At 40.9% G+C, this 144,179-nt stretch overlaps 3 protein-coding genes and 1 long non-coding RNA gene across 4 annotated transcripts; 1 reads left to right on the top strand and 3 right to left on the bottom strand.

Annotated features, from left to right (window-relative positions):
- Positions 1-7,759: 7,759 nt before the first annotated feature.
- DACT1 (dishevelled binding antagonist of beta catenin 1) lies at positions 7,760-16,311 on the bottom strand (the record flags this gene model as incomplete). The annotated part of the gene is made up of 4 exons (XM_080619227.1): positions 7,760-9,618; positions 11,948-12,103; positions 13,706-13,838; positions 15,976-16,311. The coding sequence occupies 4 exons, from the start codon at positions 16,309-16,311 to the stop codon at positions 7,760-7,762; spliced, it is 2,484 nt and encodes an 827-aa protein (XP_080475353.1).
- Positions 16,312-55,757: 39,446 nt separating this feature from the next.
- Positions 55,758-129,444, bottom strand: KIAA0586. Its single transcript, XM_080619411.1, has 31 exons — positions 128,958-129,444; positions 127,351-127,451; positions 126,238-126,307; positions 124,999-125,065; positions 124,177-124,354; positions 123,535-123,768; positions 122,814-122,985; positions 122,066-122,233; positions 120,917-121,037; positions 119,898-120,039; positions 118,488-118,529; positions 116,506-116,732; positions 115,473-115,545; positions 114,889-115,149; positions 114,287-114,461; positions 108,545-108,733; positions 107,460-107,647; positions 106,093-106,200; positions 104,581-104,661; positions 98,880-99,076; positions 98,559-98,677; positions 98,082-98,266; positions 95,187-95,346; positions 94,379-94,604; positions 93,623-93,870; positions 93,028-93,104; positions 90,490-90,624; positions 88,379-88,559; positions 85,770-85,906; positions 80,617-80,704; positions 55,758-56,307 (listed from the first exon to the last, which is right to left on the bottom strand). Exons 1-31 carry the CDS (start codon positions 129,247-129,249, stop codon positions 56,168-56,170), a joined length of 4,782 nt encoding a protein of 1,593 aa, XP_080475537.1. The 5' UTR covers positions 129,250-129,444; the 3' UTR covers positions 55,758-56,167.
- A 235-nt stretch (positions 129,445-129,679) lies between these two features.
- TIMM9 (translocase of inner mitochondrial membrane 9) lies at positions 129,680-136,172 on the top strand (the record flags this gene model as incomplete). The annotated part of the gene is made up of 4 exons (XM_080617933.1): positions 129,680-129,745; positions 132,841-132,909; positions 133,253-133,348; positions 136,038-136,172. The coding sequence occupies exons 2-4, from the start codon at positions 132,871-132,873 to the stop codon at positions 136,170-136,172; spliced, it is 270 nt and encodes an 89-aa protein (XP_080474059.1). The 5' UTR covers positions 129,680-129,745; positions 132,841-132,870.
- LOC308221081 lies at positions 130,661-141,440 on the bottom strand. Its single transcript, XR_013956873.1, has 3 exons — positions 140,221-141,440; positions 133,927-134,034; positions 130,661-130,835 (listed from the first exon to the last, which is right to left on the bottom strand). It is a non-coding gene; the product is annotated as an uncharacterized lncRNA (long non-coding RNA).
- Between the last annotated feature and the right edge of the window lie 2,739 nt (positions 141,441-144,179).

Here is a 144,179-nt window from a genome sequence, read left to right as displayed (position 1 = left end):
ATGAAGATTTAAAAAGCAGCAAAGGAAACACTTACCAGGATGAACATGCTGTCTGCTGTGGCCTGGAGGCATGAAGGTGGCTTGAGTGATAGCAGACACTGTGATATCCAGGTCAATACCCAACACTACCCTTGACCTCCTTGGCCACCAGGTGAGATGGCTGCTCCTGTGGTTAGTGCTATGGCCATTGCAAGCTACTCCAACAGGATTTACAGACTGCTCTCTTATCAAACCCAATGGATTTCCTGTTTCACTCCTTTCCCAGCCTTTGCCCTGCACTGGGAGATACAGAGCATGATGCAGCATTGAGGACTGACCTGATGTCTAGAAAGAAAAGGCCATCAGCATGATTTTGTCTTCCAAGGCTCTGGATTTTCAGCAAACTCCTACTCTTTCCTGAGTTCGTCTTCCCAAGAGAAGAGCAACTACAGGAAGAGAGTCAAGAACTAAGGAAAGAAAACTGTAATGAGATACAGGTCTAACCTGTGAAAATGCTGGGAATGTCTCCTTTTACAGTGGGCCCTTCCAAAAGGAAACCAACCCACTCTAAATAATGTGTCTGGGAAGAGAAGACAAACTTTTAACCCTTCCCTTGCCTCTACTTTTTGCTCAGACAAACTGCAGCTTTCCTTGAAGCCAGGCAAAGTCACTTTCTCTACCCATCCTTACTCTGCTCTCCAGCTCTGGGTAGCCCAGAGATCCCACTGTTTTAGCCAGGCACTTGAATGGTTGGAACCCCAGGCCCTGCAGGTTTGGTGTCTGTGCCTGGCCCTTCCTGCCTGCATCATGCTCCCAGCTCCACCTGGATATCCAAGGAAAGGGAGCAAATATAGAAAGGGTCATTCTGTATCTTTCCAAGTGCCATTCCCAGGGCTCACACGAAGTCCTGTTATTGATACAGAGCACAGGCACATTCACACTCATGTACCTCCAACTGTTCTTAGCTCAGTGCCTTCAAATTCTACAAATAGCAAATGAATCTCCTCCTTTAAAAGCACTTCTTTCCATTACTGCTTCAAGCACAGACTCAAGATAGTGCTTTTCCTGAGTTCAGATTAACAGCTTGAATCAAGTTTCATCACACAGGGTCTGACTCTTAAGGGAATGCAAAGTCCTTACAACATTAGCCAAGAGAAGTCACTGGGACAGCTTATACAGACATAGCACTTTTGCAAAGGCAAGGGAGACCTTGATCCACCAGCATTCCTGAGCACCTGCTTAATTCACCCCAGCCGTGAAGTACCTAAAACATGCTCTGAAATGCTTCACTGAGTAAGAACAGGCTTAATCACACTTAAACACTTACTGCATGAATACTTCAGAGATGAAGATTGATTAGGTTCTTCTCTTCCCTGGACCTCAGGCTTCCACTCCTCCTCATGAAAATCTCATTTCTGAAGACATAAGGCTCACAGAATGCAAGGAGACACAGGGAACACATTTTCCAACAGGTTGCAAGTTTTCCAACTTCCTGCCCTTGACCACAAAAGACTTGAACTTTTTTGGGAGAAAACACTTAATTTGCTTACAAAGCCATTACATCATAAGGTCAGTGTCCAAATCATACAGATTTTCCTTCAGCATTGTCATGAAAATCTTAGTTCCTAGGACTTCCAACTCCTTTTAAAAGAACAAAAGCCAGATTTTCAGAGCTTGGCTCAGTGAAATCAAGTTATTAATGTTAATATACTTTATTGATCTTAAAGGAATACAGCATGGAAACAAAGGCCATTAACTGAAAGAGAGGTTCTGTTTATGTCTGTTTACATTAACAAGTCATTCAACACAAAGGGAGCAGGTCTAAACTGAGGTCCCCACAAGTACAATATGCACAGTTCAAGTGTTTTTACTTCAGCCTAGATTTAGTCTGGTCCTCAATGTCATTTGGACCAAACTTGTCCACATTTTTTGATAGGAAGCTATTCTAGGGAGCCAGTACTGGTTCAGACCCCAATGTACCTGTCCAGGTAGAAGCACATTTTCTGTGTCCCTGGAGTGGACCATTTGTGTTGGCATCCCAAAGGCATCTAGCTAGCATGCACCAAAACTCCTCTGCTGTCCAAATCAGCAGAAGTAGAGAAGACCACAGGACTTGCTTCCAGGCTGCTCTGTTGCTCCAAAAAAAAGAACAAATGTGGACACAGAGGGAGAGAAAAACTCTCCAAGGACAGCAAAGTCCTAAGGCAATGTGCAGTAGATGCACTCTGTCACTAGGTCAGTTCGTTTGGTACAGAGGTCAACAGGTTTTCCTACAGTTTAGAAGTAACTGTAGGATGTAAAATTGCTGCCCAACGTGGTAGACTAATACATGGATTATAAATTAGTAACAGTGTTTGCATTACAGGGGGACAATGCTCACTGTAACAGAGCACTTCATCACAGACTGCCCATGTGTAAAGGTAGATGGAATTATTCTTCCATCAGAGGAGAGTGACCAGAAACACATGTCCATAGTCTGAATAAATGCATGCCACCATCAGCCAAATGTGCAAAGTGAACTTCTTTCCAAAGCAATGCAGAACTCTTCTTCAGCAGCAGTTCAGAGAACAAAAGACTAACAAAGAATGAATTCGATTGTATAGACAACTCCCATCAGCTACATTGCGATCACAGGAATATAGGAGATGGCCCACTGGGTCAGCAGGATGGTGCATTTCCTCCAGCTACTGGTGCTTCAGCAGTTGCAGGAAGACAATCCTTCAGGGGAGCACACAGGCCTGGCCACTATTTGCAGTCCATTCACCTCACACTCCTAGCATCCACAGTCACTGCCTGGGGATGCTACAGCACACATCCTTCCCTACCTTCTCTAACCCCTTTGAACTTGCTGATATTATGTCTGCCTCACTGTTTCCTGTGGCAGCAAATTCCCTGCTGCAAAACATTCCTTCTATCTTTCTATTATCCCTTTTTAATGGATTGATCATTTGTGTCCATGTGTCCTCATTCCAGCATTGTGGGATTTTTTAAACCCCAGAGCAATTCTTTCTCACTACAGACCTCCATCTATCACATTTAGTTACAGAAAGAAACATCATGCCATGCAGGAGCCTCAACACAATTCCTCGGAGGTTCAAAGAAATTCAGGAGAAAAGCAAGTTTGAAAGATGGACCTGGGATTTATGAACTGCCTCCATTGGTTCACAGTACCCTCTCTGTACTGTGCCCAGGACACTGCAGACTTGAGACCGGTTTTGGTTTTTATACTAGCAGCTCAGTTGTATGTGTCATTGTTGGCTACTCCAAATGTACCTGTTAGGTGTTGAAGTTATTAAAAATGTCTTTAGATGTTTGTGCTTCCTCAAAATATTCATGTGTTTCTTCCCCCCTGTCCTGCAAGAAAAGTCACAAGCTGAGGGAGAGCTGTGCCCGTGGTGGTCAACCATTTGCTCAGTAGTGATCACAACTAACAAAAGCCTTCATTGCCCATTGTGGCAGAAAGGGATGCAGGTCCCTCAGGGATGGCTTTGCTGGCTGCCACCTGAGAAGTACCTGAGCTTTCTCTGGGCCAACAAACATAGATTTGGGATTAGTGAAGGCACAGCACTCTGTCGTGGAGAATCTGTTGCCAATCTTTATCCAGGATAAAACCCAAGCCAGAATAAACCTAGAAAACTTGTAAGGGATGGGCAGATTCCCTCTGAAGCCACAGGACAGGAAAAGCTGCAAAGGGCTGGGACCTACAGTCTCTATATAAGCAGGGTTTGTGCTGGAAGGTCAGAACAGACCTGGGGGACTAGAGCTTATCACTTATCCCAGTAAAGTACTTGCAGGACTTGGCCAGATGGTTGAAGCACCTCAGCAACTGGCAGTCCTGATAGAGGCCTTGATCATTTAAAGAGTGCTGGCAGAAATGAGATGAGTTTAGCCAAGTCTTACTGACCTAGGCATTAGACTGAAACACCTCTTCTTTGAGCCTCTCCTGGAAATGAGGATGAATCAGGATCAGACCACTCCATGTATGGGACTCTCCATTCCCACCTTTCCTTCAGAGCCAGCTGTACAGATCCTTGCACCACTGGCACATCAAATTTCTCATGACAAGTGTGAGGTCCACAACAGGGGCCACACATAGTCAGGACATGTAGGCACAATGCTGGGGCCTCTCTCTGACGCCACACATGCACAAGACACAGCTTGCTTCATTATCCACTGACCCACAGCTGGTGGCTGGGGTTAGGGAGCAGAAGGCAGACCCAAAGAGCTTGCTGGAAGGCAGACCACCCAGTGACACCGTCACCCCTTTCAGGTGACAGCACTTCAGAGTGTGCATGGCGCTGATTCCTGCAGTGGGAGAGATGGTACTTCAAAGTTGTGCAGCGACACCATATAACCTGAATTGCAGGGAACCCAGCAAAAGGAGTCTGCTCTTAGTCTTTATGTTAAGCATATGCTTCTGTACTTTCCTGTACTCAGCTATATATGGAGCACAGAGGCAGCTAATCCCAAACCTTCTCTCCACAAGCTGCCCCCACCTTGAAATAGGCCCCAGTGCAATGAAACATTCACACTTCAAACTTCCAAAACCTATATAAACACTGGGGATAATTAAAATGTGAACATTATGAAAAATGCACTGGCAAGGACTTAAAGCTGTGGAGCTAGAAAGCCAGGTAGCTTTAAACAAGTGCCAGATATTTAACTGGTCTCCAAGATTAGCAGATGTTTTTCAACCTAATGTTGCAAAAACTTAGATGTGTTTCTGAAATCAGGACCAGAGAAGAGAATGTGCATTGTGTGTTTGGACTATACCAAGTACTTTTCCAGCACTATAATATCTTTTATTAAGAGAAAAAAAAACAGGGGCGAGGGGAAGGAAAGAGAGACAAAACTAGGACTATTTAAAGGATTCTGGATGTTTACCTCTATCATGTAGGAAAAGGAAAATTCCTTCCCCAAACTGGAAAGACTCAAATGCAATTAAGATGGCAATAGCATCAGCCCATTTCCTTGTCTGTTCTGCAACAAGAGTACTGCAGAATAGAGTTGTTGCAGCTGATACAGTCTTAGCAATATTTGGTGGCTATTTTATCATCCATTTTTAATCAATTACCTAAAAAGTAACTATTTAGCAGCTCACTTCTTAAAACTCATCATCCCAAAGCCACTGGTTAGTTTGTCTTATCACCAGTGGCTCCTTTACAGCTAGAGAGGCAGAGTGCATGTCTGAAGATCCTCTCTGCTATTCTACTACACCTTTGAGGAGATTTACAGGGATTTGCACATGTTTTTCTCACTCAAGGAGAGATTATGTGGGATGATTAAGAGATATTCTAGGAAAGAAACTCGTAGCTTCAACAAGCTTCTTGACATTCCCTCCGTTTGATATAACACCCATCAATTATTAACGGGAATGCGTTAAGCTGCTGCTTAACCTTAGTGATGACATGTTTAAAGTCTCTACAGTGGCAGTCATTGTCCACTAATTTCTGGATGAATCATTCTACATCAACATATAAAATTTTTGTACATGTATATATATATTTATATATATCAATAAGCTACCCTTCCATGTGTAAAACAATGGGAGAGTTACAACCAGATAAGATGAGTTACAGCTTTTCCTGTCATCATGGGAGATGAAAGTGCAAGGACTATTTGGGTCACTGAATCCAGAACCTTGTGACCATACTTCAAAATCCCTTATAGAAATCAGCATTCCTCTAACAAAAAAGGGGAAAACTGAGAGTGACATTTTATAGATATGGATTTACTATACTGCAGATTAAGAAAAATAAAATCTGCCACTCAGAAAAAGTGTTTCCACTTTCTCAGAAGCCGCTCCCAGAGAAATTTAATTCTGGGTGGATCTCTCCTTCCTACATTTGCAATGCAAGGAAACCTGAGAAGAAAACTGCTCTGCCTTCCAGGTGGGTGACAGCAGAAAAGACACAGAGGAACCACAAAGGAAGGTGTCTGCTCAGATCCTGCTATAGAACGGACAGTCTCCACATATATCCCTGAAATTTCTATCAGTCACAGCATCCACACCAGTTGTATGGCTACTGCTTCACAAATGCCAGAGTAGATGAACCTGCAGAAACCAGCCCAACCTCTGAGCCTGCTCCATCAGTCATGCCTAGCATAAACCTCCAGCCTCCCCCCAGGCAATGTCAATGTTGTTGCTGTGAAGGGAAGCAGTGCTGTCTAGGGTTAGCTCCTTTCTCCTGTGCTCTCCTGTCCTACAGAAAGAAACTGAGATAAAGACCAGTGGGTGACACAATTGTCACTTCTTTCCATAACCTTGTCAGGGTTGTTACACGGTCAGCTACCACATCTAAAGAGAGCACCAAGGTCAGCAAGTCTACGCTCTCCTCCACCCAGCCCAGCTCCCAGAGCACACAGTTCTTGGGGATTCATTTACTGGACGTTTCAGGGGGGACACCCACTGTGTTACACAGATCTATTTGGTTACAGAAGCCTACCATCTGCCTCTGTGTTGTACTAACCAAAGTCTGCAAGCACCCTGACAACAAGGAAGACTAATACTACATTCCTATCTGTTCCACATCACGAGCTGCCCATAAGCAACAGCCTGAAGATGCCTATAGCAACTAAATCTCACCTTGTCGTTAAAAAAAATACAAGTTACAGAAAGAAACAAGAGGATCCATGACAATCCAGCTTCCTCAAAGCACAGGTCACATCCACAGCAACATTTTAAACTTGCTCCATTTCCTGCATGGCTAAATGCAAGGAACGTTAACAGGTCACATCACAGATACCTAAGTGGTGCCAACGCCAACATAAAACCATTGACTGGGTCTGTACCAATGTAACAAACTTTTAAAAAGTATTAAAACAGACTGTTTATTACAGCATATGATGTGTTATATTAATTTACACAATGATATATATATATAAAAACAGCCATTGATGATGTACAGTAAATCGGACATCAACGGGAATATTAAAACTACTGATACTCATGCACATGACATGCATATGGGTTTTTTTTCTTTTTCAAAAGCAGTTTTACACAATATACTGAAGTTACTAAGCCCTGGTCAGCTGCTCCAACAAGTTACTCTGAACACCACCACCATCCACAGTGGGACTCCCAGGAGATAGGAGCAGAGTGTACTCCAGAGAAGGCGACTTAACCTCAAAGTCAAATAAAACAGGAGCACTTTCCTGGTGGGGGGTGGTTGGGGGAGGACACGGGGGTGAGTTTCAAGAAGAGAACAAACAAATCAGAAACAAAACAAAAAACAAAAAAAGAAAATAAAAAAAAATAAAAAAAATAAAAAAAAAAATAAAACAAAACAAAAAAAAACCAAGAAGAAACCAGGCCAGACAGCCAGGAGGAAGTTCAAGATGTGGCAACAGGAGCAGCAGAAAGGGACAAGCAATACATGAAGACCACCCACACTCCCTCCCCTTTATTCCCTAAAAACTTATGATCTTAAGCTGTTGATATTCTGTACAAGACCCAGAACAGGAAAATCTAGGCAAGGGAGATCCATTCCCAGGAACATTAGCCCTACTTCAAAGCCTTCTGACATCATGCACTGGAGGCTGTTCACCACTGAAATGGCAGTGTTACCTTTCTTTTCTTTTTAAATGAGTATAACGGTCTTTTATTTCCACGTAAAAGGCACTAGTATCCACCCAAGTTCTGAAGACAAGTGACATAATTTACCTTAAGTTTTAAATATTTGTATATAAAAAAAAAGAGAGAAAAATCTGTGGAAATATATACAGAAAAGCACCTTGCTTTGGAAAGCAGAAGCAGATACATTCCACCAAGTCACCTTCACTAGACAGTTGTCATAAGCTTCAGGGAGCCCGACCGAAAGCGGAGGATTTTCTTCTTGAGGTTATGTGAGGCTTTGATTTTAACAAAGGCTTTTGCTGCATTTTCATGCAGCTCTGGTGCCGTGACTGTTTGGATGGGGAGCGTCTGGACAAACTGAGACCAAATGAGGCCCCCGCTCTCATCAGAGTCGCTGGTGGTCGTGCTCTCCCCTACAAACTCCACCTCACTCAGGCTTGACTCACTGTCTCCAAAGCAGTTCGTTGTGTAGTTGCTCTGCTCATCCTCACTCGTGTCTACCACGGTGGAGTGGAACAAGGACTCGCACTCTGCTGAGTACTCCGAGTCGCTGGCCACATAGGCGTATGGGCTGACGTAGGGCAGGGGGACTTGTGAGTAGACCCCCACACCATCCCGACGGTTCCTCCTCGCCCTCCGCAGGGCCTCCTCATAGGAAATCTCCGCCGATGACTTCCACCGGCGGTAGTCAGCTCGCTTGTGTTTAGGCTTGGCCACCACAACCTCCCGGCCATGCCCGTGGGATCGGATGGCAGATCTGTGCAGACCAGCCTGCCGACTCTGTAGACCTGACTCCGGCTGCAAGCCACTGCCTCTCTTCCCCCGTGAGGAGGGCTTTTTCAGTTTCTTATTTGTATCCAACTCCTCAGGAAAGCGGCACTTCTTGCCCACTGGCTTGGTTTTCTCCCGCAAGGTCTGAGAACCGTTTTCCAGCCCGTTGGCAAGGTGGGGTCTGTGTTTCAGCGCAGAGCTTTTCAAAATCTTGACATTTCGGGTGCCTTTGTGAAGCTTCATGCTTTGCTGCTGGGCCGGGATGTACTGGGCGTTCACCAGCAACCCATCATCCAGGCTTTGGGAGGAAGAGCCCTCGCTTTTGAAATCCAGCGCGGGCCTGTCCTCCACAGCAGGTGACAAGGAGCGAGGTGCCTGCAAGCTGCTCTTCAGCAGGACTTTTTTGGGAGGCTGGCTGACCCTGTTCTCTGGCTGCAGCACCACGGGCTTCCCTGGGCTCTCTTTGGGAGACGCTGCAAAGACCTGGCCATTCTCCTTAGGGACGTCCCCTGCAGGGGCCACTGCGTTGCAGTTGTGCTCTGGAGGTGATGGTTTGATGGCCCGTGGTAGGTGCTTGCTCTGAAGTTCACTTGTTGTGCCAGGAAGGAAAGATGCTGGCAAAGGTGCCTTCCTACTCTCCAGCTGCTCACCAGCTGGCTCCCTTGGCCTCTGCTTTAGTGGGGAAGGTGCAGTGTCATCCACAGCAGTGCTTCCACCAGAAGACAAACCTGCTTGCTTGGAGCTCTTCAGGTTCATGATGTTACCATGAGGCACCAGCCCTGCAGGCTGCCTGACGCACATGCTTCCATGCCTCAAAATCCCTTTGGTGGGATCAGCATTGAGACTTGTCCTGGGTTTGTTAGTCCTTACCGCATGAGTCTTTTTCTGAACCAGGCTTAAGATGTAACTGTCTATCCTCTTGCTGGTGGAAGGGCATGGCACTGGCCAGGAGCTCTGTGAGAGAAAGGCATTGGCGGATTTTCCCGAGTCCATTTCAGATCCAGCACAAATGTCGCTAATATCACAATCAAACCTCTCCTCTTCTCGCTGGGGGTTTTCAGTCACGGGCAGAAGAAACATGGGACTCTGCACAGCTACCGCATGGAGGGGGCTGGGGTACCGGTAGACGTCGTTCCCGTTTTTAGACACCAAATCACACTGGTACTTTGGATGCACATCTGCAACGACATCGAGGGAATTTGAGTGCGGTGTGGACAAAGAGCGACAGACAGAGCCTGCAGGCTGGTCCTCATTCTGGCCTTCCTTATTATAGTCCATCCAGCCTATGAGATCTGAAAGGCATTTTAGAAATGTTTAGAGAGCCTGCCAGGGACAGTTCTGCTATGTTTTTCACGTGCCACCAAGGATGCTGGTCCCATCTACACATACAATGCCATATTTTAACTATAGCAGCACTATGCAAATGGTAGAAAACTCGAAACAGGGATGCTATTCAAGCAATATAAAAGCAGCGCTATTCTTCTCTGAGACTCTTTCTAACTCTATGTAAGACTTCCTCCAATATGACTACATGGTTAAAAAAATAAAAATCACAACCCTAATGAACATTTACATTGGTTTCAAACCTGTCCCTAGGTTGCTAAGAGCTTCCTATTTTACTTTCAGGCCACCCATAAGTCTCTAAGGGTCTCATGCTCATGTGTTACACAGCTACCTGTAAAACTCACTGCAAGCCTCAGTATGTATGAATTTTATAATTTATTTTGCTAAACCCAAGAACAAACATAAAAAATATAGACAAGAGACCACTGAATTTTTTCAGATTATTGACAAATTTCACTTCCAGATTTTATCAAGCATATGGTGGGTCAGAAAAAATCCAAATCTAATTGTATTGTTGTTATTATTATCATCAGAATGATTTTATAGCTAGAATAAGGCTAATAATAATAACAGGTGCTCCTTTTGAGCAATAAAAGGTTAAAGAACAAGAAACAGGCTCATCTTTCCTCACAAGTACAAAGAATGCAGGTCAATCCAGATGACATCCTAGCCTTGGCTCTGCAAAGAGAATTCTGTAAGAGAAATCCAGTGCATTTCAAGATGCATGAGTCAGATTTAATGGCTGAGGTGCTTACTCAGGAGGTAAGGGGCCTTAGGAGCAGAGCTTCAGTTGAAGCACCCAAGACCTAAGATTATTATTTTCTTAAGTTTATGTTGCCCTTGTCTTCTTGGGTAGGGGTACAATCTAAATGATCCTTCTAGATGACTGTCAGTCCTGTTTTCTACCCTTGGGCTAGAAACTTCAGGCAGGGCATTCATCTTCAAATACTCAGTGCTCATCACTTATCTAAGGCTTATTTTAAAAGAGGTCTCACAGACGTTGCTGAAATTAGCTGGCAGAGGTGATGTTCCTGTGTGAGCAGGAGAGGGAGAACAAGGTTAGGAGCATGAACTTCCTCCAGATCATCGTACAGCGTTCTCATGTTTCCTAAATTGTATGTCAGGGTCAGGAAATGTAGGCAAAATGTTGACACCTCTTTGAAACATGCCAGCTTGTGAAATTTCATCTCTAAAAGTGAGACAGTATAAGAGAATAATGAGAGTTTTAGGGATTCGTGATGTACACAGAAAAAGATAGCAATGCAGTCAGCTGGAATTCCTTGTGTATGTTTATATGTATGGCCAATTAAGATCACATACACCTTACAATGGGGAGCATTAAATTACCTCAAGCTGCTCAAAAGGTAACTTAGAGGACTTCTCAGCATCTCAGAATGAATGTTTCCCAGGCTGCATTTTCCCACTTCAGTTAGAAGAACATGAGTTATTTTGCCCTTGATTCACAACAGATCACTATAAGTTAACCTTAAAGAGCAGAATGGAAATTGGAAATACTACGGTTAGAAGCATCCTAGTCTATAACCCAGAATGAACTAAGGCTTTTGAATGTCTGCAACCAATAGGGATTGATCACAAAGTCCTACTGAAGCGTCCTTTCTGGACAACAGACAGAGAAGGCCTTCCTATTTAACGATCCCACACATTAAGGCTTGTATCTTCAGCCTAGTGTTCAAGGAAAGTCAATAGCTCTAGATCAAAGAGACAAAGTATTTTTTCCCTGTCCATGATGTCTATTTGTTTATTCTCTATGAATGCAGGACACACCTCAGCATGGTCACCTGGGGGTTGAGGACCATCAGAACTAACAAAGTGATTGCTAAAAGCACACTGACATGCACTCTGACCTCCTAAACCACCCCTTACTTTGTCACTTTAATTAGGACATGGCTATGAGTTATCTTTATTGCTATTTACTAGAAACGCTTTTCTAAAGCATAAGAACTGTAAAAGATCAGCTGACTAACATGTTTATGTGTATAGGTACCACTGCCCTCTACTGGGTAGAGAAGCTGTCATATTTTCATGTGTTATTTTCAGATGTTTAGTGCCATATTCGCATGTAAGACTGGACTAGTAGAGGGCAAACGGTCCTGCCTCATGACCCATGTACGTGACAGGCACTGAAATCTTTTCAGAGCATAATACATCAAATGAAAGGAAGAAGGGTTAATCCAATCCAGATACTCCTGAGGCAGTTATTTCCAAAGCCAAAGCCACCTCCTGGAGTACGATGTATTCGACCTGCTTTTACTATACCTGCAGATTTAGGGCGTCCATCTGAGATATGCAGTGTTGCCTCCAAAGGGCTGCAAAAGCAAGTGCTAGAATGGCAACTGGATAAACACTCACTGAAGACAGAGTTAGATGAATTGGAGAGAGATCCAGAAGCTCCATCACTCAGCTCATAAAACCCTACAAAAGTAAGAGTTTGGATTTATATTAGTTATGTCTACACAATGTTACCATTTGTGTCCTTAGAAAGGCAGTCAAGCTCATGTTTATGTTGGCTTACTCTATTGCAATTAGTAGTGGGTATTCATTCAGCCACACCAAAAAATAGTGCACGATTTAGTAATATCCTTAGTGCTATGAAGGATTCTGTTTAAAAGTAAAGCACTTAAAGGTAGAAAAGCAGAACGTTACTTAGCATATGAAATTTCGAACTCTTTTTTAACCTTTACAGGGGCTGGGGTTTTAACCTCTACAGGGATTTTCAGATTTTAGCAAAAAGGATCCAGGCTGTGATTGACAGCTTACTCATTTAAGAGTGTATTTTACTTCCAAGACAGACTCTGCAGCTACTTGACTACAGAATTTTTCCCAAGTGTTGCACCCAATGCTATCCATTATTTTCCTCAAAGTTCTGGAGATAAATATAGTATTTGAGGATGACACAAAAGAAGAATAATGGTAAATAATGTGTAGGCCCAGAAAATTTAATTTCCTGGTAAACTGGGACTACTCAAGAAAATTACGACATACCCTAATCAAAATGTACATTGTACATTTAGGAATAAGGAACGCAGGGCATGCCTATGGAATGGCGATGCATCCTGAAAAACAATAATCCTGGAAAGGACTTAGTCAGCATGGAAAAGCAGCTCAATCAAGCTTAATGATATGGCAAAAAACCCCTAATGAGATTGTTGGATGTACTAAGAGACTAATGAATAGCAGCAGGGAAATTACTTCAGCAGTCTATACAGCACTAGTAAGAAGGACATTGGAATGGTGTGCCTAGTCCTTGAATCCAGCATGCTTAAAACAAAGCTAAAAAATTGGAAAGGGGCCACAAAGCTATTTAAGAGCTTGGAAAAATGCCTTGAAACGAATGACTTAATGAACTTGATCTGTTTAGCTCATTAAAAAAAGTCAGAAATTATACTGTGTAGCACCTCAAAGAGGAGAAAAAGCTGGGTACTAAAAAAGACCTTTCTGGGAGAAAAGCATATAAAAAAAATCATGGCTGGAACAAGTCAAATTCAGATTAGAAATTCCCAATAGTTGTAACAATTGCAAATTGGTGGATTCCCCACTTTTTACTGTCTTCAGAACAAGTCTGGATGCCTCTAGGAAAGGTTCCCCATAGTTAAATACCATTTACTGGCTTCAACACAATTACAATGGGATGAAATTCAATATATGGGGGATCAAATTGTTTATTCACTGTTTCTTTCTGGCTGTAAGATCAATTTTGGCATCTTCCTCCTGTTGGTGGTGCTTCCTTTCATCATTTTCCCTGCAGCCTCCTTCCTAATACACAGGACAATTAGAACTTTTTGAATTAATTTGTGAGTGACCTTGAAAAAAAACATATCCCAAACACTAAAAGTCTAATTAAGCTTGAAGTGCTCCTCTGAATATGTTGTCTACAAATGACAACCTTTCCAATGTAGGTGAATTTTGCTAGTAGGTGGCCATGCTATAGACATTTACTGTTGTAGTACTGAAAACTACAGCCAGTTTAATTCCAGGTACCAAGGGAGGCTCCATTTTACTGAATATTTGCCTTACCTGAACTTGGACGACTGTCTGTCTCAAGGTGTTCATCTGTCGTTTTTTCCACGTCCAGGCGGAGATCACTTATTTGCTTATCCAGCTCTTGTAACTGATTTAATAGGCCAGCGTCCCTCCTCCTCAAGCAGTTCTGGAAACAAGACAAAAACCATCAGCTCCATCAGTGGGGCAGACATGAAGAGGGTCCAAAGGCGATCAGCTCTCTCCATGTGAGCATCGTGGAAATACTCTGACAATATTATTTTATTAAAAAAAAACAAACAACCAACAAACAAAAAAGAAACAAAACAGAAAACCGAAACAGAACAAAGCCCTGAAATTCTAGACAAATGCTCTGGGTAAATACTTAACTGAAGAATTATGCAGGCACCTCATTGCAGTCTTTTCCAGCCAGTTCTACATAAGGAGCACGCTCCATAATTTACAAAATACAACACACTTGTGTTGGCAAAGCGCTCCTTTGCAGGACCACAGCTGTAACAACAAAGCTATATCATATGATATGGCCAAACCAGACCTGAGCATGTGAAATGGGCTACTTGGGTGAAAGGACAGCACTGCCAGTGTAATAGGGGATGCTCATCACCACAGTGATGTTAGTCAAAGATCACATCTGCTCACACAATGAGACGAAACAGCTCTGCCAACAAGTGCCTGTAGTGTGGGAACCGCCTTGTTCTGCTGCACATTACTAGCTCAGAGTCTACCATACAGACAGCAAGATTCCTAGGGCTGGGATCACAGCCCATTTATTAGTTTTGCCATGCAGCAGGAAGGAAGAGTAATTCTTCCTCTTCACCCATTATAATTGCATAAAATTGCTGTGAGATGAATTTTAAGACTATTTCTGAAGGTAATTTGATGACATAAAATAAGCAATAAGAAATGATTCTGTAAGGCACTCATTAACCCACGGTCAACACAATCAGTTTCCCTGCGTGTATTATAATGTTGCTTATCCATCATCTGTGTAGCTTCATACCCTTTAATTGTTCTGGCTTTGGGGAAAGTGGGGGAAGCAGGAGGAAGGTTTATCTCTTTTTTTTTAATAAGTGCATCATTCGATCAGTGCCCAGCGGTGCTCTGATATGCTCATTGCAAAGAGTTTTGATGCTCATAACTGGACTGGTTCTAAAACCATTAAATCCAGGACAACCCTTCCCCTCCAGTGGGCCAGTCCTCGGGCAAACAGAAAGCAAATGCTAACAGTATTAAGATGAGCCGGCATTTGACACCATCCTTGGAGAACCAAAGGCGCGATCCCAGGGCTTCTCCCACATTTCTGGGGGGGACCGGGGAGCTGGCTGGAAGCCAGGCTGGCAGGGGTGATGGGTTCCAGCGGTTACTCACCGCGCCACCTACTGCCACCAGTACCCCTCCTCCTCCGAGCACCCCATCTGGTTCCAATCTACAATGTCAAGTGCACAAATTAAAGTGCTACCACAACCCCCGGGTTTTAGGGGGGTTGGATCTTTTTGAGTAATGATCCCCTGGTCCTTCACTACAGCTCGTCGGCACCCAGCCCCTTCTCAGCAGAAAAATCATTTATTCTTATAATTTCGAGAAGGAAATAATCCTAAATTAACTAAACCACAAGGCTAACAAGAAAAAGAAGAGGAAGAAAAAAAAGGGGAGGGGGAGAAATCAGGCAAATAAATCACGCAATCCAACTTCTCCCTGGGTGAAAGCAAATGCTGAGCCGTGCACAAAGACCACCAGGCACAGCTGTACGCTATTTTCATTGAAAAATGATCTGCCGCTTCATGCCGCTCTCCATCTCTTCCCACAAAAGCTACAAAGCGCGTCCTTCAACAAAAGCATCCCTTATTTTGGGGGCCGGATCCTGCCCGTGCCGGGGTTCTCGGTGCCGCGATCCAGGAGCTCGCTCCCAACTTCCATTCAAGGACACGGCAGCGCCTCTCTTGCCTTGAATGGAAGTTGGGCCGCCGGCCTGGCTCTGGAAACCGAAGGGGATCTGCGAAGCCACAACCAAAACGTCGGCAAAATCCGGCCGCCACCGATTTGCCACCGCTTCGCTCAAGCCCGCGGCTGCCCGTCCCCGGGCATCGGCTGCTCCCCGCCGCCTCACCTGCACAGTGCGGCCGGGCGGCGGGGACGCGGTGCTGGTGTGACAGCGGCATGTGCAGGCACCCCTCGGGCAGCGGCCCCGTTCCCGCGCGGGTCACACCGCCTGGAGGGCACGGCGACGAGGCGCGCCTGCCCCGGCGCCCCGCAGCCCCGGCGCCCCGCAGCCGCCCCCCGCTCACCAGCTGCCGCCGCAGGAGGAGGATGTTCTCCTCCAGGAACTTCTCCTCCAGGCTGCGCGGCGGCGGCCCCTCGCCCGGCGGCTCCCCGCGCCCGCCTGGCGCCCCGGACACCGCGGCCGCCGGCCGCCGCAGCAGGAGGCTCTTCACCAGCAGCTCCTGCCGCTGCCTCAGGTACTCCAGCTCGCCCAGCCCGGCCAGCGTGGCCTCCAGACGCTCCCGGGTGCGCTGCCGCTCCGCCTCCGCTTCGCCCTTCTCCCGCCAGCGCGCATCGGGCTCCCGCGGTCCCCCCGCCTGCCCCGCTGCCGCCGCGGCGGCTGCCGCCGGGCTCGCCTTCATCGCAGCGGAGGGGCCGGCCGCCGCTGACAGGCCCTGCCCGCGGGGGGCCAAGCGCCGCTGAGCGCCGCGCTGCCGCCACCGCCGCCGGTCGCGAATGGGCCGCGGGGCGCCCGGCTCTCTCCCCGGCTGCTGCCGCGCCCGCCCACCGCCGCCCCGCGCCCGCCTTCCCTCCCCTCCCTTCTGTTCCCTCCCCGGCCGCCGGCGGCTCCACGCCCGCGGTCGCCTTCCTCCTCCCTCTCCTTCCCCTCCTCCTTCTCCCACCCCGCGCTTCGTCGTCCCCCCGCCGTGCCTGGCGGGGTGCCGGAAGGTGGGGTACCCGGGCGCGCTACCCAGTGACCTCTCCAAAAACTCCAGCCACAACCTCAGCAGCGCCGCACGGCAGTCAGGGACCGCCGGCAGCACTCAGAGGTGTCGTGTTGCTTGTACAGCGCGACACGTCCGAAAAAAAATGATGGGTCTGGAGTGGGGGGGAAATCCCAGCATGAAGGGGTAAGGGTGTAAGGCGAGAACAGGGAAAAGTGGAAGAAGAGGAGAACATGGCAGTCCTTGCTCAGCGTGCTGGCTGTGGCATAGGCGCAAGGATTAACGTACTAGCAAGGTGTTGCTTCAAAGCCTGTATGAGTCGACTAGCCAAAAAAGCCATAAATGAAGTGAACTTCATACAGCATGTACACTAACTGCAGCAGGGGATCCGCAATTAGGCTTTCAATGGGCACTAATTGGAAAGGAGGGCAGGGGGATATACAGATGCCAAAGAAAAACAGAAAAATGTTAGTATCAAAATAGAGCTAAAGCTGAACTGCAGAGATGTTCTGGTGGGGGGAGAATGGAGGAGAAAGAACAAAGAGTTGAGTGAGCCCTTCACAATACGGGGTTTGTTTGGAAAGATGTGAGTCCATCATAAAGCGGCTCTCACTGACTTTATGAGCATAATGAAATGCTCTTCCCCATTCTCCCTCTATTCCTCAGAAGATTATGAGTGTTTGTGGTCCTGAAAGGTCTCAGATGAAATTTGTCTCCCCACTCCCATGCTGTTTGGACAATACTTTACAGTGTGCCTTACACCTACTTTATCTGTTGTTGGTGTTGATCCTTGTTCCAAGAACCTGATACAGATCATTATTTCACAGTCTTCCTAAACCAATGTAAAGTACTCTCCAAAAAGAAGAGATCCATTTTCCTCCTGTCATTTATAACCAGCTCTCAGGCCCCCACAAATACTGGCCCAAATGTAGATGAGGCCACACACATTAGCCCAGAGGATGATCACAGCTAAAGCTAGCTCCATTGCTTTTTGCTTTTGATCTCTTCCCAGTGCTGGTTCACCACACAGCCATGTCAGCACAGTGCATCTCTGTTAATATTTTAGTTTGGGTTAGGAGTGCCTTTTTGAACCAACTCTAGGTCATTCCAGCTCACCTTGCTGTGATTCACTTTGCAGAGGGATTTGAGAACAAATTAACTGAATTTATCTGGGGTAAACAAAAGGAGAAGAAGGGATCACACCTGAAGCCTCCCACATTAGGTCTGTGAGCACAGTTAGTCCACAGTAACACTTCTGAAATACATGCAGTATGGGTGGCTGGTCCTTGGCAAAGCCATACTGCTCAGTACATCCATGCCTGCTGTGCTGTTCTAGCTGCTGATGGAGATGCTGGTGTAAGTGCCAGAAACAGGGAGGGGAGAGAGGCGGCATAGGAATAAGCAGGCCAAGAAGGCAGGGACACTTCTTTGGGGAGCAATTTCATCCTGCCAGATTCAAGAGACCATGAAATTGCAGCCACAGGAGGAACTGACAAACACTGAAAGGACAAGTGATGCTCCAAAGGCAAAGGATTGACTGAGGTTGCTAAGCAAAACTGGAAATAAAACCCAAGTCTCATACTGAACCGCTGTCCCCTTACTTGTTATATGTATCTGGGCCTATGAAAGGCCCCAAAATAGATTTAGCTCTTGCCCAACAACCTATGGCCACCCTGTTGACCTAAAAACCTATTCCAAGTCTTTTTCTCCAGTGTGGAGCTTGGCACACAGCACCCTCTCAGCATGTTTATGCTGAAAGCAGTGTTGCAATGTGGAGGTAAATTCCGAAGTGGGTACTAGAAGCTCCGCAGATATGGAAGCAGAAAGCTCCCATGTTTTCCTTCAGCCTTTTTAGCCAGATTTTGCATGTAGCTCTGTGCCTTGTATGCATCTGTACACAAAGCTTCATGCAATATTTATGCAAAGCTATTTCAACTATTTCCGTGCTGCTGTGTACTGTGCAATGTAGACGTTGCTTCAAAAATGAAACAGCGCTAAATAAAATCTGCCTTAATGTCAAGATTTATTTATTTTGCCACTTACCATGTGATGGATTTTGGTCCAATTCCTCCCTCCCAAGTCACCTCTCCCACTCTAAAGAGCATGAGATGTTGTTCATCTCCTGTACTCCCTGATGACAATTCTGTGTTCATCCTTCACAGCACATCGGTTCCAGGAATGAAAAGAAACACAAGAACTGCCAAAACAGTCGTCTGCCTACCTCACGTGGAGAGGAGAATGCAGCTTCGACTGAAACAGACTCACTGTGCACCTAGGATCAGCAAAGAGGAAGGGAAGGGGCATCTGAAGGAACTCAGGTTTAACCCCATAGATGAAGGAGTAACAATGTGCCAGAGAAGCAGTAGGAATGAGGAGGCTGGACAGCATGGGAGAAGATATGCAAGTGAGCAGCCAGCAAGAAAAGTCAAGTTATGTGAATAATAGAAGGAAAACAAGATGTGACCAAAGACATCATGAGGGGAGGGGTACAGAAGACTATTCCAAAACCAGGATGCAGCTCAGCACAGTGCAGGTCATGGAGACAAGGGGAGAGAGAGATCAGAAAAGCAGGGCTTGAAGGCAGCAGAAAGACCAAAGAGAATGATCAGAAAATCAGTCTCTCTAATTTACTCAGGAAGACACTGCTCAGAAAACAACAAAATAAAGAATCCATAAGAGAAAAATTTGGGCCATAGGTGGTGGAATACGGATGAAAGTACCAGAAGAGGACAGTAAGGTGAGAATGTGGAGAAAAGGTGCTTTTGCTTGGTATCATCTTCAAGTAAAACATATCTTAAGCACAGAAGGAACAAGAGACTAAGACTCAGTCACACTGCAGTCGATCATCCCAGTGAAAAACCAGTCTGTGAGATAAGAGGGAGGCCCCATTGCCCAGATTAGCTCTGACTGGACAACCTCTGGAGGCCCCTATCTCAGCAAACCAAACATCTCTAAACTCTTAGCAAGGGCTAAGTAATAGGACTCTGACATGAAAAAAAAATAAATAAGTATCTGAGTCTAAAACCTCTGAGTTTAAGTCTCTTCCATTCCCCTCCTGGCTTGTGGCAACAGCTCTTACACTCCCTTGTAAAGCTATTACTTCACTGGGGTAATCAGCTGAAATTCTCTAAAAACAAATAATCCCAGATTCTCCATCCTAAACTCAAACATAGAAATTGGAAGGGACGAGACAAGGAGTTATGTGCAGGGAAAAAGAAGAGACAATGATTGAGGAGCTCTGTTGCTAGGATGTTATGAGAGGTGTAATTCTGTCTAGTACAGAGGCGGTTATGAAATGGCTCATCTTTTATGATTATCCTGGTTCAACTCTGATGATTATATTATTAGGTGGCAGAAACACTGTGTTCCCTTCACTACTCATTCATAGGGAATAGAGAGATGCTCCCTGCCCCATGGAACTTACAAGACAAGAAAGAGCAGATGACTGCCACTGGTGATATAAAAAGAGCCCTAAGAAAGTAGTGGTTAGCATAATGGGAAGGGAATCCAACATACGTAGGCAACGGGCAAGAGTTTCTGACCCCCATCTCACCATTTATTCTCTTCCTACAGGGAGCAAAGCCCTGTATTCCCATCCATACATTTGTTTTTCCTTCTCCCAACTCTGCTGATTATGAAATTCACTTTAGATTAAATGAGACTGATTAACACTTGTTACTTTCCCTGGGTTCATTTCTGACCAGTCACACTAAAATGAGTGCAGGAAATTGCAGAAATTGAGGAACGTTGCAATTCCCTGATTGTAAAATGAAAGCAATTGCTTTCCTTGCTTATTGTAACACAGCCGATTGGAGGCAGGGTGATACATTATCCCAAAAGATCCACTTGGGGACTATGGTTAAGACCCACAGCTGTCACTATGCCTCTGACACTTTATTTTAATCTATTCTAATGTTAATTTTCTAAGCATTTCTTAATTGCATTGGATAATGTAATAGGGTATAAATCTTATCAGCAAATCAGACTGACATTGGGTTTTTGTTACTGTATTACCATGGTTACATTATTATTACAAGTGAACCTTGTGCTCATTACTAACCACAAACAATTTAGCAAATAACCTGAACTGAAACAAAATATCCTGGCAGTGTTTCCATCTTTGGTCAAACAAAACCAATTTCTCTGGGCGATAGGTAACTGCAGCATACCTGTGATGCATTTTACTCTTCTCGGACTTCTTCAGCCTACATTTATTTCCTTGTGTTTGTATAGCATTGGAACATTTCCATGCTGTCAATGAGACTCAGAGGCCAAATGCGTGGAATAGAATCTTTAACAAAAACTCACAATATTCAGATGACAAGCACTATCCCAGCATGTCAAAACATTACCATGTTTGTATTGTTATTGCAAAAACTGCCAGTGAATCATAGAATCATAGAATAGTTAGGGTTGGAAAGGACCTTAAGACCATCTAGTTCCAACCCCCCCGCCATGGGTAGGGACACCTCACACTAAACCATGTCACCCAATTGCATGTGATTGCTAGATTAGAAACCACTGACAACTTGATTAGGTCCCTCAAGGTCTAGTTTCCCATTACTGTTATCTGACTGTGGTCTCCCATCAAAAGACACAGTCCCACTTTCTGTCACCCTCAGTGTCACTGCCCATGTGCCAGGTGAAGGGACAGATATTTCCTATGGGGTCACTACAATGACTCCCCCAGTCTGATGTGCAAGAGGGTAACACGCACTGAACCAGGGAGGACAGCAAGGCTGTCCCTTTCCCTGCTTTTGACTATTAGTTTGCGCATTTCCTACATTTGGCTCTTCCTCTAATGCAGACCATCACCCCATCAGCTGTGCAGGGATCATGGCTGGAAAACTGGTTGCTACCCTGATTTGAGTTTAAAAAAGATAACCTTTTCTTTCCTTTTCATTAACCCAGATATTTCAGTGATCCACTTTCAAGTATGAACAGTTGCTCTGGCACACTGATAAGGCCAAGATGTACAGGAATGAGGAGACAAGAGCAGGAAACCCTCCAGCAATAAGCTCCATGCAGGGGGAGTGTGGAAGGCAGGATAGACTGAAAAACAAGAAGTCACGCAGGAGGCCATGGAAGAGGATGAAAATGACAGCTGCTTGTGAGGAAGCAACATTAGAACTTCTCCAGACATTCCTGTCAGACTCTGAGCCATGCAAAGACATTCATTTCCTTTTTGCAGGCAGAAGCTCATCTGTTGAATCAGGAAGAGGAATGACTTTGAATCACCCATTGCTGCCCTAAAAGGTGTGGTGCTCCTCAAGGCTATGAGAGACCCTCTACTGCTTGACAAAGCAGACAGAGCAGTGCTGAACCCCTGGGGGCTGGTGAGCCCCGAGCCCACCAAGGTCTCTCAGTGCTGCTCCAGCAATGCCTACTGCCTGTGGCAGGTGTCAAACTGGCAAAGGAGATGCCAGACTTGGCTCGAGCTCCTAGATTAGGGAAGACATGCGAGAGAATTGAATGGAAAAGGTGGAAAGGCAAGACCAGGTCCATTTTTACCTTTGTTTTAAGGATAGGAGAGGGTCTGATAAGGACAGCATGGGGAGGGGGAACATGGATTTAAACAAATCAGCATTGCTGATGATGTTCATAGCTGACAAGAAGCAGAGCTTGAAGCTACCCACCTCATTGTTCAACATAAAGAAACTTTACCAGCATTTTAGCAAATCACCTAATACATCATGTTCTAATGCTGACTGATGGGGACTGCATTCCCTCTGCAGGCTCACAGATGCTGTTCAAAGAAAGTCAGACCTGGACTACTCCAAGTGAGTTTTTCTGATCTTGGTTTTTTTCTTTCTCCCTCATCAGCAAGCAGTTGTTGTTGTTGACTTTTGCTGCAATTCCTTTTGATACTCCCTTTAAGCCAGGAGATGTCACATGTAAAGAAAAAAGGCTAAAAAGACCTTGTGGTTGTATTGGTCCTCATTGCATCACTTTGCTCTCGCTATCTCACCCTCCCATTTGCATCTAAGAACTTGATTTTGCATTTAAGAATTTAGCCTAAAATGTTAAGCTTTATCTTCACACATTGTCTCCCTGCTGGTTTTCCATACTCAGAAGGCTAACAGGAGTGAGTCTCCTTAGTGTATAACAACAATAGGTCAAGGAACCTCTAAAAAAAAACCAAAACAAAAAAGCAACATAAATCTCTTTGCCTGAAATGATTCGCTTTCCACTGTGCTAGGCAGAACAAACACAGGCCTCTTGTTGCTGCTTAAGGCACGTGCCTGAAGAAGGAAGGTGTCACTGGCTCCAGGCTTTGCATCAGTGAGTCCCATAAAACTTGGAAGGTCAGTTGTGCAGTCATGGAGCCCATGACACGTAAACAGCAGGATCTGAATTGGAACAGATAGGGCTCCAGAGGGACTTGCTGTCAGTCTCTGAGCCTTAACCTAAAACCTGAGCTGAGAAACTGCCACACATGAAAAGCTGGCTTTGAATTCAGACGAAAACTGACCTGCAATGGTACCTGAATCTCTGTTGTTTTCATTGTCCCATCATTTTTTTTTTGAGTATTGAGCCTCTTATCAATGTTAGCTTAAGAAGAAATATTACTTTTTAATCTTCTTTAATGAAGACGTCCTTTAATGAAGGCTTTTTCCTGGAAGAACATATTTCCTATCAACCCAGGCATCTGCAAACCTACAAGAGAAAAGAATGGCATTTCGATTTCCAGAAATTATTGACCCAAAACTTCAATCTGAATCTCACAGCTGAGCTGTTGATTCAGGGCATGCTGCATCTTTGCATCAACATTTCCTGTATTAGCATCAAATGTGCAGACAGGAACATTTATTCATTTATTTAATTTATTTATTTTTAAAAATAGCCTACAACAGCAAGGCGGCACTGAGGAAGTTATTTAGTTTCAAAAGATGTTGTCACTGCAAATCAAAGCCTCTTTTTTATATGGTACTGCTAGTCATGGGACAGCACTGCCAGCCCTGTCCCAAGACCAACTCAGCCGCCAGCCTGCCTGTCCCTCCAGACCTGGGAGAAGACACATGGGAGGGAGGGCTGCGGCTGGTTTGTCCGCAGAGTCCCACTCCAATTCTGTGATTTTAAGTTTGTCTTTCCTTTAAAAGGAAACCTGGTTTCTGGTAACCATTTTGGTGCCTCTGCAATAGGCTGAAATTGTTGCCCAGAACTGTTCCCGCTTTTCAGATGATTACCTCCAAGTGGCTCTCAGATTCCAACTGCTAGTCTCATGCATAATGTATTTCATTTCAAGCCTTTCATCTGTGCATAAGGTTTCCATCTATTTTCATCCTGGTCTCAGACAATCTTTCACCTGTAAAGCAGGAAAAGTTGCTATTTTCCCCACTTTTTTCAGTCTCATCTCTCTCAAGCGCTGCTTACCATTTCCAGCTCTTGTGAAACTAAGATGCTATTTCAGGGGATGAGGTTAATATCCATCCTTTTGTTGCAGACTTTCGGGGACATACGCTTCCCAGCAGCATTTACTCTGGCTGGAAAGTTCACTGCCTGCAGCAACTCTCTGTTCCCTGCTGTTGGTGACAGATCAGACAGCTGTGTTCCTGTGATCACTTCCTAACCCTTGCAATCCACAGGGAGCCAGCTCATGATCACCCTCTCCTTTTAATCAAACTGACTTCATGGGCTCTCACAGCAAGGAGAAGCTGGTTGCAAGGAGCAGCACAGCAGCTGCCAAAAAGAGGACATCAGAAGGTCTGCAATGTGCCGCTTCAGTTGAGCCAGCAAAACAACATCACACTTTGACATCCGGTACTGCCATGCTGCCTTAAGACCACTGATGGAAACTGCAGGACAGCTGAACTTCTCCAGGAGTTGTGCCAGGGTATGTGTTAAATGTGCATAACTCCCCATGCTTCATGATCACCTGGTAGACAGGGACAAGTCGTTTACTTGATTTGGAATAGCAATGACAGCAGGTTTAGAGGAACAAGCCTTCAAAGCAGGAATGCAGAGCAGTCAAACATCCAGCAGTATCTGGATGCCACTTCTTTTCCAAATCCTTTCAGATGCAGCCTAAGGGGTTAGTATTGACTTTAAAAGCCAGTGGCCCTGATTCAACAAAAAACAGCTAAGCACTTAATAACATTAAGCACATGCTCAAATCTCTTCCTATTCAACAAAGCACTTAAGCACATACTTCACCCCTTTTAGATGGCCCAGAACCAAAACACTGAGTTCCCAGAATTTCTTCAATCTTTATTCAATTTTGGAGGAGAGACAGGAATTTGAACCTTGATCCATGTTTTGCCAAGTGTCCCTATTTGCAAGTGAGTCAGACTCCAGCTCCAGACCTACACACCCAAGTGCTGGCACATTCATGTTTTGGATTGGGATCTGAATTTTTCAGCTTCCGCCTTACTCTGATCTATGCTTATGTTCATTAAAGAGATCGAACTGCAGGCAGGGAGCTGTTGAACCATGTTTTTGTGCAAGGTTTAAATTGATGATACTTTCCCCAGCTCCGCCTAACTGAGATGCAGAACTGAGTCACCACCTCAGGGTGCAGATGCTCAGCCTAGGACTGTGCAGGATTTGCAGAACTTCCAATTTGGCTGCTCTTCCAAAAATTTAAACCCATCATGGTTCAGCTCTGTAGCCCAACTCCCAGAGCCATGTGAAATCCCCAGATGTTCGTTATTATTACAGTGCCACATAGCATTCAGTTAGCAGTTGCAGAAAGTGCAAAGGGAGCGAGCCCAGAGTGCTACGAGCCCAGAGTGCTACGAGCCCACATGGGGAAGCAGCCGGAGAAGGTGACTGACAGCCAAGAGGGAGATCCTCGATATGCCTCCAAGCTGCTGTTGTGAGCTTCCATCACCACATTGCTTTGTGCACATTTCCAAATGTCGCTGCATCCTCCAACACCTCCTGTTTCCTTTTTTTCCTTTTTTTTTAATTTTGATTTGTTCATGACAAAAGCTGAGATCCTCCAGAGCAGAGCATCGGGAATAACAGCAAACAAATAAAGAAACCACAACAAAAACAGCTGGGCCACATGGCCAAATGTGAGGCTGCTTCCCATCTCACCCCCGTCCCAGTTGCATCTCAGCACATGGAGCTCAATTCTTCCCTCTTGCTTCAGCAAGGGAGCTCCAGGGCTGCTGGCAGAGCAGAATAAAGCTACGAAATAAAACACCAGGCTTGTTCCAGGGAGACTGAAAATAAATAGCAAATAGACTGCCAGTTGTCTGGACGAGCAGGGGAAGTGGTACTCTGACATCTAAGGCAGCAGGAAGAGGTGACAGCCCTCCCATAGGCATTATCAATTGCCTGGAGGAGGAAGAAAATGAACCTTGTTAGAAAGGCAGAATTCAAATAGCCACACCATGGGCCTGCTGGGAAGAGAACCACTGGAGGGTTTGCTTATTAAATGCTTGCCAGAAAGACATGAGAAGGAAGGAGCATCTAGCCAAGGGCTATAAGGCCCATAAGGAGGCTGTCACTTCAAGCAACAAAAGACCCAGGGAACCAACAGTCCCTTCCTTGCTGATTATGGCAGCAAGAACACCAGGAAAGTCAGAGCAGCTGGAGGGATAGGTTCATTCGGGCTTCCTTCCACCGCTGCTGACAACTGATGGACATCCAGAGAAACAGCTCTTGTCCTCCGCAGGCAGCTAGACTCAAGGGGAGTCTGGCAAAAGACTAAACATGAGACTGGTAATGAGGCAGGCATGACAACTGCCTTGTGGGCAATACCTGTGTTAAACCTGCCATGCTAATTGTCTTTCCACTATACCTGCTCTGAACAACGGCACATGTGCTGGAGACACCCAGCATCCTTCATTTAGGTGGCAGATAAAGAGGCTGCTGTAAATACCCCGACTTACCCAGCAGGAAGCAGGGATGGGGAGAACTGCCAGAGATAAGAAAGAGATGAGAACAGAGCTGGCATGTGCACACAGTCATTACTAGTCACCATCTGGCACTACTGCCAGAAGATCAGGTTCCTTCACACCACTGGATGACACAGTTTAACAGGGATTCCTCCTGGGAAATATCAGACTTGGAAAACTGAAGGAAAAAAGATTAAAATCAACAGCTCCTAGCAGTCCAGCAGCACTTCAAGAGCCTGTCACACTCAGCTGGGCTCTGCTCTGTTCTTGGGAAGTGATGCTGTCAGACACCTCTCTGCATTTGCTGTGGTGATGACGAGGCACACTGGTTCAGCAGATGATTTCCCAGCCTTTGCAAATGGATGACATCCTGATGCAACAAGAGCTTGAAATTACCCAGCTGCATTCCCTGACACTGTTCAAGGCCAGGTTGGGCTGAGTCTTGGGTGACATGGTTTAGTGTGTCATGACCCTTCCCATAGCATGGGGGTTGGAACTTGATGATCTTAATGTCCTTTCCAACACTATCCTATGATTCTACGATTATATGATTCTATGATTGCAAGAGACAAATACAGCACTCTATACACTCGTGGTGAAGCAAGAGCTTTATATGTCATGGACCAGGTGTATGAAGGCATTAACAGGTATTTGAGAAGGACCCAGTGCTGGGAAGGACTGGATAGCAAATGTTGGTATAGTAACAAGGGTTTTGCTCCTGGGTGTTACTCATTCCCCAGCAGACCATTCCCTGTCATCCCTTATCCTGCCCTTAAGCCAGAACAAGATAAAAGGTGGGGAGTGGATGGACCTAGCCCAAAAGCCACATAGAATCATAGTGTCATAGAATAGGTAGGGTTGGAAAAGACCTTAAGATCATGTAGTTCCAACCCGCTGCAATGGGCAGGGACACCTCACACTAAACCATGTCACCCAAGGCTCTGTCCAACTTGGCCTTGAACACTGCCAGGGATGGAGCATTCACAACTTCCCTGGGCAACCCATTCCAGTGCCTCACCACCCTTACAGTGAAGAATTTCTTCCTTATATCTAACCTGAACGTCCCCTGTTTAAGTTTTAACCCATTACCCCTTGTCCTGTCACTACAGTCCCTAATGAAGAGTCCATCCCCAGCATCCTTATAAACCCCCTTATAAGAGTTCTGGCTGGATTGTGCTGGTCTGCTCAGGCCTTCCCAGCACTCACCAGATCACAGGTTATTTTCAAGAGGGAGCACCAACCCTCAATGTGGGCACAACCCCAGGTTTACCACAGCAGGGGTTTTGCCAGCACTTCCTGCTTAATGCACAAAATCCAGATGATCAACACCGGCTTAGACAAGAAGGAGGGGAAAGGACCAAAGGCTGTTACACTCCCTTGTCTTTCCCAGCCACCCCCAGCAGCTTATCCTGGTGAACTTTTAACTGAAGTGACCAAAAAGCATCTTTCCTTCTTGTTCCTTAGTACATACACTGGCTTATTTTCTATCCTATAACTGCAGAAACCATCAGAAACTTGCAGCCCTTGGAGAACACGCAATGGCTGCAGCAGCCACCCTGGTTGATTTATGAGGGCAGCAAGCTTTTGGTTTCCCTGGTCACCCTGAGAGGATTTATAGCCCCATGCATTGAGAATGAACAAAGACCTGCTGTTCCTCATCAGAGACCTTATGATTCTGTCCGTGGGGAGGAGACTTCAAACATAGATAACATTTGCAAGGAGAAATAGCCATTCCTGGATGTAACACAAGAGATAGGCTGAAAGAAAAGCGTCCACAGTGCTCTGGGAAATCTCAGAAAATGAAGCTGGGAGTTTGCATTATTTGGAGAAAGTGGAGAAGGAAGGTTAGTTGTGGGGCAGCAAGGAGGAAAGGAGGTTGGTAGCAGAGTTTGTTCATGTAAATTTGGCTTCTGGGATGATTTTCTCTTGGATGTGGTGCAATTAAAAGTTGCTTCTGCACAGGACTAAAGTTCCAGCTTCTTCTATCTGCAGAGCACACGGTGCCTTGAGGCCTGCACCAGTAGTCTTGGACTCCCATTTTGAGTGGGCTGAGCTCTTTGACATACAGATGCGAGGTACCTATGGGCTGTTTCTGGAGTACGAGGGCTGATAAGCTTTCAAAGACTGCACTGGAGCCTGTGCACTTTGCCCCTCCATCTGTGCTGGGGCTCTGATCTCCCTGTAATCAAGAGCACTACCAGAAGTACTTTCTAAAAGACTTTTCTACAGAGCCGTGACCTGTGTGGTTTTCCTCTCAGCTTGTTATGCAGGCTTAAACGACTGGCATGAGACTTGCACTCAGACAAAATACTTGATTCTGCTAATGGATCTGACCATGAATCCCACACAGCTGTTTACTGTACCTTTTGTATTGGAGTCATCAATGAAGGAGGAAGGAAGGTAAACAGTAATTACTATGCAGATTTCAAAGGGAAATGCATCTGTGCCTTTGGTTTCTGCTTTGTTTGGTGTCATTTTCACAGGACAAAGTGGAGCTTTTTTCCCTTAACCCTTAAATTAGGAGGGGAAGTATGAATTTGTTGTGATACTAATTGCCACATGCATTTAAAAAAGAAAGAACAAAAAAGCAACAAACTGTAGCACCATTCCCTGGGACTGAAGGTGCTGCATCTTAGTAAGTGGCTTCCTGGAGGAAAATATCCACAAAGGAGCAAGTTCCCATCCTAATTAGAAGAGAATCTCTGAGACAAGCTTTTCTTTGAAGAAAACAAAAAGGCAGAGCTGACACATCTAATGCATATATTAACACTAAAGACATGGAAATTAATTGGATTTATTACTAGTCACAGCTGTAAAGATGGCTCATTTCTAAGTTTATTTTACAGAAAGTGGCGGGAGGAGTGGTTTAATAGTCATCTCAGTTAAGTTAATGAGCCAAAACTAATGGTCTCTTCTTGTTTAGAGAGGCCCCAGTTCAGTGGAGCACCTAAGCATGTGTGCGGCTCTCACTTCGGTTTCCAAGGGATGCTTTGCATCTGCTGGAGTGTTTGTTAATGAGTAGGACACTTACAGATGCTTACGGTCTTGGAGGGAGAGGAAGCATTGCTCTGAATGGCAGTCGAAATCAATGGGATGATCAGTTAGGATCATCCCATGTTGGCATTTCTGTCCAGAAGAGAGGAAATTACTTTCCAGACAAAAAACCAAGAAGGCAGTGAGAAATTCGGTGTCATGAGAAGGTTCCTGCTGTCTTAAAATCCTTACTGCGAAAACAACAAAATCTCTCCCTGCACTTGCAGGGGGTGAAGTGCAATGAAGGGTCTGTCGGGACTCACACCCTAGGCACAGGGCACAGCTGGGACAGAGATTGATGGTACAAATATAGTGAAACTAACTGCATTTCAGTCATAGGTCAAAACTGAGTAAATCAGCCTGCCTGGTTGCAAAGAGGTTTTCAGCTGTCTCAGAAGGTGGCTGGATCCTGGTAGTCACTGGAAGGACTGGGACTGGGCTTTTTGCACTGACTGAGCTGCAGTAGGAACATTGTTCCTTTTTTACTTCTCTTCCTCTTCTGACTGCAGAGTCTCATCCTTTTCCTAGCCCAGCACATCACAGTCTTCTTCTTCTGTCCCCTCCTCCCCTCCAGATTAGTTTTCTGCTATTTTAACAAGTGAAACCAGCTTTCCAAGGGGTTGGATGCATTCCAAAATAAAGCTATAGCTACCTTGTGGTGGCTCCAGCAGGTACACCACTGAGACAGAAAGCCAGAAGGCCAGCTGCAGCTCAATGCTGGCACCAAGATTCCTAAATCACAGACTCTCTCATGTTTTCTAGAGTGCATCACTTGAAAGGATGCTGAAAAGATGCCCAAAGGGGCTTTCAGAGATCCCTCCTCTCCTGCAGATGAAGAAAAACAGAAGGTGTCTGATGGAAATCTGACCATGGAAGTGACAAGATGGGTGTCATTTGCAAAGCATTTATCTTGTTTCTCCATGAGAGGATTTGGAGGATTTTGGTAGCTTCCTTCCCAAATTTGAAACCAATTTTCTGAGGCAAAGACAGGTTGCCTTGGGCAGAGAGGTGTTAGACTAACAACAAAAGGGAAAGGTGCAAAGAGGGAACAAATGGAAACTCATTTAGCACATAATGAAGGTGCTGAGAACAAAATTAATCAAAGCAAAGAAGAAAGTAGAGAGAAATTCTTTCATCAGCTACCCACCAAAGATAGGTCCTGGCTAATAAATAGGAATCACTGTTGTACAGGCAAAAATTTGGCCTAGCTGGAAGGATGGGAACCTGGTGGGAAGCTGATTGGAGTGTTAAAATCACGGCTTTTAGGAAGGCTGAAGTGGGGACAAAATGAAGAACTGTTAGAAATGAGATCACGAGCATCCAGGTCATTGGACTCAGTAGTAAATTTATGTGAAAATTGATGGCTCAATCATCTAAAATAGAAAGCACAAAATAGACCAACCGGTATCTGCAGTGAAGCACAAAATCAAACCTGCAAACCAGCTGAACATCTCCCTGAGCAGCTGCCAAAGGCAAGGAGGTGAAAAGGGCCAGATTGTCATGGGGAAGCTTCAAATAGAGCAAATTCTGCAGGGAAGCTGCCTCCAGTGCTGAAACAGCCTCCGTGTTTGTGGAGATGATGGTGATTGTTTCCTATCTCAAAAGAACTCACACATCCAACAGCGGAGGGTTGTATATTAGACATTTTTTCTTGGCAGATACAAAGAATTTGATCACAGGACTGAAAACGCACAGTAGCTTAGGTAGGAAGTGATTGCCACTTGAAACATTTCTTCTGTGCAGACAGAATGAAGTTAAACCCAGTAAAACACTGCCTTGTTGCTCTCCTAGCCTCCCGTTACAAACCTGAAAACACTCATGAGCCAAATCAGCTCAGAGAAAGAATTTAAATGGAAAAAAAAGAAAACCCAAATAAAAAGCAAAGCCCTCCCCCCTCCAAAAAAAAAAAAAAAACAACAACAAAAAACAACAAAACCCAACCAAAACCAAACCACAACCCAAAAGTTATAATTGGGGAACACTGAATAACATTTCTCTATAACCGACCAAAAGCCACAATCTGACAACCAGGAGACGATTACAGTGGTTAAACAACAAACCCTTCTTCACCAAGAGAAGAGTACTAATATGCTTTATGAAACAAATGGAGAACAGAGAAGCTGAAGGCAGTGAATAGAAATCAGACGGCAGGATCTATAGATCATCCATATGGGAAACAAAAGGGGGGGGGGAGCAGCCAAGAGAATTAGGGCAATTGCAGCATTTTATCTTTTTTTTAAGGACAGGGAAACTTTGTGTTTTCCATGTGGGGAGCAAAAAAGGCAGCAATGTAAAAGCAACATTTTTTGTGTGTATCCTTTGAAAACAGCCAGACGGTAAGGTTACATCATATGGGGCTGATGACACTTTTCACTCCAGTGGTAACCAGGATGGCTGTTAGGCAGAGGCTAGATATTCTTTAATAAACACGTTTGTACAACCTGGAGCTAGGCAGAACTGTCCGTGCTGGCCTTTTACCTTGAAGTTTCCCATTGCTGCTTTGTTGACACAAGCAATGCTGGGTGTTTCTGTGCAGAGGTATGGCCAAAAAGTAGGTTAAGTAAGAATGGGTAATGCAACACCTAAAACACTGAGGTTAGCCTTACGGTAAATCTCTCCCGTATCTCCACGGGTAGATACAAGCCAACTGTACTGTTACCAAACAGAACTTTCCTGTCCTCAGAAAAGAGCAGTGGGGTTTGCTTGCTGCATCTTGGAGATTAGATCTCCTGATGGGCCTGTGCTGTTGCTGCTGGACACTGCCCTTGGAGCAGCGAGAAGGACCAGGACATTGGGTGGGACAGAATCTTGCTGACACTCCCCTGCAGCTCCTGGGCTTGGGACTTGCTGTGGATCAAGCACTTGCCTTTCCAGCTGGACACTCCCAAAGGCACTTCATGTGGGTTTGTTAGCAGAGATTGTTTATTGCAAAGCCAGTTTAGAAACTCCATATAATCCTCAGCCTCTTCCCTGCTACTTAGCACAGCTGCAGGCTTCCAGAGAGCTCCCAAAACATCCTCAGAGTTGCCAGAAAGGCAGAATTAGTCACTGAAATCTTTAATTGAGGAGAGAGATCCAGAGGAAGGGTGAGCCCAGGGCAGCTCGATGAGCACATGGACAGGCTTACTTCCAGGACAAGGCACTACTCTGCTCTCCAGCTCACTGACTGAGCCCATGCTGACCACCCTTCCACATGGGCAGGCAGAGCCTCTTTTCAATATGGGAAGATAGATGCTTCATGTCACTGATGTGTGATGGTGGCCATCCTGCTCTTGACCCACAGAGCTGTCCCCATTTCCACTGCAGATGCATGGAAATCGGCCCATGTAAACCTATACCGTAGACCACTTTTTGGCTCAACAGTCAATAGCTGAGCCACTCCATCCATAGCATACATGCAGAGGCATGTGCCACTTGGGATCTTCAACTTCCAGTGATTTAAGAAAGAAGCAAACCTACAGAGAGTGGCACAGATCTGCTGTATTTGTGCAACTATGGTGAGACAAGTCTCTAAATGCTGTCCATACACACCCACCTCCACTTTCCCAGAAAACGCCTGTTACACCACTACAAAAAAAAATATCCCATTGGTTATTAACTATTAATGAAAGCATTCTCCTGAGAGGTGGGAAGGAACAGAAAAGTTGATGAGCCCAACCCAGTTTACAAGAGGCAGAGCCAGAGGTGTGGGGCGTGGAGAGTGCCAAGCAGTGATTGATGCAACGTGAGCAGTCCTGAGCCAGTAAACAGAAAAGACCTGGTCTGGTGACAGAAGAGTCTAAATCCCATCAGTGTGTAAATAAGGGCTGCCTGAAAACTTTAGGACAAAATGCAAAGAGCAAAGCTATGTACCTTGAGTCCACCATGAACTCCAGCATGCTCCTGCATGCTGCTGGCTACAATATATCAGTTCTTATTAATATGGACTGTTATTTAGCAAGGGGGCAAGTCAATGCAATAATATACTTCAGATTCATTACTGTCAGCTCACTCAGAATTATGTGTATTAATGACCAGATTATATCTGTTTATATAATACAAATTACCATAGAGTGACTGCAGGCATTGAAACCCTCGTTGTCTGTTTGACACATATAAAGAATGGAGGAGCTCACACTGCATTTGGTACACATGACTAACCCCTTATCCCAGGCACCCTGGTGCAAGCTGGAGAAATGACTCAGGTTTCAAATTCCTTGCTCCAGCTGTCATTAGCCTTGCAAAGCGATAGCGAATCGGCGGCTAATTGATGTCCTTGTTGGACATTATTTTATTAGTCAGGCCTGGTGAGCATCAAGTGGAATTTTAATGCCCTTCTATCCTTGGGTCCATGTGGCTCTAAGTGTCAAGGCTTGTAAATAATTAACTGCACTCTAATAATTGTAGGAAGGGGCAAATAAGCTACCCTGTAGGTTTGGGCTGCTCCAGCTGGACCTGATGTTGTGACCAATGTAGGCTCCTGGCAGAGATGAGCTGAGATCTCTGTGGGGTGAAAGGAACAGCCCAGATCTCGGTCACCCAGCAATGGTGGTTCATAGGGTGGTTTATCGACCAGGTCTGGGATTCATATTGTCCTTGGGTGGGGATGGGCCCCAGGGAAGCTGCCATGGGGAAAAGGGAGGAGCAGGAGTTTGCAAATAGCCTGGAGACAAGGTTTGGATGAAGGCTCAAGGGATAAAGCTATGCCGTGCTGCCTGGTGCTCATCGCTGCATCAAACATACATTATTGCATGAAGCTGTCCCCAACATGTGGTGAGGAATAAAGGCTTTTCACAACCCGCTGTGAGCTTCTGGCTTGTCTGAAAACCCACGTGCCAGGTCACAGAGGGGTTGGGGTTTAATGGCTGTGTCACTCATCGGTCGGGGCACTGAGCAGCAACCCCGTGCTGGTCCTGAGTGCCATTCTGCAGCAAGACCACAGCTGGGGGACAAAGGGTGAAATTAAACCCCTCTGTGAGTGTGGCAGGAAGGTTTTGCTTTGACAGTCTGCATGCAGAGCACAGTGCTTTGAAAATACTAGCCCTTTGGCTTCTACTTTTTCCTTTAAAACTGGAAATAAGCATATATATATAAATGAAGGACAAAAAAATATTTATGCTTGGACTGAAAAGCAATTTTGGGAATGGTTTTCCAAACATTTAATTTCCAAACAGTTAATTTTTTTTTTAACTTTTTGGTTTTTAACAGCACTGGAAAGTCCACCATAAACCCGGAGCTGAGCTCACAGCTGGAAGATACCCTCAGCACCATCCTTTGCTGGTCTCTTGGGACTTGCCCTGCTCCTTTCCCTCCTTTCCCCATCTCTCTGTAACCTCTCTGAGGCAGGAATTGTCTCTTCCTACAGGAGTATTTGTTCGCAGGCGGAGCCTCTGAGGCGATAGCGCGATGCAGAAAATAAATAATTTAAAATAAAGCCTTCATCAAGCTCACAAGATCCTTACTCCAGCCCTGCGTACGCACTGCATGGGCCTTCCAGGAGCCGAGTGAAAATGAACGGAGAACTCAGGCACACCAGGCTATTCATACATTAGGCAATAATTATAATGTATATTAACTGCCTGGGTGTTGAAAGAGTCCCAGCATGAGATTGCTTCTCTAACAGGAGACAGAAGTGATAAAAGACAGTAATAGATTGCCTTTCAGATGTGGAATTAAAAGCAGCAACTCATTAGATTATTTTTTTTTCACAGCTTCTAATCACAAGTAGCTTCTTTTCAAGTCAGATTTCCATTTCCAAGGCTAAGCTTGGCAACACAAACAGAAATTAAAGAGAGGGGGTCCTATTCAGACCTCTCCAGAATCACAGGAATGGGGAGTAACTGCATTCAGCACAGCAGTGCTGCCCAGCCAGAGCAGGAGCCCAGGAGCCAGCCCACCTAGGCAGCCTTCTGAAGAAACTATCATCAAAAGATCAGGATTTGGCAGCTTTTTTTTCTTCTTTTTTTTTTTTAAATGCTCTCTGCAGCCACTAGATTTCCTTTTTTCAGAGATAGCCGGAGAGATAAAGCTTTAGAATTAGAGCAATCAAACAGAAAAATGAAGTGACTTCAAAGCAGCGGCAGAGATTCTTAAAACTTGACATTTCCACTTACTGATCCAGTTTGTCTGTAGCGAGGAATGCTTTCCAGACAATTTTGGCTGCTGCTTTTAAAAGGAAAGTATAGAAAGCAGGAGAAGAAAAAGCTGGATTTTAGCTGAGCTGGGAAGCACAGTAAATAACATTCATTAGGTTCTCCTGGACAGTTTTAATGACTCAGAGTTTTAAATCGTTCATTCAACATCTTTACGGGCCAAAATATAGTATGGTTTCAAACTCAAATCCTTTGGCAGGAGCTGCATAATCCATAAAACATTTGAAGGGGAGAGTATGGGGGGAGAGGAAAGGAGGCATAAAATCAGGCTGGGAATGGTGTTGCCGGTCAGATTTCATCTAAATCAGCTGCAAAGTCCAGTTTCATCTGTATCTATGGCACCTATAAATAACAGAGTCCAGAGCACTTCTGTCTTCCCACCCCCAGAGCCAAGACCAGCACAATCACATGCATGTTTCAGCTGCCAGCACTCCCAGAGACCCCAAGCATGGGTTAACCAGATTTCACTGCTTGCTCCATAGTAGCCGAGCTCTTAAACACAGATGGTGATTTGGATCCGTCAGCACAAAAGCTGCATTTTTTTCCACTGTGCTGTCCACCTACCCCGGATGGGAAATGAGATCTTCAGCAGATAATGGTTTTCACAAGATTCATGCACAAAGCCAGGCCTGGGGCTTAGTCCTAGATTAAGTTTCCCAAAGCAGCATGGTCTGTGTCCCTTGGGAGTAATCCCACTGTGTCCTCCCTGCTGGAGTGCAAACACTGCTAGTCCTGGCAGGCAGGGGGTTTGGGCAGCTGGGACTTGTCTGCACTCCAATGCTGCTCCTGAGGAGCCGGGGGAATCAAATGCAAAGCCCCACAGCTTGGCCGTGGCTCTCTTCGAGGAACTTAGGGATGCAGAGAGCACTAGGGGGCTTTTCTGGAGCCCACAGGCTGGTTTTGGTTGCACCCCTATAGGGTACAGTCACAGCCACCTACTGGCAAGTCCATATCCTCGCCCAGCTCCATTAGGTTGAGGGTGGTTGTGGTAGTTCATCCTGCCTGTAATATGCTCTGATGCCAGTTAAAGGGAGTTTTCGAGGTGGTTTAGTCCCTGAATGGGCAGAAACATGAAGCCCATACCCACATCCCAGCACAGCCATTGTCTGCAGGAGCCCTTCTGCATAATGGGAGGCGCAAGCTCACATAGCACAGACCTTGTAGCAGTGACAAACAATGGCACAGACCAAGTGACAGCAGCTCTGCCACAAGCCTGAGCTCCCAGACCAAGCTACAGTGGCACAGCTGCCCTGCAGCAACCCCGGACCCCAGCTGCGCCAGCAAAGCGGGGCAAAGGGTTGGTGTCCTGGGGCGGAGAGACCTGATGCAACTGGGCTGCACTGATCCCCGAAAAGAGATGGTCCCACAAAACCCATCGCACCATCTGCCAGGGAGGAAGTGGGGAGAGGGCAGCATCTGGCAGCTGTGAAGGATGGAGAAGTCATGATGGAGCATTAAAGTCAGTGCCCACAGGCTCAGGGGCTGTTTACATGCACCTCACTTCTGGCCCTGCCCAAGTGACACACACCCAGACGGGGTCCCTGTGGAAAACACCCTGTGAAGGAGAGTTTAAGGGAAGTCTTTGGTATTCTGGGGCCTGGAGCAGGCTGGGTGCTGCAGATGTATCAGCTCACCCCAGGGTGGGACCCTGGAGCTGAGGTGACTTTAGTCCTTTTGGTGTGAAAGTGCTTGGGATAAGCATGGTGGGGGCCCAGATCTCACCTCCAGTGGTGTAAATCAGGAGTGCACCCGCTGCCATCCGCAGGGAGCAGAGCAAGGCCACACCATTTGTCCAGAGGTGATGGGAAATAGGGAATATGCTTTTCTGTACATCAGTTTGAGGAACATGTTATTGTGGTTAAGAGACATCTATCTAGGAGATCAGGGCAAGGGGAAGGAAGAAAACACTCAGGATTTCCCATTTATCAGCTGTAACCACCTCTTCCATCTCTGCTGTCAGACAAGAAGGAGTTTGCAGGAAGGTGCTGTGGTCTGGGCAGGAAGGGGATTTTGTCCCTATCACACCACACCGCAGCATATCAGGCCCTGCTGATGGGTTGCCTGAATCAGACGTGCTTTACCTGGATCAGACTTGCAGCCATGTGAGTTTAATTGCAGCAGCATCACAGCCATGCAGATTACCCAAGACGCTCACCAGCTGGATATCAAACCTGTAGCCAAAACTAAAAGCCCCCAAATACAGAGGCTCTCACCACACTCTAGCTTGGCTCTGCTCCCCAGCTCAGTTCATTTCTCCGGAGATAAAAGGCTCAAGCCCGTGGCTGTTTACTTCACAGAAATAGGATCAGGACCTAAAATTAGCCATTAACTCCCCTCCAAAAAGCCCCTGTGGATTAATTTTTGTTGCTAAACACTCTCACCCTGTTTCCCCTTCCTCTCAGCATCCTGCTGTTTGGAGAGCTCTAGCTCAAATGCAAGCTGGAAATGAAGAATCCCCTGAGAAAACAAGGAAGCCGACCCAGTAGTGAGCCTTTCCCTTCACTGCCCCATCTGCTAAAGCCATTGGAGATGAGCAGCGCAGACTGAGAAACCCCAGGACTTCCCACTCTCTCGCTCTTTCATGATGATGTATCCCTGCTACAAGCAGGCAATAAAATCCTGCAGCCGCATCAACAAAATTAGATCAATTCCATGGCTACACATCCACCTTCATACCTGATCATATAACTCCTCATCCTAAGGAACCTGGGGAATAGCGCTTTATAGAAGAGCATGAAAGGCGACAGAATCAAATTAAAGATTCATTCAAATTAAAAGGTTCCATTTTAAAAGAGGCAGGGCTGAGTGAGAAGGAGCTGAGGAACGTGTTTCTTAATGAGCTTGGTGGCAGGAGTATCTTTAATAATAGATCTGATGGGTGAACCATGAAACCCTGCAGCACACAAGGCATTTCCCTCTGCACTGCAATAAAAGGAATGCATGTGTCCCCCATGCACAGGTGGCTGTTAATGCCCCGTCTGAGCCTGAGATTAAATTTCAGTGACCAGAAGCAAAATCTGGTGTTGGTCTTACGGACAGGCCTGATGATGCTGAGCCAATAGCACGGGGGAGAAAGTGCCCTAAAGAAAGGGAAGATAATGAATAGTTATGGAAGAAAATGAACAATTCTACAGCAGGATGGGATCCCTACTGTAGATCCCAGGCTGGTCCTGATTTGAAAATAAACTCAGCAGGAGAAATGCTGCCTTCTTCAGGGTATGGATGAGGATTAAGAAAAGGGAAGGTTTTTCTCTAGGCTGTGGCCCTAATTGCTAGTGCAACCTCAAGGCAGCCACGTACAACATGGACAGGACTTCTCCTTATAAACAGATCAGAATACATAAGGTCCTTGTTGTTGTGAACCCTCAGAGCATTACAAACACATGTCTATTACTTAGACACATCGTTTCCCCACAATTTTGTTTTCAAAATGAGATTTCTCTAGCTATTCTTTTTTTTTTTTTTTTTTGGGGGGGGGGATGGATAAGAAACCAGTTTACAGCTATTACCTTTCTTTAAAGAAAGCAAAAATGCTTGTCTCGTGAAGAAAACAGAAGTTTTGAATAAAAAAATTAGTTTAAGCCCATAGTGAGGCAGCTCTGAGCTGACCACCTGGGCTGGGGGTGATACCTCTCCTGCTCCTTTTCAAGAGCACGGACCTCTGCCGACTGCAAGCCCTCGCACTCATCAGTACCCCTCCTTGTCCTGCCGTGGAGTGCAGGCGATGCAGTGTCACACAGAAAGGGGAGGCAGGGAAATAGTCCCTGAGAAAAAAAATACCTAACCACTGGTTTCTAATCTGTGTAGGAAGCAGGGTCCAGTTTCAAAGAGCTTTAGAGCCTTTCTCCATGGCCCCAAGCCTGCCCAGTGAATGCTTCCGAGCACCTAGCATCTCTGCTTGGGGCCCCTTGCCAAAGGCAGTCCCTGCTGGGGACAGCGCAAGGGGGTTACAGATGCTTACAGCTTTATTATAGTTAGTGAAGGCAACTTCAGCTCCATCATTGCAGCTCTCCAGGCTTATTTCAGTCAATTGCCTCGAAACTTACTGTCCAATATTGCATTCCAAAACAGGGAGAGCTGCAGCCCAGCTGATTACCATCTCCCTTTCTGGGCCAGTGGAGGAGCAGAGGAGGGGACAGTGAGAGGAGACAGACACTCTCCGTGAGCAGGAGGTGAGATTTATGTGAACAGTTGTGGGAAGCAGGAGAGGGAGGGTTTTGGGGCTCAAGAAAAGTCTGCAACTGTGTTTTTCTATGACCAGCTCCCTCACCAGTGGTGCTGCTCCGTGGGCCACCAGCAGCACCATCAAACTCATCACTCTTCCTCTGCAGCCAGACTCAGGCTTCGCAGGAGATACCCAGGCACTGAAGAGATGCAGGAAAACAAGTTGGTAGCAACAACGGGCAAAAGCTTGGCCAGGCAGACAAGCAAGTAAGGAAACAGGAGAAAAAGAAAGAGGGAAAAAATGTGTGCCCCAACATCTCCAGCTGCAGACCGGTGCTTTTTTTTCCCTGAATTTTCTTAGTTGACTTCAGTATCCTTCTCTCTTTTCTCAGCAGTCTGGCTCATCTTTCCCTCTCAGGGGAGACATAGACTGCCCATGTCAGCAGCTGCCTGTGGGCAGACTGATTGCTATATAGAACACACATATACATATATGTATTTATGCATTTATATGGTTATCTATATGCAGGTGGTGCCCTAAGGTGTGGGTATCCAAGGTGGGATGTGGGTCCCACATCATCCCCCACCTCAAACTTCTCCTCCCCTTGCCCCAAATTGAAAGGCCTTTCTAAAGTCAGACTTCAGGTCTTTAATTTCTCCGCTGCCTTAAAAGCCTTTCCAGCTTGCTGGGAGCAGGATCTCTGCTGCAGCACTGCAGTCCCAGCATTCGCAAGCCCCACTCACCCCAACACAGGATCTCGGTGCAAGCATTTTACATCAAACAATGTGGCAGCCTATTTATGAACAGGCAGGATTTGGGAAGAGGCCCAGCGTGCAGCACCAGAGTTTTGACATTACTTTATGAACAGCAGCAAAAGTGAAGCCTGGCATCTCTGTCCTGGGAATGGAGAAATTCTGCCATGGGTATAGATGGGTGGATTAAGCTAAGAAAAACTTTAAGAGAGACACTGCACCACGCTAAACCCCAGTATTTTAAAAAGTTAAAAGCTGGGAGAATTTTGGAGTAAATGGCTCAGGACATCCACAAACCCCTTCAAAACTAAGTGGCTTAGGTGCCACCATGCCCTTAGTGAAGTATCCTGACCCAGGACCATATTGTCACTGTGTCCCACTAGCTGCTGGACACAAAGAACATCCTGAGTCACTTGGTGACTAAAACGTCATGGTACTTAGTCACTGTATTTAGCACAGCTCTAAAGTACCTCCTGCCAGTGTTGGATCAATGACACCAGCTCCCGTTAACAAAACCAAGAAAGTCTTTGGCTTTCTTGACTGTGGGGTGAAAAACACTGGAAGCACACTGGCCCCTAGACCTGCAATACCAGAAACAAACAAGCACAAACAATCTCATCCTAATATAGGGATTTTCTTATCCCAACCTTACATATTATTTTTTCAGTTGTTATTTCTGGGTGATGACCTATTTCTTGATTGGTTTACAATATATAAGGGCACAAAGGAGCAAGTGTCCTAATGTCTTTAGGAACCGCCAGGATGGGGACTGAGTACATGGGATGAATCCTGCAGGACGGCTGAGCCTCCAAAATGCCAACATTTGACTGGAGCATCAAGGAGCAACTTTCCCCACTGATTCGTCACTTTCCTAGCATGACCATCCACTGAGTCCTTGAGCTAAATGGGATTTTTGTACTTGCTGAAGACTTTTTGTCCTCAGCAAAGCACTGTTCAGGGAGGGCTCCTTGGTGGAGAATAGCCAATGCCTGTGAGCTGGAATAGCCCATTCTCATGTGCTGAAATTGCTGCACACTAAACCAAAGATTTGTAAAAGTTTTGGCTGCTGTACAGCAAATGCCCTCAATTCCCACTTGGGTTAGGTCCCTTGGAAGGCAATTTCTGATTAGTTTTGGTTTTTAATTAGAATGTGTCTGCATAGAAAGTTATAAAGAGGCTGCTGTTAAACAACTTTTTACAGCTGCACCGTGGGGAAAGAGGCTTTTCTTTAAGGCACGAAACAGAATCAGCAGGTGAGGAAGGCGATAGCTTCCCTGGTGCTCTCCTGATGACCTCTGGGCAGCTGAGCCTGGGGAAGTGCCAAAACAGGCAGGTCACCTCCATCACTCTTGCCTCCACCTGCCCAAGAACACCACTGTGCCTGCGCCACAGTCATGCAACACCCACCTACCCTCCTGCAAAGGGTCTGCTGTACCTTGACTTCTACTCGAGGCTGGCTTCAAAAGACTCCATTTAGAAACAGATGGAGGCATTGCGCTGTCAGCTCCAGTCATGCACCCAGAGATTCCCCTCTTTCTTGCTGGCTTGCATTTGCCAAGAGCAAACTGAGGAGTTACAAAGAAAAATAGCCCAGTGGAAATTGTTCACATCCTGCAAAGGATATGAGGGGGGTTAGAGACCTCAGAGCTCTTCTCAGTGGGAGCATCAATCCCAGCTTGATTAAATTAGTCTAATTCATATAGACATTTTGGCACTGCCCCCAGTCATAGAATCATAGAATAGTTAGGGTTGGAAAGGACCTTAAGATCATCTAGTTCCAACCCCCCTGACATGGGCAGGGACACCCCACACTAAACCATGCCACCCAAGGCCTCATCCAACCTGGCCTTGAACACCGCCAAGAATGAAGAATTCACAACCTCCCTGGGCAACCCATTCCAGTGCCTCATCACCCTCTCAGTAAAGAATTTCTTCCTTAGATCCAATCTAAACTTCCCCTGTTTAAGTTTGAACCCGTTACCCCTTGTCCTGTCACTACAGTCCCTGATGAATAGTCCCTCCCCAGCATCCTTGTAGGCCCCCTTCAGATACTGGAAGGCTGCTATGAGGTCTCCACGCAGCCTTCTCTTCTCCAGGCTGAACAGCCCCAACTTTCTCAGCCTGTCTCCATACAGGAGGTGCTCCAATCCCCTGATCATCCTCGTGGCCCTCCTCTGGACTTGTTCCAACAGTTCCATGTCCTTTTTATGTCAAGGACACCAGAACTGCACACAATACTCCAAGTGAGGTCTCACGAGAGCAGAGTAGCGGGGCAGGATCACCTCCTTTGACCTGCTGGTCACGCTCCTCTTGATGCAGCCCAGGATACAGTTGGCTTTCTGGGCTGCGAGCGCACACTGAAGCCGGCTCATGTTCATTTTCTCATCGACCAACACCCCGAAGTCCTTCTCTGCAGGGCTGCTCTGAATCTCTTCTCTGCCCAACCTGTAGCTGTGCCTGGGATTGCTCCAACCCAGGTGTAGGACCTTGCACTTGGCAGTCTTCATAAGTAAGAGCAAACATAACACTGGTGACTTCAATGCACCTTGCTGAAGAATAGGCTTTGAAACTCCTCCTGATGCTGCTGTCCATGTGCCCATCACCCTTAAGAAAAGGGATGTTTGAGATTTAAAGAAGGCTGTGCTGCACCAGATAACCGCAGCCCCAGTCTCTGGAGGATAGAGCAGCCCAATCCCACCTGACGGGATGCAAGAGCACAAAACCCTGGCCAGCATGAAGAAAGGCATGGACCAGTCTGAGCAACCCCACACTGGGCAAAGTGCCACAGGAGCACCAGCGAGGGAGGGCAGAGGCAGCAGTGAGCAGCAGTAAAACAGACTGAGCTGGTCGCCTAAACACAGCCTTGGGAGAGCCAGTATTTATCACTTCACAGGTATCCAAGCAGGCAGGTAATAACAACACCGTGCTGACATCAGCTCTCAATAAAGCACAGTCTGCAGGAGGTCCCTGATTTTCTGACCAGCAGGGAAGCTTTCACACCTGGGGACCTGCTCTGTTCAAAGCTCTCCTGATCATCCCCTCTGACTGTTTTCACAGCCAGTTGCCCTCTCATCTGCAGCAGGGAAAGGAGCAAGGCCTTGTGGCTGCCTCACCTTTCCTGTGCTGGCTCTGCCAGGCTGCAGCTGCCTCCCTGTCCTTGGCCTTTCTCAGCTGAAATCAAAAGAACAGCTTTACCTTTCAAGTCCCTCTTCCTTTCAGAAACTCTAGGCCACACCCCAGCCAAGAGCTGGCGTCATTCCCAGATAGCCATCAGCTCCTGCAGCCCGGGTACCACTTGATGGGAGCTGCTCCACCACCCTGACCCGTCACATCTCCAATATCTTTGATCAGGAGCTCTGAAACTTACAACACTATTTGAAAAAGGTGTTTTCAAATTGAGAAGAATATTCCCACCGGGGCTCAGAGCCAGGCTGGCCATCAGCCCTGTTGTGCAGGGTGACATGCAGCAACACAGACCCAGGCAGGCCGGGGAGCAACAGGGGAGCCACGGGTGCACTGGTGCACTTGCTCCATCCCCTGACAAAGCACAAACCCAGGGATTTTCAGTCATTCCCCACTACCTCCTGACGCCTGAAGATGCAGGGAAGGACGAGACAATACCAGCAGGGAGACGGGTGCAGGAGGTCCTTTTGCAGCCATTTCTGAGCTGATCTGGAGCAGTCAGTGGTGGAGCTCTGGCATGTTCATCTTCCGGACACGATCCGCAAGGGGTGCACAGGGAATGAAGCATACCTCTGTCCTCGTCCCCCAGCACAGACTGCTCCCACCCACTGCCACCGCCATCTGGAACAAATCCCTCAGCTGGGACAGCAGCAAAGTACGGAGCAGAAGGAGAAATTATTTTATCTCATTTCCACTGCAAGCATCAGGAATCCATGTGTAAACTGGCTTTGCAGCAACAGTACCTCTGAAGAAGCATTTCCTGGCTGAGTGAGAAAGCCCTCTGTTAAATAATAGCCTTAATGAAAGACAGCTTAAAGGCTGTCTATTTCTAACTGAACAACCCAAATTCCTAATTTCTGTGTACGCTTGCTGCCCTGAGACACAGCACGTAATACATCTACGCATACCAGCATGCAGTCTGAGAGCTGAAATACTATACCCATCCATGTCTGAGGGAGGAAGAGTTATCAGATTAAAGACCAGCAAGATTTAAGGACTGGTAGAGGATTTATCAGTGTTTTCTACACTCATCTGCTTTACATACTCCACTGGGATTTACTCAGAGTTGTCACTATTTGTGCTGTGAGGAGGAAGTATGAGGAGTCTTTTTACGTTTCTAATTCAGTGAGACATCTGAGCCTATGCCTAAATTTACCCAAGAGAAGGGTTTCACTGAAGCTGGTACAAATACTCATATGTCTAAATGCAGGCATGTGTTTTAAATATCTTGTGAAATTGAGGCTAGGGCGAAGTAATACAAAATACTTTCACATTTCTAAGCTAGTCCCAGGCCCTCCTCCTTTCAGAGCTTCTTTCAAATTGCTCAAAACCTTTGCACATTAACATTTTCCATTTTGTGTGGATACTGCATCATTTTTGCCAGCAGCAGCAGCCCAAACAATTCAAATACTCCCAGGAACAAAGTCACAGAAAACCAGCATTTGATCAGGTACTTGGGCTATGTCAGAAATGTATGCATTACATTTACTCTTATTTATCACTTGCTGTAAGAGTTCAGCTTTGTACCCCTTAAAGTATCCAATTTCTGAGCACTCTTTTCTTCAGATGTTTTATTGCCATCCAAAAGTTAAATATCACAGCTAAAAATTCCCACTGCATCAAACACCTTTTGAAAAAACCCCAGCCAAGCCAAACAGAAACCAACAGAACAACCTTTTCCCTAGCAAAGATACACAGCAAGATACAGAAATAGCTGTAAAAATTACATAGGAAGCATAACAGCTATCCTGCATCCATCTTAATTTTGTGTCGTGCTTCTGGTAGTGGCCATCAGCATTTACCCACAGTGCAGGAAAAATCAAGTCTAAGACAGCTGTCTCACATTTGCTGAAAACAATCTGAATTTCCAGCTAATTTCATGTTGTGAGAACTGGCTGCCTAAACCAACTCGCAGCTTATGAAATGCTCTTGCAGGCAGGAGCTGGAAAGGAACATTTTAACACCAGTAAAGGCTTTGCAAGAGGACCGTGCTTACCTGCAACGCAGCACCCTGCCTAGAAACCCACATCAGTTTTTCTCTGCTTCTGTTTAAGAGCAGTGCTCCCAGGCTGCATTTCCAAGAGGTTTTTGGTTTTACAGCTGTCATGACAGTAATTTTTTCAGCTTTGCAAGGTTCCTTCACATCCTGTTTGAACTGGCTTATCTCTGTTTAGAAGTGATGTCCCTACACAGCTTTCTTCAGGAACAGATGTTCCAACTGATCCCACATAGCAGCACTCCATGTATTACCCAGCCCCATTTTGAAACAATTAGCCTGTCACCGTTGAAAGAAACCTAATGGTTGGCTACTTGTTCATTTCTGAAACAAATGAAGAAAGAAATCAGAAGTAACCTATGAATTATTCTTTTTCCAGGTACGCTATGATGCTCTAAATCTACAGTTCATTAAAACGGCAGCATGTCCTGGTTTGGCTGCTGGTCTCAAGATTAGTTATCTAGAGAAACAAGCCTCTAGGCAAAGCTGCTGGCAAAGAGTTCCCCAGCCCAATAAGTGACAATAATAAAAAAAAAAAAGTAATGAGAATCTTAATTTACACAAATTAAAAGAAATGAATTAGTGATGAGAGTTTAAAAAGCAGTTAAAGCAGTGTTAAAGCAGTTAAAGAGAGTTAAAGCAGTGGCATCCTTAGGTTTTGGACCACAGATTGCTGTCAACATGCAAAATTTATTGTAGAATTCAAGGCAATCTAATTACTAAGTCTTTAATGGAAGATGCTTTGGAGAAGATCGCAAACACCCAGCTGAGGGCCACGTACCCATGGCTGTGACACCAGTCATCTACAGACAACAGCTTGGGAACCATCCGTGCAGGGTGCTAATGCAGACCCATTTACAGCAGTAAACGGCTGTAGTGCCATAAAAGTCAATGGAGCTACATGCAGAATTATATTAGCTAAGAATTTAATCCCCTACATTAAGCAGCAATAATACCCACAAAAAAAAAAAAAAAAAAAAGGAACTTGCAGGCTGCTGTTATAAAATTACCTCCCTTTGATCTCACTGAGATTCCTCCCACCTGGTTCCACTTGGAGAGCTGATCTCATGGTCATACAAATCCAGACCAAAACAGGTGAGTACCCAGAACAGAGCCCATCTGCTGCCAACACACAATCCCCACTTGCCCCTGTCAGCTTTGCACCTTCCTCGGTATGATGTGTAACCCTGCTTCTTGTCATCCCCCTTGTTCCCTGTATCTCCCTTTCTCTTTGGGATGCACACAGTGATGCAGGTGGCTGAGCAAAGCCCAAGCTGGCAGCCCTGTGGCTGACATTTCCTGGCCAGCACAGGGTGCAGTAACAAGGAAGATGGCAACAACTGAGTTTCCAGCATGGAGCAGCTGCCAGGCCAAGTGTCCCTGCTGCCATACAGCCTGGCAAGGCCAGGTCCAGTCTGCCAGGACCAGTCTGAGCAGCAACAGCATCTCCAGGAGCAGGCTGAGAGCCCAAGAAGGAGCAGCACCTAAACACTAACAGCTCAATAGCAACAGATGGAGATAGGAGATGAGCTGAGGGTCAGGAGAGGGCTTGTAACAACCATGGGCTTCAATTAACTGAAAACAGCAGAAGCTGCCTGAAATAAAGCCCCTTCTCATATCAGCCAACACTCACGGCAACTGCATTTTTCACCATCAAAGCAAAACCGAAAAGCTTCACTCTCTGCAATTGCTCACAGACCTTAGCTGGAATTAATCCTGCCACTGAGAATTTTAGCAAGAGAAATGCTTTCTCAGGCTCCTGGAAGGACCACGCAGCAGAGATGTGCTAGAGACATTCCCAGGTACTATACATCCATATCAGACGTGAAGCTCTTTTCATAAGTACATTTTACTGTCATGCAGACAGCCTTTAAAATAGGAGTAGCTGAACTGAAGGGCAGGAGGGAAACAGTGCAACATTTGAAGGGACCCATCCAGGTCACTGCTAACTCCAAATACACATTTAGCAGCCAAAACTCCTCAAAGAAGATGAGGTCTCTCAGGCTAATGGTACTATTGAAAAATGACCCTTGGGGTGGGTTCACCTCTACCACCCCCTGATCTCTGCCATCCAAGGATGCTGAAGGGAAAGACTAGCCTTACCCAACAGGAGGTGTCTCCAAGCACAGAGATGAATTGCATTCCAATGGGCCTGTTCCAAAAGCCATAAAGAGGTGCAGAGGTCTAGCAGAGAACATCTTCATTGCCCAGCAAACTGAATCCTACCCTCATCAGAGACACAGCAACAGGACCTCTGTGTAGGCTTACCATTCACATACACAGAAACAGTTGTTTTGTAATGAAAGGCAAAGCATGGACCCAGCACTTATAACCCCTGGAATATTCCTACAAGGTTCATCACTGATTAAAGTGATTTTGGCTCACCACCACCTCCCCTCCCCCAGACTGGCCTTTCTGCCTCTTGTTTCTTGCACATACCTGGGAGTGCAGCACCCAGGGGCTGAATTACCAGGGTTATAATTCTTGGCTGTGTACTTTTAACTGCAGTGAGGCACTGGCAGAGCTGAGCACACTAATTCACCTCCATGTAAACATGATTATTTCAAATGAACTCCAGACAAAGTTTAACTGTAAAAACATCTCCAGTTTTTACAGTATTTTAAAGTGTTCAGCTTGGAGTTGTTTTTGTTGCGGCAAGAACTTACCCTTTCTTCAGTTTACAAAGACTATTTTCAGAATTAATGATGTCCCAACACACACCCAGCTATAACACCATGCTTGAATGAAAGTCACAAGTCTGAAAATTAAGCTGCAGCAGGATTTCATGGTCAGGATTTTCCCTTTCTGAGCTGGTTGTTCCTTTCCTTACAAGCAGGAATGCTTTCTGGTTTCAAAGCCAAGTTGAAGAAGAGAAACAAACACAGTAAAAGAGGTATTCACTTGGCTCCATTTCTTTCAATGTTTCTGGTGTAGGGTTCCCATTATAGCCTGCAAGGAGAAGTGGCAGAAGAACATTGTATATACATTGTAATAGTTGTACTTTCTCTGAACAGACATGCTTCCAGGAGGCAGCAGATTAAAGAACTGGTGTTACTTCAGACAGAGAAAAATCACAACTTGCCAGTTGTGTTTATTTGTAGGGACCCATGATTTATGCTTTCCCATTTGTAGAGGGGTTGAGGGAAATGGATCACATGGGCTTTGTTTAGATAATCCCTGTGGAAATTCAGAGTACATCAGGTGGGGAGAGGTAGGGTTTGTTCTCGTAGATGAGAGAGGCTGGGAAATTGCAGGGAAACAATTTGAGATTTCCTCAAGATCTTGGGATGAAGTTCAAGGATCCAATTTTTTGAAAAGGCTGAGTGTGGGTTGTGAGAATGAAACAATTAAGATAATAAAAATAGTCCAGGTAGGCAGGGATGAACAGTCCTTTGCTGTTATTTTACTGGCCCAGTGCAGAGATAGAAGAGTTCCTCCCTAAAGAATCCTTACTTGTCGAACAGTACAACAAGCAGATGCAAAACAGTTGCTGCAAGGATGAATCATAGAACCATAGAATAGTTAGGGTTGGAAAGGACCTTAAGATCATCTAGTTCCAACCCCCTGCCATGGGCAGGGACACCTCACACTAAACCATGCCACCCAAGGCCTCATCCAACCTGGCCTTGAACACCGCCAAGAATGAAGAATTCACAACCTCCCTGGGCAACCCATTCCAGTGCCTCACCACCCTCTCAGTAAAGAATTTCTTCCTTATATCCAATCTAAACTTCCCCTGTTTAAGTTTGAACCCGTTACCCCTCGTCCTGTCACTACAGTCCCTGATGAATAGTCCCTCCCCAGCATCCTTATAGGCCCCCTTCAGATACTGGAAGGCTGCTATGAGGTCTCCACGCAGCCTTCTCTTCTCCAGGCTGAACAGCCCCAACTTTCTCAGCCTATCTTCATACGGGAGGTGCTCCAGTCCCCCCTGATCATCCTCATGGCCCTTCTCTGGACTTGTTCCAACAGTTCCATGTCCTTTTTATGTTGAGGACACCAGAAAAAGGGATCTGTCACCCTCTGACTTTCACTTCTGCTCTTTGTTTTCCATAAGGATCCCTCTTTGTAATGTGGTCCCCATCTCATCCCTCTGCACCTCCTGGTTTTAGCAGGACTTGCAGAAACCAACCACTATTGTTCCTATAAAAGTCTGTAAGAACCTAAACAAAACCACTATCATTCCCTGCTCTGAAAAAACATCCTTATCAAAATTAGAGGAGACAAGAACGTGACTGCTTTTAATTGCAAAGATGGCTTTAGCTAATTGACCTGGGGAAACAAAGCAAAGCAAAACAAAATCAGTATTTAAAGTCTGGAATCGAAAGAGGCAACAGCATTGCAGCCTGAGCACGCAATGGGAAATCCTCCTCAGTTGTGAGCTGCAACGCTTATGGGCCAGAGGAATCCCTTACTCAACAGCACCTGGCACTATACTACCTAGAAAGCTGCATTAAACAATCAGCATTAACAGACACAAGTGCTATTTAGGCAGATGCTGGGTTTCACAGCAAGTACCACGTTTAATCTGTGGTTCAGTGCCTGCTGCTTTGCCATAGGTGTTGATTAAGGAAACGCAGCAGGGAAGAAGGTGCGACAATGCAGCACAGAAAGGGAAGATGTTACTTGTGTGACAGGTACAGGACGCTGAATGCCCTTCTCCAAGGGCACATCACGCAGGAAGAGCACAATTTCCATGACTGTCAGAATAAAAAGAGGGGAGGAAAAATGACAGGATGTCACTCACCTAGCAAAATCTCCAATCACTGCATGAAGCATCTCCCAGAACCTATTAAAAATAAGCTCTAAGCCATCATTTCAGTGGCAAGAGTTTTAGAGGGTGAACAAACAGTTAGCTGTGCAGGTGATAACAGGCAGCAAGGTAAGTGTAACTGTACATACATTAAGAAACAGGCACCAACCAGGGGAGAATTTTTCAGATGACGGTAAGAAATAGGTGCACTGCAACAGCAGAGCAAGAAATGACCCCATTATGTCCCTGAAAGGGGGCTCTGTGTGCAGCCAGTCCAAGGCAAAATGAAATGTTAGCAACCCTGATTTGCAGGGCTGGGAACTCCTGCCAGGAAAAGACAAAGCCGAGAGAGGGCATGAAGAGTCTGAGCTGCTGCCTTCCTTGCCTGCGGCCAGCCACTGCTGGAGTGCCCTGCCTGATGCTGGCCATGGTCACTGCCTTCCTCCTGGACCTTCATCCCAGCAGCTGCCCGGGCTTTCAGCTCATCAGCAGGTCATTGCCCAAGTTGCAGGATTGCTACTTTCCAGTTGGTTTTAGTTTATTGAGTTTTAGTGAAGTTCTTTGCTCAGCACCCACTCAACTCTCCAACGGGCTGATTTTTGCATCTCTTTTTTTCCCAGCTATTTTTCTGAGAGCTGCCCTAGACTTTCAATGGCAAGTACATGGGCAAGAACCCTCTAGCTTTTAGTTCAAGCTATTTCAGGAGCTTCACATACTCCTTCAACAGACTCAGTGCAGGACTCATCAGCCTGAAAGACCAGCAGGCCTTTGGGATGAAGTCTGACCAGAATGACAATGCTTCTCCGCCCCAAGTAAGCTCGGCAGAGGGGTGAAAAAGCACCTTTTCCCAAAACAGCTGTTTCTTGGACTGGAAATACTGAGGAATGACCTCCTCCATGAACAAGGCACCTCACAGGCTTCTGATTCCAATTCCGAATTGATTTTTCTCTTAGCTTCTAAATACATAGCAATGTATAAGGAAGAAAAATAACCCTGAACTGAAGAGTCTACTTTCTGTACTCACCTCTCAAGGCAGAGAATGAGAGCAAAAGGCAAAAGCATCTTGATCCTTCTACCCAAAATATAACGAAAGATCTGGACATGGGCAGAGGATTGTGGGTTTGTATTATTGTCATCTCAGGAGCAGGGCCCAGGGCACTATTATAGCCTCTGCTCAGCTGTTGTGAGATTATGATGTTGGGGTTTCTTTTGAGATTTGTGGAAAAAGCTTGTTGCAGTTCCCTTACCTGGCTCAAGAATGGCACAGCATCAAGATTTGAATATATGATCTGGCCATATTTGCAGGATCAAAAAACCATTATGACATCCATGTCCTGGAAGGCTGGGGGAAGCATCCACACATAATAATAATAATAAAGAATATTTTAGAGACAACTTATGAAAGACATGTATCTAAATCAGTAGTGCAGCAGAAGGGGATTAAAAAATAAAAGAGTTCCATAGGAACACGCCTGCCAACCAGTACAAATATCAATGCCTAAACAATAGCTTTCAGTCCCACACACAAAACAGTGCTGGACACCTATAGAAAGGATGAACTTCTCACATCATATCAATTCCGTAAGATGCAATCCTCTTGCATTTCTGTCTTAAACTCTTGTGTTGAGTGTTAATACTGAGCTGTCAAGCAGCTGCAGGGTTCCAGCTCTAAAATGGCTACATTTCAGACTGGGATCCAGCAAACTTTTGCACATGTGTTATTTTAAACATCTGAGAACTTAATTCGAAAGGAGGAAGTTGGCACAGACGTCTTTACCCAATCAGGACAGAAATGTTATCCTGTAGTGATTTGTAAAGCAGCTTAGAAGGTTAGCACATGTTTTTAGCAGCTAATTTTGACAACTTCCATCTCTGAGCTATGAAGGTGAACAGGAATAACAAAAACGTCACTTTATCCAATTTCCCACAATTCAGATAAGATTAAGCGTGCACATGAAATTTTCCACTTCCTATACTGAAAACCAAGATAACTCAGTGGAACAGGGAAAGGGTGATACTCGCATCAGACAAATTACCTACCTACCAGCTTACGGCTGGAGTCCTGTCCCAGGAGCCTGTGCTGGTCTAGGAAAAGGGAGCTCAGCATGTGCCAGGAATTGCATGTTGTTCCTGTAGATCCCTGTAGATCTCTATTGCTACCACCCTCACCATACAGCATCTTTTTAATTCAGGAATGGGGAGAGAACGAGAAAAAAACCCCAAACTTACCTAGATTTTGAGTACCTCGCTGCCAAACTGCCACATTTTACTTATCAAAGTCAGAAAAAGATGCTCTGCAAACATAAATAGTTCTGACATTTCAGTTTTGCACTTTCCTATACTGCAATTCCAATCCATGAACAAATACCCTCATTCTAGTGCTCTGCTAATGTAAAACATGAGCAAGCTTCACCAGGATTTCAGTCAAACCAAAAAAAGTGGCAGGTTTTTGGTTTCCACACTACAATCCTGAAATTCAATAACCACTATATATATAAAATAGAGGTAGGTTTTTAATACTTTAATACTTTTCCTGGATGGAATTCTATTTGATGCTGCTAAGCTTTGATGACATACCCCAATGACTTGCTTGGAAGAAATCCATTTAGCAAGCTTGCAAATCATGCCGTTTCAGTTCTGTGAGTGCCCATGAGAAATGTGCATTTTCAATCATAAAAGTTGTAGAAACAAAATGGAACTTGGAGATGCAGACAGACAAATTCCTTATCACAGCTTGGCTGTGTTCACAGAACATGTGCTTACCATTTCAAACTCCGGAAAACTTTACAGGAATCTGAAATACAAGACTGAATCCAAAAATAAGAAATAGATAAATTTCTATAAGATACATTTTTCCCATTTCAAAGGAAAAAATGGAGACTGATTAAAACCAAAACATTCTCTCCTCCCTTCTCCTTCCTTCTCCTCCTCCCCCTTCCAGCTTTTAGCTTTTCCTAGGAATATAAATACTTGTGATATTATCTATGCACAGGATGCCAGTTTTACAGAGTTCTCCTTATGTTTATACAGCAGGTTACTTTGTTTTGGGGAAGCTGTGAGGAAGGAAAAGCAAAGAGTTTGCACTTTAGTCACCTCTCCAAAATTATCTTAGAATGGGAACAGCGGAGGCAGCAGTGGGAATGAACAATTGGCAGATCCCACTGACCACAGTGTAATCCCCACCAATCTTTGAAGTGCAGTGCCAGAAACCTAGAAGCTTCCAAAAAGATCAGTCAGTCACGTCGAGTTGGGAGAGAACATAGCTCTACAGAGAATTGGCAAAGCTGATTGAAAATGGTCAGGAATTTTCTGATGTGTGTTCCTGAAACCACAACTAATTTCTATGGGATTCAGTCAATGACAATGAAAACACCTTTAACTTGAATTCATTTGTTCCCAAGAAGAGAAAAAGAAGTGAATTAGAGCAAAATGTGAGATGCTTAGCACTGCAGACAAACCTGGCACAGTCATTTTCCTAGTACAATGAGGACAACTGCCTCTCCCACTGGCCAGGGATCTCATCTTTTCCTGTGTACTCTCCTTTGCCTGTGTATGTTTGCTGTCTCCTGATTCATCCTTATTTTGTCAGCTCTCTGCATGTTCTTTATTACTGTACTTAGTTCAGCAAAATGCAGTCTGGATCCAGGCCTACGTCTCTGGGTGCAAGAACATTACAGCTCATTTGCTATTTACACTGCAACAAAGGGGACATAAATTACATATTGGCATCCTAAAAAAACAAGCAGATTGACAGAGCGCTTGGAACATAGTTTCATTAAGGTTTTCTCTTGCAGGAAATCTGGTTTAAGAAGCTTTTGCCCTCCCCACTGCATTCCATTATCCTCTCAGTTGTTCTAGTGCAACCACTTGATGCCCTGCTGTAGCAACCTGCTGCAGGGTGAAAGAACACATCCACCACCCCCAAAAAAGCTGCTGTTTTTAAAGTATCGATCATGTCAGTAGTCTGATTTATATGCGCAGTTCCACAGACAGCAGCACTTGGCACAAACTCGCAGACACTCTCCTCTGCTCCTGGTGGCTTGCCACAGTTTAAGAACATCTAGAAGCAGCTTCACTGCCAGAGACAATGTTCATGTCATCGTATGCTGAAAACCAGCTCCCAGTAATGCCGTCTCGTTTGTACCATCTAAAAAAGTGATATTGCATTTTGCATGAAGCCTGCCACACTTTTGCCCCCCACCCAAATCTGCTATTTACATCTCTGTCGAAACAGACAAGAGCACAACTCTGCATGTTGCTAGAGACGCCCTTTAAAGTTGAATCCTCTTGATATTACTGACTTTAAGTGGTTGAAGCTCTCTCTTTTCCCATTTATCCTTGCAGGCTCTTCAGCAAATCAACTGAACCTTGTGGCAAATAAGATCAAAATGAAACCAGAAAGAATTTCTAATCTTTCCCTGTTACGGAGAGATTAAATCAGTGCAGGCTCTGTAAAACACAAGTAATGGGAACTGTTCAGAGTTATGACTATCTGCATCAACAAAGAGCCTCTCTTTAAGCGACGCAGTGAAGCTGTGCAGATAAAGTTATATGTCCCAGTGTCACAAGGTACAAATCAACCCAAAAGGAGTACTTTTTCCTAGCTTTTCAGAGATGCCTTCATTCCCTATGTCCTTGAAAGTGCCACAGTTCTCTCTTCTTTTCCACAGATATCCCATGAAAAGCTCAGACAGGATGAGGAACAGAGCAAAAGCTTTGTTTGCCTTGCTTGGAGAAGAGCTTCTTTCCTAGTTTTTTTACTGGAACATGGCTGAACTCCTCTTTTTTATTTTGCCTGGATACTGCTTGGGGCACATGATCCCACCATCCTCCCCAGTCACTGCTGGATTGACCGCATTGTCCTGATTGAGGCAATAAAAAAATGGAACAGTCCCTGGGAGGGTGGCAATATGATCACACACTCTTGCTGTTAATCGTTACTATGGTATTTCTGACTAGAGAATATCAGGCTTCTGAATGGCTGAGACTGCAGCAACTAACTCTATCTCATGAGAAGGAGAAATTTACATTCAAAAATGTCAACAAATAACCTTACCCAGACAATCTCCGACACAGACATGATTCAAATGAGAAGAAGTCTTTAGGGAAACAAACATCAAAATGCCAAGAAATTCTTGTAATTCTAAAAAGAAATTTCTTAGAATAACAGGACAAACTCTATTGTCTAAACTCTACTGGTCTCTTTTACATACAATTTTGAATTACTGTTTTGTCATAGTAGGCTTCTAAGAATGAAGAAGCTCTGAAGGTACCTGAAACCACAATTTTCTTGCAAACTTTGGTTTCAAATATATTTCCCTTTGGCTCAACATTTTGACAGTACTGACATTATATTGAGCTAAGCATTTTTTTCCCCATCAGTGAGACAGATTTTAATACCAATCACTTCCAAATTCATCCATGCATACAATAAATATTTAAATGGCGTTTATCGACATAAAGTCACAGTGATTCTGAAAGAACTGCATTTTATTTGCTTAAAAATACTTATTATATTCACAAACAGAATCATTGCCTAAATTTATCACCATAACAAAATTTTAAGAAAAATAGTAGAAAATAAACAGTACTGAAAGACTGATATTTTGATGAAACACCCAGACTACACACTTGACAGATAAATGTACCAATGATAAAATCTTCAGACAGCGACTCCCATAAAAAGCTGTAAGCTTTAAAACGTATCTGTCCCTGAAGACTCTGAATCGCCACGTATACTACTTTGTGTCTCATTATCTGTGTTCACAGAAGGCAGCTTCACCGACACCTCTGCTGCAGAAACATGTGAATGTAGATCCGGGGCAGCATTCCCTCCTAAAAAATAAAAAAAAAGTAGAACAAAACACATTATTTGATGTCTATGACAAACAACAAAGCTGTGCTGAGTCATCTCCATATTGCATCACTCCATTGAAATACAAAGTCACACACACCCTTACTCTCCTCAGTTTTGAGGCATTTTAGAGTGCTGTTCTAGCCATCAGAGTTCTGTTTATCAGGTAACAAAAGGATGGACTTCTGTACACATACAGAACTGGGTTGTACTCACATACAGATACACCATACATAAAAACACACACATAAATATATAATCTCTGGTGCCCCAGAATAACTTCAAATATGTATAGTGGTGGTTTCCACAGAAATGAAGTGAGATCCATAGATACTGTGTTTCTAAATATGTTCATGTCTGTTTGCAACAAACCCTTAGAAAACATTCAGATTATTCAAGACCACATATCTATATACAATCAGAAAAAGCGAAGCAATACAATCTGAAGCCACTGACTACAAGTCCTGCGGAGACAAACACCCTATCAGTGCTTCAGCTGCTCAAAATAGAAGTGAGAAGTTGTTCTAGCTCTTCCCTAACTCCACTTCCCTAACTGCCCTGACTCATTAAGGGTCCTTCTAGCTACTTTTTGTGGTTTATCTTCCTTCCATTACCCTCTGACAGACTCCAAAGAAAATGTACACAGCCTTTCCCCTGGAGATGTGGCTTGCAGGACTTCAGAAGTCACATTCATCTTCCAGCAAGTCTAAGATGGCACATTGCCACTTCCCATTACTACAATCTGACCCTGCAAAATGTGGGACAACCTGGGAGAGGGACCAGTCTCTGCACAGCTCAGACACCAATGCACCAGCAGTTCCTGCAAGGGACAGGTCACATCAAGTCCTCCTGTCTGGGAGCCACTGGAGTGGTACAAAATAACCTGTAGCCAGACACCAGAGATGGAAAGGGGTAAGGGTCATGGGCAAAAGTTAGTATATTTAGCCAGAGTAAGGAGACAAGATGAATCAACTCATGGAACAGAGAGAGCAAGACATGAATCTGGCTACAAATGCAGAATGAAGGAGGACAGGAGAAATGGCATTGAATGAATAGTACAACAGTCACAAATCTACAGAAAAAGCATTTTGAGATTTCAGTTGTCCTTGGGACATTTAAGTGCAGCACCTACGAGCAAAATAAACACACATGAGTCTGTGTATGACAGCAAAGGCCCTCTTTGAGTTTGTTCTTATTCCAATGAGCTAAAACAACTCTCCCTTCCTTTGTGACAGACTAGGTAATGAAAACACTATTTTCCCCAATAAAATCATGAAGTTAGGTTTTCTTTTACCCCAGTTAATTACCTACTATGTCACTGTGGTAGTAATCTGCTTTCATCTGACTTGTAGCAAAGCACACTTCAAATGTCTAATTAAAACAACAAAAACCCACTGCTAAAATAAAATTTCATCTGGTGTTTTTCATGCTAGAACAGCAGCCAACAGCCAAGGAAGTCAAACACAAATGAAGCCAAAGACAGTAAAGTCAGTTCATGGAGCAACCTGTGCCAGCCAAGCCTCTTGCTGTTCAGGAAGGCAGGCAGAGGTAGGAAGAGTACAAGCACATTTTTTGTGTCTCCAGGGAATCAACACATCACCTGCTTGCCACAGCCACTTGCGCACTATGCAAGAAACACTGTCCTGTAGTTCCATTAGACTATCCTCATCAGTTGAACAGCTTTTATCACCCCCAACGCAAATTCCTCTGTAAAGCACAGCTGCCAGCATTTGGGTTGGCACGGGCCTGAGCAAACCTAACACACACGCAGCAAGACAACATGCGAAATCGCACAACTTCTAAACATGATTTAAAAGGACGTTTATGGTAACAACACTAAGATGTGCAAGCAACATCTGTGTTTTGTTTTCCAGAAGTACTTCCATAAGCTCACACTGTAGCCATGTTCACGTGATAAAAATAGGTTATTCAGAAGGGGAATTGAAGAAAAGCAAAGCGTTTATTTGGTCAGACATGAAGCTGACACACAGTAAAGACGTGAATGTGTAATGCCCAAGGAAACTTTGTAAATCATCCTAGACGCTAAGCAACTCTCCAACACTACGTGTACTTTGATGCTTTCAAAGATTGACTTAGTTAATAATTTCCACAGTCATGTCACATTCCATGATGTCATTGTTTCAACAGCTGTTTTCAGGTTTGTTAAAAAAAGAAGTAAAAGAAAAAAAGAAAAAATGGAGGGGGGACTTCTATTCCCCTATCCCAAGGTTCTGTCGTAACTTCTCAAGTATTTGATCCTTCCTAACACATACTCTAATATATTTTACAGACATACTGTAGTTCAATTTTACAATAGATATAAAATGCTAAAAGGACAGAAAATTTAAAAGAGTAATTCCATTTACTTGCTCAAGAGAAAAGGTACAAAGTCCTGAGTTATCTAAACATCCTTAAAGATAAGCTTAAAAATATCCAAATGAAACATTTCCATTTCTTAAAGACAGAAATCTGAAATCTTTGGCTTTGTTAGATGCACGCAGAAAATACAGAACTTGGGTTTTCAGCATTTAATTGTAGAAAAACTATGGATATCCTACTTTAGCTACATGGGAGATTCTGCTCCATGACTGTAACTTTCTAAGACAGAAAGCTGCTGGTCCTGAAATTGGCCCAAAGATAAAACTACTAAGTTACTCTCACATGTGCTTTATTACCTTTTGCTTAATGTAACTTTGTGCATGCACAGTGCATAAAACACATTCATGTATACATATAGGGATAAGTATGTGAATAAATACACAAATACAAGCACATAGGTTAAAATGTTTGTATTCCTGCTCACATATATGTTATTTACTGATGTTTGTGTCTGCCTTTTGCTGTACACTGCTGTGTACAGTCCTATGTACAAGCATTGTCCCTGGCCAGTTCCTTCTTCAACAATGTGATAGTCCATTTTATTTCTTCTCCCATCAGAGAACAGCTCATAACAAATACTAAGACGGTTTCCTCTTAAAACTTGAACTCTTCACTGCCACAAATATGCAAATTGCAGTGGTGCTTATAATCTCTTGATATGCCATAAAAATGGAATGGAAAATCCCTCCATTTACATAACAGTGCAGGGCAGGAAGGCAGGTAATCTTCACAGCTTTTCCCCCCTCTTTAAAAGGCTCTGGAAGTACTCACGACAATTTTGTAATCATGTACTTAGATGCATTTATAAAAATTTTCCTTGTTAAAACCCAATAAATGGACTCTGACCTCAGGTGACCTCCAATTTTCCAAATTCATTGTCACCGTCTAACAGAATACCTTCATATAAACTGTGAAAGCTGACACTCTTAATAAGAGCGCAAGGGTCCTTGACTGGTGGAAACTCAACAGTGACTGAAGACATCTTGGTGACCCACTGATGGGAAAGGTCAGATTTCAGATTAGAGATTTTTCCTGTTCTTGGCAATCTATAACAAATTCATGCACAGTACTAAATTTCCAGATTTTTAACAGAAACATGAAAATTAATGGTGTGTCAACTATCCGGTGACCTGTGAAGGGAGTTTTTGTCTAAGAGGTACCGTCATACAGAGAGTATGCTATATACAAGTGTATCGTGAATATATGCCAAATGGAAAAGGAATTAAACACACTGAAGGGAGGTTTGGTTACTAATACCATGTGGCTACAATAAGAACACAGAAAAATGTTTAAATCATGGGGGTTTTTTTAATTTTTCTGTATGGCAAAATAAAAAGACAAAACAAGTCTGACTTTTAAGCCAAATAAAAGCTATGTGCTTTAACTCCTTCAAGTCAGTGTCCATACATTAAATAAAACTTCTCTTTCTAATCTACCTGGAGGTAAACCAGACCCATATCTTGTAAATGAAAAGAGGCATCTTTAAAACATAAAACAGGGAGAGGGTTGAAGGATCAGGACCCAGCCTATTGTTTCAGAATAAAACCAGAAATATAATTACTGTAATTACCTACATATTACTTCCTAAAATTTAAAACCAACCATCACTTCCCAGCAATCCTCCCTCTAGTCTCTAACATAACAACAGAAGCAGCTAACTTCTAGAGCAAGAATAAACTTCCAAGCATATGTAAAAACAACTCCAGTACAGTGCTCTCATTCCTTCAATAGCATGGGTTGATATGAACAGCTTGCTTCTTCTTCTGCCAGATTCCAGCTGCTTCACTTTGTTTATTACTGACTTCAAAGTTTAAAATACTGTCCTGTCCCAACAAATAACTTCCTCCCGATGGTATTATCTCAAGTGCTCAGAGCGCTGGGGATAGCACAGCACCTGCAGATATGTAACTCAGCACCCTAAAACTGTTAATGAAAGTGACTCTTCTTTTTTTTTTTCCTGTGCCATTCCCCCATTTTGCTTTTTCCCTACCAAAAAATATTTACATCTGGGATACAGTTACAAAGACCATTAGAAGGGAAACAGAGTTGTCAGAAATTCTTTGCAGTAATGACTGTAAAGTAGAAGAATACCTACAAGCCCAAACATAACAGAACTACTCTCAGTAGATATACTTTTTCTGCTCCTTTTATCTGCAAGTAAAAGTGTGAGATACATATTTGTGCCAATGTGTGTCCGATCCATGTCTCCATGGATATCTGTATGGTACCAAAGAAAAAGTCCCTCATTTTCATATGTAATTGTACAGGCAAGTTACCAAGTATAGCAACCCAAGAAGCAGCACTTTTGGCAAAATGAGAATCCTTCCAGACTTGCTGGGCTAGCATATACTGCTAAGAAACATCCGTATTTTGATATGAACAATTCTGAAGGCTACACTGAAAGGAGAAAATACACTGCAATATCAGTCATGTTACTAATTATAATTATTATACAGTATTTCCAGTTCAGACTCATGTCTAGCTATACCCTGCATCTCAGCTATATAATTCTGGAATTTAATGGCTTAAAGAGTTGAAAGTGGGTATAGTCCCATGGCCTCAAGATGGGAAAGAATACAACATTCTCAGGAGCAAGCAGTTTCACAAATAATCCAACTGTTTGAAAAAAATTCTTCTCCATTCATTAGAAATGATAGTTCCTTTGTTTTTCTAGCCCTGGCTACCTTGAATCTATATGTGTATTTAGGTTAATTTGGAGGTCTCCTTTCTCAGCTTTGTCAGAAACAAACCAAAAATGCTTAAGCATGTCTGCTTTTTAGGGCAGGGACTCTCTCTTCTCATTGTGTAAATGCTTTGCTAGACATAGGGCCCCTGGCTGCAGGTCAGGCCACTGCCTTCCACTAGGATAGAAATACAGAGAGCAAGAACAAGATGATCTGCAAATGCATGCAGTTCTGTTTTCGTAACTCAAAACCAGACTGCCCCTAACTTTACCAGTTTCATGACAAACAGAAAAGACCCTAGGCAAACTTAGGCCAAATTTCTAGGACTGCATTACATGAAAGGGATAGATTTATAAATAAAACACTTCAGTTGTTTTGCAAAAAATGGACTGACATCTGTAGGACTTGAGCCAAAAAATGCCTGGATTTAAAAGCAGAAGTCTACTGCATGAGCTGAAAAAACACAGCTTCATTCTCAAAGGCTTCAGCCAACTCACAAACCTCCCTAAGTGGGCCATAGACAAAAGCAGAGACAGAAAACTATACAGTATGAGTTCAGTCTGAGTTTTGAACTAAATTTGGCAAATTCCACCTTCCCATGGTGTAATGTACTTACAGAAACTCTGCATATAAGCACACAGAAAATAAACATGCTTCTTTGTTTGTTTGCTTAAACCCGAATGTATATCCTAGCTATAAATATTTCCATAAAGAAAATAAATTCAGATCTAAACTCAGAAAGAAGAGGGGGACACAGGGCTAAGGAGTTAACACATTTTTCAAAGCCGAATATTTGAAAATTACTTTGCCTCCTCTCAAGTCTGAGTTCAAGGTTCAGTGGTTTTCCAAAACATGCAAGAGCAACATGAAGCAGAATAAAAACTAGAAATACATAAAACAAACTGGAACCAGATTTTTCAAAATCCTAACACAGAGACCGGTAAGGAAAGGCAGACACAAAACAGCTCCAAAAACATCTAGGAATGAGATTGCAGAGTTTACTAAATAAATATTTCCTTTTGGTGCCTCAAATCTACTCTGCTCCTTTACGTCTGGCATATTTGCTCTGTAGAATGTTTCATTGCTTAACAAGTTCATTCCCTGGCCACAGTTCTTGCTGTTCTTTCCCAGCAAATTACTTCCAAAAGATGTGTCATGATCTGTCCAAATAACTACTCTAATTATTAATGCTAACAAGAAATATTAAAAGTCAATTTGATTTTTCCATACAGATGCCTGTGATTTCTGGATATGCAATTGGCCAGAAACAAATCGTCTTTGCTTAACTTTTAAGCACTGCTGTTTCCCGACTGCAGGCATTTTCTTGGGGAAAGCCGACATGAGGGGTCTGTGGTAAACCTTGAAGCAGCAGCTTTTATTTCAAAGTAAAAAAGGAGAGGGAGTTGGTTCATTAGTGGTCCAAAGTCTTTGAAAAACAACAGGAAAATGTGGATCTCATGCAAGGCTGAGGGAAGGAGCAGTTTCTAAATCCACGAGAGACAACCTAGGTAAACAGCTGGTGGAATTAGGAGAATCTGACAAGTGATAATTAAAGACCTGCATATTTAATTGTGTAATTAACAATTTATTTAACCAGGATAACTCAGCATCACCTATATAGCAATCCTTTTCTCATTTTGTGCAAAATGTAACAGGCCAGTAGACAGGAAGATAATTTAAAAAGTATGCTTATAGAATATATTCAGCTTTGTTATTCACACCTTCATGTCTGGGGATCCAAAAGACATTTTAATGCTCATATCTGAAACAAAATAAAGAAGATCAAAAACCTCAAAAAAAATCCCCAACTAACCAAACCACACTCATAAAAAAAAAAACAAAACCCAAAGCCAATCTCAAAAAATCAATAGTGGAATTCACACTAAATGCTAAGATGAAGTTATGCAGACTTCCCTCACAAAGCAGAATCATTCATAGCAGTCTTAGCAGTAGGACTGGCTCCACTGAGACCTTGTATCTTAACAATATTAATTACAGCAATACTGCCTCCAGCTTATCTGCATCATACCACAGTGCTAGACATAATGACATTTCATAGCTTACATGGGGAATGGCAAATTAAAAATAACAGAAATATCAAAGCATGTTTTTAATTAATAAAAGGTACATGGCCTGTTTTTATTTAAAAATAGTTTTAAAATAATTTACAGAAGTAATTACAGCTGTATGACCAAATTCAATGATGTTTCATCATAAATTAGGGTTGCACTGGGTTTGAAAATTAACATCTCCTATGAAAACAGGCTGAGAGAGCTGGGGCTGTTCAGCCTGGAGAAGGCTCCAGGGAGACCTTAGAGCAGCTTTCAGTACCTAAAGGGGCAAACAAGAAACCTGGAGAGGGGCTTTTGACAAGGGCCTGTAGGGACAGGACAAGGGGAAAGGGCTTTAAGATGAAAGAAGTAGATGTAGATTAGATACAAGGATGAAATTCTTTATTCTGAGGGTGGTGACACACTGTAATGGGCTGCCCAGAGAAGCAGTGGCTGCCCCACCCCTGGCAGTGTTCAAGGCCAGGCTGGAGGAGGCTTTGAGCAACCTGGTCTAGTGGAAGGTGTCCCTGCCTGTGGCAGAGGACGTGGTGGAACTAAGGATCTTTAAGGTCCTTTACAACCCAAACCATTCTGTGATTCTATGACTCTATGATTTTTCAAGTTAAAATGAAGATGGGTGTCCCAGTGAGGGGATCTCCTAAGCAAATTATACAGTTAGCCTCCTGGCCATGATACATATGGGGTTAGTCTGGAGTCCCCTCCTGTCTCCAAATCAGTTTGGCCCAGGCAGTTAAATTGCCAACAGTTACCGTAACATGCTGCTCTTTATGCAGTCTTTGACGCATGATTCTCCATATCACTGGGATGCACATTTGACAATCTCTACTTATCAGACAGGTTCAATATGTTGCAGATCAAGACTGAACATGTTATCTGCAGCGATGCTTGCACTGCACATGCTTACTAAGCATCGCATGCTTTGCAGCCCTATTACTTCCTCAGCTACATGACTATTAAAAAATTGTTAGGAACGTACAAGGACAACTTTCAGTGAACCAATGTAAGAAGTCATAAGCTACTTTGTATCACTTACAAGTATGATGGGAGACCTTGATAAGCTCAAACAGACAACAGGATTTTCTGGGTAAGAAGGTTATATTCCTTCCAGCCATGACAGCAATCTGCACGCAGATTTTAACAAAAGCTAGGGGATGGGCATCAGGTAGAAAACAGAAAATTTCCTGTACCACACTGCCTGAAGGGCAGTACCTTCTCATTGCAAGTCACTCTTCATATATAATGGAGTCACTAACTGCATTCTTACAATAAAAATTTAAATAAGATATCCTAAGCATAAAAAACCCCATTCCAATAACAAGTGTTTTTCTAGATGACCACAAATGAAATAACTTTTCTCTATTCTGAGTACTTAAATATTCATATGACCCTATACACTTGTTTTGATGATTTTCACTTAAAAAGTCATGTGATTCCCCCTATGGAAACAGTTTGCCAGAACTCCTATTACTGTACTTTCATTACAAAACCTGGCATATTAAAATTCCTATACCTACAGCAGTTACTCAATTTTTGTAATTGCACCTTCTAAAAGGAGATGCTGAATGTTTTCCTGAGGAAAAAACCAAAACAAGACAGATCAAAGCAGCTATATACAGTTAGCATTTTCCAGTGATGCATTCTAATAAACACTAGGATGCCTCCATACATATTTCTAGCGTGTGTGCAGACAACTTGTTCAAAAGATCTCCCTTCAAGCCATGTGTTCAACAGCAGAAGATGGCTGCTAAAGGTCTTATATTTTGTGCATACCAATTAACTTTGAAAAATGTGTTAGGAATAAGCAATTCCAGGAAGTTTAGAGGCAAGCAATTATTCTGTTAGCTCAGAAAGAATACTGTATATAACCTACATAATAACCTACATAAGTAAGCATATGCTCAAATATAGAAAATGTTAAATATCTTTACTGAAAGATCTGCTAGAAGACTGCTACTGTGTATGTATCCAGATGCTATTCTACCAAAGATTGTCTAAGCCTTCTCTTGAAATTAATACCCAGTGTGATGACAAAGTAACACTGCCTTTACAATTTAATGCCCAAGGACCAGAAACTTGGAAAGATCTGAGAATAAATGTGGCTATTTTAAAGTTTGGTAAAATCTAACATGTCAAAACTTCATGCAATAGAGATAAGCATTCTTCCTTGTAAAAGAAAACAAAAACCCCACCATAACAACAAAAACCAATCCAAGAACCTTGGCCTGTTACATGGGAAAGAGTAAAACCAAAATTCCTTTGCAATACTTGGGTGAATCAAGAGCTCTAAATTAGTAGAATAAATGAGCTGCAGAAATATGTCGCTCTACATCTATACTACGTATTCCGCACACTACACCACCTTCTAAACTTTCTCTTGGACACATCAGTACTGATTTTAATAAGACACACAACCCCATCTCTGCTGACTGCTGTAAATAGCAGGAAAACACTGCAGACTGCTGCCAGCAACACTGTGCCTCTTGAAGACTGCACGACCGACCAGTGACTCCTTAGCAGCAACTGTGATACCAACAACTGTTCTTAGCAACCTGGGAGCTGCTCTGCACAAATCTGTGAGCAGCAGCCAAGCAGTGCTTTCTGAGATACTGAACACACTTCTTCACATTAGGGTCTCATTTGGGCAGATGTTCTTTACCTCTGAAGCTGTGTAATGCACACAAGTTGAAATTTTGAATGCTGGCTGCATTAACTGATGGTGACAACTCCTTCTAGTATCTGCTGCCAACTTATTTTAGAAAACATTGCAGCTCTTTGACATTCACTCTTCCCAGTTCAAGCTGTTGGTGCCAAACCTGGTTTGCACTCAGTTCATCAATAATTTTCTTCATTGCTTTGGGCCACAAACATGTAGCCCATGTATAGCTTGTAAGCAGCCTGAATGAAAATCATTTATCAGTTGTCTGGGTTTAAATATTCCTGGCCAGAATACAGGGAAATCTGCACTGCAAAGGAGCATGTACAGAAATATAGTCAGCATGTGTGACAACAGCTTCCTTGCAGAGCCATGGACTACTGCACGTTGTGCAGGTGAACAGCATAGGTGCCTGGGTCTTATCACCACTCTCGAACACATACTGCAACTCCTGAATTTAGGAGTTGTATAGAGTTCATAGGAAGAGCAATTCTGGAAAGTTCCATAAGAAAGCAGCTTTGCAAACCCTCCATATACCTGACAAAGACATAAACCAAATTATTTAGCATAATCCTAATCGGCCACAATCTGACACCCAGCGTGTACCAGTAGAAAAGCACAAAGGCATAAATCTCTCATCTGTCTCATGGAATTTAATGGCTCCCCAGTATTTTACTTGAAGCAAATTCATTCACGTTACATATACACACATATAGTCCAAAGTTCAGTAACACCTACCCTGCAAGTATTTGTAGAATCACAAAATTGTTTGGGTTGGAAGTAACCTTAAAACTCACCTACTTCCAACCCCCTTGCCATGAGCAGGGACACTTTCCACTACACCAGGTTGCTCAAAGTCCCGTTCAACCTGATCTTGAACAGTGCTGGGGATGGGGCACCCACAGCTTCTCTGGGCAACCTGTGCCAGTGCCTCACTACCCTCATAGTGAAGAACTTCTTCCTAGTATCTAATCTAAATCTGCCTTTTTTAATCTCAAAGCCATTCCCCCTTGTCCTATCCCTATGTGCCCTTGTCAAAAGTCTTAAAACTCTCTTAAATACCATGAAAGAACTGAGTCCAGAATATATTTAAAATTCAATACAGATACAGTTGGGGATTATGTTTTCCCCTCATCATTACTCTGATACTGAGAGTTACATGGCCCACCAAAAGCAGAAGAGAACAAATGCTTAAAGATTATCTTTCCTTACACAAGACTGTATTTCAATGTCACTGTTATATAATGCGATGTTGGGGTTTTTTAAACCTTAGAGGGAGAGAACACACGTGTTGCAAGGTCCCTCATAACAGGACTGTCTCCTACTATGTAGGAAGCCTGGCAGAAAGGGGCCTGGGTTGTGCCTGGGGCCTCTCAGTGATTCTGCAATGCAAACTACAATATAGTTAACTGCCTAGGTTATAGAGTTATCCAATCCTTCCCTATATCTTGAGACAACAAATAAACAGATTAATGCAGACTCATTGTCCACTGCTCTGGGTTTTTCGATAGCTGCTTGGAAAGTGAGTAGAACAGTATCCAAGGTGTGGCATTATTCACACAATCTAAATTCATCATGCACAGACAGTTTCCTAGAAACATATCCTAAATCCAATAAGAAAAAATCCTCATTAAGAATAATTTGCTTGTTTAATTTTCAATTATTGAGCTTTAATGTACCATAAAAGTAAGTAATAACAACAGTGCCTTCAATAAATATTGCTTGTATTGTACTCGTTAATGTTTTAGAAGAACACAAAAACTGCCTCTAGATACAGGAAGTTGCTGGAAATTAAAAACTAACCAATCATATAAACTGAGAGCTTTAAAGAATATTTTTTTGAACACTAAGTTCAACAAAAATGTATTCTGTTCACTGTACACACGACACCAATGGGAATAAGAGCCAGTTCAAGTTCTAAGTTACCATTACTTGGGTAATAGTTTCAAGCTGCAAGGCACAGCTGTATGGGCCCAGCCAGACAGGCTATCACAGCAATGCTTTGATAGCATGGGGCCCTTAAGTGTCAGGATATAGAAAAGGCAGCAGTTGTTGGCTGTGAAAACAGTCTGATACAAACCAGATGGTGACTTACTTGATGGGCAACACAAAGGAAAACAATTGGCTCATTCAACAAAGTCAGGCCACTGCCCCAGAGAATTAACAGAAGACAATAACAGTCAACCAGAGTTGATGCAAACAAGAAACAGCCATGTGGTTATGGTTTAAGGAATTGTTTCTCCTCAGACTAAACATAAAGTTTTGATTTCTAATTCTTATATTCATTAATTTCAGTCTCGTTTACAAGCCCCTTCTTCCTCCAAAGTCTTCGATATAATTCATTTATGTAGCACCAGCCTTCACACACCTACTTAAACAAGAAAAAAATTATATGACAAAGGCAGCTATATTAATCTCATGTTTCCTGAAGAATGCCAAGACCACAGACAACTTTGTGAACCATATCAGAACAACATTACAGATACATAGCACACTGGGTTATTAGACACATTTGCATGCATATGGCAGTATATTTACTGATTCTTTTTGATTTGAAATGCATAAAGTCCAGTAGGTCACATGCTGGGTTACCAGAGTACAGATGTCTTCCAGTTTTGTGAAGAGTTCTTCTGGTTTCTTACTTAGTTGTTTTTGGGGGGTTTTTGAGGTTTGTTTTTTTTTTTTGGAGGTTTTCTTTAGAAGTAAACTTCAGACCAATTACACTATCACATAACAGTTTTGTTTGTCAAACTACAGTTAAAAATCTATTAAAATAGATGGCAAAACTTTTTGAAGCAATCAAAAATTTTAAAATTGGCTATTTCAGCCATAACTCAAAAAATCCCCAACCCATTCATTTTCAGAAGCTTGTAGATGATTATGGTCCAAAAATCTTAATTGCTCTTGCTGTTTTATTACAGGAAATATGAAAGTGACATGTGCAAAGGTATTTTGATTACAAATTACTTACAGAGATTGCACAATAAGTCAGACCTCTAAGGGCCTTCTGCAATTTTACTCTCAGACTAAAAACATCTGAACTTTCTTTTCATAGACTTCAAAATATTCCCTCTGGCAGGCTCTGCACTGCAGTGCTCTATACCAGCATCGAACAGTTGGATGGCATGCTCTGAGAGGCACTCGCATACTTGGATACCCAAGCAAGAATGTCTACAAAATGCAGTGACATGCAGATGTCCTAGATGCTTTATGAAAACACACCATCCTGGGACCCATCAGCTTTAGCACACCACCACACATCCCCTTAAGCTTCACTGCTTCTGAAGATTGCTTGATGGCTAGTGCACTGATTTCTGAGCTAGCAGTGATGCATGATGTAAGCATCTGAACACATCATTCAGACCTATGATGGGTACACAAGAATTGTACAAAGTTACTCTTTGTAAATGCTTAACTTTCCTTGCAGACTTGCAAAAAGCAGCTGGCTTAAGGAACTGAATGTATGGTTCTCATTTAACAGCCCACAGTGGAAAGAGAAAGCAAGGGAGTTTGTCCTTAAAGACAGAAAAAAACCCCGCCACTGAATTAATAGAGTAAGACCCTTACTGTCATCTTAAGTGGTACTAGCTTTCAGCTGCTGTGGTTCTCAAGCCTGCATACAAAACCACCACCACATAATATAGGTAGAAAAGTAACGTTTTACTTTAGCTTCCTGCCATAAGCGCATAGCCAGCACTCCAACAAAGCCGTTGTGTGCTGTGCTCTGCCTGAGCTAAAATATCTCTCCAGCAGAATCGTTAAGGCTTATTTCCAAAAGCATAGCCAAATTCTTGAAACCTCCAATGAAGGGGTGGGTTGTCACATTGTAGCAGAGAAGATTTTGCCTGCAGTGCTGCTGCTATTCATTTTTCACATCATATATATCTAGGTCAGAACACATGTTTTACGTACCGCTGCAATTTTGGGTTTAGTCTCTTCATTAGGCTGTTTTTAGAAGTCTATGAATCTTAGGAACAGAACAGCCCTTATCAAGCCTTAACCTCAGAGATGCTGGCTGTTGTAGCCCTGCATTTAAAAGCCAATGAGAGAGGAGCAAAAACCTCTTTAAATCCCAGGTCTGAATGTACACGCAAACCCAATTGCTCTCGTAAAAATGGTTTTGGACATCGTTCATCAGAGAACGCCTCCACAAAGGACAGCACGTAAAGGCCAGCTGGAGCCCGGGGAGGCATGACTGCCGGGCCTCCGGTAAAGTGAGGACTCAACAGGAAACTGCTCCCCCTTTTCTTTTCTCTCTCTCTTTTTTCTAATCAGGAAGGAAGCTTCATCTTCAGAAACAAGCATTCCCTGTGTAATCTCCCTGCTTGCCTGCCTCTAGGAGTGGGTCCAATTACTGAAATAAGCAACATGCACTTTTAAGAAGTTAATCATGTATTTACACTGTAACTCAAACTAATAAATATTTCCCATTTATAATTTTGATTTACATAACAGGGCACAATGGCAACTGTTAAGTAAACAAAATTTTCTCAAGATCAGTAATTATGGAATTATAAAAACAAACTAAACAAAAAACCCCAGAAATTAACGACTTGCCAACAAATTCCATGATTTTTACTCCTACTGAAGAAACAATGGCCTGACAAGGACAGAAACTACAGCTGTTATACTATTTTTTAAACAAACACAGCTCTGCTTAACTCTTGCAGTATGTATAGCGCTTAAAACAAGGCCATGATATGCAATGCCTAGATTATTATTTTACTGTAACAACCTGAGTTAAGATAGAGGTCAGCAGATCATCACACATGAAGTCTAACCTGTTTTGATTGCATAATTTTGAGACAAAACATAAATGTAATTCTACCAGATTAAGAAAACGTGAGATACACATTTTCATTGTTCGCATAGAGTTGACGATTTATTATTTTGTATTGAAACTACATGCTTATCTGACATTAAAAAAGAAACAGTTAATAGAAAGTCAAAGTCATGCCGTATACAAAGAGAAATAGTTACCTCCCTGCTGCCAAAGTAGAACTGCTACATATTTTGTGTCACACTCAACAACTTTCACTCAGGTTGTTTACAACTGTGCTTAAAAACAGTTCTTCCTTCTTTAAAAGCAAAACATAAGTTTTAGATTAAAGAAGAACAATAACACAGATACAAAGGTTCTAAATCTAAATGAAGTTTTTCTAGGTGTAGGGATTTTTTTTTCCTTGAATGACAGCATTCATGATAAAAACCAGAACACAGTAGTCCACAGACAGATTTTAAGCCATCTCCATCATTTACTACTGTTCCTTGCAAATGCAGTCACCAAAAGCACATTTGCAACTGGTAATTTAGAGATGAGAATTTGTGGTATTTTCCTTCAAGATTAGTTTCATGGGAAGATGAATAATGTCTTAACCAAGTTTTACATTTGCATGTTATTCCACACTGTTACAAAATGCAGTCTCATATGTAACCTCAGCAGTGAGCAACAGATCACACATGACAACTTTAATCTTCACTCACCAGGTTCCTTACCCTACTTTAAAGAAGAAAGCTACTTTGGCAGACTGTGTTTCTCAAAATCAGCATGTTATCAAAGGGAAGCATTATGATTACTTTTATAGTATTCTCCATTTGAAAGGCACCCTAGATATTTACTCCACGCTGTTGCCTCATTTGAAAGTTTGCTAGGGTCCTAGTCTTAAGAAATTAATCACATGGGCACTGAAAACATATTTATACTTAATTATAGACAGTCTTGTATCACTGTATTGATAAAGTGGTGCTGGAAAAACTTGGCCTCTCTTCAGTGCACAAATTACAAGATATGTTTACTCCTAAAGTATAACGAAAAAGAAGCAAATATAGTACTTGGTGACAACACTGTTCATGAGCATAAAAACTGCCTGTAAGTCAAGCCCTTTCACAATATAATAAGCAGTAAAATCCAAAAAGTATCATTTCAATTTGACTGCAGACACCAATCATCAAAATACCCATTTTTATTGGCTAGTTAGGTTTTATTAATAACTTTATAGCTATGCCTCACCTCTGCTATCAGTGAAAAAATTCACAAAACATTAAAACAGGAAAAGAAAAAAGTTTAGTAGCTGAGAATGACAGCATTTGTAAATCACCCATCTCCCCTATAAAATAGGTTTGGGGGCAAATAGTCAGCATCTGTGGGCTATTCATCACTCACATTAAGCTACCTCCAGCCAGCATATACACTCTTGTCCTAGTATTTCTCTTCCATTCAGCCACTCCCCACACAAACAGCTGGCTCCTTCCAGTTTTTAAGTAGTGCTTTAAAAAGCTGAATTCAGAGCTCTTTAAGAACAGGTAAAGCTGAAGAGAGTCCAGCTGCTTCTGCCCAAGGACCACCAGCACCAAAACAGCATGGAAAGCAGAAGCTCTTCCTTCTGTTGTGCTGCTCTCAGACACCCACAAGCCACTGAAATATAAAGGGCAACATCTGCCTTACCTGCCAACCAGAAAAATAAAACAAACTCAGCACATACTGAAGACAGAAAGCCCACATTTCTCCTATCATAGTGTTATATATGTTACTGCAAGTTGAAATATGCATTTGTATATACTCATCTTCACCATACAGTACCCACGCAATGCGCTGTCAGCACCCAAAGGTATAAAGACTTCCCACTCTGATACTGGTGCCTTTTATAAAAGAAACGTAACTTTAACATTAAAAAAGAAGTGTGAGATAACAGGCCTACTTAAATAACTGTTAATCCAAGTAAGGGCGGTCATCCTAGAATATCCTGTAGAGCACCTGCCAACCAAACTAACACAAAGTTGGCAGCAGGTCTACCTGAGATGGCCGGAACAGTTTCTAACCAGCTTAGCTGTAGTCAGGCTGATGTCCCAGGCTGAAAACAATGGTGACTAAGGAGCATAAATATATCTTAGTGAGGAAACTGCTTTTACAGGCTGTAATCTCTGGCAGAGGCTGTGGCATATTCCTGGAGGTAACAACTCCAACCAAATGCTCTGCTGAAAAAGACAATGCTATTTCTTACAACACATCTTGTTATGGTGACATAGTGAGGCACATCGTTTAGAACTAGCAATTCCAATTAAAATTCATTTACCATAACTGCTAACAAATACGCATGTGAATTAAAGGAGTATGAGACCATAAAAATCAAATGCCTCTTCACAACATTATGTCCCTTTAGGACTTGAGACTCAATTATATGTATATAAATGAGTAGCAGGTTCAGGGGAGACTATTCTGATCATTTTCTATGACCTACCACAACACACAGGCCACAGAACAGCTACGCACACTTACTTTCTAGATGCAAATCAGTTCTTTCTTATTAAAGCATGGGCTCAGAGCTGTGGAACCACTAATTTGTGAGAAACTTCTCCCTCCAGAGAAGAGTTAACTGGAAACAGGCCTCAGGCTGATGAAAGCAGTAAGTACATGGGGAGTCTCTGTCCTTAGGTGGCTTTCTCAAGCCCATTAATTTTTTGTGTGTGTCCCCCATTTATATAAGCAATGTTTGCATGAAAGGGGAAAGCAGGTCAGCCTAGTCAGCTTGCTACCATCTGCTTTTATTCAGAGTTACTCAAGATCAGTGCCAGTGGGATCACTGCCCATTAAGGGGGTTTATTGTGCGTGTTTATTTTTTGCTCTTTACAATGAAGGCAACAGCAATTACTGTAAGTTTGTAAAAGTGCATACAAATCATAACACACAATACAAAGCTGCTTCAGTCAGATCCCAGTATGTTTACAAATCCTATACAGGCTGTGAGAAAGACTGCCTTGGCACAACAATTTCAATAGACTAGTGAGGAGTGTGTTAGCATCCAGGAGATCTGAGACGGTATTTAATGTTTGCTACCAAGACCATACCCTGCTTGCAATGCACAGAAACTCCAGCTGAATCACCAACACATGAGAATCTTACATAAAAGAAAAAGCATCACATTCTAGCTTGCACCCCTGACAGGCTGACAATAGGTGGATTTATACAACTGGAAACTGGAACTGGTGAAAGATCAAAAGGTAGATTGCCAAAGTGGAAACTACAATTCAGGACTCTCAGCTAGTACATTCCAACTCTTCAGACTGGATATGCAGCAGCAAGAGGTACTCTCTTTTTAATGACAACTCTGCCTAGAATATGCCCAGCCACAAGAGACACAAGCTACCAAAAACCCTAAACCAAACAAAAAAATCCGAAAAACCAACCATCAAAAAAAAGAACAAACCCAAAAATCCCAACCCAACCAAAACCACCCAGATGGCAAAAAGAAAACAAATAAAAAAAGGAAATATGCAGAAATCCACATTGATTCACATTGCAGGGATGAAGCAGTGATGCTTCATGCAGCTTAGCAGAACTGCCTGGCAGTTTGGGCTGCTTTGATTCCAGTAGGTAGTCACAAACGTTTGAAAAGCAAATGTAATTATTTTTTGTTGTTTTTTAAGAAATTCTCATACATTTGGAAGTAAAATCCTTTATGTTATTAAGATATACTTAACAATAGATCTTCAGAACCTTCTGGTGTCTGTGTGATATGATTACAGACAGCTGATGCTCAGCAGGCATCCATAGCGGATGCCACAAGATACTTTGAGGCAAAAAGGGTGTATGAACTCCAGAATGTGCATTGGATAAATGCTTTATGCAGCAGTACCACAGGTTTTCAGCTTATCAGTATGAAAAAGGGACTGGTCCTTCATTATTTGCATATTATAACCCCCATTATAAGTGAAATATCAGGCTTGATTTTGTCACTGCCCTGAACTTTATGAGATATAAAATGCACTTTGAGGGATACCACAGGATTAGATCATCTGCAATCCTTTAAAATCTAGGCTTGAAGAAGGAATAAGATGAGATTTCTGGATATTTACCTTGAGACCCAGTAAATCTAAGAAAAGACAAGTAAGAAATCCAAGTATATGACAGTCTCCATAGGAAGTAATCTTTTAAGTAGTGATCATGACACTTCAAATAAAGTTTTTTTTTCCCCCTTTCCACAGAAAAAGCCAAACTAGTGCTGGAATTCCAGTGAAAATTCCTGCTGCTGTGTACAGACCAGAGGAGGGACTTGGTACAAGACTATACCCCGAATCTTGGCAAAATAAGTGTACTTTAAACACAAAGATCCAATCAAAAGGGAGAAAGAAAGAACCTTGATCTGCTTTCACCTGCTTGTGCAATGGGGCTACAGACTCCAGCCTCATCTCCTGAATGTAAAACTTCTAAGCAGGAACATTCTTTAAGCTCACACTGGAAGATTCCCTGCTTTATTCTATTTTCTGCATGGAAAGTGCAAAACACCTTCCCTCTAAAGATTAACCATACACACATCCAGCACGGTGCAGAAGTTGATTCTCAAGTGGACTGTACAAAGGCAACTTGAAGACACACAAAGCTGTGCAGATATGATGGGTGTAAAGTATCATCCGTATAGGCACCAAGGGAAGACTAAAGGGAAGTTTTCTGACTTTGCACATACCTCCCACAGCAAAAGCCTCAGCAAAAGGTTAGAAAAATGTCTTGACAATACTGCAGAAGTGAGAGAGCACTATATCCCTCTGTGCCATTTAAGGATGCATGCAGAAAGCGGAGAACTAACTCTCAACTTCTTAAAAGTAGAAAAAAATTGTCAAGTGATGCATGTAGTGCTGAAATAAAAAAACAGATGATACATGGTATGGAAATGGACTTCAGAGGAGAATGACTTCTACCCAACCATGCTCGTCAGTAAGAAATCCTCAGACTGTAAGACAGTATGAGCCTGCATGGTACAGTTTTCTTTAAGCATAAGCTGGTTTTTCTTTGGGGGGTTCATTTCTCCACCTGATTACTTGAATTTTGGTTAACTTAGATGCCTCAAAAAAATCAAATTACATTCTAGGAGTCTAAAAATCATACTAGGGAGATTCATGCTTTACCTGCCTGTAGTTCATGCCTTTTGCCCAAAAAAGTGAGGGGAAGAAATGATGTGTCTAGGAGACTAGAGGACCATTTACCAGAAAAAGGGTCTTTGGGAATGAGTGAGCACAAGGATGTGCACAGTCCCATGAAACCCACAGCAGCTCCTGGTGCTTGGTTTCTCAGGACCCTATCCTGAAGCAGCAGAACACAACCAGAGCAGAAGGATGTCACTGTCTACAGTAACAATTCTACACAAGACTTGGCCTTAAGCTATGAAAAAAAAAATCAATTTTGTTTTAACATTTGTCTGAAAAATAACTAAAGGAACTCGGTGAGAAAAGAAGCAACCATAGATATAAATGGCACTTTCTTAACAGATAAATAATATTTACAAAAGCCAAAAATTCAAAACTCCTGCTCCAAATGTAGTGTAACACAGCTAAATATCGACTTACAATAATTCAAACTAGAAACTTTCCAGTATAGCTACTGAAGATTTTGTGGAGATATTATGCAAAATGCATACTTATTACCCAGATGCATGTTTTCTAATGCATGGGCTATCATATAACTGCTGTGGATATGTACAAAAAAAAATAAAAAACCAAGTGAAAACCCTTTGTGAACTGCTGTTCTAAACCACCTGGAGCACCTAAAAGCTATGATCACTTCAAGCCAAGACACAAGTTTCTGTGGGAAATGCAGCTTTGCATTTCCTGACTTGCCCAAATGTAAAATATATTAACTGAATTATGTCAATGAGCCATCTGATAGCACAGGGAGGCAACTGTATAGGAAAAACAGAGTCAAAATAGAGCAGAAGTAAGAGTTCTGAAGAAACACCAAAAACTTAAATAAACCTCTAACAGGACATTTGCTTGAAAAATGCCATAATTATAGCTAATTGATTTCATTACTTCAGTTTCCAAGATCTCCTCTCAGAAATTAGTCAAATTCAAGGAGCAATGTAAGCTATGTAAACTCTTTCTACCTCTCAGTCTGTGGTGGTACTCTCTACAGTGTGAAAGAAAAGCTCCATTTTGCTTCATTAGCTGCTATTTTCAGGGTGGTATGGACAGTCTTTAGCAAAAGCCCTTAGTGAAATTCAGTCCAAAAAGAGAAAGCAGCAGGATATTGAGGAGAAAGTAAACTTTCAGTAGAATAGTTAGTTGTTAAGTTTTGACCAAAACAGTTCCAGTTCCAAGAAAAAAAAATAAAGACCTTTAGCCTTATCCTAATCATCTTCCTTCCTTGAAGCATCTGTTAGAGATTTGCCTCATGCCACAATAGTTTCAAGAAAAAATAACCCAAAACCTAACTCTGAGCAATTCCTGGCTGAAGAAGAGAGACAAAAAATTATTTAGTCATAGCCATATTTTCAGTATTACAGGTTTCAATACAGCATAATGTCAGTGTAAACACAGAAGTAGCCCATTTTCAATACTGAAGAGCGACTCTGGAAGCTTTATTTTTTATGCAGATTGTTTTAAGGGCTTCTTGCCCTCTTATTCATTTATTGCACAGACCATCTCCTCCCACAAGCAATTTTGCTATTTCTCAGTGGCAACAAAGCCAATTGCTTAGTGTCCCAATATTACTTTCCCATATACTTATGGCCGACTGAATATAATTCACTAGCTAGAGGAAAAAGGAATTACTATCATGAAGTTGTGCTCTCTAGGTCACATTTTGAGAGGCTGTGCTGTAGAAAAATAATTAAATGAAGATACACCTATCTCTTGGTTCTGAGCTGCTCATATTGAAGTTTAAAAATGCTCTACAGTCAAGCAGTGCCACCTGTTCTTTCACTTTAATTTAAAAATTTGGAATCATATTAATGTAAGCCTGAAAATGCTTCCATTCTGGAAATATGTGCATTCACCAACCACAACAATTATTATCGTATTAAATTTATGAAGATATATGAAGGAATGGCACAAAGATTAAAGGGTATAATAAAGCCAAAAATATATATGCATGTATATTATATACAACAAATGTATGTTTTCAAACCACTGTCTCCACTATGTCTACAAAAGGCACACATTTCAATTAATAATACATTCAGGGTTTATTTTCAATTGTAACTTTCAGGAGACATTACCCTTTCAGGCATGATATTGTAACAGTCCTACTGAACTTCAACTTTCATTAGAAGACATCAATCAACTTTCTTTCAGTAAAAACACATGTTCACTCTAGACTACAATTTTTTTAAAAACAACAAAAGAAACCATATATATATTTATGACCATAGACAAAACATGAAAAAAAAAAATTGTCATGTATTTATCAATTAAATGAAAAAAGCTTTTTTTTTTTTTTCACATCCACCTCTAAGTCCAAAACGATTTCCCCTTTCTCCCAATGCCCCAAATTCACACTTCATTTTAGGGCTCTAGGTTTTCCAAGCACTAATAGTGATACAATCACTTATCCTTTAAACTCTCAAAAGAATACCTAAATGGTCCTGCCTCTGAATTGTTTTTCCATTTTCAGGTGAGTACTCATTGTCTCTTGCTATCTCAGTGAAGGCAACAATTTGACAGGAAGTTTTTATCAAGAGGGTGCTTCGAACTTACAGTAACAGACGTGCTTAGCTTTAAAATGTTGTATTTTAAAACACACTCTTTTATCGTGTTGCAAGTTCTCATTTTTCTTTCAAATGATTCTTATTAATTTTTACCTTCAACTGTTTGCCTGATTAAGTTTGCTGTGGTAAAGCTAATAGAGACAAGACCTTCTGGTTAAAATTGACAGACAAGTTACTTCCATTTGCAAATCCTCTAGGTTTTTATTGGCTCGTTAAATATGTATATTTTGAATGAGAATTAAATTATCCTAGTATATAAATCATCTTTTTCTTGTTCTTTCAAAGAAAATTGACTACTGCCATCTCGTGGTGAAACATTTTCATCTGACACACAGACAGTTGGACTGTGCCTGAATACTTTGTATTACAGTACAGGTAATTTTTTTTTTAAATAAATATTCCAGAAAACAGATTCAATAAAAATATTTTACTCCATTTAAATCCCTCACTCTCTTAAGGCCCTACTCAATGATACAGGCTGAAAGTGCTGCCTTATTAACAGTTGGAGACAAAGGTGTAAAATCATGAAGTACAGTGTTAGAAAGACTATTCCTTATTTTCTCCTCTCTGATTCTTACTAGCAAGTCTTAGAAAGAAGAACAGGAGGAAGATTCCTATAACTGCTCTCAAAGTTGGGAACAGGTTGATCCTGCAAGGCAGACCTGCTACATAATTTCTTTTTTTTGCAATTTAGAGGTCACGCTAACCTTATTAGGAATTCTCTTTCCTGAGGAAATTTGGATTTTCTGAACACCAGAGGAAATACACAGTTCTTCTTGCAATATTTTCCACTAATATTAGAGTTAGCCCCCATTTTTTAATAAATTAGGTCTTTATTTACCCACTTTAAAACCACATGTTGATAAATGTGCCTACAACAAAGCACACACATGCACTAAGGTGTGCCACTTCAGTTCTGTAAGCTTTTTGACTAATTATCCATTATTCATAACATTTTTACATTATTCATAACTTTACATTATTCATAGCTTTCTTGATATGTAAACCGTGATGGGTCTTAAGTCTCACGACCAATAACATTGACCTAGGGCTTTTCTTACAACTTAGAAATATTTGGAACAAAATAATTCCATCAGAATTATAATTCAATTAGATGTTAAAAAAAAAAAAAGGTGGAATTTCAAGGAATTATTTTTAAAGGGTCTGAAGGAAGAATTGGTCTATACTAGGGTGAAGCAATTATAATTGCATATATTGTTGACATGCAGGTTTTTAGATTCCTGTTCTTAGCACGTAACACTAAAACTGCCATGTATCTCCCCCACCACCTCCACAAACTTCTTATCTGCTACAATTAAATATGGCAGTAATATGCACAGCTTGTTTTTCCAACACTGACTTGAACTACAAGAAACAAAATATTCTCTCCTTCTCATGCAACATCCTTAATGTTTTTAACAAATACTGTTAAGTAATCTCCAAAAAATAGCATAGTTATGCATAGATAACACATAGTGTCCTTCACAAAAGAAGGTCACTAGCTGCTAAATACTAGCTTGAAGCCCATCTCAAAATAGGCCATTTTAACATTGAAAAGCTCTATTTTTTTTCTCACATTTGCATGTTCTTAACTTTTTCTTATCTTTCAGTTCTTCTCCAATATCCTTGCATTTTCTTATGCACATAAACCACTCCCATTTATCACAAGAGTATGAATATTTAGTTTGCTGAACAGCATTCTCTAAAGCAATTAAGATTCAGTTGACTACATAATATGCATATTGTAATGCTCTTGGCAAACAAACATTTAAGAAAATACCTAATTGCAAGGATTCTGACGACTTACATGCAGATACCTTTCCAATCCTTTCAGTGCACTTTAACAATATCATGTAGATTTATAGACACTATATATGAACATTTGGAAATTTTGAGAATTCAGTAGTAATGAAAACTAAATTTAAAAAGAAAAAAAAATCAGAACTTTATTATCCATCAGTATACAACATTTAAAATTGATGTGCTTAACTGAAAGAACTATGTTTGCTTATTGACATTGATTTACCTTCTCGTTGCATCTCTTCAGACTTCCTTCTCACATAAATAACTCGGGGTTTCACAGTCTCAACTTGTGCAGCTCCTTGGCTTTCTTCCTATATATCAAACATTAAAATCATATTACAAATCTACCTTTTGATGTAAAAGCACTGTCAAAACTTTGTGGAGCTTCAAGAAAGAGATTTTTAAAGACTCATTAAAGGATATGCACTTGTTCTCCCTTCCTTTTGACTTCAAAAGAATTCAATCTGAATTAGCCTACTGCAGTGTTATTTCCTCTAGACAAACATCCTAGGAGCAGGAAGTATGGCAAAGTGCCATTTAGACCTGAAGACACAAGGAGACCTTCAATTTCTACTCAAAGTATGTGGCAGAAAGAACATAAGATTTCTCTCGCTTTCTTCAATACCCAGGACTTCTTCCTAGGTATTATCCTAAGTAAAAAGAGAAAGTTGAAAAGAAAAATAAAAATTTCAGCACACAGGTTGGAAAGCCAATGCCGAGTATAAAATTTATGACCACGTTTTAAAAACCATTTTCTGCTCTTCCTGAAATGTTCTTCTATGCTATGTCTGCGACAATGCCTGAGGAAAACAGATTCTTAGAAGCAACAAACACTCTGCATGTTAAAAAGGCAGACATCATATTTGTCAAGTACATTTGTTATCTTATGTATTAACTGGAACAGGAATCGTAGCCCAGGGACATTCTACCACATGTAGACAGGAAACGTGAAAAGAGCAACACTGAGTGATAGAAGACTTAGGCATTCTTAAGCACTTGAAAGCTGGAGAGGGACTTTGTGCAAGGGCCTGTACTGATAGGACAAGGGGTAATGGCTTTAAGCTGAAAGAGGGTAAATTTAGATTAGATATCAGAAATTCTTCACGGTGAGGGTGGTGAGGCACTGGCACAGGTTGCTCAGAGAAGCTGTGGCTGCCCCATCCCTGGCAGTGTTCAAGGCCAGGTTGGATGGGGCTTTGAGCAACCTGGTGTAGTGGAAGATGCCCCTGCCCATGGCAGGGTGTTGGAACTGGATGAGCTTTAAGGGCCCTTCCAACCCAAACCATTCTGTGATTCTATGATTCTCTAAGACAGACAAATTTGATTTCATCAGTTATTCTGTTCATTCTGTAGATTAATATAAAGGGGTTTTTTTAATGAAGATTCCTAAAGAAGGAGGGACACAAGAAAGATCACAAATTTTTGCATATCACAGATCATTTGGAGCCGATGAACAGAATAACTGTATGAATTCTGGGAAAATTATCTGAGAAGCAATGGCACTGCTGTTCTCTTGAAGATCTGATGACAAAGTACCAGTGGTTATTTTGCTTCCCAAAAAGCTAAAAAGAAGTAATAGGAAAGTATTTTTCAGTTCTGTAAGAGAAACCCTCCACTACTGTGGAGGCCACAACTGAAACTAAGAGCCAAAAATATAAATGAAAAGAAGACGATTTTTATGTCTGGCAAAGAATAAGCATGGTGCCAGCTATACAATCAGAGCTTCCCTTTTCTTTCATCTAACAACTGTCTCCTACAATAACAGAAATCTCAACAGCAATGACACTGCTGCTCATGTGCTTAACAATCATTTAAGCCAGTGTGGCAAAAATCAGGGCGAAAAAAACCCATAAGCCATTCAGCCACCGTCTTTTCCTCAATGCTTGTTTACTCTCCCCAGTAAACAAAGCACAGAAAGGACTACACTAGTAGATAGCATATAATTTCTAACAAACACCAACACAACCTCATCAACACAATGATAAGCATAAGCTGACAAAAATGAACATGCCTACACGCATCTGAGATCTAGCTACCATCTGCACAAGGCACTATGTGGACAGACAGACCAGTTAGGATTAGTACTAAATTTGGCACCTCTACATACCACGATTTGATCAACTCTGTTCATCATTTAAAGCTGACAAGATATAAAAGAGTTGAGATGATTTTCTGAAAGAAGGAGGGCCTCATGGAAATGTGATTGAAAGCCACCACTGTTACAGAACATTAAATGTAGGCAACACAACAGCATATTCGTGAGTTGATCTGAAGTGTTTCTTTGTTTTGGATTTTTAATAAGACAAATCAAAAATCAGTTAAAACTGAAACAAGGTGCAAACAGAAGTTGAGAGATAATACATAGATTCATAGCCTACAATTACTCATTCCAGAAGATTAAAAACACCATGTATTTTGAAATACTAAAAATAAAACCTAATAAGAATACATACCAAAGTGACAATCCCACTTAAAAAATGTTGATTGTATAAAAACATTCATACTTGTATAAGAACATTATGAAAATATTTTGCAACTGGTTTTCTAAGATTTCAACACTGCATTTGGGTATTAAAATTATTTAGATTAACCATCTTTGAAATGTTTAGCCAAACAAATATGACTTCAATGTTCATGTACCTCCCATGTTCAAAATGCTTCATCTAGAACAGGAAGAGCCCAGCTTCCTCCTAGTCATTCTTTTGCTTCTTAATGCTAAAAACACAAGGACAAAGAGGCCACAAATAACAGTCAATTCCTGTATGGTTGCACAAGAATGGACAGAAGGGGTCAAACTGAAGATGCATTTAGTCTGGCATTCTGTCTAACAGTGGCTAAAAGTATATATAAATCTCAAAAAAATCCAATGCCAGAAATGGAGCAGCAGCCAAGGAATTTGTGTAGATAAGAAAATTCCTGTATGACTTAAGCCATTTGTTTTGCAGCAAGTGACCACACAGACTCCACTTTTCATGACTAAAAGGCTCCGGCCCTACATGAAAAGACAGTGTTCTTTCTCTTGGCCAAAATCTGAGGTACACACCCATCCCAGGGAAGGAACAAGCAGCACGTATATGGCAGCTCCATATCACTGCCCACAACCTCCTTGAAATGAGGATCCTGCTCAGACAGACTACAGAACACACCTAAGATTTGTCACAACAAACCCTAAGATCCAGGAGGATTGTCCCCAGTTACATCAGAACAAAGGTCTACCAAACCCAAGGCCCAGCCAGACACCATGTGAAATACCATGTATTTTTTCAGATCTCTTGGCAAACACCCTGAAAAACCTAGTTTTGCTCCTAAACAGACTCATCCTCTGGCTTTGTACATAGCTGACACAGTTTCATTTCAATGAAGGCAAACATTGCCTAGAGCTGAAATTTAGATGTGAAACAACTGATGTGAGAGTTAGTGACTAACTTGGGTGGAAATCTTTAAAGAAGTTTAAGGTGATTATTGCCTGAAACATTGCATACAGTGAATCATTCTGGAAGCTTAAGTATCTCTTGCTCTATTAGCTGATACTATATTACAAGAAAATCTGTTTCCTAAAGGCAGATAACAAAGCAGATCAAGCTGCAGATCTGAAGACAGATGCCATCCCTAATTGAAACTAAGGGAAAAGTTCATCATCATTGTTACATGGTAGATAGATGCTGTCAAAACAAGCCTTCAAGTCATCTGGTACAGGCATTTTTTGGTTGTTGTTGTTCTTCCAGAAAAGGATATATGGATCTAGTAGAAGATCTTATGGAGCGTGGTTTTGGCCTATCCAGGATAGACCTTTTCTGTGATTAAAGGTATACTTAAAGGTATGGTCACGACACAGGAAAACTAAAAAGTTAGCCAATGAGAAACATGGCTGATGTTTCTCATGGGCTTACATCAGGAACACCCACTTACAGGAAGAGATTCTTTTGTTTGGGGGAAAAAACCAAAACTGACCACATAAAGTTCAGGGGTTTGGTTGGTTGGTTTGGAAGAAGAATGAGTTTTACATATCAGCAGGCAAAAACCCCCACCCTACGGGTTCAGATGCAAGAAAGTTTCTAAAGATAATATATAACTATTTGTATATTTTCTATGAAAGACACTGTCAGATCACACTACACTTCTTGCATAGGTAAGACTATGGGTAATAGGCAACTTACACATAGTATATTATCATTTGCCTGGACCCAGGCAAACAAAAATGAATCCTAATCAAATCAGCTAATTCTCCAGAGCACAAGATGTAGGTATCACTGTGTTATTTACCACAATTAATGGTGCTAAAAGAAGAAAACATGGTTTACCCTCTGTGTCCTTTTTACTTTTGGCTTGTGAAGCAATAACAAGGATATGAGCTCACTCCAACAGACAGTGCTTTAATAGAATCCACTTTTGCCTGTGAACAATCATTCAAAGAAATAATATGTTCTGATAGTCTCAAAGTGAAAAAGGTATAACATTTAAAATCCTTTTTCTCATCTGAAGTGACATATTTAAGAACTGCTCAGACACCAGCGGCATGACAGACATCAAAGCTCCAAAACATAAAACCACAAGACAGGTCAACATACGATACTTTAGGTTATTTTTAACATTGAAAGAACATCAGGGAAGGACAGAATGCATCCAGGAACATAGCAACTAAGGTAAGTGTATTACTACTTTCAAACACACTGTGAAGCTTATCATAATAAACAGCAGCCTCCTGCCTCATTTTCAGCTTTTTCCACTCACCATTAAATTTATCTTTAGTTAGCAAGTAAACCATAATCTCTAGGTAACAGCACACACTAATAAAGTAGCAACAGATTAACCCTACAGGTTTCAAGCAGAAATTAATAGGGTATTTATCTACCTTCAAGTATTCTGAGATACATCATCATTACTGCCTTTCTAACCCTTCTCCTAATAGGAAAAATGAAGCTCCTGAAATGTTGAAAAAGAGTTACAATTCATAAGGTCCTTTCCAACCCTAACTATGATTCTATGAGACCGAACCTCTGTTACTGCTTCTTCTCCCATATATCCATCATGTTATTCTTCTGTATTTGAAGCACTGTGCCCCTAAAACATTGGAATGCCTCATCTGAACTGAGTATTTATAGTATTAGACTCTGTGAGACTAGTGAAGCTGTGACGAAGCACAGAAAAAGTAAAAGGTCTGACCCTAATAGTAAGCATATTGTAAGGATTTTGTCACAGTAAACACAATCATTTTTATTACACACATGAAATCTTGACTTCAGTTTCTAAGCTGAATGTGTCTCTTAAATGCACCAGTTCTGAGTTGTCAGTCACCATGGTGAAACAGGAAAATTTATTTTCCTAGGTTTCAGTTTGCACTTTCTGACTAGTCGTAGAAAAGATCCTTAGGTTTACCTGGGACAGATCATCTGAGAGAGATGTCTCTCTGCGGCTTGACTGGGCTGCTTGCAGAACAGGATTTGAAACTGATTGCGATTCCAGTTCGGCCATAAGCATTGGACCATGAGCTGTACCCTCATCTCCAAGAATTTCTGCCAAAAGATAAAAATAAAAATAAAAAAAGTCCTTGATGGACTGGACCAATAATGTTCCAGTCAACTCGTGGCAAGATGTGGAACCTTTCAAGATTCAGCAATGGGACACACAATGTTAAAGTGAATTACTTCCTCCTTACATGGCTCATTGTATAACCTTTAAATTGTTATTGTGGGGAAAAAGAAATAAGAAATACATGTCTGCAAATTGAAAAAATTAATCAGTTTTATCATCTGTAGATTTCTAACATGGCAAGCATTTATGGTAACTTCAAAGCTGTATAGTTCATTGTACCATTATATGCTTTATAAGCTTTAGCACACATATTGGAAAGAGATTGGAAAGGCTTCTTCATGAAAATGTTTCACTGTTGTCTGAATTAAAAGAAACTGGCACATTGTCTTTTTTAAAAGGGATAATTTGCTATATAATCCACCATTTATCATGTTTTTGCAGCCTGCAAGTGTGCAAAGCATCTTTACAAAAAACATACTGACAGCTCATGAACTAACTTTAGCCTCCTGCTATCATACAGAGCCAAAGAATTAATTTTAAGCCTAATTAACTATAATCATTGTTTAATTAACTGTAATTATTGTTCACTTTAAGACTATATGTGCCACATTTCATTTGCATGTTGGTTTTTATGTTCATGACTTTAGGCACTGAAAACAAGGCTTTATAAATGAAAGACTGATCAAGGTGCTGTTATATACCTACATAAACAACACCTGCTCCATCCTATAAATAGACATCATGTTTCCATGATACAAATAAAAACCGTTCACAAAACTGAAGATACCCATAGACACACAATCCCCAGAATACGTACAGACATATCTGTGACTCATTCTGACAGAGAAACTGATCATCCACTGCAAGCTTAAATGTAGAGAGATACACACCCTGAAATATGTGAACTTTGAAACCTACTGGTGTAGCACTTATTTAATATTACCCCTAAACATAATTATAAAATAAAATTACGGACCTATGTTGTAACTCTTGTGGCTATCAAAGAATAGCTCTTAGTCCTAACCTGCAATAGACTGAAGGACATACAATCTCACATACCAGTGGGCAGATAAAAAAAGATTTGGAAGAATAGTGGAAACAATAACAGAGCATTTCTTCCTCCTCCACCCTGTTCCCCACCTCCAAAACCAGATTGTTTCCTATTCAGTGTTGACTTCACTATCAAAAGGACTCGGACACAAGATTTTCTGTTCCTCTCTAATATGAAGAAAATCTTGTTTTGAAAGCAGATCCTACAATGTTATTTCCTCAGCAATGTGAATGAATACTGTGCCGGTGTTCAGCACAGTATTTATTGGTGGGCAGGGAGAGAAGCTAAGTTAAAAATCATCAGAATGCAATTCAACTCAGTATTGGATTATTACAGATGTAAAAGCACAGGGCTTTCCCCTATACATACCTTCTTCTGAAGGTACTTCTAAACCTGATTTTCAGATAACAACAGACAAACTGGGACTAAAAAATAAGGGAGAGGAAGGATACAGCATTGGCTACATGACTGTTTTAAACTGCAAAGAAATAAATTATTGTTTTACCATAGCAACTCATCCCTGCAATACTTTGTGCAAGCCATCATGTGTATGCCTCAGCTACCCTCATCTGGGGAAAAAAGAATTTCCATAGGAATCATAGAATCATAGAATAGTTAGGGTTGGAAAGGATCTTAAGATCATCTAGTTAAAACCCCCCGGCCATGGGCAGGGACACCTCACACTAAACCATGTCACCCAAGGCACTGTCCAGCCTGGCCTTGAACACTGCCAGAGACGGAGCATTCACAACCTCCCTGGGAAACCCATTCCAGTGCCTCACTACCCTTACAGTAAAGAATTTCTTCCTTATATCCAAACTAAACTTCTCCTGTTCAAGTTTGAACCCGTTACCCCTTGTCCTATCACTACAGTCCCTAATGAATAGTCCCTCCCCAGCATCCCTACAGCCTCTGAATAGATGAAGCTAAAATATATTGCCCATTATGAGACACTGCAGTATCATCTTGATGGAGGGATAAAACCAATGATGAGGTGTGCTGTGTAAGGGGACAGAGAGAAGGATCTTCAACTGCCAGTGTTAATACCTGTCCTATGGAAACTGACTTCAAGAATGGTTAAATTAAGTGGTTTTGAGAACTGAATTTGACTTAAAAGAATAAAATGCATATTTTACAAGTCAACTTTTCTATAGGCAAGAGGGTACTTGCCATGATTTTTGCCCAAATTGCAGAATACTATAGACAAAGGAGAGTGAAGGCAAGGCTTCAATTAAATTCAGTTCTCAAAATAGAAATGCAAATAATTTAATTGCAGAGATCACCTATAAACTTTTAATTTTGCTTTTTTAACATATTCACTGAAATTATTTCAGATACTGTTGTAGAAGACCCTCAGAATCCACATAAATATCACAGAGAAGAAATAACAGCCTAATTGTACCTCTAATTTGGACAAGCTGCCCTGGAGATGGAGAACGGAATCTCCGGTGTGGTCTGTTCTCAGAAGTCTGAGCTGTTGGATGGTCCACATAAACTGAATGTCCCATTAGGATTCTCTCTGCTGCTTTGGTCAGCCTTGGTCTTTGACCTTCACTGAGCTGCCCAACACTATCATCAGAATCCTACACAGAACAGCAACATCAGAACAGTAGATATAAAAAACAGCAACGTATTTCTTCCAAAACCACACACAGTTATCTAATCACATTAACCCTTAAAGCATATAAAAACTTAAGTCTACAGAATCAGTCATATAGAATCACAGAATACCAGGTTGGAGGGGACCTCAAGGATCATCTGGTTCAACGTTTCAGGGAAAAGCATGACCTAGACCAGGTGGCCCAGCACCGTGTCCAGCCAAATCTTAAGTGTCCAGTGTTGGGGAACCCACCACTTGCCTGGAGAGATTATTTGAATGGCTGATTGTTCTTACTGTGAAAATTTTTCCTCTAGTGTCCAACCTCAGTCTCCCCAGGGGTAACTAGTAGTTACTAGTAGTAATAGTATATTATTAGCATTGAATAAAGAAAACTGAAAGCAAGGTGGTATCACCTAACTGGGTTTGAAAATAAGACCTATATTTATCAGTACTGGACAGAAAAGAATCACTTAGAGATAAAGAACATAGTTTGTTTGGGGTTTTTTTGTTGGTTTTTTTTTTTTTTTTGTAGTGGTGTCCCAACATGATTAGAACCTAAGTTACATTTTTAGCACATGGAATCTTTAATGTTACACATACAGCCATTGTTGACTGCCTGACCTTGTAGTACTGGAAGCATGTAAATGCTTCTGATGCTCTTTTGTAGAGCATGTCAGATAAAAAGTTTAATTTTTAAGTAGGTTTGGATGGCACTTAAAATAGGGATTGTTCTCTGAATTCTGACTTTCAAAGCTTAAGAGAAAAAAAATCCAGCTTGTTTCTATGCAGGAAAACAGGTTGAATACACATACACACATGTGCAGAGTATGATTCGAAGGCAAAGCTAGTAATACCTAGGAGAATATTCTATCTCTTGCAAATGAGAAAGTATGCTTGCACACATCTTGTCATATTCAGAGGCAAGTTTGTTAGTGTCTAGTATGGATAGACTGAGTAGTCCGTAAGTACGAGAAAGGGAAAAAGCAACTTAGAGATGTTTGTAATCGGCAGTGCCGATGAGAAAATGTCACGACAAATACAGTCAAACTCAGAGCTGACACTGTAGAAAGCTTTTTACTAAGTCCATCTACTGGAGCTTATTAAGCAAAATAAAGACAGACAAAGGAACAGTTAAGGAGGTGAGTGAAGTTACTAATTATTTAAACTAAACTGACCAAGATAGATAGAAAAAACTGCATATGCAACAATAAAAGCACAAAAAGCAAGATCTGCCATAAATAAAACTGCTGATGAACCATATTGCAGTATTCAAAGTTCACTTATTTTAAACATTCCTCTAGCTATGTTGATTAGAACAGACTCCCAGTTCAAACTATTAATTTCCACATAGAAAATACTTAAATGTGTGGCAAAAAATGACTGTTATCCTTTGTTATGCAGTAGTTACAATTTTCTGTTAGTCTGTTTTTTCTGACATCTGGATATGGATATTTTTGAGGTTTTGTTCCAAGATCAGTATCAACAGCATGTGCGAAAGTGCATGTAAACATTTGCTGAGTTTTCTTCATACCTCCCTAAAACTCTCAGATGGCTGTTAAGTGCAGTGAACTTGTACTGTTAAACATACCACCTATACTGCTCAAGAGACAGAAAACTTCCCTGGTACTCAAATCAATAGAACAAATCTGGTACACTGGAACAATCACATACACACCTTGAAAACTAGGTATGTGTGATACTACAGTTTTGTTTATAACAACACTTAATCTTCAGTGGTTTTAAAAGTTTTACACAAGAACTAAGCCAACAGAAGTGGGATCACTTCCAGCAGGGAATTAAGTGTATGAACCTGTTCTATAGCCAACAGGAATTATAAGCTTGAAATATTACTTTTGAGTAGGAAAGCATCACTTCAAAACTACTGTACTGGAAGGAAAATGACTGTAAGTTACCTCCAAATGGTATATTCCTTCCTGTGCAGCAAGAGGTGCTTGATTTAATTTGGCTAAAAGAGTCAGGACAGGATCCCTGTGATAGCCTTTATCTGGTCTTCTCACCACTTGCCCTTCACTGGGAGGATCATAATCCTAAAACAAAGAAACAAAATCTACGTAATATATAACTTGAACCATTCTTACTATTAAAGAAGAACATAAATTGTGAACTAAAGTTGTTAGTTTCCACACTGAGAACTTGTGTCATTAAAATCTAGGCATTTAAAAATAAGCAAACTGACAACACACTGCTTTCTTCTTTTACCCACAGGCATGCAGAGTCTTAATTTGATCCATAAGACTGCAATACTTAGAGAGCCTAACCTGGTTAAAAAGAACTTAAATTTAGGTTCTCTTGATAACAGTCTTAAGACCAGAATTTAAGAGAGTGGCAGACAGAGAAGGCATGTAAAGGGAAGCCCACAAAACGAACTTTCACAGTCTTGATCAAGAGTAGCATGCTCTCTTCAGGTGCTTATACGCTCACATGGCAAAGTCTGGACAACAGACAGAAAGATCTGCAAGTTCAGAGAGCACTGTCTCACAACTACGACATGAATGAAATCATGGATATTAGATGGGAAAGTACACACAAGTGAAGTGTGCCATGTATGGTAGAAAGGTTTGGGAAGATACCCAGGGAGAAAAATGGATTCCTACTGAATGACATTTAAACTTTGCATTATTGAGGTTGGAAGGGACCTCTGGAGATTGTCTAGTCCAACCCAACTGCACAAGAAAGCACCTCTTGCAGTGTTTGGCCACCCCCACAGTAAAAACATTTCTTATATTTAAAAGGAATTTCCTGAATTTCAATCTATGCCCACTGTCTCCTGTCTTTCACTGGGTACCACTCAGAAAAGTCTGGCTCTGTCTTCCTTACTTCCTTCCACCAGATATTTATACACTTTGCTAAGTTCCTCCCAGAGCTTTGTCTTCTCCAGGCTAAGCAATCCAAGCTCTGAGTATTACAGATGCACCACTCCCTTAATCATTTCTGTAGTCCTTTGCTGGAATCACACCAGTAAATCCTTATCTTTCTTGTACTGTAAAGCCCATAACTGGACACAGTACTCCAAACGCTGTCTCACCAGTACTGAGTAAAGAGAAAGAACTCTCTCTTTTGACCTGCTCTTCCCAATGCAGCAAAGGATGATGGTGGCCTTATTTGCCACAAAGGCACACTGCTGGCTCAGATTCAACTTGTCCGCCAGGATCCCCATGTTCTTTTCTGCAAAGCTGCTTTCCAGCCTGTCAGCCCCCAGCATGTATTGGTGCATGGACTTGCTCTTCCTCAGTTGTAGCACATGGCACTTGTCAGTTCATTTCTCTAGCCCAGTGAGGTCCCTCCGAATGGTGGCATAACCCTTTGATGTACAAAACCAGTTTTGCATCACCTGTAAACTTGCTGCTGATGCAGTCTGTCCCATCATGTAGGTCATTGCTGAACATGTTAAACAGCACTGGCGCTAGTACTGACCCCTAGCATACACTGCTAGTGACTGGCCTCCAGCTGGACTTTGTGCCACTGACCACAACCCTTTCAGGCCAGTGGCTCAGCCAATTTTCAATCCTAAGTCAAACCATTCCTTGAATTCACAGACATCCATGTGCTTATTGATGGTTTGAGTCAAGATCAAAGGGGAAAGGAACACTAGGGGTGTTGTGGGCAAAGTCTGCTTCAGAGCACCTGACCAACAAAAAGTAAGAGGAGGCTTTCCACAAAACATTAACAGGGGTCTCATGATTCCAAGTCTTCATCCTCATGGCAGATCTCAACTATCTGAACATCTTCCAGAAGATGTGGAGGCCATCCTGAAGTTTTTAGAAATCCTTATGGAGCTACCTTCCAACCAATATTGTCATAAAGAAAACAGTTTAGTTTAAATATGGTATTGCTCTACCTGATGCAATTATTTATATGACAGCTATGCCCTACTAAGAGGCATTACACAGACAGGGGAAGTCTAAGCATTTGAGGAAAAGGAAGAGTGTTAACAGAGAAAGGGAATGGAGAATACCTTGACTTGGGAGGCTTTCAGGACAACAGACTAAAGCAAACATCAGATAAGAAACTATACTGAAGTTTTATGCAGCTTTACCTAACTCCAGCCTCAGCTAACCTACTGTAATAATTTAAGCACACAATTAATTAAAAGATGGCTCAAAGCTGAAAGAGTTCAGAGCATAAAAATGTTCTGTTCTTTTTAAGATGTCTTAAAACTGAAAACAACAAAGAAATTAAAGTGCGTATTAGCTATCTCTCACCTACAGAAGTATATAAATCATTCAGCCTTTTAAAAAAATATAATTGGCTTGCACAACATGTTTTTTCCTTTGGAGCTCTGAAATTCAAACCTTCTTTGTAAGTGTACAGCTTAAAACCATAAATTCAAAAAGTTTGTAAGTGAAAATGTTTAAAGCGCATCCAATTTATCAAGATGCTTATGGTAGAATACCACACTAACCCCATTTCCTTGTGAAACATTTCCTTACCATTTCATTGGCATCTCGTAAAGTACTACTTAAGCTCTCAGCAAGGTTTGGAAGACACAATCCTCCTCCTCCTAAGGCTGAAAAATATTTTAAGTTACAAATGCTAAAAAACATGCAAGTTATATGAAAGAAAGCCAAGGCCACATTCTTTAATAATTGCAACACAGTGCTTTCGTAAAGCTGGAAGTTCCTACTGCCGGATGTGCATTTACAAAGACATATTTTCAGCTTCCAAGAAAATTGCTCTTACACCTTTCTTTCAATAAAAACTTAGTATTCGGTACCACATGGTACTAAGACAGCCCCAGTTACTGGTGCAAGAGAGCCCCAATTATTTTCCAAGTTGATCTTATGACAATAGGGCAGATTTAAATTTTTTTCATTAACAAGAATTTTGTTCAGAGACAAAAAAGAGAGACATGAGGTCTCTTAAATCCAAAACCATGAACTGAAAGTTAAAGGCCAGGTTAATGCCTGCAGTTTTATCAGAAAATGTATGAAATGTAACTTCAGTAGACTGCAAGAGAAGTTTATAAAGAAAAAAAAAAATAGTTAATCCAAATTCTAGTTTCCACAGATTTGTCTGCTTAGTTACCTCTCGCAGCCAGCACCTGTCCATAGCTGAAGAGTACCTCTCCTTCTGAAATGGGTCTGTCTGCAGTTTCGGTTTCCGTTTCTGTGAGCGTAAGGCTGCTTTGCTGTGTGGACTGCCCAGAACTAACTGTAGGCACAGGTGATGGAACCTGTAGATTGCAGGGAAGCGATGCGAAGGGGCTCACTGACGACTGCTGAGCTGGTAAAATCAAGGCCTCCGGTTCCTCATCATTAGCCACCGACATCTCACTACAGTGTAAGAATGTACATCATGAATACACCAAAATGCATTGAAAAATATAGACTAAGGTTTTTAATCAATACTGAAAAATTAATTTGCAAGTTCTTTTTTTTTTGTTAATTAAAGAGCACAGCATTTTACAGAGTAGTCCAAGAATCAATATGGTTAAATAACATTGTTCATTAGTTTCTGGTTATAACCAAAAATTACCATGTGCATTCCCACTCAAATAATAGAAATATTTCATTGCCATTACATCTATTACTGACACGTGTAACAATACAAATTTACTACGTACAAAGTTCACCAAGATGATGAGTAACGACTGATAAATCCTGACAAAGGTCCTGATACCACATTTTTCTCCAAAATCAAAGAAAACAATTAAGAAAAGAATCCATCAATGCCTCCTGATACACATTTAGCATTTCTTTCGACTGACTTTTGAGGATATATGTTTTGGGGTTTGGGTTTTTTTTTCAGAAATGAGAAAACCATGCAGCCTGTTCAACTCACACAGCCTTAGGACAGAATAGTTCTTCAGTTAAAGGACTGGGTTTCTCTTCTTCCAGAGGAAGTTCTGCATCATCCCATGGGTTTGCAAGCTTCGGACTTTCCAATTTTGCAGCTTTGGAGACCCATTCTAAGGCAGGAGGGCTTGGTGTAGTTGCTCTAGGTGGTGTATTGACAGGGGTAACCACAGGTGTGTCAACACAACTAGTGGTAGCTGGAATCTCAGCTCCTGCATGGGTAAAGTCAAATTTCAGATCAGAAAGGAATGAAGGAACTAAATCTCAGGCAGAGAGCTAGTCAGTTTGACTAAGCACTTGTTTTTGTGATACCTTTTGATAATTATGAAGACTAGATTAAGACTAGTTTCTTTTAAGTACAGCATTGGCATCTGAAGGAGCTAGAATAAAACCTCAATTGCTTACTTCCCTTAATAAGGAAGACTGCTCTGCATTTTAAAAACTAAGCTGTTTTACTTGGGGAGTGTAAATTTGGCTTAATTAACATTAGAAATACAGGAAGGAGCAAAATACAGCTGTTTTTCTGATGTGAAAAATTGTGGAGGAGCTGGGAGGGGTGAAAATCACACACACAATAGAAATGTAACAGTTCTATTTTCAAACTTAACGCACCAAATAAAAGATGTTTGCTTTTTATACAAATTAGCCCACATTTTTTGTATTACATGAGTTCCCGCTTGAATTATAGCCTCAAGAATATTACCGAGAGATGACACATCTTTGAAGATGAAAATTAAAGGCAGTAGATTAAAGCATATTTGCAACTTCTAAACTTCAATTACTATTTTCACTACCTGTTTCTTTAATTTGTTCATGTTTGTGAACATCCCCATTCATTTCTGTAAGAGACAGAGAAGACTCTGGAGTTTTGACCGGAGGCAATTCTTTTTCTGAAGGTGGTGTTTGTGGTGGTGTGGCCTGGGGTGTTGGCAATGGAGTAGGCACAAGAGATTCCTGAAGGAAAAAAAAATAATCATAACCACAGTTATTATCTCAATGCAGAATTCCTATTTTCCAAGTATCCACGGAGACAGCTGAGAGAGAGAGAGAAAGGCAGGTTATCAGAGAACAGGAACAGTTGTTGCTTAGATACATGCTTCATTGATCCAATTCCTCCATTTAAACATAAAGTGGCACCAGGCAGCATGCTTAGATTAAGTAAATTATGCATTAGAATGACTGCAGTTGGAAATCATTATATATAGAAAAGAACAGACTATTTCAGTTGGAAGAGACCCGCACCAATCACCTAGTCCAACTGCCTGGCCAATTCAGGGCTTACCAAGTTAAAGCATGGCATTAAGGGCATTGTCCAAACACCTCAAGTTTTTACAGGTCTGGAGCATTGACAACTCTCTAGGAAGCCTGTTGCAGGATTCGACCACCCTCTCAGTAAAGAAATGCTGAGAGAACTGGGTTTGTTCAGCATAGAGAATAGAAGGTTTAGGGGAAACCTTAGCACCATGTTACAGTATTTAAAAGGTGGCTATGAAGATGATGGAAACCCTTTTTACAAGGAGTCCTATGGAAAAGACAAGGTGCAATGGGCACAAGTTACTGCTGGGGAGATTCATCTGGACTCTAGATAAAATTTTTTCGCAATGAAAGCAATCAGCCTGTGCAATAATCTTTCTAGGGAAGCAATAGATTCCCCAACACTCAACATTTTAAGATTCAGATGGACAGGGTGCTGGGCCATCTAGTCTAGGTCATGCTTTGCCTAGAAAGGTTGGACCAGATGATCCTTGAGATCCCTTCCAATCCGGTATTCAATGAATCTGTGACAATGTCCAGTCTAAATATTAATTATATGATTATACTAATTTTAATAAAGCATTTAATACCATGCTAAGCAAGAAAGTATTTCATTACACAGATAAAATTATCGTACTGACTCCATTTTATGATGAGAGAATCAGCTAAAGAGAAGATACAAAGAAAGCAACAGCCAAAACAGTAAAGCATTAAAACAAGCATGTAATTGTGATGTTCCTAGAAAAATGAAAGAGATGGAGATAAATGTGACAAGCAAGTACGATGGTTGTTGGTTAGCCTGCTATGAAGAAATATGATGGACTTTTCCAGGGTCTTTCCAGCCCTGTTCTCTGACTGTTCATAAAGAAAACAAGATAATGGGGCTAAAGGAAGGCCTCCAGGCTAGTTTCTGAATAATAAATCCTCAGACAGATTATTGTTAATAAAAACTCTTCTCAGAAGTGGGACATGCTACCTCATTTGGCAGTTCACACACAACTGTGTGACATTGTGAACACTGAAGAACTTAGTAACTGGGCAGCTGAAGTTCTAGGTAAGAAACTTCACAGCAAGAAGGGGTAGATCAAGAATGTACAAACTACATACTTAAAACTCCTGCTATAAGCTCAGGAGAAGCGGAAAAAGGAGAACTAAGACACTAAGGAAACTACACCTTGCATACTACCTTATTATTACAAATGTCTATTAGCTTACTAGTGCTACCTGTGGTCAAGACAAATCTAAACTGGAAAACATAAAAGTGCTGCTCATGAGCAAGAGCTGAAAAATGGTACACATACAGATGATTGCTTTATTTGGCCTAATCAAAGGCCAAAAAGGACAAAACTAATCTCTTGAAGTGTGCAAATGAATATATATATAGTAAGGAGAAACAACCATTTCAGCTTAAGATCATTTCAGTTTAAGCTGACACAGAAACAAGGCGGCTTACGAGGGCCATCAGTAAAAACAAAATGGTTACTAGAAGAGGCTTCTAAGTATCAGAACAAGATACAAAGAACAGTCTGCTTTAACATCACACGCTCCTCAATCTGTAATGGAGTGGGGAAGAGCTCTCTAGATGCAGGATGGCTGTATTTAAGCTTAGAGCAGTAAAATGATTACTTCTGACTACAGCAGGCACTACGTAATATTTCAGTCTATATGCACTATAGCAGAATAGAATAATTGATCTCACTTTTGACAAAGCTTTGAATAGTTAGATTTCTAAGTGCAGCAATTTCCACATTCATCCCAAAGACATTATACAACACCAGATTGTCAAGCAGCCATGTTCTCAAAATAAGAGCCAGCTGTCATTTGATTATCAAAGGCAACAGAGAAAATTATCCTGTATTACAGGAAGTTCTACAAATCATTTAAGCATTTACTGAGAACTACTGAACTGAAAACTTAGAAAGAATTAATACTTTTTACAGTATTAATTTTTACAGTATTAATTACAGATATGAAAGAATGGCTGCAAGCCCACAAGAATAAAAATAATATCGCTCTATTTCTTCTTATATAAAGAAATTAATTTCTCCATATTTCATTTCTTCACAAGAAAGTAGTATAGCTATTTTTGTCGAAAATAATATGAGAAATCTTTTGGCAACATGAAATTAAGTACCAAGTCTTTCCATTAGAAATCATATTTGTCCTCAGCCTTAAAGTAATTAAATAAATACAGCATACTGCATGCAGCACAAAGGATTTTTTTTTTCTCCTTTTCAACACTTTTTAAAAGTGAAATAGGTTTAATCTTTTGCTTGCTGGAGTATAATAAGGAATAATCAAAAAATGCAAATCATGCACATTCAATTCATCAGTCTTTTTCCATCATTTTTGTCTTGCACAGTTGAACCTTCATGCCACAAAGAAATTATCACTTAGAACTTCAATAGGAAAGCTTAAGTAAATCGGACTCTTACCATCGTAACCATTGTACTTGGAAGCACATTTGTAGCAGGAACTGCTTTCTGAGCCTGCCTGTTTCCCAGCATGTTTGCAATTGTTTCACTGAGGGCTTCATTTACAAAATGACTTATCATTTCTGAGTCCACAGGCACGCCAGCATTGATGAAGAGCTGAAATCCTCCACCACCTGCAACTTCATCTGAAAACATAAAACACACATCCCGATCCCACTTCTTAAAATGCATGTACTGTACTACAGACACTCTTTTCCTTCTCCATGCACTTTTAAACATTCCTTTGCAAAAAGTGATTTCTTTTTTATTTTACAGATAGGTAAACAACAGTAGCTAAGAAACTCAGGATCATAAAACAAGGCAGCAGCACAGGGCAGTGACATCACGGGAGAAACGCATTTATCTCCATTATCATACATTTATATAAGGAAGGTAATTTTTTACATACCTATTAAGAGAATAATAACTCCTACTTACCAATATCAGAGGTTACAGTGTCATTGTCTTCACTCTCTGAGGTGCTAACACTGGGCACAGTTTCTTTCTGAACTGGGTACATCTCACTGACAACTCTTGCCATTATTTCTTGTTCCACCCTAGCAAAATAAAACCTATTTAACTATCAGCATATACCAAGACACCTAGAAGAACACAAAAGAGCATTCTTGACATTAAATGCAAGGTAGCTCAAAAGAAAAAGGAAGGAAGGTGATGAGAATAAAGGGAAGGTATTTATATGGAGTCATTTCTTCTTCTTCCATACATATTCTCTTGTCACTTTGTTGTATTCCAACTCACCAGTTTATCAACCTGTTTTCTATAGTTTCTCTCCTTTGAATCAGTTCATCCAAAACATCAGTAGACTGCTGAGGAGCAGAAACCACCGGAGGAAACAAAGGACCATTGTATTTTGGTGAGGCAACTTTAAACCATCCACTAAGCTCCAGAAGAGGCTCACAGAACTCTGGAATTTCATCCCTCTCCTCTTCCTGATCCTAATAAGTAAGTAGTAAATTAAGTTATGGTGCGTTTCTGGAAGGCAATGTCATTAAGGTAACCATGAGACTTTTTTTCTTTAAGAAACATTTGTAGATGTGTCACAGCATATAAACCACATTCTCCCTTCTTAGTATGTTGTACTTAACTGATGCAATTCTAAACTTAGCAAATCATAAATCTGTAGAGGCATAAAGCTATAGAAACTGCTAAGTAAAACATGATTTGGCTCATATTTCCTGCCTGTGCTGCACAGGGCAGGGAGCCAATGGTAGTGCTAATACTTGAGAAATTTACTTGTGACATAAGTCAGGTTTCTTTAATATGTATACTCCAGAAATGCTCCTCCTTTAACCAAAAAAAGTTTAGAAAACTTTCTACAGTTACTTGTTGGGTTCTTTCTTTTTTTTTTCCTTTTTCTTTTTCTTTGGGTTTTTTTTTTTTGTTGTTGTTGTTGTTTTTTGGTCTTGTTGAGGTTTGGTTTTTTTTAGAAATTAAAATTTTACTTTAAGGTCTCCTATTTGAAAAGATACATTCCCCAAAGTAAACAAGCATGTAGTCTACTACTCTAATAAAGTTGCCAGCACTGAAGACTAGTTTTTAATAATTTACACCTGTTACATGTATGGTTATACTTCCATCAGTTTCAGCTCCTGAAAGTTAAACACAAGATCCTCACAGACACATTGAATTTAATGTGCTATTTCTTAAAAGTTACGGAAGTTACTCGTTGTGCATTATAATCATAGAATCATAGAATCAACTGGGTTTGAAAAGACCGTTAAGATCATCAAGTCCAACCATTCCACAGTACTGCCAAGGCCACCACTAACTCACGTCACTGAGGGCCTTGTCTACACGGTGTGTGAACACTTCCAAGGACAGTGACACCACCACTGCCCTGGGCAGCCTGTTCCAATGTCTGAGCACCCTTTCAGGGAAGAAGTTTTCCCTAATACCCACTCTAAACCTCCCCTGGCACAGTTTGAGGGCATTTCCTCTTGTCCTATCACTTTTTACTGGGAGCAGAGACCAGCAGCCTCCTGGCTCCATCCTCCTGTCAGGTACTTGTAGAGAGATACAACTTTCTTATAATGTTTGACTATTTCCAAAGATGCCACCTTCCTTTTTCACTCTAAGCAGATACACAGCAGTCACCAACCCATCATATCATAATGTAACACTTCAGAATGTCTCATGATACATGAGAACCTGCATCTTTCACCCACAGTATTAAAAACAAATGTCTCCAATAGCAGTCTGATTTTCCAAGAAGAAAAAGTGGCATGCCAGGAAGGGATGAAGAGCTAAGCCCTAAATTATCAATGAGAAGTATGTGTCATTGCATAGAAGAGCTCACTGTAAATCTACACTTACTAAGATTATTCTCCAGCACAGTGAAAGGAGAAAAAAAAAAGTCTTATTTTCCTTTATCCAAATTAAATTTACTTTTAAGCCATAAAATAAACAAAAAACCCAACACCATATATTTTCTATGAATAAAACAACAAATCACTGAAAACAGAAAGAAGGAAAAAAAAAAATAGTAACATTTTTCTTGTCTCCTTCCCCAAATCAGAATTCATATTTCTCTCCTTCCTCAAAATACCTTAAAACTGAAAAGTCAGATAGGCCCAGGATGGGTTTTACAACCAACTGCTATTGGGGAGCAGGATCCTTCTGGATCTTTAAATAGTAATAATTCTTCAAAGAAAAGCTGTAACTTACAAAGCAGCAAAACCAGAATATGGGTGACAAATTAAGATCTCTAAACCATTCTAGGCATAGAAATAAAAAAGTGAAGTTAAATGCAGAACGATACTGCATGCCTTGAAAGCTGATAAGCAGTTCATTCTGTTAGGATATATGTATTCATAACCATAATTCATTCTGACAGCAAGTGTAAAGATGTCTTTGTCCAGTGTTTCATTATGCATTTTCTTCGGACTGCATTACTCCATAAATTTCCTTTGATGTTGCCTATTTAATACTGCTGAAAGTATGCAAAATACAAACATATAGATTAAATAAACAAAGTACACACAATAAGTCTTACATTTAGTAACTTCTGACAAACTTTTGCAGGTCTTCTGCATTCCTGAACTTTGTGCAAAAATATTTATATTTAATAGTGCACAAATCCAAAAGAAAATTGCATTCATTTGGGATTGGTATATTATCTCTTATGAAATAAAAAAATAAGTCAGTATTTAATTATACAGATTGAATTTGCACATATATCACCTTGTAGACCAATCCTGAATTATCTGCACTCAGTTCTCTATTCTATCTCCCTGGAGACTGTTGAAAATACCTATCATGACTCTGTATCAAAATACAGCATAAATTAGAAAGCCTTTCAGAAATGATCTGAATATTAATCACAGTACTTTATAAAGTATCAAGCCAAAATTTTATTTCCCAAATTACATTCAGATAATTAAAAAAGGTTTGAAATTATTAGGCGCTAAAGATTAAGTTTGTTCCACTACCAAAGCATCTATACGTACTCTTTATAAGAACCATCCAAAATTTATTGATAGCTTTCTTCTTGACAGATTTCTAAAGCAATTTTCACAAGCAAGGTCAGGGTGGCATGTGCCACCTGTCATTTTTTGTCTGAAGAGTTAGACATGTAAAAAAACTAATGCTCCCAAGAACATCTACAGGAAACCAGGATTAAGGAAAATGTTTACTCTGATCTCTGCAGGTTATATATTTGCAGTGGTATTCAAAATAGAGGCAAAAATTAAGAGAAACACATCCCCACCTTGCGATTAGGGCATGTTTAGAGAGACTAAAAAGTCTCTAATCTTAAATCCTAGTACGCTTGCTAAAAGTACTACAGAATTTGGCTGCTCATAAGAGTTGGAAAGTAGACTCAGTAACTCTGAGAGTCTGTTCGGGGCTCATGTTAGCTGAGCAAGTTCCTCAGCCTGGAATAAGGCAGGGTCCTTGCAAGGGCTGACCATAGGAAACTTTTTCTGTACAGAAAGCCTGAACATCTTTTTTGATCAAAAATAAAGAGGTGTGTAAATCAAAGCTGTAACAGCTTTTTCTGCTTTAGTCTACATGTAAATTATCTTATTCTGCAATAAGAGCATGTTATTCAACTACTTTGTAAGGTGGAGCTCTGGGTCTTTAAACATTAGACAGCAACGTTGCAATGGGAGAACAAGGCACATCACCTCTTCCCATGGTAGTGCTTGTGTTTTACAGGTGGGGGCACATTGCATTAGTCCTCAAAACTGTTAAAACAAATCAGTGGTAGGTTATATGATTAAAAGCTTGTCTCCATCCACAAAAAGGAGCACAAAGGACTGACAGCAGGTGAGAAAATCATCTAACATGGCAATCGAGCCCCTCAACATGATTACTCCATGCAGGAGAGGCCTCAGCCCTGATCTCCAGGACTGAAACCCCGTAAGATGAGCCCATGGAAAAACTTTCATAACACCTTTCTTCAGGTTAGGCAGATGCATTTGGATGAGGTGATGACACGACAACTTATGGGATGCAGGGAAGAGTACAACACTTCTTACATGGTGTTTATGGGGTGGAGCTAGAGATGTGAAAAGGCCATGGGGGGTGACGCAAAAACAGAAAGAGGGGGGAAAAAAAAAAAGAGGAAAAAACCCAGAAGAGAGGGGAGGGAAAAAGGAATGGAAGGAGGGAAGCAGGGAAAAGAAAGGAGATTTCACACAAATACTTATCCTCTTCAGTTCTAACAGAATTAAGTTTTCATAATAAAAGGGACATGGGGGAAAGATGACAATAATCTGTTTTCCTGTATAGCATTGTCAGCACATTTTTTCATGAATCCAAAACCTCTTTTATAACAATAACTTTGCTTTCTTTTGATGTCTTAAATAACCCTGCCACTCCAGAGGCTGATTTTATGCTTCCACATTGTGTTTGCCTTCCACATTTTTAAGAATGTTGTCTGTGTGGTCATAGGTCAAACATATGTGTCACTTGGAACATTTTTTTGTTACTGTGGTTAAAATATATCCCATCGCCAAAAATAAAAGATAAAAGCAATCCAGGAGAAAAATGGGAAAAAAAGGTGAATAACAATTATTCACATATAAAAATTTAACACTGCAGCATTTTTTTTCTTTGTTCGTAAATCAGTTCCTTAAATAGCTTTTCTATTTTTATAAAATAAAGGTTTTCTGTGCAAACAAAATGTTGTTTGAATAGGTTTAACTTCTTCCCTCTAATAACATAAGATAATTTTGAAACTAAAAATTAACAAAGCATTTGCCCACTTTTGATAGGTAAGCCACCCCTTTAGGACTGTTCTAACTAACTGGCAATGTTAAACGATTAATTCATTTTAGAAATAAATCTACCATACTGACCTGTAGGCTACAGAATTAATAGTTGGTGTACACTCTAATCCTGGGATTAGGAGCATATCAAGCAGATTAAAAGACTATATTTTTTTGGGTAGATTTTGATATGCACACAGCAAGTCTAGCTCACTGGGAGAAGCTTGAGGAAAAAGCACTTCAACAGAAATACTAGCCAGCAACAGCAATTTTAAGCTCCTGTCATTTACTGAATGCTAAATGCAGCAGGAGGTGGAAGCTGCCATCTTCCATAGAAGCAAGATACTCCATAACAGCTGTGTGGCAGCATCTTGCTCCCTGCAGTGGCAGCCTTCCCAGCTATCACTGAGTTTCTCCTTCTGCTCTTGATATGGAGAAGCGAAATTCAGGCTGGTTCACCAACTTTAAGACCTTTCGCAGCCCCTACTCTAACAAGAGGCCAACTAACTAACAAATAAATAAATAAATAAATAAATACAAGGAGCTTGCTAAAACTTAAACTGTAAAAGAGTTATCTCAAACAAGCCCATGTTATCATAATCCAGAAACAACATTGTTAAACATGCACAGACACCCTAACAAGACATCCAGCAAAACAAAGATTTTGTAAATTCTTAATGGGATCCATGAGATGAGTAGTACACGTTCTACACATAAACTCACATACACTGCTTGTCTTTTTCTTTTAAAGTTACATAATGTTTGACTGAAATGAGGTGATATGCTAAAGCATTTTAGGAACTCAAAAGTACATGCAAATTGCTCTATACCAAAATTTTCTAAAAGTGAACACTCAGAAAACACATTTTAAAATATAGGTCACCTTACTTCAAATCTATAAAAGCATCTTATATACATATTACATTTAGAATTGGAAGTTGGGAAATCAATGTTTTATAATCACTGCTGATTTTAGAGAACTACTTTTATTTCTAGCAGATTCTAACACAACTGAAATACAGCTATTTTTTTAAAGAAAGGTTCTTTACTAAACACACTGATTTCTAATATTGTTTATATCACTGTAAACAGCTCAGTATTTCTCACAATGTGTATTTTTAAAGTTGCTACTAAAACTAATTTTCTACATTGTGTTTTCAGTTATGATAGAATAATATAAAACAAATATAAGAACATTTAAAAGAAAAGGACCTTTGCAATATAATTACCTGTGTGACATGAGTAACATCAATGATATTAGTTCCTGGAAACTTTGCATCTTCCTCCTCACTATGTATATCTTCTGGAGTCTTACAAAGACAGAAAGGAAGTGTTAGGTGTTTCATACTGGGTGAAAAAATGCATCAGCAGAAGAACTTCATTACAAGAATGCAATTAAATCACTACTCGCTGTCAGTATCCTTAATCCAGAAAAAATGCTTTATCCACCTTAAAAGGTAAAAGTAATTTCTTTGCACAGCATAAAGAGAGATTATTAGAACTTTTTCTTGTATGACGACAACTAAAACCTGCTGTTACCAAATCTAATGAATGTGAACATCAAAGGTTCTAGGCAGTATCATTAATTTTTTTTGGAGAAAAAAAAAAACAAAACACCAAAAAAACAGTAAGACAAAATATTGTAAAACTAACTATTCTGTGATTCTAAAACATAGCACACAGGACTCTAGAAGTGTCTTAAGCAATTCACTTATGATCACACTTATGTGTGATCATAGAATCATTGGATAGTTAGGGTTGGAAAAGACCTTAAAATCGACTAGTTCCAACCCCCTGCTATGGGCAAGGACACGTCACACTAGACCGTGTTGCCCAAGGCTCTGTCCAACCTGGCCTTGAACACTGCCAGGGATGGAGCATTTACCACTTCTTTGGGCAACCTGTTCCAGTGCCTCACACTCTAAAAGAGGGAAAAAAAAGATTTCTACAGTGTTATTTAATAAAATCAATTTTAAATAATAATAGCTATTTTAGTCCATGGTCTATGTCTTATTCAGAGAATATCTTGACCACAAGACTCTGGAGGACTTAACTCCTGAAGACAGAATAGCAGCTAACACACAGGGGAAACAGAAGGTAAAATAACTACACAAAAATAAATCACACCATGCCTTCACACTGTTCGGTCTGTGCAATGCACAAGACAGAAGTCCACTGGAAGAAACAGTATGCCAACACGTGCCCTATTTTACAACGTTATCCTTCAGCATGCAGCAGTTAACCTTTCAGTTGCAAAAAGCCCTTCATTACTGCTTAGGTTAGATTAAAAACACTTTAGAAAAATTACATGGAAAGAGAATAAAGTAGACTGGCCAGCTCCACATACAACAGGCTACCAGTAAATAGGCTATGCATACGTGCCATTAACCAGTCAAGTACAGCTAAGGAGCAGAGGAAGAAAGAACATTCTCAGTTTTTAGGCCAGAACACTGAAGCCAGTATAAATAAGACAGACATTGGGCAATGAAGCATTATAACTCTTAACAGGACAGAGAAATGCTGTTTTTATTAGAGTTTTGCTATGGTGATTGTTTAATCTTGGAAGACCAGTATCTAGCTGCAATTTTTCATTTTCTTAAACAAATACCTCATATTATCAATTCCTCAGAATAATTACTTCATTTTTCCTGGAACTGTCATATTTCTCCAACTTGAACAGAATACTGAGATAATAAATTTTTAACAAATTTGAATTTAGAGACATTTAGAGCAATCAATACCTGTATTACAGTATCAACAGGAGGAAGTGCAGGTTCAGAGCCTGGAAGACCGTGGTTTATACTCACACTGTCACTTGAAATACTGTCAATATCCACATTTGGTAACACCTAGAACAAAATAAAGTATCACTCTGAAAATCTATGTATTAGCTCAGCTACTATCACTGAACTTTTTAGATTCTCTCTTCTCCTTGCTACTGAGCCACTAATCTTCAGTGACCTCTGTTTCTCATACCTGTATCTGGTAATAACTTGGTTCTGAAAAATAAAATACTGTAACATACAAAAACTACCCTCAGAAATATTAACCTCTTTTCTTGCAGTACCTCATTCCTCTTGTTCTCTAATTCCCTGACACTTCATCTCACATGTGACAAAAGGTGAATATATCTACAACTATTTATATAGGAGAAATGTGTTTGACTTTCAATTTGTTTATATTATGCTGGCCTACATGCCACTATGTAGGCTGGTTATTGGATTTACATTGCCATACATCTGGTATAGTAAAATAAAGGGATAATTATATTAGAATATAATTTGTAACAAAGGCATGTCCGTTACAGCATAAAAATATGTTCTTGTTTTTTTTTTAAAGAAAGATTTAAATGCTTGCTTAATTCTGGGGAGGGAGGAAGGACCTTAAACATTAAAGAACTGGGTGAAATAACAGAAAAATGCATGTGGGTGGAATATAGTGATACAGTAAGGGAAAAAAACCACTACTCTATGTATATTTAATCGAATTCCATGAATCAAAAATAATGAATATGAAAGAAACATTAACTTCCCTGACAGCAAACACCTCAAAAATGAACAACCAACCAAAAAAAGACAAAACCAAACCAAACCAAACCCACAAACAAAACCCCCAAAATTAAAAACACCAAACCCACTAGGTAAGGACTGCAATCGTTGATTCATCAGGAGTGAAATACCTTGGGTTGCCTATCATGCTTGAAACAGAAATCTTAAAGGCTAAAGCAGTCATCCAAGAAAACTGACATTTACATTAATACTTCTTTTCTTCCAAGTTTGTTCTGACTCAAAAATCTTATTTAAAAAGAAAAAAAGAAAAGATTTGAAAACGTGACAGAGACCTGTTTTACAGACACACTGCACAAGCGACATACAGAAGAAATAGTTTGCTCTTTTGGTTAAATAATAAAGAAACTGTTAAAATAAGAATAAAAACACTAGCATAGCATGACAACTTCTGGGTCCCTCCATTCTATATGTTTCTAACACTTACTGAAAACCACCTATTTATGTCAATGTAAGTTACTGCAAGATGAGACTATCTTCAGTTAGCATCTATTAAAATAAAATAAACCCAAAATCAAATAATCATCACTCTTGATATGTACCTGCACAGACAACTGAGGTGGATCCTTTTTGTCTGATTTCATCTCTATTACTGCTATGTTTGGTTTTTTTATTTCAACTGATGGTTCTGGTGGCACTTCAGGAACAGAGGTAGTAACTGTAACGGGGTGTGGTTTACCTATAACAACTCCAGCAGGCAGCAGTGAGACATCGTTAATTTGTGTTTGACCTAAGGAAAGACATATATAAATCTCAAAAGCCAGTAAATTAATAAATTAATGAAAAATTAAATTCAGGGTGTCTACGTTTCATATAAGACAGACTGAGATCTCATGCACAATTACAGACCAATTAAAAAGTCCCCTATTGACACTAACCAGACTATACTGCTTCACCAGGTGACCTTAAGGCTTTCCCAGCAGAAACTGTAAACTCAACACTGCCACTTTTAAAAATTACTCACATTTCTTGACTACAGTGACACCTACTGCTGAAAACAAGAATAACTACACTGTGGTGTTCAAAAACTACATGCCATGCTTCCCTCGCCTCACATATTCTTAATCATATTCAAAATACCATTACACTTCATATAGCATCCCACAATTTTTTGCTTGAGACACCCTTTTAAAAAATAACTATCTTCTTTAAACGCCAATACTCACTCTTCCCCAAACAAGGCCTATATAAAAATTCCATTAAAGATCCAAAAATACAGAAGCCATGAAAACGAATTTAGTGTGTTTGGCACAACCCTACTGAAATTGTTGGGCCAATGTCATCATAAATGTTGACTCTAAGGGCCAATGATTCAGTTTCTGCTTACATGGATACCAAACTTAAAGCCAGAACAAGAAGCCTAGAAATGTAAAGTGAACCAAAGAAAGGAGATACAGCTAAGCAAATAATTGCTCTGCCAGGTGCTGCCAAACATACAGCATGAAGAATGAGGAGAACCAGAACATTTTAAACTGTTCCTCCATGTAGATTTCCCATAAGAGCAGCTGCAAATCTCATGAGCCAAATCTCATGGACAAATCACTGACTTAAGATGACATAAGTTTTATTCCCATGAAGTAGCAGTAATTAACCTTCACACATCCTTCTGTGCTTTATTTGCTCCTACCTAGTGGAATAGCCATAGGAATCAGGTGACCTTCAAGTGGACCACAGATAGGAGGCACATCTTGACTTGGACTGAAAAGATACTGGTTTTCTTGGGCTAGTGCATACAAAGGACGCTGCTTCCCAGGGCTGGTTACCACCTTCTGTATGCGAGAACAAGTCTGTGTTCTTGCTGACTTTACCTTTGTACCTAAAACAAGAGCAGATAAACTGCATGTCATCAACACATGTATAAAACCAGCAACATTGTACTCTACTAATTTAAGCCCTTCTACTGAAACAATTATTCGTTTTTTGCTGTGGTATGGAAGGAACAAAGGAGAGACACAGGAAGGGCAGAATATAAAAGTGCTAAGTTAGATGTCTCAGTATTGATAGTAATGAAGGAGTTAAAATTACAAATACTGAGCATTTGAAGTAGCAAATAAAGGTACAGAAATGTGAAGAAAAGGACATGAGGATGGTAGTAGGTTGGAATGAAACGCATGATTCAGCAGCTAAGAAGTAACCCATGATTTAGGTTTGAAATACAGCATTAGAAGAACATGCAAGCCTGGCATAAAAAATAGACAGTATACAGGATATAGCCAAACTTTCATCTGTTGTTTCATGTGATTAACTGCCTCAATTTTACAAAAATGCGCTTTGTCTCCAGCCACAAGACTGACAGGTACTCAAAGGAACAGGAATAATCTACAAATTCCTGGTTTAACAACTCACTGTTACTAGAAAATAAAGCCATAACTAATACCTGTAAATCTTGACTTACAACATGGAGAAAGCACTGATTTTTTGGTCCAATTTTGAAAATGTATTGCTAAGTAGCTACTCAGAACTAATTTGCCTAAACATACAGCAGAGAAGAACATTACTGCAATACTGCATTTCTCACTGTACAGTCATGCAAGGTCTTACTCAACCTCAGTTCTTTGCAAAAAGTAGATATTAAGGAAATTATCAACTTCAATCTAAATGCTCAAAACATCCCCCAAAAAGGAGTCAACATATTGCAAGTCAAACAAAACTGCTTTTACTTCTATTTTTCAGGCATTAGGAAAATAAATCTGGAGAGAATAACATTGCTAACCGACTCAATTTCTTCACTGAAGCTGAAAAATGTCATCTTCCTCCTCTGTTGTTCTAATCATCACCCTTCCTGTATTAATGGCCAGTTAACACATCTTAACAAGCACTTTTTAGTTCTGTTCACATTTAATAGCTTCCTAATTAATTGAAGAATAAAAGTAAATTATTATAAAATTAAAGGACGATAAAGATTGACAATGTAACTTTTAACAAATGCAAATAAGCAAGTAAGGCAATTCACTCTAGGAGTTGTATTTTCGTACACATGAGTTTTGAATTATAATCCAAGAAACAAGAACAGCAAGTCATAACTCCTCAGTGAGAAAATACAGGTCAGAAAGAAGCATTTCTGAAAAAGGCTTTAAGTCACATTGGATAAGTAACGCAATGATAAATCACAATACAGTGCTGTGGTTAGTGGGATAAATGTAATCCTCAGATGTCTCAACACGATGTCAGTGAGGTAGAGCATTACAAGACTTCCATATATGATAACAGTTGCATCCAGTACTAATTCCATATCTCTGTAAATATTAAAATAGATTGGACATTAGAAGTCCCTTTTTACTTTTAAGTAAAATCACCTGGACTGAAGCAGCTGTAAACTGAAACAAAAACCTCGGTATAAATCAGATACTAAATTCGAGATGTCCCATTTACTTCTGAACCATAAGGTACCTAGCCATGGGAAGAAGCACTTAAGGACAGAATCTCTGATTTCCTTAAATGATGAGCATGTGCCTTTCTGCAAAGCATAGGTTAGCCAGAAAAAAAACGGGTTTTTTAGTCAAAGACAAATTACTGGGCTGAGTAACAAACATATACAGTTCAGTGGTTTGTGATTTAGAAGAGGTCATGCTACATGACCTAGCAGTCCCCCCTAGCCTTGAACTTTTGAGTAAAAGCAGGAATTTGCAACATATCTGTAATACCGCCAACTTGTAAAAACAAGGTTCTCACAGTGAGAATGATTAAGTACTGTATACACACAGCATCCCCTTTTAATTACTTTCAACTTTTTGGTTTATTTGCACTGGGCAGAAACTAGACATTTAATTAAATTTAGCTTTAAAAACCTAGTGTTTTACATATATTTATCAGTTCAAATTATGCAAGAAAACAACTCCAACTTTTTTTTAAATGCCCTCTTACTCATAGAAGTGTTAGTTGGCTTTTTTTCCTAACTTGCCATAAGAAACCATGCATTAGTCACTACAGTTTATTTGCAAAGAAAATGGTTGACAGAGTTATAAAATGACTGAAAAGAGACTCTCCAGATGGCCGTTTCAGTCTTAAATAAACATCCTTATTCTAACACTAATTTAAAACAAGCTCAGTGGACTGTTTTAACAAAATAGAATAATTTAATAAGTCTGGATTTTCCAGCCAATCAATCCCAAAGCCAACAGCTTCCAATAATTTTTAAGCCTTTATCACCTGGTACATCAAGGCCAGAAAGGGACTCTGTGGGTGCAGATCTGTGAAGGAAAGAACTAACCATGCTAACGCTAGCAAGATCCTTTTCTTTCTTAAGAACCTGGTGCTTCAAAGTGGCTCATTCATCTTGCTTCATTTTATTTATACTCCTACTACAGCAGAGTACAGATCTGTTTCTAATTTTATTATTTATACTTTACTGCCATAACAGCATCTTTCAGAATAGCAGCCTCAAAAGCATTTAACTGCTTTGACTTCATCAGACTCATGCGAAACACAGAAGTGTTACTTTTCCATTTTATTGGCAAGATGTAAGAAAGCACAAAAACGAAGCAGCTTAACCAACTGTCTCATAAGAAGAGTTAAAGACAAGTATCAAAGTATCAAGTATCCAAGTATCAAAGACCTCAGTCTTAAAGCCATTAAAGTCAGAAAACTTGGAAATAGAACACGTAGTCACTGCAGTGTTGTTTGAAGTGACAAACAAAAAATTCCATATTCTTCTTTTCTTCCCTTAGATAAGAATACAACATTATTTTATTTACTGTCATGACAGAGACAAAACCACAACTTTCCATAACTGCAGTCTGATGTGAAATAGAGAAAAAATTTTACGGCAGCTTTGTTATTGCCAGCACACATGTTGCTGTACTGCTGTAGTATGACTTAATGACTTGGAAATGAATCACTTTGGGTAAAGGCTATCCAGAGTTCATTCTAGTTTCAAGCAAACAGCTTTTAAACTGTATTTGTCACATGCAGGAGTTCTGGAAGATTGAATGCAGCATGGATCCCGTACACAGTTTTCTCTTTCATTTCTAACTTGCCTCCAACAGAAAATAAGCTAAGGCACAGGCTTATTACAACTGCAGGCAACCTGTACCTTCATGTTTCACTGACACTACTGAATTAAACACATTACCAGTAAAAAAAATGCTAGTACCAAATGATCAAATGACCTATTTATTATAATTAGATTGGGAGGGAGGGGGCACTTTTTCCACCTCTTTACATGGTACTGTTGCTGGAATGACGAAATTGGCCTCCCTGGAAAGGTTGTGACCTTCTATAAAGGACAAGAGCCCAATAAATAAAGAAGAAAAATGTAATTTAGGACTCAGCAAAAGCAGAACTGCTGATTAAATATTTTTACAGAAGTATCTGTTCTCATTCCAAATCTCAGTGGTCACTGTATCACTGTTACTGCTATACTACGTGCCTACTAGCACATATTTTATTACAAAAAAATCCTTACAGAAGAAACTAAATTATAGGTATGCAGCATAGCCAGTAGTCAAAAAGTAGTACATTCTGCTGGTCTTTCAAATGAGTATACCAGCATTTCTCACAAAAAAAGAAGTGCCTCAAGAGAGGTCAAATAAAACATACGAGGAACAAGACAAACAGCTTTCACATATCAAGTTCTCACCTCTTAAAAAATAAGTTTTGAAAAGTCTTCTAGATTTTTTCCAGTATTATAATCCCACATTTTCCAGGAAAGTTTTGCAGAGAGTTGCAAATACTTTCTACCAGTAACACTTTTTCTTCACAGATCACAAGTGGGATTCAGAGCACAGGTAAGAACAGTGCTGGGAAATGGCATAAGGACTACAGTAAACTTAACAATAGATTTGTACTATTTTGAGGATTTGCCACTATGGACGTACATCATAATGTCAAAAAAAAAAAAAAAAACACCAAAACACAGCAGTACTTGTCTTCAAAGACATGTATATGTCTTTGGTATATACTACACATTTTAATGGCCTAAAAACATGGTCTCAACCATGGTCACTGCCTTCTCATGTTAATTCCTTCTATTCCATACAGAATATAATATTTCTAAAAGTACAATAAAAAACTCAGACACCATTTTTTAAACCTGGTTGCAATTGCATCAAGTGTATTTTCCCTGCATGGGTAATAATAGCATTAAGTGCAAGAAGCAAAAAGGGAAGCCAACTAATCTCTTTCCATTGATGCTCATGCTATTAACCAGACTGCGCCCACCACCACTTTAATTGCCTCTTCACTTAACATGCTCTTTCACTCCATCTTTATTTTCTATCATGTAATCTGCCCACTCTCTCCTGCAGTGAGATGATACACATTAGTCTTTCTGACATATCAGTTAAAGATAGTTAGTTTCTGTGTTAAGAATCAGTTAAGTTTTGAAAACATAACTAGGAAATAAACCAGACCCAATTAAAACATTACTTTCTGCTAACTCAAGATAAAGTTTATCTACACCTACCTATGTCAGATGTCACACAGTTTCACTTTTTAATTTTTTTACAGATTTTTAATAGGCTTGAAAATTTGAATCTCCTGATCCTAACACTTTGCCTACAAAACTAGTAAATGAAATTCAATATTAATCAACTAATAACTGTAACAAGCTAGTACAAAACAGTTATACTCCAGTTTTAACCCTGACTTGACTAACAAAAGCAGCTGCATTTAGTGAACTAAACCAATGCTTCTGATTAATGTCTTCCAATATTTTCAAGCTAATAGATGACACCTTCACAACCACAAATATAAATTTCCAGATTTCAATTAATGTATTAGTAGTGGAAAATTAAATAACAGGCTTCCTTGATTTTTCAAATCTCAGTTTATTTCTTAACTCTGACTGAATCAATCATTTAAATGACATGACAGGATAAACCTGACACGAAGAACACATGTCTCAGTAACATTTATCAAAAGCTGAGTTAGTTTTTCAGCACACTCAGCTTTCAGATGCTCATGTCTTTACTTCTGGCAATTCACATTTTTAAGACTTGGACAACAATAAATATATATTAATATGCTTATTAAATTTAGAAATAAATATTAATTTGATAGTCTAAAAAAGTGAGATACACTAAGCAAATCTGAAAACCTACTGGTATTTTTTGAAAAGAGCATAGTTTTGAATAGCACAGCATAGAATAGCATCATACTATTTCAGTTGGAAGAGACCTACAGCAATCATGTAGTCCAATTGCTTGACCACTTCAGAACTGAGCAAAAGTTAGAGCATTGTATTAAGGGCATTTGCCAAACATCTCTTAAAACACTGACGTGCATGGGGTACCCTTCTAGGAAGCGTACTGCAGTTGCTTGAGTTTTAGATTGACAAGCAGGTGAACAATTAAACAGTTTCACTTATACAAGGAGTTCCTAATATAAAAACTGAGAATGAACACCCTGTTCACATCAAAGAATTACTTACCTCTAACACACTCTATCACCTTGGGCCTTTGAAGTTTAGATTTCGGAGACGGAGAGTTGAATCTCAGATATGGTGCTTTCTTAAGTGTGCTACGATGGCCCTGGTAAATCGGTTTCCCATAAACTTGACACAGATAGCCTTCATTCTGTACCACTGCACATCTATTCACAGATCCCTGATACACACCGAAAAAGAAAACATTTATGTTTCACGGATGAAAATTTTACTGTGTCAGTAGTGCTGCAAAAGTCCAGAGGGAAAAAAGTAATACGTTCTGCAACAAGCAGCATATATATCAAGCACACATGAAAACATATATGCAACGATACATACAAGAAGCTTACTAACAGCTGAACAAAACAGCAGGTACTGAATAAAGCAAATTTATAACAAGACAATGAATTCTACATTATTACACACTCTTAGCTTCAGCTCCTACAGCACGTGAAAACAAGGACAATTCTGACAACAGAAATCCACAGGACAGGGCTATCATTTAAAATTATTACAGTCACACATGGAAACAATTTCTCACATGAATACTGCAATCTAAAGCAAACCCATCATTACAAAAAAAAGCAACCAACTACTTGGGAACTCACATCTGCCTTTTTTTTGTTCCTCTGCAAATTTTCAGAAGAAAAGTTAGTTCTAAACCTTTGTTTGCTTGTGTTCTCTTCCACTGGCTTCTGTAATGGCTTAGCTGCAGATAAAGGCTTCTTTGTTGAGCATCCTTGAAGTTTGTGAGATTTTGCTCTAACTTCTTCATTGGTCTTCATATCCTTAATGTTTTGGCCTCTCTTGATCCATGGGACCTTTTGATCATATTTCATTTGTTCCAAATCATTTCTTGCCATTTCAGCCTAAAGATAAAACATAAATACAATAAAAGGAGATTTTTATCTTCAAGGCTATCAGAAGAAGCCTGTGGATAACTTTGAAGTTCTGAGAAATGGCCTGTTCTTCATGTTAGCCATGTGACTGTGACTAGTGATTTTCATTAAGCTATTGAAGTTTTAAAAGAGAGGTAAATATTTTATTATAGAACACTATGTGCTAGTAATAATAAGCAGTTTTCTCATGTTTTCAAGTTGCAAGTGAATGGTGTTTAACTATTGACATGAAAAAAACAATACAAGGTGGAAAACTATAATGCAAAAACCTGAACTCATTTTTCCAGCCATACCTGGATTTCTAAACTGATTGCTTTAATCCACTCATCCACAGTGTTTCTGATACGAATCTCTTCCAATACATCTCTGAAATAGAAGAAAGAACTTTTAAGGTCAGTGCTTCTTAAATTGCACAGATTTGTTCCTGGGAAAGTACTGACCTATAAACACTATAAAAAGAGACACCCAGAACACAGATGGCAAGATTATGTACCAGTACAGTCTTTCTAAAGGGCACTAAACATAGACTATTCGAGTTTCCCAAACCTGTATCTGTTCTCATGTAATGCCACCTGCAAACCCCACCCCCCACTGGTATGTACTAACATTATTACAAACATCTACGAAAAAGTGGCAGCCATGTGGCTGTTCCTTCTTTGTGACCAAAAACTGAAAAAACAGGGCAACAAAAATATTCCAACACAAAAGACACAAAGCAGATGAAAAAAATTACTTCTTCCTCTAAAAGATAATGACAGCAGATGTCTGAAAAAAAAATCTTTACATGAAGAGAATATTCACCTTCCTCAGAAACTCAAGATTTAGTTGTATTCTAATAGAAAAACTTTCATTATGATTCAAGTAGGAGTATTAAACACAACTAACAAAGCAAAAGCTCAAAAGCCAAAGATCTGCTGTAGGATGACTAATTCTGTAACATTTACAGGCTTATGAAGCCTCTTCTGTTCTGAATAATGAAATTACCCTTTAATTTTCCTATTAATGCAAGTTTCTCTACAAAAAGCTAAAAGCTATAACCTCATTGTTATGACAGCAAGATAGTTTGTCAAGATGATAACAGTCTCAGAATCCAGATTTACCAAGAACTAACAGCTATCTGTCAATAAATATGCATCAGGAGGGTCAAAAAACATTTGAAATTCAAGAGCATCACCTAATGATTGCTAAGAGTCAATAAATACTTTTTGCAGGGAAGTGCATGGGTTCTTCAACACACAGAATTACAGAAGAAAAAAATAAGAGAGGTGATAAAAGTGAGTACACACAATAAGTAGTCACACAAAGCACCAAATTATAGGGTCTAACCTGTTTGTAGTCAAGGCATTAATAAAGGTATACATGGCATCTCCATCTTTTGCTTGAATAACAGCTTCCAAATTTTCTTCAAGAATTTTCTTATTGTTTTGAACTCCTCTCAAAATCCTTTCAGCATCCCTCAGTATAGATTTTGGCACTTTAACATTTTGAAGGATGGATGGTTTCTTGAGCAGATGACGTTCAGGAAGATCAGATGTAACAGCAGGTTTTTTTGACTAGAAGTGAAACAGAACTTCTAGCATTTAAACAGAGATTGTAATTCCAATTTTCTACACACTGATCAGAATTCCCATTAATCTATTATCACATCAATGCCCATTGTATGAAATACCATCCACATGTACTATAATCAACTTCAATTCCTCAAGAATGTTCAGTAAGTTGCAAGTACATTTAAAAGTCAAGCAAATGGAAAGACATCCAAAAGCTCTCAAATGCTAAATGATATAATGTATAAGCAATGTTAATGGAGCCAATAAGCATGTGAAAAGATGGAAATTAGATATGTGAAGTATCATGTGTAGATCTCTCCATGTCACATAGGATCATAGAATAGTTAGGGTTGGAAAGGACCTTAAGATCATCTAGTTCCAACTCCCCTGCCATGGGCAGGGACACCTCACACTAAACCTTGTCACCCAAGGCTCTGTCTAACCTGGCCTTGAACACTGCCAGGGATGGAGCGTCCACAGGTTCTTCTGGCAAGCCATTCCAGTGCCTCAACACCCTCCAAGTAAAGAACTTCTTCCTTATATCTAATCTAAACTTCCCCTGTTTAAGTTTGAACCCATTACCCCTTGTCCTATCACTACAGTCCCTAACGAAGAATCCAATAATGTATTAACATTAGTTAAGTATTTTCAAAAGCCTAATAAAACCCAAAGTCCTCTAAATATATGCACTCATTTGGTATGAATCAACCATAAGAAACACCAACTAATATACACAAGTTTTTAAAAACAACAACAAAATAAACCTTTCAACAGCACCATGATCCTCTCCCCGTTTCACCGATTTTCACTTTTCAGAAGAAACAATGAAGCAACTATTAGGCTTTTACTTTGTGGAATCCTCTTACTGAGATAAAAATCGAGCATATATTAGCTGCTAAACACAAAAGGAAGGAAGACAAGTACAGGGGAAATAAGGAGCCATACAGCTACAGTCCTCACATTCACTCTCACACTCCTGATGAAACCCAGAGGTCTCCCAGAAAAGTGCTTCATTTTCCAAAAAGGAAACAGAAAGAATTTAAAAAGTGATAAATGTACATAAAGAAAAAGAAACCTCAAAGCAACAAAAAAAAAATACCCAAACTTGAGTAGACTCTGAAAGCATTAACTGAATGAGCATAAAACAATCTCACAGATCACAAATCAGGTTGGGCTTCAAAGCTACCCTGTTACCAAATCAGAATTACACAAAAGTTTAGTTTCTAACATGTGTACTGCCAAAACACAACTGACATAGAAATCAACACACTTATCCCATGATCTTGGTTTTGCCTGGTGAGAAAAGGACAATAAACTAAATTATTTACTGATTTTATACAAGTTTTCATTTTAAATTTAAACTTTTTGACAAATACTAGCTCAATAAGAGATGTGAAATTTGTGAGAAAATGTAAGAAATACAGGTTCATGTTCAATCATAAAATAATGTAGACTTGCTGGTTAGACACACATCAGGAAATGGTAAATATATGAGCAGTACAAGCTATGTCCACTTGAGACAGCAGCTTTTTGCCTGACATTTTTATTATTCCCACAAGGTTTGGGGATTGACTAAGACAAGTCAAAGAACAAGTCAAATCTTACTTTGAGTAATGTAATCTGTACATAATATCAACCTTTTGAAAAAAGTAAAGGTATGCAATAGTTACTGTAATGTTATCTCATTGCAAGCATGTTCAGAATTGTTTCAATATTACAGTGTTTAAAAAAAAAAAAAAAAAAAAAAGTAAGGTATACCTTAATAAGATCATTTATGTCTGATTTCCGTGAATTTGCTTCCTAAAAAGACAGAAGAAAAGCTGCTGAAACTTATCTAAAGGCAGATCCATCAAGATAAAATCCAGAGTAGATATTTGATCAATTTAAATGGGCACAATGAGCTCCTTGTGAACGACTAAATTTCACTGCACACTTCTTTAGGATTAGAGCACCACCTTCTGTTCCATCACAACCTATCTCGGTTAATTCAGGCCATTAACTTCCTTGTATGACAAAGCTAGTGCTCATTTATCCTAAGCATCTACTTTCTTACTCTACAAATTTCTCAATGATGAGAAGTCAACAGCTAACTACCTAATTGACTCAACTTCACATTTGCTGAAGTCATCATCTCTGTCTTCCTATTGACCTTTTTTGTAAGAAAGAGATTTTAAGCCATTTATGTCAACTGTGTCTCTCTCACTTGCCATTTCTTCTCCCACCTTTTCCTGTTCTGTTGCCTATACTAAGGTATGCTACTCAATTAATTTTTTAGCAATAGTGGTAAGCAAATATTTGCAACATACATGGGGCACATAGCACGTGTTCTCTTACTGGTAAGAACACTTAAATTCTAAAGATACAGCAACAAACATCATGCAAAATATTTTTAGGGAAATATGTGAGCTAAAAACTTCAACCACAGAAATGAACCAATATAATCATAGCTATTGCATTCCGAGCCAATTCACAAAATGTGAATTTTCAAGTCTTTCTTCTTTCCCACCACAAATATTTACAAGAACAGAGAGGACCACACCAGATCAGGTATACCTTGCTTTCATGTGGAACCAGGGTAACAGACAGATAGAAGCCTCAATTGTTAAAAACCACCACCAAGGTGCCAGCACAGAACCACTCTAGCACCAAAGGTACAAAATCATTAGCATAAGAAACAATATAAGGATGCATGCTAGTCAATTATTTGGAAACAGCACTCTTTACAAAAACAAGTGGCAAAATGAGAAAGGAAGTAGCTTAAGTCATCCTTAGGTGACTGCAGATAAACAGAACGTTGTTCTTTCCCAAATGGGAATGTTATCTCAGCTCTGTAGCTCTAGTATCACAGGAATACAGCAACCTTAAATTAAACAAATAAATAAACCACTTTTTTTTTTTTTTTTCCCTCCTGTTTTATGCTTGTTAGAATGGCTGTAAGAGCCTCTACAGTCTAGTCCATTGCATACTCATTGAGAAATTACTCAGGCTCAATGCGCTTCCACATACAGAAACAGCAATATTTCAAGTAACTGTAAACAAATGTCAGTCTTTTTACAGAGGTGGAAGCAAGGGCAACACTTTTACTGATACCAGACCTCTAAGTTTTTCTCCACATTTTTTATTCCCCTTTACTCAAACTCTTGGTCACTCTGATAACATGGTCTTTACCTCTAGCATGTCATGCATTTTTCTTCTCAACTGGTCAAGATCTTGAAGTAAATCATCTGCTTTTTTCACTGTTTTCTCAATTGAACCGCAATTTTGGAAGCTTTCTAAAGCAGGGATTGAATCTGTTTGCAGAGCAGTATGCCTGATGGGAGAAACACTCTTGATTAAAAGTCTCCTGGCTCCTCATGTGGTCCAACAAAGTAGCCAACTGTGAAACTAAGCACTAATTTAAAGTGCAAGAATGCCAAACCTTTATATAAATTGGAATCTGCTTTTTCACCTTAGGTTTCAGACAGGTTATTGCGTTTTCTCTGTTTACCACTTAACACCTTGAGCTGTATCCTTGTATTTTCAACAGTCAAGCTACATCTAAAATTCAGATCTAACAGAGCAACATTTAAACTTTGGATACATTTCCATTTGAAGCAATTAACATTTTTGTCCATACTATCAAAAATAAGACAGTATACAGGTAGCCATTTCTCATTACATTAGTGAAAATGTGACATCAAATTACTGCCTGGAGAAAATACGTTTCAGACTGGATGACTCAGAACATTTCCACACACACTCTTAATGCTCAGAAACTGTTAGGCGAATGCTGTGCCTTCCCAACAAGGTGTTCTCATAGAGCTCCCATAAGCCCGGAGTCTCACCGACAGCGGCAGCTCCACTTTAACAAAATGCCTGTAGAGCTGGCTTCCCGACACTACTCTCCAAGCTGCTACAATGGAAGACACATACTCGCAAGACAAAAAAGTGACACCCACTGACCTCTGAGAAAGGTGCTACAAATGACCCTTAGCAACAAGCCTTCATCTACCTCCAGTATACAACAGAAATGCAAAAGTAGCATAGAAATGCCAGTGGGCCAGCGCTTCTACTTCAGGCACAGCTTTGCTAGACTCAAGGACCATGTAACTGACTCTATTACACCATCAATATCCAATACATCTTTCTCAATTTCATCAAGACAAACAAAAAGTCCTCTTCAGTTTTGGATTGTGATGTTTATTTACCTATCTCTCTCGGAATGACAGCTCATTTTATTACTGTTTAATGCTGCCTTCTTGGAATCTTCAATCTGCCTCCATGGCATTTCCTGAGAATTCAGAATGTGCTCAAGAAGTCTCCCTTCACCTAAGGCAGAAAAAAAAAAAAAGGTTAATTTTGTTCAATATATTTAATACTTTCTTTTCCTTTCCAGATATTTCCCCCCTATGCTCACTAAAGATAGTAAAAATTATTTTTAGATTTATATTTAGATTGAAATATAGATTTCTTTCAGATAGGCAAGTCACATAAAACCACTCACACTAATCTATCTTACTGTGATTGCGTTACATTAACAAAGTCAGAAAACACATAAATGAAACTGTGATGGCAATTAACTGAGTCACAGAGAAACATTCTGTCCATAATGTCACAGATCTGTTGTTCTTCCATTGTCTCGTTGCATTTATTCCTGCACCTATGGAACAACAGGAATAGGTGGCAGTTTTGTAAAAGAGAGACAGAAGCAGCATCTGAGAAGAATCTGATGTCCTTGATGACAACAGTACAATGGCTGGATCTTTTAAATGCTTTTCCTCAGTTTCAGATCCTCAAACAATTCTAAAACACAACCAGCTCAAAACCAAAAAAAGGATGCTTTATTTTTTTAATGGAATGTTCAAAACCAAGTTTTATGCCACCAAACTGTTCAAAAGCAGTAAAAGAAAATTACTTCACATTGCTTTACATATGCTGTTTTCATTACAATATCACAAAGACCCTGTGGATCCATGGTTAAGGGGAACGGGGGAGGAGAGGGGATAAATTCAACCAATGATAATGAGAAAGTGAGTGGCTTTCAAATTTTACATTATTCTATATAACCTTTCTTAAACTTGGCAATGAATGGTCATTTGATTTTTTATTTGAGAAAACATTTCAGTAAGCAATCATGTCAAGATGCTACATGTTAGATTAGTACTGTCATGAAGTCTTTAGTTAGTTAATAGTGATTTATTCACAAAACCAACCCTTCCCAAACGTACTTTCAAGTATTCTGAATATATGTACTTAAGTGCCAGAAACCCAACAGCTCAGAATAGGTGACGACCACACAAAGTAATTCCCACACCATACTATTCATGCTAGCAGAGGACAGGAGTGTCTTACAATACCTTCACTTGTGCATTTGGGAATGTTTTCCTTTTCTGTTACACAGTTTTCTTTCTTTGAGATTTTCACATTTTTTGATACAGGTTCTGGAGCATATCTCCGAGGAACTGGTGTCTTTGGAGGAGATTTTTGTGTATTAATCCCACAACTCTGAAATTGGCTTGAATATACTTCAGGAAAAACAAATAAAAAAAAAAAAAACAAAAAAACCAAACAAAAAAAGAAGTTATTTAAATGTTAACAATTTGTTTCATAGGAAAAGAAATCTACAAAAAAAAAAAAAAGCCAACATAATGAATTTTTCAAGAAAATGCAAACCATTAAAGAAGTACTTAAGAAAGCAAATAGGAAGAAAATGTCATACTTCCCAGTGCTATTATAAAGACACCAAAAAAAAAATCCCAAAAAAACCCAAAAACCCACAACAAAAAACAAAGCAAACCATACTATGAACTAGTTCATTCCAAGCTTCCACACAGATCATTTCTCAGTGACATTACTTTAGGGTAGGTCTTGGCCTCTCTTGGTGCAGACTAAGTAAGCACTTATTAAATATGAAACTCTCACTTTAAACTAGAACATTTTCAGAATATGTGGTAGATGTTTTACTGCCTAATATAATATATAACCAATGATACAGACAGAACCGTTTACCACTCATTATTGATGTGAAGTAAAATCCAATATTAATGGAAATAAAATTAATGCAAAACTAATACTGAAAATAAGATACTCAGAATTTGTCTTCACCTTGGGCAGGTGCACCACCACTGGTAGGAAATAAACCCCTCTGACAAGAAGGTACTTCATTTGTGAGCAATCGCTGTTCTGACTTTTCAGATTGTTTTGTCATGAGGCTGGAGGAAGGTTCAAGAGGTCGCTGTAAGCCACCTGTGTTGACTGCAGAGCTAATGAGATGAGACTAAGAGACAAAATTAGAAAGGATTTCTAATATATGTATTAGTTTTTTCCTCAAGTAAAACTTGTAACACGAATATATGCCATGTAATCATACTGAACAGATTTTGACATGCTATTTGAGAGAAGAGTCATTTACAACCACCTCAGAATGCAGACATGCTCGGGCATTATCCTGCCTTTCAAAAAGCACATAGGACTCTCTGAAGAAACTATTTATAATTGTTCTTAGACTTTCAATCTGACTGGATACTCACTGAATTAAAGTTTCCTCAGTTATCAAAGGTTTAAACGATTTCTTAGTAAGAATGAGAGCAATTTCACAATTTTTGCTTTTACTTTCCAGAGACACAAAAATTAGGGAGGAGAGTGGAGCAGATATCTGTAACAGAACCAGAAGTAAACCTTTTCCCAAAAAGTTCTAAGATCATGTGCTGGCCACTGGATCTTTCTTTCTTTCTAATACTAAGACATGATCCAAATTATTATAATATTAATACAGGGATACAGAAGAAATTATTAAACTAAAGCTTCTGCACTGTTACTTGGATACCTGAATATTCATTTGTTGCTCCTGTAACTTTTCTAGATGCTGAATCTGTTGCATCATGAAAGCATTCATTTGTTTTTCAAGCTCCCTGACTCTTTCATGACAGAGGGGCTTTTCATGAAGAGTCTTCATATTAGTTTGCTGTTCAGCAACATGATGCAGTTGTCTGTCTCCCTCCTGTAGCTTATGAATTAATGCTGAAACTGAGTTAACTTTTGCTTCCAAATCATTTTGAACCTGAAAGACAGAAGGAAAAAAAAAAAAGTTAAAAAAGAAGGGGAAAAACCTCAGTGCAAAAGACACGCAAGCATGAAGAGAATAAAACCTCCTCCGCACCATCATGGAATGATTTGCTTCCCAAAAGATAGAAATAAAATCCTAGTTAGCACTAATGTTTGGTGGTTTAGCAATACTATAAAATTCTTCTAAAAGAGAAATCAAATGGTCTCTGCCCATTTGCCCACTGAGCCAAATCCAAATCAGTTCTCTCAGTTATACTGGTCAGTAAGTCCGAGACTACTAACACAGAGAACACTAAGCAGACACATTCAGTCTCTCTGGCTCTACTACCAACAATTTCAGGCTGGCTCAGAACATCTACTTTTTTAAGCCAACAGAAAACTAGTATTACCACAAGCTACTTACTTTAAGAAGTGGAGCTGTAGTAGCAATTGCAGCAGCGGTTGCTGCTGCAATGGTTGCTGCAGAATCAACTTCCCTATGTGCTGATGTAGTGTCATGACCAACACTTTCCTTTTTTCCTGTGGAGGCATTTCCTAAGAGCTGTACCTTCACCTCCTTAAGTACAGGAGTATTTTGGGTTCTATAAAAAAAACCAAGTGCCTGTAAATAGCATTATTTTTTCCATATCTTCTCCAAGCAAATGATTTCCCACATATATCATTAATATCACTACTTACATAAGCATTTCTCCTTGACGCTCTCGACATCTAAGAAACAATTTTATTCTCATTTTTTAGCATGACACAAGGAATTTTTCAGGATTATGTTACAGATTTTAATATAAAAGGCACATCCCTGTGATGGGGATGGCAAAGCTCAATGCACTCGCTAGTAGCAAAGTCAACTAAATTTCGGATCTTCAAGATTTCCAGCCTATGGATAAACAGCATGTGTCCTTATCTTTCTTTAAAATATTATATGGGTTTGATGAAAACTGGGCTCTCTATCAGAGCTGATCTTGCTTGACTCTTGTATCATGAAATCATTAATTCAAATAGTCTAAACGCATTATCAACAATATGCGTAATAACCAATATACTCCAGTAAGCTCCGAATGATAAAAAAACCTGAAAACACCTTCACACACAGAAAAAGAATACTAACAGAGAACCATAAAGAATATGTTTTTTACTTACTAGCCATGCATTTTGGCAAAGACTGAGGAAATACAACATCTCTATGGAAACAAAACAGCTGAGACAGTAAGAACACCAACATACTTACTTTTGCTTTAATACTGCTCTCAAAGCTTCTTTCTGGCCAGTAGCATATTGAGAAATAACAACATCACCTGTAGGGAAAGACACAAAACATATTTTGTCCAGTTAACTGACACAAAATGTCTATTGCAGAGGCTGACACAAAGCATTATTTCAACATGCACAATTTTGCTGCAGTCTGTTGCCTTCACAAAGCATATTATTTACTGTAATAAAAAATTGCTTCCCTTCACTATGTAGCAGACTTAAATCATGATAAGAGTAAAAGCAGGCTTCACTTAACATAATTTTACATAGTATTGATGCTGTGAAACGGACAGTACCATATCTTCATAAAATCTGTGGGAAAATGCCATATAAATGGTAACTGGAGGTCAAACAACCCATTCAATAAAACCCTGCAAATTCTAAGTGTTGATACAAGCCTCCTGCAGTCACCACAAATTACAAGTTTCCTTAATACCTTTAAATTACACTAAAAGGATTGCAGGCTCTCCTTCATCCACTGTTTGCTGGGCAGAGGTAACAAACCAAGACGTGGAAGGTTCAGTGTTCCCCTGCTGCTGATTATACACAGCTAGTACACACATGCTGACAAGCCAGCTATCTGTTGCCTCTGTATGAGTAAAAGATGAAACTGAAGTATTGATTTTTTGCCTTAAACAGAGGTATTGATTTGTGTTTCTTTCCTCTACAAAGTTACAGATATCCAAGAAACCTGCAGAAGTGTATTTTCTTTAAAAGGTCTTCAGTTCCCAAACTCTGATTGAAACTGACTGGCATGTTTCTGCCATGGGAAACTGCTTGGCAGATTCAAAAGTTAAAGGAAAAAGCAGTGACAATGGGTTTTCTTAGATTCTTAAGGATTAAAAAGATACTTTCTGTGGTGTAGGTTGCATTTGTAGGATAATTACAACAGTAAAAAGCATCCAAACAAGGTGTTTCCTCTCCACACCCCAAAATTCTCTATTCAGAGGCATGAATGTTTCAGTTATCAAAAGGAATCTCAACACTGTGGTGCACTGGTAGAAGTCCCTCTCAGTTAATCAAAAGCTAGTGTACATAAGCTAGTGTAATGCCAGCAAGAACAAAGTAAAATTTGCAAAGAAACATCTGAATATCTTGACTCAAAAGTTTCTATATTGAACAAAAATACCCAAAATAAAATGAAAGCTCAATTTTATCCCAATTAATCAGTTTTATTATAAAAACAGGGTCATAGCAGTACATCGATGTCTCTCACCTTTCAGTCTTCTGCTATCTTCCAGTAACAGTGAAGGACCTTCTTGTACTGCAGCTTCTCTAGGATAATCCTTCAGAAAAAGAAGAACAGAAAAGCATACATCAAAGCCTCTGGATCAGTGGCCACAATGTTAGAAGTGAATGGAACTGCAGACTACAGAAATGTAAGCATCTCCAACTCTTAAAGCAAGATCTTGGAACAAAACATGTTAAGGTTTCTACCACAGAAACATCTGGACTTTGTAGTCAAGAATTCACATTACATTTTAGGAACAAAACCCCTAAAAACACAATTAAAATTAAAAGTATATATACCAAGTGCTGAGTAAGTGCATTCTCCTCATTTATTGCCAAAGAAGTAGTAGCAAAATGACATACATGTAAGTTTATACAAGCTGCTAATCTCAAACAATTCCAGAACACTCATACACAAAGAATTAAGCACTCAACACTGACTGTGGAACTGAAGCAGCAGAGCTGAATTTTCTTGAAGTGAAGTCCATGAATAATCAAAGTCTACAAAAGCAGCTATAAAGGAAGGTAAAAATCTGTTACTTATTTGGTGGTGTACCCCACCATACTTTTGAGGCTTGTTCAGCTCACTAGTTCTACTTTGAGCCATGCAGAAACACTTCTGCAGTCCTTTCACAGCATGGGTTAACTTTATCCTCATGCATGCTTATTGACATATGGATGCCCTATGGACAAGTTTCCACTCTATGTAAGAAACAACAAACAAATCAAAAGGAAACAAGCTTTTTAAGTATTAAAGAGCTCCAATAAACTAATGACCATTTCATTATCTATGATATGAAGAAGAAAACAAACCTGCAGTTTTAGGTTTTAACAAATATTGTGCCATGTGTAACCAATTACACTAAAATTTAAAAGAAGCCTTGGTATTAATTATGCAACAGGTAGCTATAAACAAAGCCGCTCTAAACACTTCAGCATTAATATCACACTAGCAGCAACTCAAAGATGAAAGCAGCTGCACAGTTCCTGCACAGAAGCTGAGCCAAAAATTTGAGATGCTTTTACAGAAGTTGCAACTTTTTGAGAAAAAAGTTCTCTTAGTTCAGGCCTGCAAGAAGCAACATTGACCATTTCTCACCATTTGTGATAAAAACGTGGGCTCTGTAGAATTTTCCACTGAAAGCAGACGTTCTGGATGGCCTTTAGCACTTGAGACTCCTAAAATAAAAGCAGTTTTTACTGTGATCATAATGATTTGTTATTCATTTTCAATATAGCTTGATTAACCCAAACCTAAATGTTTCCTCTGCCTGTATCAAGGTAAGTAGCATAGATTGTGTCAGTTACGAATTTGAAGAGTACATGGTACATTACTACTGTCTCATACTATAAAAAACAGACTTAAAATTATTTACTTAATACTACTAAAACAGTTTGCTAAAACAGTTGCAGAAAAGGATGCAATTTGGGTTTTTTTCCGTTTGCTTACTCATCTGTGGGAGCTTCACTGGTACAGGCAGTTGAACTGAGTATGTTGTTTGTGTCAAGCTGGTGGGGTATAGGAGGGGTAGGGTTGACTTGTTTGTTTTCCAAAACTACAAAGAAAAATGGCTTTAACAAGGAAACAGTAGGTAGCAAGGAAACTTCTGAATAGTTGTTTAACTGACCAGCTCTGAAACTTGTATTGTTTCATAAAATCTGCAAAAACTGCAGAGTGAAAAAGACTAGAGCTGAATAACTTTCTCAGAATGCCTACTTCCAACACTTACTATTTACCTTTCAAGCGTCCAATAAACACTTCTTTAAAAAGGCAAGCTTGTACAGATCTATCTTGAACATCTACTAGCTCAAACTCTCCAGAAGTCATCTTTAAAGAAGCAGAGAAAGAGGAAAAGCGTCTAAAAGACACTTGATTTCTTCCAGTATAAAACCACAAAATAATTCACACAATTCCATAAAAACATTAAGAAGGCCCAAATATTGGGACTACTCTAAGCTGTTTGTTGGCAGGAGCAATATTCTGTTTGGCACAAATTTGCTTGCTGACTATACTTTGGGCATAAAATTGAAGAGATACAACTGGTTCTAAAATAGTGAGCTAAAAACTGCATTAAGAACTGTGATATACAAGAAAGGCATCAATCTTCTTAACTTTCTTTAACTTAACTTTGATCCCTGAACACATACACTGTTTCATCCTCTGATGCTGCCTAAAACCTTCCTGCCCAGTATATTTGTGAAATTAACAGACATAAGGAAGAAGCTCTTCACTGGGTGGTAGCACATTGGAACAAGTTGCCCAGAGAAGCTGTGGCTGCCCCATTGCTGCAATGTTCAAGGCCAGGTTGGATGGTGCTTTGAGCAACCTGGTCTAGTGGAAAGTGTCCCTGCCCGTGGCACTAGATGATGGAACTAGATGATCACTAACATTTCTTCCAACACAAACCACTCTATGATGATTCTATGATAAAGGTGAGAGTTACCTAATAATTAAGGACTAGGAATCTGGACTCAGGACTGGAGTTCTGTTAGCAGAGCTATGACTGACCACCTCACCCTGCAGAACTCGCTTTTCACATGCAAAACACAGCTTGGGAAAACAAACAGACAAACATGGCTTTTGAAAGCGTGCTAGTATTTTCAGAAGAAAAACATCCCTTAGTTACGAAGCAACTGCCTGACTGAAAACACTACACAGGGATTTTAGCTGGGCCCGAAGCTGCGGGCTGGAGGTAAATCACGCACCTGCGGGGGGGCCTGGGGTTACTACCCCGCGCGGGGCCCTGCTCGCTGACACTGAGGCGGGAGCGCAGGGCGGTCCGTGGTCAGGCAAAGCCGCGCCGGTGGCCTGGCACGGACCAACCACTTCACACAGCTTCCTGACAGCGATAGTCACTTTCCTCACGCGGCCACCAGCTGCTGCCACAGCCTCAGCGGGCTTCTCCCTCTGGATACCTGTGGAGTGAATGAGCACGTCGCCCGCCGTGAGGCTGGCCAAGGAGTCCGGGCTGAGGCTGGAGCTACTTTCCGTGTCCATGAGGATCTCGTCACGCAGCTCTGAAGGGAAGTCCAAAGCAACATCCTGACAAAGAGGCCATGCCTGCGGGCCGGGCGTTAAGGCGGCAGCCGCCCCACCGCCTGCTCCCGCTTAAGGAAAGCGGCCTGAACACTCCGGGAAGTGTTTCCCGGCGCTCTGGCGGACTCAGAGTCCCGCCCGCCGCCCGTGCCAGAAGCTCAAGCTACCATGGCAACGACGCCCCGCCACAGCCCCTCACGCGTGCGCTCAGTCCGCTCCCCAATAGTGTCCGGAAGGAAACCCGCTCCCGAGTCCAGCCCGCTTCCAGTAGCGCAGCGCCGGGGACAGATAAGAGGATTGCGCTTCCGGCGGGAGTTTAAGCCTGCCGGTAAGTCTGTGCTCGCTGATTCTCCTTCCTGCGCGGTGCGGGCTCCATGCGGTGTGGGTGAGTGCGGGTGCCGCCGCCGCCGCTGTCGGTCTGCTGCGAGCGGGAAGGCCCTGGCGGGGCCCTTAGGCGGTAAGGTATAGCAATGAGGTATGGCAGGCTGGGCCCGGCCGCTTCCGGGGCATGCTGGGCTGGGCTGGGCTCGGCTCGACGGGGATGAGGGATGAAAGAGCTCCTGTGGGTGAAGGAAGCCGTTTCGCTTCTGGAGCTGTCCCAGTGCCGGTGTCTGACCCCCCGCTTGCACTGGCACTGTTGGTCGGGGCTTGGCATAGTTGGGGTCTCCCTGGGCAGAGAAGCTCAAGGTGCCCTTGAAAGTAAGAGCTGAAGGATGTAGTTAAAAAAAACGGAGACAAGTATACAAAATCACGGTGAAATTGTTTTCTCTCCAGCCACTTCAGGTCAGGGGTTGATGTTGATGGGTGAAAAGTATCAGTCAGGCCTAATCTAACTTAAATAGGAAATCACTTACAGAAAAGCATGTGTTTTCTCCCAGGCCAGTCACCCTTGTGTGTGTTCAGCCTGTTCAGATAGGCTCTCAAGTGTCTGATTTCAAATTAACTATGGTAACTTCGGCCTTGGGAAGTCTTCTGCTATTGATCTCTCTTGTCTTCAGAGCAGGGTCTAGCCCACAACCATGAGATTGTGAATTATAATAATCTGTGCACCAGGTACAGCCTATTATCCAGTCATCTTCTGACCAGCCCCTTTCTCATCTCACCATGTGTCTCCAAACACTGAAAGCAACATGTGAAATGCAGAGGAAACCTTTTTGCCCTGAATTTTACGTGATTAGTTTTGCAGCCTGCTTATTTCATAGATATTTTTTTCTCACAGTTTCATGGAAGAGCTCCAGGGCCTTCAAGAAGGGAGACTTCCTGGCTGTTTGTACTTCCCTAGTGAACCAGCACATCCAGACCATGTGGCCCTTCTTACAGTTTATTTAGAGATAACTGCTTTCTTCAGTGTGACACGTTTAAAAGTGCAGTGCTAAATTCTCAAACCATGTTTAGCCCAGAGGAAGGTAATCCAGGCTCTGTAGGCTTAAATCTGAAGCATGCTGGGGTTGTTTGAGCACCTCTTCAAGCTCTCTGGTGCGTTAGCTGAGGTGCAGAGCCCTCTTAATGGATTCTTCTGTCACCTGTTTTTTTTCTTGTTCCACAGGCTGGAGGGAAAGGGCATAAACAACAGGAAAATTTGAAATTACATATTTAATAGACTTTAAGAATAAACCAGATATTCTGGGAATGTTTAGGTAGTGCAGTTTTAGATGTTTAAGGCAACTATCTATAATTTATGGCTACTGAAGAGGTGCAGTAGAAGCATACAGTTTCACTGCCAGCTGTGTGGAAAGTGTAAAATACCTGTAGAGGCACAAGAGTTTCAGACACTTAAAATCAGACAGTGTCATTGTGCTGATTTAAATCAGAGCCATCTCCCAAGTGTAAGCATAAAAGTTTTGTGGAACTGCAGTTCAGTATATCTAATTTTAAGCTTGGCAAACTAGTTGGAGAAGAATAAAAGATGAGGTGTGTTGCAAACAAGCATAACGAAGCAATACTGAGTGTGAGAAAACAGCACTGACAGTTGAAGCCTTTAACTGTCTGTGCTTGGGAGAGGACATAAGTCTTTCCTGGTCTCTGTGTTTTCTAACTCTGTTTAATAATCTACCTAATCTGACTTTATAGAATTGCCACTGATTTTCCTTCTAATAGGCTGAGAAATGTGAAGTAGAATCACTATCCATTTTCACAGGTTGTCCCAAATCAAAGTCATGTCCAATTCTCCTAAAACAAATTAGAATATTACATTAACCTGAGTAGCCCCTTCTGAGCAACCATAGGCTCTCCTTAAGTGTAACCTGTGCAACTTACCTTCCCATGATGAATTCTTGGTTGTGGGGGTATGCATCTTAAATTCAATATCATGTGCTCTTTGCCTCCAGTTCCTGAACTGACTTACTGTGCAGTGGCAAAGCATAATGCTAAAAGGCAGATGTTATAATGCCTTTGCTGCTGGAAGGGAGTGTTGGGAGAGTGCACACTTGTGACAGCTCCACAGTGCTATTTTTAGTTGCTTAGTTTTCTTTCTGTTGTACAAATTATTATTGTCTCCTTGTTCTTGTTTAGAAGGCTTGCTTACCCAATCCCTTACCCCTGCCAAGAAACTGGAATAGTTTAAGATTTCTAAAACATTAATGTCTTGCTCAAAATTTGGCAAAACATAATGCAGGATTAACTGTAAGTAGCCCTCGCTAAAGGGCTGGATGAACTTTTTTCACAAAGAGATTGCACTTCAGTGCTAATTTTTCTTCGACAAGTTGACATGAATTAAACTGAAGGATCTTGTTAACATGTGATATTACTTTGCATTGTCATCTGGGATAGGTCTTAGATAATATGTAAATTAAGGGAAAAGGAAGCCTACCTTTCAGTATTCTACTAGGAAACCAGCAGGGATGATTTCAAGCCTCATTTACTGTGTTGGATTAGGAATGTGAGTCTTCCATGAGGATAACAGCTTAAATTCTTGGATCCATGGTTGTTCATTCTTTCCCTTTTCTTTGTGTATTTCCCTTCCTTTAAGGCCATTCTCATTCTTCTGTGTTTTTTTACATTTAATTCACTATGTTCAGTGACCAGAACATTTGCTCCATTTTAAGTGTTTGGTGAGAATGTAGCTACATAGAAACCAGGCATCTGCATCTCTGCAAGCTGTCTTATGCTGCATTTATTCAGAGTGGCTACAATTCTAATACTTGCCTTTCTTCCTGACTGTCTTTACAGATGGCATCGAAGGTCACTGAAACTATAAAGCTAGAAAATATTATTGCTTGCTTCTCCCTCCCACTCCCACCCTAGTTCTACTGTGTGAGTTTGAAAGCATTTATAGCATTTAAAGTGATTAAAAAAATATTCTATAACTGTTTGAAAGGCTTAAAAGGTGTTTAAAGGACAGTAGTTAACAAGTGTATCTGTGAAGGTTTCATGCCTGGACATTTTTAACTGAGTGCATTTAAAATAGATAACTTTCCTTCAAGTGGATGGCTTGAAAGTTCGCTAGCAAAGTTGTGTTTAAACACACTTCAAGGACATATAAAATTGATTCTGTTGTAAAATGCTGCAGTTCACATATATGATTTTTGTGTGACACTTGACTTTTATCTTCAGAACAGGTGACTGAATCGCAAGCAGTAGAATATGGCTGGACAAATCTCAGAAGCTGATCAGATCAAGCAGGTAAGATGCTGTATTCATGAGTGGTGGCTTTGAAGATCTTCTGTTACTTTGTCACATAGAGTAAAAGGTGTAGGGCATAGAGAAGGACAAAAATTTCTTATCTGAGTTAGTACTAGTTCTGTAGCAACCAAAATTTAAATATTTGGGCCATTGACAAACACAGTATAGTATCTGATTTGAAATACTAGCAGCATTTGGTGCTGACATATTCTGACTAATAGTAAATTTTTCTACTGACTCATTCTTGAAATGTTACTGTCACAAAATGGCCCATGCAGCTGTGCATAAAAAAAGTTAATGTAGAAATTTTTCTTAATACTCATTGTCCAATTTTTATTTATAGTTCAAGGAGTTTCTTGGAACATACAATAAAATTACAGAAAACTGCTTCCTGGATTGCATAAAAGATTTCACTAGCAGAGAAGTTAAACCAGAAGAGGTAGGTAAATGCTTTTAATGACCCTTTGGTAGAATTGCTATATAGCATTCAAGTTTCAGAAGCAATTTAGGAAGTTTTGATCTTTCAACTAGTTAAAAAGGTAGGTAGCAGTCTTTAGTGGAGTACAGGTGTCTGGAATGTAGCTTCCAAGTTAGAAAGGAAGTGACTTAGTGGAAGAAATAGCTTGTCTGTAGCTTTGCTTCTCCAGATATGTCCAAGGTGATGCCAGATACTTCTTTGCACCCTAACAGTCTGTTTGCAAAGAGAAATCAACCAAGCAACCAAAGTCAAGTGCTTTTCATGTATGAAGATCATCAGCTACAGACAAACTATGGGCTAGGACCTCTTGAGGTTCTGTCATTGTTGTCTTTTCAGTATGTACACAAAGGGAGTCTTCCTGATCTCACTTGAATATTGGCTGCTTATTGCAATTCTGTGTATTTCATTCTCTGAGCTGTCAGTGGAGGTTCTTGTGCCTCAGCTTCTGATGGATGGTATCTTTATGGACATGGAAGTTGCCTACCTACAGCCTGCATCCCATTCTTTGAAGGCAGAATCCTACTGAAATACTTGTTTACCTGCCTATGTTCCCTGCTTGGTAGTGAGCCACAGAAATGCAGGTCTCCAGAGCTCTGGCTGTTAAATCCACTTCTGCATTGCAGGAAGCTCCATCACATCATAGACATCTGCAAAAAAGATTAAGCTCTCAGTTACATAAGTTGCATGGGTTTTGCCTCACCTCTCCTCTCCTGTTGAGAGGCTGTTTCAGAAGCTCATAATTTTGTTGGTTAAAAGTCTAACAAACTTTGCATGACTCTGCTGGCAGAAAAAAACAACCCGAAGTTTTAAACTAACCATTGTTTTTGAGCATTTTCTGCCTCCTTGGACTTTAACTCCTCAGCACAGGTAAAAATCATGTCTCCTTTCAGCTTTTGTTCTGCTGCTCTAAACAAAGCTCTCTTACCTTCCCAAGATGGATTCCTTGTTTCCCTGATCTTCTCTGCATCTGCTTTAACAGAATTTTTATTACCTATAGGAGGTCAGAATTATTCTAGATAGGGTCTTGTACTTTTACCAAGTCATTTTGAATTGCTTGAACAATACAAGGAGTGTCAGTTAACACAACTGGCAGAGGTGTTGGCAGCACAGCTCTTTACCTTTCTAGATGGTATTTGATTTCCATTAGAGGATTGCACTTTCTTCTGCTACCCAAAGTGTTACTAGAATTTCTTTAAAAGTAGCAGTTCATATAGTCTTTCATTGAAGACCTGAAATCTAAAACCAATGAACACTCATTGGAGGGGAATTAAAGATTTAGACCCCAAAATACTTTTAGATTCTTCTTTGGTTTTTGGTTGTTTTTTTTCTTCTTTTTTTTTTCTGTCTTTCTGTGGTCTGCAAAGGGGCCATGTCAGTAGCACAGGAGCCATTGAAGGCTAGGAAGAATCTTTCTGATGGGAAGTAAGTTTTGCCCGTGATTATCCATTATGGGGTTTCTTGCAGAGCATCTGGCTCTGGCCCCTGCTGGAAACACAGTGGTCTAGATGCACCACTGGTCTGATCTCGTATGGAAATTCCTATGTTTCTCTTCAAAGTTGTAGTTTCTTATTAAATAATTAATCTAATACCTCCTTGAATCTCCTTTGAGAGTCTCCATTTGAAACAACAGCTTCTGACCTTTTTCCCTACTGCAAGTCTAGACTTCCCCAGGCCCCCTATCACAAATAACCACACCCTCTGGGAGCAGTGGCTTGGGATGGTTCCAGAATTTGTTTCCTAGTGGAACTTAACTCCTGCTCAGCAGGTTTTGCCATAGCTGATGCCAGGTCAAGGAGAGAGAAGGACGGGTGGTACGCAGAGCTGCATGTTTTATCTTGTTCATTTTTAGCCCCTCTGCTTTTCACATCCCTCCATGCTAAGCAGAATCAAAGCAATTTCAGGTTTTCTAGTAATCAGGCATATTTGGAGTCTTTCCTTTCTATCTAAATTTGCTAACTTTTACAGTGATAGCAAAGGCTTAGAACCACAATGCACAATACCCAATTGGTAAAACTGTTGCTCAGAAACCATCTCATAACTCTTTCTTTACACTTAAACCCCTCCTACCCCAAACTTCTAAATTTAAAAAATACTACCATGGGTGGAATAGGCCCAGGTATTTATTTCCCTGTCCAGCTGACTGAGAACTTGAGGGTACTCTAGTTGCTTTTGTGCAGGTTAACCAAGGAGGTGCAAGAAGACTTGATAGAGCTAATAGGAACTAGAAAAGGTTAAACTGAGCTAGCATACAGTAGACAACATCTGGCTGTCAAAGATGTGTGCTTGTAAACAGAACTTTAAAGAGACACTAATTTAATAGTTTTATTATTTATTGCAAAATAAAATGCTTTACATACTTTAATTTCTCAAGAGGAGTCCAAGGAAGAAACAGTAATATCTCCTAGATCTGAGATACTTTCCATGAAGACTGTCATATGAGAATTTATATTAAAAGATATTCCAGACATCCTTCAAAAACTAAACTTCCCATTTTCCACTGTGCACAACTAGGCCCTCACCTTGAGGTTTAACACAGAATATGAGATGTAGTCATCACATTGTTTATCCCTGTATACGATTATATTTTGGGTCCTGTTAGGGGAAGTGTTTTAATTACTATTTGAAGCCTTCTGTTTCCCTCTTCCTCTAGATGACTTGCTCAGAGCACTGCCTACAGAAGTACTTAAAAATGACACAAAGGATCTCCATGAGATTCCAGGAGTACCACATCCAGCAGAATGAAGCTCTGGCAGCTAAAGCAGGACTGCTTAGCGCACCTCGTTAGATAAGGGTGCTCTGTTCAGACTTTACAAGCAGTGCCAGTGTTTGTTGGGCAAGAACACATTTTGGATTTTCTACTGCCAAGGATGTGTGTCCAGCAACTCGCGGTTCTAGGTGCTGTTCAGACAGTAGAAACTATGAAAGGTTAAACAAGAAGTTAGTCATGGTGGACTGGCAATGGAGTCTGTTTCTGAGGTTCTTTTCACTCTACAATGGAGTAATACTGAGAGAAACTTCTCCAGGGCCTGCAGACTGGTATGTTTAACTTTCAAGGGTGGTGGGAGGGTTATGCTTCCTTTCTGCTAGGACTGATTCAGCTAAATAAATGGAATATGGGAAATACAGGGTTTTTTATTTAATTAAAATGAATGGGAACTATACATTTGTATGTATGTTCTTTCCAAAGATATGCTTTCAGGACACTGTGCTTAAGCAGTGTTTTGTTGGCTGTGGTCTCATTCCTCAGCTACTACAGAGTTCTGTTCATTCATTGCTGGTTTAAGTTGCTCTTAGATAACAGGATTAGTTACTTTGTTTTAGCAGCTGGGGATTTGTGAATGTGTAATTTCTCTTAATTTGGGAAGAACTTCTGTTGAGCCATCCTCACAGAGCCTCGTGATCATTCTGACTCTCCTAGAATAGTGATGAGAGAGTATCAAGGCAAAGATAAACAGACAGCTGCTGTAACCAATGGGTTCAGGTAGGCAGAGATGATCTGCCGCCCTATCTTGAGGTTATGTTTGTCTCATGCTTCACCATGTCATTTACAAGGGATGTGAGTGCATCATTAGCAGTGCTTGTGCCCAAGGCAGCTCCTTGTTTCCCCTGGGGTCCTCCAAATCCAGCTCCCTTGCCTGAGGCAAGCATGTTGCACTCCAAGGAACTAAGCTTGGAGTGCAGTTCAAATTTCTCCTTTAATTGTGTGAATGCCAAGAGGAAGTACAAAGTATGCGCAAAACAATGTTTCTTTTGCTGCTGGGTGAGTACATAGAGAAGTCTGTGGAAACCACCTGTTCTGATGTGGTTTTGGTTTAAAGGATTCTGACAGCTGAAATCCTGCAGTCAGATTGTCAGTAGATGATAGCTAACAGGCACATTTTACTTATAACTAATCAAATACAGCAACAAAAGGAACCGAACATCAGGATTACATACTGCCCATTTTCGTCATTACCTTCTCTGTAGTTTTTTATTTCCAGCAGCACTTAGAAATAATGATTTTCTGTCTGTTTTCTGTTGTTTATTTTTTTTAGGTTGGAGGTTTTTTATCTTTACTACTCCAGCTCTCAGCTGTCCAGGCTGTGAATTACTAGGCCTGACAGCAGCACAGTACACATGCTGCTTGCACTGGATGCTGTTCTGTTTGCTACTGTTTAAAGCTGCTCCAGCTCTCCACAGAAATCTGTTCATATGTCTTATTTTCAAAGGTGGAAGAAACAAGTATGTTCCTGCAGTCTCATTTACATGTGTTTTCTACTAGCCATATTGCAGCTTTTTCCTACATAGCCCATGCCTTGTTACCTCAGAGATGGCTAAGAGCTTACTCTAAAATAGTAAAGGCTAAAAAGGAGCCCCAATAAGGCAGCAAGTCTCTGATGTTGTGTTTTCAAAAGAATAACAGGCTAATAATGTCCAGATTGTTTGCTAACATTGTTATGGCCACCAGTGTTATGGTCAATTAGAAATAAAATATCCATAGTAAAGATTTAAGGCTTTCTTTAAAGCAGTCTTTTTGCTAAACATTTGAAAGTAATATATGATTGGAATTATCTCATTTTCTGTTGTACTTCAGAGTGCAAAGAGAGCAGTTGCTCAGAAAACCTCTCTCTACAACTACCTGAAAAACGGATCCAGGAGGTAACTGATCTCTTTTCCCAAGTAACAAGTGACAGATAACAGCCTCAAGCTGTGCCAGAGGAGGTTTAGATTGGATATTAGGAAAAATTCGTTTATGGACAGAGTGCTCAGCATTGGAACAGGCTGCCCAGGGCAGTGGTAGAATCACCATCCCTGGAAGGGTTCAAAAACTGTGTAGATGAGGCCCTCAGTGACATGGTTTAGTGGTAGAGTTGGCAGTCCTGGCGTAATGGTTGGACCTGATGATCTTAAAGGTCTTTTTCAACCTAGTTGATTCTATTCTATTAAAAGTATCACTGGAAGCATAAGCATTGGTTTGACAGCTGCTACCCTGATAAGAAGCTGGCCAGACAAAAATTCTTGACTTCCACAGAAGCAATGTTCTTACAGCGACTGTAGTTTGCTTACAGATGTGTCTGTAATTAAGAGTGGAAAACAAGTTGCAATACTGCTGCGCAGAGATGCATGCTTTTTAGGATAACCAGTTTTGTCTTAGCTCTAATTCACTCCCAAAACACTGTGATCTTTCCATACCTTTCAATCCAGGTCACTATTTGAAGAAAGATGATACCAATATTCTATTAGCTTGGAAATAGAGTGCATCCACATAACTAAAGCATCCATGTGATGCAGAAAGCAGCAGTGAAAACTTTCTTAAAGGTTTCTTAAAGGTTAAATTGCTTTGCTGAAGTTTGACTTCCCTTTGCTTCCTTGATGAGTCAGCACATCCTGATGGCAGGCTCAAATCATGTTATTTAGAAAACTGCACTGCATAAGATTTTGTTAAGAGGATTTGTGAGTTGAGAATGGTTCATGACACAGTGTTTCAGTGCCTCTCAAGTGTTTTGTCAGTGTGTATTCTCACAGTGTTGCAGCTGGTAATTCCTCCTTGGAGCAAGATCTCCCAGCACCCAATTCTCACAAATATTTAACTGCAAATGCAAGAATTAGTGTTTCTACAGCACCTGGATGGACATCTGTGAAGGCTGGGACAGTCTTATGAAGACTGGAAGTGTCTACAAAGGCAGGCCAGGCTATGTGTTTTCTCCCCTAGAAGAGTATTCTGACCTCCATGACATAGCTTAATCTGGAGTGTTCTCCATCCCCATCCTTGAATAGCTTCAAGTTTGCAAGGCATAATGAAATACACAGCCAAAATCAGAATAAAAATGAGGATACAGCTTAGTCTCTGGATACAGTATTTATGAGAAGGAGTGTGGAGAGTAGGTGAAACACCTTGATGGGACAGGTTAGGTTAGGGGCAGGAATGGAACATTCTGATGGAAAGAGCAGCAAAGGATGAAAACTGGAGTGCTGCTGAGGAAGGAGTACTGAGAAAGCTGTGAAAAAAATACGACAGAGTGGAGGTAGGAAGGCAGAGAAGGCAACAGGAGCACAGCCTCCAAAAAGTAGCTTCATGGAAGCTGAGCTAGTGAGGAGATGCTCATGTGGAGGTGATGTTCATTGCAGCGGAGACAGGAACACAGGCCCTTCCTTCTGAAATGTCTGAGTGAGAAGGCTAAGAAAGCATGCAACTAAGAAAGCCCACACAAAATAAAACTATTTCAACAAGAAGGGTCAAATGAGAGGCTTTCTCCAGAATGCCCTGTACATCAGTGGTACTGATAGAATAATAGAATCAAACATCTGGAAGATTATAATAGAGGTTCCTTGAATTCTCTCAAGGACCAGGAGCAAAGTCCTAATTTCTGTAACCTGCTGTTGAGCTTCAACTACTGAGCTCTCTGTTGGAAGGCAAGGAAAGTATTTGACTACAATCTTCTGTAAGGGAGGTGTGGGTTAAACACCTAATGCCCGGAGATAAATCATGGCTATGACTTAAGTGCAAGGCAGCTTTCCTCTGCTCTCTTAAATACCTAACTCTGAGAACCAGAATCTAAGCAACAGCTCTTTCTCTTAGCCAGGCTAGGAAATCAGCACACAGCATTTGTGGGATCCTGTTCTAATCTTGGGAAGTCCATTAAGCTCAGCTCCAAAATTTCTTCAGTGACTGGCCCAAACTCTAAAACCTGCAAAAGCACTGAGAGCTTGTGACACCTAAATATACATCCTGCTTACACCTTGAGTTTGAAGACAACAGCATTAAATGAACTCTAAATAAAGCTACAACTCTTCTAAATACTAGATTACTATGTTGTTTGAGTTTAGTTTTGTTATTTTTAATTATGTTTTACCTTAAGTTGATGCTTCAGTGTTTTGGTGTGCTTTTTGTGAACACAACAGGGATTGGTCAACATTCAAGCTTCAGCAGTTTAAGACTGTAGAATGATGGTCAAGTCTGTTCTCCCAGGGCTTCTCACGTACACAAACAGATGTAACTGAAAGACTTTAAATCACTCTTTAAAAAAACCAACCAAACAAACAAAAACCAAAGGTTACACTTACACGCTACTGGGCTTGAAACTGACCATGGCTTGTCCTCTGCAGCAAGGCATGCTCTAATCACCTTATCGGTAGGAAAGGGGTTGTTGGCCGCCCCTGCTGCCGTGTTTGTGCTGTGGGGCCTCCTTAGATCTTGGGAACAAAGTGCCTCTGCTCCACGGGAGACACGGGTCTTCTGAGGACGGCAGCGGGGCCTGAGGGAAGAGCTGCGGGACTTTGGTCTTGCACCTCCTCCCCCGGGGCCTACCGCCCGCCCAGCCCTTCGCGGGGATCCCGGCCACCGGCCACCCTTTCCCCTCAATGGGGAGCGCGGCGGCTTGGGCTGGGCGCAGCGCGATGGTGGAGGATTCTCCCTCCCGCCTCAGGGCCGGGTGGCCGCTGCTTCCTCTGAACTCCCGCGCCTTGAAACGCTGCCTGAGCAGCGGCGGCGGGGAGCCCTCGGGTAACTCGCCCCTCAGGCATGAGCGGAGCGTCAGTGTGTGCGGAGGAAAGAAACAAAACAAACCCCACAGGTTCCTTACAGGGTTCTATTGCCTTCGGGGCACGCAGGGCGATGTCTCCGAGGGAAGCGAAAGGCTGCGGCTGGCGGCAGGTGAGAAAGGTGACCGGGGTGCGGCCATGGCCGGCGGGGCGCCGCTTGGCTGTGGGAAGGCAGCAGAGCTGGAGCCACCGGCGTGACAGGGCCTTAAACAGAAATCGAGAGAAAGAGAGGGAAGCATGTCAAAACAGACAGTGCTAAGAGACCCAGCACAGCGCAGGCAATCGGGAACTGGACTGCAAAAAGTGAGACACCATTGAGAAGTTGCTGGGATAGCACAGGATCACTACACAGAGGGTGGGAAGCAGAGAGTAAGCAGGAGAAATTAAGGGGTTGGGGTTTTTCCTTCTTTTCCTTTTTAAATTATTTTAAACCTTACCCATTCCTAAGGGAAGTAGTTTTCAGGAAATCAATGAGCATCAAGAGACAGAGCTTTAAGCTGCACATACATGTAAACAAGTGGCTTGTTTACAATCCAGTCCACCCTTGTGCAATAAAATGAAGTCTTTCATACAAATTCCACATCTTACCTCTCCTTATGAAACACATAGCTGGCAGGATCATGGCAAATTAGGTCAGACTGTACCCAGATGAGGGATTAGTGGAGGAGTAGTTTAGAAATAGCTGAAGACACTGACAGGTCCAGAATGGAAAATGTTCTTTGGGTATTCTGCAGAGCAGGAAAAGGGAGAGGCTTTGCCAGCAACACATAACCTTGTCCCTCCTCACCAACAAGGCTCAGAGTGAGTTAAGCAAACACTACTGATAAACAACCTGCAGGTTTTCACAGCTGAAATGGAGCTCTAGTGCTGATCTTCTTTGCCGTTAAGCAATGAAACACAGAGGAGGTGAGCCTTGCAATGCTTCTGTGATTCTTTTCATCACGAGTGAGCTGTACTAGTGAATTAAATGTGTCGTAAAGAGACGCCTTTTCACTTTTGAAAACTATTGGTGTAGCATAAGCAACAGCTTAAGGGTACTAATACAAATAGCAGGTAGTTGCAGACCTGAAGAAAAACCAACCAGCACAGCCCTGCTCTGAAACAGAAAGTAGGATTTCTCTGAAAATGGGAAGCAGGAATAGTAACATAAATAGTGCTGAGGTAATTTCAAAACAAAGAGGAACCCAGGAAAGTCCTATTCTTAGAAAGGCTGAGAAACAGCCTGCTTTCACAGTTAAGATTATCTTATCTTTTCAGTTTTCTTAAAATGGCAATGCAGCGACTATTTGACACTAATCACAAAACCCACCATGCAACTGCATTGAAACAAGCACATATTCAGACCAGTAACACTGTAGCATGAGAAACTGATTTTATATATATTCCTCCAAAGCAGTGCATGAGACTAAAAAATGCTCATGGAATCTGGGGAACTCACAAATTTCCAAAACATGTAAAAAACCCAGGTGAATACTTCTAAACAATCCCAGAAACCTCTGAAAAAAAAAAAAAAAAAAAAAAAATTCTATTTGGTGGAAGATAATTTGATAAGATTTTCCTCAAAATTTGCAGGCAATAGCTTGATAAAAAGTGTGAGTTAATTATACAATATCTTTTTCGTAAGCCCTGGAATTACAGTAGTCAGTCTCTGGCAACATCCCCACTGGTTCCACCGCTTTATTATGTGCCTTACACCCCCAGAGGTAGTCTATCCTGCACACTGTACCAATAATAAAACCCAAAGTACAGACAAGTAAAAATAGCCAAGAGTTTAATGCACAAAATGCAAGGGCATGGTGAGGTAAACAGCTGGAGATACTTTTGTTAACTGATTCATCTTCTTTTGTTTTGGCTTATAAATCCATCTTCCCGCTCATCTGTCAGATTTATTTCAAGCAATCAAACCAAACATGCTCTTAAAAGAGAAAACAGCACTAAGTCTAAGCACTAATGTTGCTAAAGAATTCCAGTAAATGCTGTCCAGAAATCCCATTTGGCTGCCTCAGCTGTCCAAGAATATTTTTAATGGGGAAAAGAGGAACCTTTTATGAGAACATTCATTTTTTTTTTTAAATGTGGCATTCCATCTGGTCGACAAACCAATCCAGAGAGAGAAGGCTCTCAAGAGTGAATAATCTGACTGAGACCTGGGAATTGACAATCCTTAGATTCTTTTTGCAGCTCCCCATCAAAGCCATCCTGGGTAATTTTGGTAGCCATTACTATATGGCTCCCTACCCTTAAAATGAGAATATGCATCCATGTCAAAAATTTCTGCCTAGTTTATTCTAATACTGCACTTTTAAAAACCATTGGATTCAAGCAGAACTTAACAAAGAGTGAAGAAGAGATTTAATCCCCTTTTCTACTGCTGTCCTTCAAATTAAAGGCCTCTGCCACTCCCTGTGAAGGTCAGATACATTATGCTTCATGAAGAAACACACTTTTATTTTCCCTTGTTATGCTTTTCTTTCACTTGTAATTACTACTGTAAATCTGTTTAACCTCTGTTGAAATAATGGCTTATTGTTACTGCTCTGACATTCTCCTGCCAGATCTGTTCAACCTGTTGTAGTAAGAGGTTTCTCATCTGATAGAGCAGTCAGAAACAAGTGGAGATTCAACTGGGTGTTACATATTAGAGAGAAGAAACTCATTAGTATACATGTAGCTGGTACACTTTATGGAAAGGAAAAACTAAAGTAGGGAAATTAACTTTTTCTTACCTTATGTCCTTGCACGCCAATATTTCAAGCTTTTTCCAATTTTCAGGTATATGCTAATTAAAAAGTAATAAATCTGCCAGAAATCTTATTGTTGTCTCCATTGCAGGAGGCAGGGGAGTCAGAATTCTCTTGCAGCCCTCTTCTTTTTAAGTTTCAACAGCATTTGATCCCATAACCTTATTTTTTTTTTTTCTCCCTTCTAAACTTGAAATATCATTTTGAGAAAAACTGTGAAAGATAGAAGGCAGGGTAACAGCACGAAGACTGCCAAGAGGGTGCTTTATTTTTGCTTGATCTTGCAAGCATGATACCTAATCTCTTATTACAAAAAAGAATCCAAATTCAGTATAATCATAGAATCACAGAATCGTTAGGGTTGGAAAGGACCTTAAGATCATATAGTTCCAACGGGACACCTCACACTAAACCATGTCACCCAAGGCTCTGTCCAACCTGGCCTTGAACACCGCCAGGGCTGGAGCATTCACAACTTCCGTGGGCAACCCATTCCAGTGCCTCACCACCCTAACAGTAAAGAATTTCTT

This window comes from Psittacula echo, assembly GCF_963264785.1.
Source record: "Psittacula echo genome assembly, chromosome: 5".
Taxonomy (NCBI): domain Eukaryota; kingdom Metazoa; phylum Chordata; class Aves; order Psittaciformes; family Psittacidae; genus Psittacula; species Psittacula echo.
Note: the sequence above shows the minus strand (reverse complement) of the source record. Positions and strands in the feature narration are given on the sequence as shown.

Excerpts from the sequence above, each read along its gene's own strand:
- KIAA0586 (XM_080619411.1), bottom strand. The coding sequence starts at position 129,249 with ATGGACACGGAAAGTAGCTCCAGCCTCAGCCCGGACTCCTTGGCCAGC. Across the intron at positions 99,077-104,580 it reads ATGTTACTCATGTCACACAG|GATCAGGAAGAGGAGAGGGA; the intron begins GTAATTATATTG and ends CTTACTTATTAG. Across the intron at positions 98,678-98,879 it reads GAAAACAGGTTGATAAACTG|GGTGGAACAAGAAATAATGG; the intron begins GTGAGTTGGAAT and ends TTATTTTGCTAG.